Genomic DNA, 144,179 nt, shown 5'->3' with positions numbered 1-144,179 from the left:
TACGTATCCCTATGGGGTTGATGTCCATTCTGGGGATAGCTGGCTTAGCATCATTAGGCGCTAGAAGAGATAATGGAGCTCACCTTCTGAATTGTGGCAGCCTATTTCCCAAGTAGTATAGCTAGTTGTAAGGTTGTGGGTATGGTAATCTTCTCAGTAAATGGCAATGCATGGCATCATGGCCAAACCTACTGTAATTGGCACAGGGTCTAGATCTAGGATCCATGCACTTGGCTAGGAGGTGGTTCCCTCCACAATGCACGCATTGCATGTGAGGTCGATTAGGTCTCCTTATCATCTCTTGGAGCTTGGCCAGCTCTAGCTTTACATCCGCCAATTCTTGGCTTGAGTCAACACTCTTTCCTTTCTCCTGGGTGCTTTGGATCAATCTCTCGTTAGTGGTCATGGCTCTCTTTGAGGTTCTAGAGGTTGCGTTATCTCAACTTATGGTCCTTGAGTTTCTCTCTTTGAGTAGGTCGTCCACTCATATGGCTTCTTTAAAAAGCCTAGCTAGCGCATCCCTTTGCAGATTCAAGCTGTTCACCAAGGCCTTGTAAAGCTCTTCACTCCTAATTTCACTTATGAACACAGTAGAGATCACTCAGTCACTAGGTTGCTCTACGGCTGGGATTCTCTTAAAGAGACTTAGCACATGATTGACATAATCTAAAATATCCTCCTTGTCCTTTTGACTGACATTCATCAGTCAAACAATAAGGTTATCCGAGTACCCTACCTCAAAGAATCTCTTAATGAAGAGACTCTTGAGATTGTTAAAATTATTTCATTTGGCATGGTTTAGACTAGTGTACCACGCCCATCCTTTATCCCCAAGGCAAAGAGTAAAAGCTTGCATGCGTTGAGCAGGGTTCGTTAGGCCATTTGTTGCCTTCCATACCTAAAATAGCTTTTGAAACTGTATGGGTCATTATCGGGCTGATGCTTGTCGAGTTGCTTGGCAACTATGGGTATCTTTGTTTGGCCTTTTGAATTCAGCGTAATACCTAGTCCTAGTAGCAACGAAGTTGCTAGGGGTTCTCTGCTATTGCATTACCTATGAGCTTCCTATGAGTTACTTCGTGAAAATATCACTCAACATGAGGTCTGCTTCAAGCGCTCTTTCCCTCTTAGCGTTGGATCTTGTTGGGTTTCTACTAGCAATCTCTAAAAATCGCTAGACCTCTCGTATTTCTATCTCTTGGCTCAACCTCTGAGCTTGCTGCTCTTGATTATAGGCAATTATGCCTTGCAACACTTTCTTTGCTAGTCTCAACTCTTCCTCAAGGTTTTCTATGATGTCCTTGGCTGGTCTACCATGGTGCTCCATTTTGGTCTACAAATTGTACCGATTTATCATTTGTTGGATGCCAACTGGGAAGTCTCCCAAGTCGAGCTCACCATTTTCGATATTGATGATGGATCCTAACATTTCATTGATCTCTTAGGCTACTAGAGTGTCAATAAAGCTTATAAACTCGGGTAAGGTTGAGTCCCTAATCGTGTCAGCTCCTTGTGCTCTCAAGAGTCTTGCTCTAGGGCTTAGTATCCTCAGTCGTGTGTTCCATATTTGAGGGTCTTCTCCTATTAGTAGGTTCGTTCAGTTTTGCTTATCTTGCATGTGAGTTCCTTGTTATTTTAGATAGTTCTCAATTTTAAGTAAACTCAGGTTCTCATGGGGTGCTTCTTTTCATGCACAGTGCAAAATCAGGTTTTCAGCTTTCTAGATACACTTCAAGTGATTATTTATGTAGTGTGTGACTGTGATAAAAACAATGTGGTGCAACACACACTTTTCTAGTCCGCTCTTGCACGTGTGGTGGTCACTCTAACAGGTTCGTTTGGGTCCTTTAAGATGACATTTTGGATGAGTGGTTTGAGAGGTTGTGTTCACAGTCACTTTCTAGGTTGTTAAGTCACAATTTTTGGAGTCTAGAGGCTCTATGACCCTTTCGATGTGTCTGAAGGCTTATAGGGTGTTGCTCCAGCTCTCCAAGTTGGTTGGGCTCTATTTGGTCAAAGATATGTTGGTTTTGTTAGCTCCTCAAGTTTTGTTTTTTGTGTCCGAGTATCAATCATCCGATTCTCCCAAAATTAGACTCTCCAATTATTCTAGCTCTATCTGAGTGGTTGACTCAAATGTTCTGAGTCTGAGGGGTTGATTCGGACTATCCGAGTCCGAGTGCCCAATTTTGGGCATCCGAGTGTTTTGGTGGGTTCGAGTCACATAGCCATCTAAGTTGAATGGTTCAGTTGGAAAGTCCAAGTGGGACGATCCAAATAGGGTAGTTCGAGTCTGGAGACCCAGACAAACGAGGTGTATCCGAGTGGACAAGTGGTCCGAGTGTTTGACTTTGGTGACTCTGACGAGGGAAGGGAATCCAAATGGATGAAAATTAGATGGTCTGATTAGGGCAATTAGACCCTATGGTGCATGCCTGATTACATTGGCAAGTTATAGAATGATAAAAAATCTCAAAAATCCTATGCGTGCCTTGCTACTAATGATTACAACCAAGGTGCTGACACTAATCAACAAGCATCAAACAACATCCAAAACATACATGGAGGGCCAAAACATGCTGCGACATAGATCACCAAGCAAAATCTCCCCTTTTTTCCTGTAGCTCTCTCTCTCTCTCTCTCTCTCTCTCTCTCTCTCTCTCTCTCTCTCTCTCTCTCTCTCTCTCTCTCTCTCTCTCTCTCTCTCTCTCTCTCTCTCTCTCTTTCAAGCTCTCTCCTCTCACTCTCAAATGAGAAAATGAGCTTTCCCACCTATTCCTGGCCTATTAAAGTCATTCTCTACTCAGTTTTGATCTTCCCCCTTTCTTCCTTTTGATGCATTACACATTAAAGCTCTTTTTCTCTCCCTTTTTCCGTGTTTAGCCCGTTTACAATAGTAAAAACCCTACAGTGTATAACCTTATTTTTCTTGTTTTTTGTTTATCCTAATGCCTTCAAATCATAACCAAATGCCTACACTAATCAACCTACTCATATAGATCCAAAAAATAAAAAAACTTACTTGCTAAGGAGATAGAATACCTCTTCAAACTCCCTTGCTTTCTACCTATCTACCTCAAGCACTAGTTCGGGGAAAACCCTACTTCAATGCTCGATTCAAAGCATGCAAGCACTCAAAAATTAAATATATTTATCCAAAAATGGAACAAAATGTGGGAGCTCATGCTCGACTGTCAAGATCGAAGGACTGCTTATTGTTTCAAGTGTTTTAAGCCAAATGGTCATGGCTACCTCTCACCTAGGTGTGCTGCATGTTCTCAAGTCTACGGGTGTAGTGAGCTTACCTCCATGCTCGATCGAGTTGCCTCCTCCCTCTAGCACTCTGGTAGCTCCACGATCCAAGTGCAAGCTTCAAGCGAGCTTGATCCTCAAGCTCCAAGCTTGCTCCATGCTCCATTTCCGCACGTGCAAGATAAGAGAATAGAAGAGAAGAGAAGAAGAGAGGAGAAGATGGAGAGTGTCTCCACCACGGTCCCTCACCCTCACACACTCAAGTCCTTCACACTCTCGCACTCCCTCTCTCAAGCACAAGCACAAACAAGTGAAAGATCAAGAAGAAGAGGAAAGCTTCTTTTAGCCACACACAAGAATGAGCTTCTCTATTCACTTTTTGGCTTTTATACATGTCTTAATCCCTTTTGGGCACCCACCCCTTTTTTTTACATGACTAGCCATTTTACCCTAGGTTGTCCTTTCCTATTCCCTTCTATTTACATTGTGGCTTCACTCATGCCTATCTACTCTTTACAAATGGCACAAAAGGGAGCCTGGCATTCTTTTACAAAGATGTAGGGGTACCTTTTTAAAATGCACCTATTTAATTTTTGCACTTGCCTTTGGTTTTTAAGGTGTCTTTGTGCTTTTGGACTTTTTTTCTCTTATTTATGTATCAAATTGTCTATTTTCACTTTGCCATATATTTTAAAATTTTCTTTTGCCTCATTTTTAAAATATTTTTTTGCCTTTCTTGCCTTGGGGTTAATAAGCATGATAACAAACCTATGAGGCAAAGATAGAGACACATGAATCCAAATTACTCAGCCTTAGTGAAAGTAGAGTTGTTAAAGCTCCTTGAAGTTGAGTTTATCTATCCAGTGGCCAATAGTGAATGGGTTTAGCCCATTCTACGTAGTAGTACCCAAGAAGAATGGAAAGCTACGAATATGCGTGGACTTCTAAAAGCTGAATTCCAAGATAAAGAAGGATAATTTCCCTATTCATTTCACAAACCAACTGTTAGACACTATGGTTGGACATGAGCTCTATTCCCTATTGGATGGATTCAATGGATACAACCAAGTCTAGATAGGAGAAGAAGACCAATCAAAATAACCTTCACGATAGAATGGGAAACCTATGCTTACAAAAGTGATGCGATTTGGGCTTTGTAACATCTCTACTACCTTCTAGAGAGTGATGATGGCCGCATTCCAAAATCACCTGCATAATTTCATTGAGGTATACCTGGATGACTTCTATGTTTATAGTCTAATCCGTGAGCATAGGGGACACCTAGATCAGTACTTTGATTGATGCCGAGATTATGGAAAATTTCTCAACCTTGAAAAATGTGTCTTTAGAGTCTCTTCAAGAGTTCTTTCAGGCCACATTTTGCATAAGGTGAAATGGAAGTAGAATACAGGAGGAAGAAGCTTGGCGGCGAGAGCTATGGCGGATGGAGAGCAAGAGTAAGAGAGAGAGAGAAAATCAAAGTGGGAACTCCAAAAACCACAATGTGTGGCCGGGCCTTCCTTTATTCAAACTGTCACTAAAAGAATAAAGAATAAGTGACTGTGACAGGAGGCCGCCACCTGCAATGTGCAGTGGTGGGTATTGTCAGTGTAGTAATACACGGGCGGCTAGGTGGAGGTGCCTTTACCCCCAACAACCTCCCACTTAAAGGCAAATATGCCCCAATGAGAGAGAAAAGAAAAGAAAAGACAGTACAACATGTACACATGCACAACATGATGAGGAAAAAGACGTCATCTCATCCAACACCCATTAATCTCCTGAGGAAGGTAAAGCACTCTATAGTGAGGTTCTTCTGAGCAAGTCTGCACGATTCTGCTCAGTCGAAATCTTGACAAGGTCAACAGACCTGTCCTCAATGACCTCGCAAATGAAGTGATACCTCACCTCAATATGTTTCGTCTTCGCATGGACGATTGGATTCTTGGCCAATTGAATGGCACTTATAGAATTCGAATGTAGTATAGGCATAGCATCTGTCATACCAAGGTCTACAATCAAATGGCCTAACCAGATAGCCTCCTTGCAAGCCTTTGTGGTTGCAATATACTCGGCCTCTGTAGTAGAAAGAGCCGTATACTTTTGCATCTTGGACATCCAAGAGATAGCCCCTCCAGCATAAGTGAACACATAGCTAGAAGTGGACTTCCTACTATCTGCATGCCCTGCATAATCAGAGTACCCCACGACTCTTGTATCACGACTGCCATAGAAAATACACATATCTGTTGTGCCCTTCAGGTACCTCATGATACCCTTCACGGCATCCCAATGTTTCTTGCTAGGTCTAGCCATAACATGCCACAACCCCAATTGCAAAAGCAATATTTGGACGGGTGGCTATCATGGCATACATAAGACTGCCCATGACTTATGCATAGGGAATCTTGGCCATCTCGGCCCTCTGCTCATCTATCTGTAGACAATCGACTTGTGAAACCTTCACATGAGAAGGTAATGGATAGCCAATAGGCTTAACATCCTGCATACGCAAGCGCTCAAGGACTTTATGAATGTACTCCCTCTATGATAGATAGAGTAGTCCATGAGATCTATTACGCATAATGCACATACCAAGTATATGAGAGGCATGTACCGGATCTTTCATCTCAAAGCTCTTCTTGAGCTGAGCCTTAAGAGCATCTAGCTCATGAGCTATCCCTGCTAAAAGCATGTCATCCACATAGAGTACCAAAATCAGTAAAGAACTGTCATGGGCTTTCTTCGTATACAAGCACGGATCCATAGCACTGTAGCTGTAGCCCTCTGACTACATGAATGCTTCAAACTTATGGTACCATTCCTTAGGTGCCTAATTCAAGCTACATAGACTCTTCTTTAGCTTGCACACCAGGTGTTCCTTGCCAAGGTTTGCAAAGCCCTTAGGCTGCTCCATGTAAATCTCATCATGTAAGTCTCCATGTAAAAAAGCCGTCTTGACATCCATCTGGTACAAGTCCAGGTCAAGCTGTGCAACCAAAGCCAAGACTAAGGGTAGGGTGGTCATCTTGACCAAGGAGAAAAAACTTCATCAAATTCAACACCATGCTCCTGCTTAAAGCCCTTAGCAACCAATGGAACCTCGTATGCCGGCTGTCCAGGGGTACCTTTCAGCTTGTACACCCACTTGTAAGGCAAAGCCTTCTTACCCTGAGGCAAGGAAACCAAATCCCAAGTTTGATTCTTATGCAATTGGAGCCCCAAGAGAAACACCAAGGAAAAGGGGATTCTACTGCAAGAAAATCTATCTTGTAATATCAACAAGCTTTTATTTCAATCTTTTGATAATTAAAACAAAGAAAACAACAAATCGTCACGCAGTATCATAGGAGATATCTCCCACGGATTTGATAGAATCAACCATAATCTTCAACATCTTCATAGGATCCATCAATATAACAAAGAACATAAAAGAATACACCATCTTTGAATGGAAATCAATCACATAGTGTTCATCTTCAATGTCTTCATAGTTCTCTCTCTCAATCTCTCATATACAGTTACATTGTTTTTATAGACCTTTGCTCTCTCTCTCTCTCTCTCTCTCTCTCTCTCTCTCTCTCTCTCTCTCTCTCTCTCTCTCAATAGTACATCATCGCCTCACTACAATACTCTCATAATAACTCTCAATAATCCTTTTTAGGTCGTGGATGCAGCTCCTAAGAGGTATGTCTAATATGAAGAGGCACCAGAGCCACTACAGTGTCTTTTCACAGCTCACTACTATCACTATCACTCAGTCTTCTCTTCAGTCTTCAGCAGTTGTTTCTTCCATTTGTTTTAGTGATTTTGAACTTAGATTCATACTTTCCAAAAGTTAGAAAACTTTCCAAAGTCACACATACATTCCACAGAATACTTACAGAAGATCTACATAATAGTACAGTACAGTACCAAAGCAGATATAGAACAGTTACAGAGCAGAGATAGAGCAGAGATAGAACAGAGACAGAAGGTCTATAGAGGGTTACAGAAGGTCATTAGAACCTCATAACTCATACTCAAACCATTCCAAACTATCAAAAACTATTCAATAAGCTTCCAAAAGATCTCAATCTTCATCAATCATCAATCTATGCTTCATACATAAGAAAATCAGAACAAAACAGAAGCTATATAGAACAAAAAAAAACCTCAATAGAACTTATCAGAACATCACAGTGCTTCATATCTCTACTAAGAATCATCATGATCTTCCAAAACATAATCAATATCGTCCAAAACACTCTCAAAAACTTCCATTATCAATCATACATCACTATAAATCCCTCAAAAATTAATCATTCAGATCTCAAAAACAACAAAAATCAGTCAAAAATTCAGTCTTTTCCCACTCTCAACATATCCCCACACTTAGAAAGGAAGCGTGTGACCTAAGGAAAAGAAGAATATAAGTTCACTAAAGAGCTCAATTTTATCTTCCGTAGGATCTTCAATAATACTACTAAAGGAAAATACTACCCCAACTTATCACCTGTATCTGATAGAAAATACTACTAAAGGAAAACTTTTGTTATTCATGAACTCATCTAATAATAATTTAAAAGTCATAACAAATTTGTAAAGGATATAAGAGGTTCTTCTTCACCTTTCCATCATAGGCTTTCCATCCACCATCAATAGTTTGAAAAGAGCTCTCGAACAAATTATTCTCAATCAGCACGAACTCATCACATACAATTAACCCACAACACACACAAAAAACATTAACACAACCATCTGAATGACACCTCCAAAAAGAGATATATATATATAATTAAGAATCATCCACAATACATTGCAAATGTATGAATGAAGGTGATCCCTTTTGAAGGCTTGGTGGTTTCAAAAATGATCCATGGAGAAGGACTCATCCACAAATGTCTTTGGAGGATTTTGAAAGAACTGCAGGTAGTACATCCTTTCTAGCAAAACAAGGTATCTGCTAGGTAGACATAGGGCATGAAAATATAGGACATCCAACTATTGGGAATCAATGTTCACATTGACATTCATACAAAGCTTTGGAATGGCTTTTTGATCGTTATGGGAATGCCTGTGCATGTATGCTAGATACCAAGAAAAATGAGTTGTCAATCTCACTGAAGGATCTAGAGATTGTGAATATTGCTGAGCAAAATGAAGGTAATTCTGGTATGCTTGATTGGCAGTTGTCCAGTCCCCTGGAATTATTGGCCAGTTTATCTATGGTCCCGTAAGAGAATCAGTTGAGCTCCATCCTCTTCTTCTTGGAATCTGCTGATCAAATCCATCGTACTCACTAACCAACTAAGGGGGTTGAGAAATAGAAGTGGCAGGAGATGGAAGTGGAATAAGTAAAGGTGGATGAAGAGATGGGTAGGAAAAATCATAAAAGGAGGAATAAGCTAAAGGAAAGGCTAAAAATTTAAGTGAATCAGTTAGGAAAGGTGTCAATTGATAAACAGGAAAAGTGGAAGGTATATGGATAGATGGTGAAGGGCAAGGTGGAGAAGGGAAAAATACTCTATCTTCGATGAAAGAACAATAGGTAAATATAGGAATTAGAGGAAAACCCTGAGGTTGAAAAAGGAGAGGTAAGTTTACTGCTGAGTTGGTTTGATAAAGGGAAAGATATGTATCATAGCGATGAGCCATTTATTGATAGTATAATAGTCTAGGAACAGAGGGACCTAAGACCGATCTTCGTTGGTAGGCATAAAAAAATGATGAATCAAAAGGATGGTTTTTGGAAAGATAAGCTAGAAGATCCACCCTCAGTTGGTTAGTGCTCTGCACATAAGTAGAAGCTGTATTCTAACATTGATTCAGGACCATAGAATCAATCATTGAGTGCCATTAATTGTCAGGGCAAGTAGCCACTTTTGAGGAATAACACTGGAATATGTCATCTATCTGCAACTCTAAATAGTTAACATACAAAACAGCTTGCAAAACCACATCCCCCAGATACCGGGCCATATCTACATCATCTGAAATCAATAGATCACCTCGTAGATACATGTAAGATAGCAACATGGTATCTGTCGTCACAAAATCTTCAAACACCATACAGACCACTTCTGTCATCAACTTAGGAGACCAAGCCCCACTCCAACCATCCTTTCTGCGTGCTCAAATGTAGACCATAACAAATCCATCCTGGACTGCAATCTTTCCACTTTATCTTAAAACAATGGACACAATGTGGCCTATCTCTGGAGAACTACCAAGTCCTGCTTAGAGATAAAAGGAACCATAGGAACATTAGGGCTTGGAGAAACGGACCGTGACTGTGCCAGTTGGTCTTGCAACTGCTTAATTTGGGAAGCTTGTGATTCCATTGTATTATGAGCAGTCTGTAAAGCTGATAGTTTTGCATCTAAAAGAGTCTGAAACTCTTAAGCTTCTTTGGACATTCTCTCTTTCTCCTCCGTTGAGATTTTAGTGACCTCTAATTGAGCTTTTGTTAACTGAATCTTCAAAGAAGATATTTCTTCTCTCTGGGTCTCAATCATTTGGGTCTGCTGCTCCATCTGCTTAAACAGATCTACAAGTGTGTCTTTAGCAAAGGCTAACTCTGAGGTTTCCTTATGCAACTGGTCTTTGGACTGCATTAGTACTTCATAGAAAGAAGCATACAACTGTTGAACACAAGCTGTCATTGAAAGTTCAATCGAACTCTAGATGTCTTTACAAAGGAATGGAATAGCATTGCCTGACACTAAACTATTCAGTGAAGGGACTGATATTTCCAAAGAACCCTCTCTATGTGTCTTGAACAAATTGTTACATGTGAGGTAAGCAGGGAGGTCACTGCCAGATGTAGCAGGAATTGTGACTAAAGGAATGACTGAGGGAGTTTTATCTGCCACATGCTTCAAGTGCTTCCGCTGGATGACCAGTGAAGGAGGGGAATCAAGATCCTCTATGTCAATAGGTTTTGACTCTTTTGAAGGTGGTGGGGGAGGTACTGGATTAGATGGAGGAGGTGGTAGCACATCCTTCTTTAGGCCTGAGTATGTCAAGAAAGCATAAAAGTAAGAACCATAGGTGACATTTGTGACATTTCCTCTAACTACTTTGACAAAATGTCGGTCCATCTTTGTAAGCAGGTAAGTACTCCAATCAATGGCCACCCTTTTAACACCATCCTAGAAGCTGTGAAGAGCTCTTTGGACAAGTAATGGGATGGTGTTTTGGCAGGCATAAACCTGTCTTGGAGAAACTGGCAGACTAACTTCCAAAGAGGATAAGTGATCATGGAAAAAGATACACCTGAAGTGTTTATCACTTTCTAGCCAGAATCTCTTTGGTCTGCTTCTGTAACAGCTTGAAAATCTCATCATTGGAGAATAATTGTCTAGCTGTAACAAAGGGCTCTCCTTTGTAGGGAAGAGACAAAGCCTTCCCTAACCCTCGGGGTGTCAATACCATGGAAGCACCATGAACTAGGCCCGACTTCTTACTGTATGATGCAAGAAACGCATCACATAGGGATGGATCATCTGGAATCAATGGAAATGAAGCAGCCACAAAAGTTGCAAGACCTGCTTTCGCTATAGGCCCAAAAGCCAGAAGGAAAAAATAATCCCTACTGATCAGTAGGACATACTGGATAGGAGGAGGAGCGTGAGGTGTCATTCAGATGGAAAACACACACACCACAAACACAGACAATCACAAAGAATGCCTACAAAACAACCAAAATAGCTATAAAAAAGAAGTCAATCAAAATAATGACACACACATATATACGTAACTAACCAATATACCACCCCAAACAACCCATAATCTGAAATCAATGGAAATGAAGCAGCCACGAAAGTCGCAAGGCCTGCTTTCGCTATAGGCCCAAAAGCTAGAAGGAAAAAATAATCCCTACTGATCAGCAGGACATACTGGATAGGAGGAGTGTGAGGTGTCATTCAGATGGAAAACACACACACCACAAACACAGACAATCACAAAGAATGCCTACAAAACAACCAAAATAGCTATAAAAAAGAAGTTAATCAAAAGAATGACACACACGTATATACATAACTAACCAATATACCACCCCAAACAACCCATATCCTAGAAAAAATTCGGCATGACCTCTACACATATGCGACCGAAAACTTCATGCGATGCAACAAGCAGGCACCCAAAACCCCGTATCAGGCAAGAAAAAAAAGGAAAACTACAAACTGTACCCGTAATCGTAACACATAAGCAAACCATAATACAAAAAAAAAATCTAAATCAAGACCTGACCATAACTTTGGCCAACAATGTCAATTAAGAGGACTTTACGTGCCCATCCCACAAAGCGTGTTTATTAAAAAGGGGAAAAAATTGCAGTGAAGAAAAAATATTTTAATGAAGGATTCATTTTAAGAAATTATTAACAATGGGTGACTTTTTATTAGGTTATAAACCTTAATAAGAAAACGACAGTTCCTTCTTAAAAATTTAATTACAATTTATCAGGATGAAGTGGTGTTTTAACGAAACCCGGACAGCGATTCCCAGACTGGGGTCTCTAAATGCAAATTCATTAATTAAAAATTAATAGTGATGTGGAGCATTTTTTTGCCAGTGCATGCTTTTTTGTGACGGATGGTTCCTTTTTATTAAAAATTAAGGTGCCTCTTAAGCGCACCTAGCGCATGCAAAGCGAACAATTGATTGATTTTAAATTATTAGAAAATTGTGTGTTTAGCACGAATGCACGTAAAAAAGTGTTTGAATATAGTTTATTTTAGCAATTAAGGGTGATTAAGGGATAATAAAAATGAATGAAGCTCAAAAATCAATACTTGGTAGGGGTATGTATACAATGGACTGAAGGCACATGAAATAGTCCCAAATGCAAGGAATCCAATAAAAAAAACAAACACCACTCACTAGAAAAAATAAAGCACCTTAGTGTTTGTGTTTGATTTTTATTTGGATTTTAATTTTATTTATTTTATTTTTTTATTTGTGATTTTTTCAATTATAGTTTAGGTTGTTTGTAGTTTTTTTTTTTGTAATTGTAGTTTAGGTATGTTTGTATTTTGTATAGTGTGTTGATTTTTTTTTCCTTTGTGATAATTTTTTTAAAAGTTTTTTAATGATTAAAACGGGATATATAACACACGAATATATTGTGAATTGTAAGGGTGGAATTTTAGCAATCTAGCAAGTGCCAAAAATGTGTTGTAATTTATCCATGATTTTTCAGCAGATTTTTGAAATTTAAAATAAATTTTCATGAAGTGAAGTATTAAATTTAGAGTTTTTGGCTTCAAATAATATTTTGGCCATTTATGGAAACATTTTCAATTGAAAATTTATTGGTAAAAGGGGCAAGGGGATTTGTGGAAATTTTTGGAATTTTTTAAGCTTTATTTATCAATTTTTACTATTTTTAAATGAATTTTACTCATTTTACATATAATTTTGAAGTAATTTTCAGATTTTTTTATTTTTTGCAATTCATTTTCTTGAATTCCCACTTTAAAAAATATTCCAAATGATTTCAACAATATTGGAGAATTTTTAGAAATTTTTTTGGAAATTTTTTAAATTTTAAATAAATTTTAATGATTTTTTGGAATTTTTATATGTTTTATGTTTATTTTTTATGTATTTTGCGGATTGAAAAATAAAAGGCGGTACCCGGGCTACGTGTGAACAGCGGAGGATGACTGCGTGTGAATGGCTGATTGCAATACTCCACTGCACGGACAAGTTGAAAGCGTGTCCTTGCGCGTAAACGTTCGCTAGCACACCCGTATACAGCAGGAAAACAATGGAGGAGAATGGGCAGGAACGGGGGCTGACAAAGTAGGTTAAGTTAATTAGGTTAGCTTAGTCTGAGAAAGTTAATTAAGTTAGATTAGTGTGGGAAATCAAGTAAGTTAGTTAGGTTAGTGGAGGATGTTAAGTTAGGTTAGTCTGGTTAAGTTAATCAGGTTAAGTAATGTTAGTTAGTGTAAGTAATATTAGTTAATTAAGCTAGGGTTAGTCAGTTTAAGTATGGTTAGGTAAGTCTAACTAGGGTTAGTTGTCTAATTAGAGTTAGTTAGGTTAACTATGGGTTAGGTAGGTCTAACTAGGGATTAGGTTAGTCTAACTAGGGTAAAGTTAATCTAACTAGGGTTAGGTAGGCTAACTAGGGGTGAGTTGAATTAACTAGGGTGAGTTAATTAACTAGGGGTTAGTTTAAGTAACTCGAGGTTAGTTTAATTAACTAGGGTTAGTTTAATTCACTAACTAGGGGTGGGGGAGAAGGGCGGTTGGCCACGTGCATGGCGAAGGAGGAGGAGGTGGCGGCGGCGGCGGCGCCTGCAAGCCGTTGCTTTTCTTCGGGGCCGGCGGGGCCCACGTGGGGCTGGTTGACGTGATGCTGGCGCCGTTGGTGGCGTGGCTGCCCTTAATGGAGGACATGGCGGGCTTCACACTGGACGACGGCGGTAGGAGGGCGATGGACGTCGTCAGCAAGTAGGGACAAAGCAATGGATGTCGTCGGCGACAGGAGGAGCAATGGATGTTGTCGGTAGCAGGGGGAGAGACCATAGGCATGGGGGAGGACGACGAAAGCCTGTGGGTCGCGGAAGGGAGCGCGGGAGGAGGAACGGACCGTTGCAGCAGGTAAGCGTTTGTTTTTTTTTTTCATTCTAATGAATTAATTTTTAATTTTTAATTTTTAAATTGTTAAATGTAGGCATTTTTTGTTTTAATTATTTGTTTTTTCATGGCATTTGAGGTTTTGTGGTGTGGTTGTTATTTTGTTTTTTTTTCTCCTGGCTGTGTTTGTTTCATTTGTTTTTTTGGTTTTTTTTTTGTGTGGTGTGGCTTGTTAATTGTGTTTTTTTCCCTAGAAGGAAAAATGTACCGGGAGACGAGGGGAAAATGATGGAAAAATGCGAGACTGGATCCGGGGCAAAATCAGGGTGTTCACATGGTGAAAACACAAAAAAACAAGCCCGAAAACACATACGTGTATTAATATCATAAAATTCGCGCATCAGAACGAAGTGCGAAAAGAAGGAAAATTGTATAGAACAATGTGTCCAACAACCCTATCACGGCAAAACACAGTTTTGATCGAGATAGGATGCGTTCACATGGGAAAAACCCAAAAAAGAGGCCTAAAAATGGACTCAAAAATTAATATGGGAAGAACCGTGCACCGGAATAGAGGATGGTAAAAAGGAAAAATGTCTAGAAGAAAGGTATTCACAAGGTTGGCGCATCAAAACTCAAAAAATTGAAAAAAGGCTGGCAGGACACGATTGTCAAATCAAACTGGAATTCCGGTGAAAATAGGGCAGGTTTATATGGAAAAATGTGAAAAATAAACACAAAAAGGGCTCGAAAACCCGCAAAAATTAATAACGGACCAACCGTGCATCAAAATGACATGGAGTAAGAAGGAAAAATGTCAGGGGGAAGAGGTAGGACAGGGCTGGTACATCAGATTAGGGTTCCGAAGCAATGAGGTTGGGTTCACATGGAAAATCGTCCAATTTACAAGATTTGCTTCAAAAATTAATAACTCAAGAACCGTCTGTCAAAATAGGGGTTGGTAAAAAGGAAAAATAAGTAGTTCAAAGGGACAAACAAGGCTGGAAGGTTGGATGTGATTCTCAGTCGTAGGGTGCGTTCGTATGGAAAAATCACAAAACAAAGAATAAAGACAAACGATCAAGGAATAGCTCCAGGGACAGGTTGAAATAGAACGGAGGAGTGGGAAAGGGACCCCATCAGGGTAAAATGAAGTTACGTCATAGATGCATGATCATAGCAGGGTATATACATGGGGGTATGCAACATAGATGCGCATGGACGCGTCCTCACACTTCTTAGAACCTTAGCAGGGAGGGTAAACCGAACATTAAGGACCTAGTGCCACACCTCATACCAACCATGAACATCCTCACACTTAAGACATAACCATCACTAAGAAACAGAAGGTGTAGGGTTAGAAAAATTTGGCCCATTTTGCCGAGGAGGAATGTCGATGATTGAGATTGAGTCTTGTGTCATGGTCAGCTACAGGAGGTAACAAGATGTCTTCACATCACATATTCTTCATGGCAGGGACCATGCGACAGCACCTAGGGGAGTAGCTGGTTGAAGGAATCGCAGAAAATTCTTCGATGGCGAGGGATATTGCACTCAACTCACGATCTTGCAAATGGATTGAAAGAACAGTCACTCGCCCCATTACTAACTTCACTTGAGGAAATAATGATGAAAACCCATAGCTCACATCCGGTCAAGGAATCGACAAGGGGGTAGTGTAGAGAGAGTATGCCAAGGTGCACAATTGATGGTGCATTAGTGCGTCCAACCCCGTCTGGCATAGGTGCAAGTAGGAAGGCCAAGGAGCCTTGCAGTGCAGTGCACAGAATAGGGTGACGTATCCTATGCTGCTGGCAGAGACCCAGCCTATGGGTGCAGAGGGAAATGGGAACGTACCTGACTCCAATGGTTGCAACGTCCCTCAATCCTCATCTCTCGATAATTGATTGAAGAAACACTAGTCACACTCGGCCCACCCTCTATCTCATGCTCTGATAGATACAGAGGGCAACCCATTCCTGAAACCCATTGATGTAATCCTCACTATCACTTGTGCAAAGGTTGTATGCCTTATGCGCTTTGATGGTGCAACTGTGCATCCCGCCCTATGTTGGCATACAGTGCAAGAAGGAAGGCCAGGGAGCCTTATGGTGTAGTGCACAAGAACAAATCGTGCTTTGTGCATTGAGAGGCCCATCCTGTGCATGCAACACTCCATTCACACATCTCACCTCTCATTTGATTTAAAGGGAAAGAGTGGTCACTCACCCCACCCTCTGTCTCACTCTCTGATAGATACAGAGGGTAGCCCATACTCACATCCCCATCCTGTTAGGATGAAAGCTCGCATCACTCAAGGGGTTGGTGATGAAGATCATGTCGACTGTTGTTGTCATCAGGATCTTAAAGACGAGGCGTACCCAGGTAGGCAGCCTACAAATCTCATACTTCAATGACTTGTAAGAAAGGTCGTATGTTAAGAAGGATAGATGGACTGATATTGCAGAGACAATGCACCAAGGGAGGGTGCTTTAAATTACTTGTTGGAAAGGTTCTGCTGGTGAGTCAGCTATCCTGAACTGTGTGGTGTTACCACCTTTTTCACATTCAGCTTTCCGCCCAAGGGTGTTTCCACCTTTTCTTGGAACGAGGCCTGTTATGACAGAGAATTTCTTCATTTTCTCCCATAATAGTTTCGTTTGTTTTGTTTTTTTTTTCTTTCTTTTCTTTTTTTTTCTTTTTTTTCTTTTTTTTTAAAGAAAGAAAATGGTAGAAATACCATGCGTCAGGACCAACCTCGCCACCGTTGTTGAATCAGATGAGAATAGAACAAGGTCGGGTTGAGATGTATTTGTGAGGGGCTAGCAGAACGAGACCGCCTTATGAAAAAAATCATAAGGGCTATCAGAAGCACGACGAGAAGGATAGTGCGCCGCCCAAAAGGGAAAGGGTAGGTCGACTATGATTGTCAAGATCCCCTGGGAGGGAAGTACTTCTTCAGACGATAGCCATTGATGAAGGGATCATTAGAGGCATCAACGGTCTGTACCTGAACAAAGCCATTAGGATTGACAACAAGTACCTTGTACGGATCCATCCACCGTTGTTGAAGCTTGCCAGGAAACTTGCCAAATCTCAAATCATAGGCCAGGATAAGATCACCTTCTTTGAACTCCTTGTGCTTGATGAAACTGTCATGATAAGCTTTGCGTCATGCCTGAGTAGTTTCCATGCACTCTAGGGCCATCCATCGTATTTCATCCAAACATTCCAAGTGCAGGAGACGGCGTTGAAGTGACTCATTATCTCCCAAGCGTTCTTTAACTGCCACTCACAAAGAGGGTAATTCCAACTCAACAGGGAATACAGCTTCTGTACCATACACTAGCTAGAAAAGGGTATGTCCTGTAGCTGCCTTATGGGAGGTTCTGTATGCCCAGAGGCCCTCTGTAAGTCGATTGTTCCAGTCGCGACGATGTGTGGCAATTGTTCTTGTCAGAATCGAGCAAAGGATGCGATTGGTGACTTCAACTTGGCCATTGGCTCTGGGATAGTAGGGAGTGGACTTACGATGGTAGATCTTATACAGCTCTATCAACTCCTCCATGATTTTGTTAAGGAAATGAGTGCCTCTGTCACTCACCAACTCAAGGGGACTGCCAAAACGGGTGATAATATTCTCGTACATGAACAAGGCTATGATGTTGCTATCGTCCTACTTTAGGGCTTTCGCTTCACACCACTTTGTGACATAATCCATACATACTAAGATGTATATGTTCTACTTCCATCTGGTGGGTGGATCAATGGGACCCACGAAATCAATCCCCCACTTCTCGAACGGTTTTAAGGGAAGAATGGGTTGCAGTGGCACGGCACTTGTTTTGGTAGGTTTCCCCATTCGCTGACAAGCATCACATCTCTTGTAATAGTCATATGCATCCTTGTGGAGGGTCGGCCACCAGTATCCTGCTAACAGAGCCTTCCTCGCTGTCGCTTCTCCTGCGAAGTGTCCACCACATGGTTCATCATGGCATGCTTTCAATACTATGCCGATTTCATCCCCTGGAACACATCTTCACAACACTTCATCTTTGCCTATTTTGTACAGTGCACCACCGAGCAAAGTGTAGGGGACTGATTCTAACATAAGCTTCTTCTTCTCACTACTTGAGATGCGAGGAGGATATTGTTGAGTTGCTAGGAGATTGCTATGTCTACATACCAATGAGTAACTGTTTCAACTAGAAACAAGGAAGCATAAGGAAGTTCGGGATCATCCTGTTCCTCTTCTTCTGTTTGAGGGATCCGTGATAGATGATCAGCTAGGACATAGGAACAACCAGGCTTAGTGACAACTTCAAAATCGAACTCTTGGAATAGGAGCAACCACCTCATCAGTCATCCTTTAACATCTGCTTTGTTCATCAGGAAGGACAAGGCTTCACGATCCACGTAGAACTTGAAATGTGTTGACAGTAGATAGTGTCGAAACTTCTCTAGTGCAAACACCATTGCCAAGCACTCAAGCTCTATCACTGTGTAGTTCCATTCCCTATCAGTGACCTTTTGGCTTGCATAATAAATTGGTTGATCTAATTTAGAAGGACCCTTTTGACATAGGACAGCACCTAGTCCTTAAACTGATGCATCTGTGTGCACATGGAACTCCTTTATCTAGCCAAGAGGCTGCAAGATAGGTGCTTTGATAAGGCACTGTTTTAGGGTATTAAAGGCTTCTTCACAATCATCAGTCAAAAGAAATCCGCATCTCTCCTTAGGAGCTTGTGCAGAAGCCTTGGTTGCAAAATGTGCAATAAATCTTTTGTAGTAGCCCACATGGCCAAGAAATCCTCTCAATTGCTTGAGGTTTGTTGGTGCTGCCAAGGCAGCAATCTTCTCAATCTTCGCCCGGTCTGTTGCAACTTATGCCGAGACAATATGACCCAGAAGAACTCCCAAGGAGACGCCAAAGACACATTTTTCGGGTTTGAGAGAAATCCCATACTCTCGGCATCTATCAAAACATTGCTCTAGGTGTCCCTAGTGCTCTCGGATTAAGCTATAGACACAAAAGTCATCAAGATACACCTCAATGAAATCATGTAAATAATTCTGGAAGGCAGCCATCATTACTTGTTGGAAGGTGGCAGGAGCATTACAGAGCCCAAATGGCATCACTCTATAGGCATAGGTTCCCCATTCTGTGGTGAAGGTTATTTTGGATTGGTCCTCTTCTGCAATTTGGACTTGGTTATATCCGTTAAATCCATTCAAGAGGGAATACAGCTCATGGCCTGCCATTGTGTCCAACAGTTGGTCTGTAAAAGGGATAGGGAAATGATCATTCTTTGTATTCGAGTTTAGCTTCCAAAAGTTGACACATATTCGATGTTTCACGTTCTTCTTAGGTACTACCACAATGGGTGAAACCCATTCACTGTTAGCCACAAGGTAAATGAACTCTGCTTCAAGAAGTTTCAATAATTCAACCTTCACCAGAGCAGACTAATTAGGATTCATATGTCTTTGTCTTTGCCTTATAGGTTTGGCATCGGGCTCTAGGTCAATGTGATGTTGGCATAATGTGGGGTCAATCCCCTTTAGATCTTTATATGACCAAGCAAACACATCTAAGTTCTCTTTGAATCGGTCCCGCAGGACCACTAGTTCTTCCTCTGGAAGATTGAGGCCCACTTTTAGGTGACGTTCAGTACCATCAGTATCCAAGAATGTTACTTGCCTTTCACCTTCCACTTCACGGATAAATGTCCCATGGATTGCGTCTGGGTAGAGGTTTGACTCTTTCAAGAGAGTAGTATCCTCGTTTGATGTTCCACTAGAATCAATGTCCTCCTTCTGAATAGATGACTCATTTGTTTGTTGAGGTTGTTGGAAGGGTATCAGAGCTTTTCTTGTTTCTATGTGATTGGCAATTTCTTCTGGACTTAGGTATTCATCTTTAGAGAATGCGCCCAGGAATGCCACATAGCATGGACCTTCTAGAAGCCGGAGCTTTGATGGCTCTAGCTTCTGTTGGCAAGGGGCATCATCATTGTCTTTTCTCTGAACTGAATAGTTAGGGTGACAGGAGCCACTAGTGAACTTAATTTTTTTGCTTTTAATCCATTGCTTATATAGATTCTGCATGCTTTGTGGTCCATTAGACAACCCAAATGGAACCATGGTCATTCCATCCAACACCCTGAGATCTTTGGCCTCTGAGGTCTCTGTAGGGACATCAACAAGATCATCTGCTATCAAAGGAAATTCTTCATCTGCACTTTCATAACCCGTTTCATTTTCTTCCTCATCATTTTCATTCTCTTCCTCTGGAGGCTCTGTCTCTACTTCTGTAGAGACTTTGTAGGAGAAGAACAAATCTTCTGCCTCTGCATATGCTTCTACTTCTATCACATCTTCTGACTTTGCTTTTGCCTCTGGCTCTGGCTCTGGCTCTGTGTATGTTACTGTCTCTGTATCCGCTCTGTCTCTATTCTACCTCTGCTCTGTATCTATTTTGCCTCTGTATTGTCTTTGCTCTGTCTCTGTATCTGTCTCTGCTTTGTATCTGTTCTGTCTCCGTGACTATTATGTAACAGGGAGAACAGTACATCCATGCTTCTATTTCACTATCAGATGTGATTTTAGAAGTTAATTCTAGTTGAGGCAGGAGGTATTCTCCCATGGACAAGGATTTTGCTTCCCTTGGTAGTTGGCTTACAGTACCCACTGTTAGGGACTATGCCTCTATTTTCTTAGGAAAGATCTTCTTAACAGCCTCTTCATCTCCTAATGTACCATCTGTCACTTCGTTGGAGGAGTCAGTTATGACTTCGATGGATGTGGATCCATTGCCTTTTTGCGATCCATACAACTTCAAAACCGCTTTGTTGGGTCATCTGCCTAGGGTCAGGATTCCTTTGAACCAGTCCATCCTGGCTCTCGCTTCAAAAAGCCAAGGTCTTCCCAACAACAAAAGGTATGAGGTCCCATAAGAATTTGGTTTGACTACCAGATATGTCAGCCAATAGTCTCTTCCTGCAAGGGTTTTTTTACATATGGGAGGATGCCCAACGATTTAATTCTGCTTTGGTCTGCCAATCTGATAAGCCACTGTGTAGGTTGAATTCATCTTGCAACCCTAAGTCCTTCATTGTCACATCTGTCACTATGTTTACTAATGAGCCTCCATCAATCAATGCATCTGAAATAAAGCATCCTTCTATCCACACACTAATCTTTGGGGTTCCAAGATCTAGAAAGGTGTTAGCCACATCTACTTCCTTTATAGGCTCTGGGGCCTTATTAGTCTTGGTCGCTGTTGGAGGAGCGATCCTTAGTCAATGTCTTCTTGTCAAGATGCTTTTTTGAATTTCTTTTGGCAGCTAGGAGATAGCATCAGTAACTGCCGGAATGTTAGGTTTGGTTTAAAAGTGTATAGGTCTTTGACCAAGTCATAATCTTTGATAGGATCCACATGCTTCTCCAACATGCTGGGGAATGGGACTATACCCATTTTCATCTTTTCTTTTTCTTCTAATAATTGCAGTATTAGCACTTCCTCTGTTTCTGAAAGTGCATCTGTCTCTTCTATCTCCTGGGCCTCTGGTCCTGTTTCTGGGACTGTCTCTGTAATTCTCAGTAGCACTATAGTGCTCTGTACTGTACTGTTATGTCTTGTATTGCTATGTCCCTCTGTTGGCAGATTGAACTTCACAATCTTGGCAGGAGAATTATTTTAATTCTGAACAACTGGTTCCTTCTTCTTGGTGCATGTGACAGCAGCAACTTCTAACTCTACCAAATTGGAGGCTGGCTCTTGTACCTTCTGTTGGCTATCAGTGGCATTGGCCTTTATAGGGGCTGGACTTGGACAGTCCTTTGCAGTGTGGCCTTCACCTTTGCATCGGCTGCATAAGGGCCTGTAATCCACAGATCGTCTAGGGTTTGGACAATTTGGGGAGATATGACCCTTTTCTCCACACTTATAACATTCCACCTCTGATCTCTGACCACAGTCAAACTATCGTCCTCTGTAACTTTGAGAGGAAAACCTTCTTGGACAAAAATTAGGACCAATTTCTCTAGGATTTGGTCCAATATCCTGTGTTGTCATTTTGGATTCCAACAAGTTGAATCTTGCATTTTCATCCTTCTATCTTCGTTCATGCATCTCTTTCAGAGAGCAAATATCCTTTGTATGGTTCTTCCGCAAACAATAGAAACAAAATGTTCCAAGAATGGTTGGTTTTCATGTACATTCAGTGGCTAAATGTCCTGCCTGATGACACTTTTCGCACCATGTATTAGAGCACATCACATCTCTTTCAGCTCCCATAGGAGTGGATATATTGGCGGTATTCAATTTCAGCGTCTGTAGCTGCTCTGTAATCACATCCATAAGCTCTTTCTTGATACCTGCAACTGAGTTGGATAAGTAGTCCTTCAGATTTTCACCTCCTGAAGTGCTTGTAGTAGGGTTTTGGGAAGCTTTTGTAATTATTGCATGCACTAGTTGGGTTGATCCAGAGGGTCCTTTGTTCTAGCTCTAATTCAGAGCTCCTGCTGAGACTTGGGGTTGTTGATTCCAATTGGTAGGGTTCCACTATTGTTGAGTCGCCATTGGAGGAATTGTTTGAGGCCACTGTTGTTATGGTTGAACCATCATTTGAGGCACTGTCGTCTGTGGTGACCATAGTGGATTAGGTGCATTATATTGCGACATTGTTTGCATCTGGAGATAGGGGTAGGGAACTGTCCCTGAGACTGCATTTGATGGGTATACCATTCTTGGCATGGAGGGAGGTAAGACTCCTCTTCCTGGAGTCATTAACAACCTTGCTTCAACTTCGTCATACAATCTTGCACCTTCCACTGCAGCTTGCAGATTAACTGGTCTTCTCAATTCCACGAACTTGCGAACTTCTAGTTGTAGGCCTCTAAGAAACACTCCTTTCTGAATTCCTTCGTCCAAATGATGGTTAGTACATCTCTTCAGGATGGATTCCATTTGCGAGACATAAGCTTCTACTCTTTCTCCAGAGGACTGACTTAGGTTCATGAACTCCTCTCGCATCCGCTCTTCAAAACCTTCATGCCTGAATTTAGTGAGGAATGCTAACTTTAGGTCGTCCCATGTGCCAAAAGTTCTTGCTGCTTGTCTTCCATACCACTGAAATGCCACGTCCTTAAAAGTGGCAGGGAATATTGCTAACCAATGCTCAGGGGTTTTGGCATTGTTAGCCACACATGCTACCATGAATTGTGCTACATGAAGATCAGGGTCTTCATTGTACTCTCCCTTAAAAACTGGCAATGGGACTACATTTGTTGGCTTGTCATCAATATTTCCAGGACGAATCTGACTAGGAAGGGGACCTTGAGTTGTCATGGGGACTTCTATAAAGAGTGCTTTTAGGGCATCAAAGGAGGCTTCTACTACAAGCTCGTTCTCAACTTTGATTTTTGCCTTCTCTCTTCTCACGTACCTCTAAACTCATTCTAACGCTTGCCTCTTGATTGCGTCATTCATCAAGGGGTTGGATCCAACCAGTTGGTCTGTACTCAATAGGATAGTATCAGGGAGGGCTTCAGTCTCTGAGGAATTCTTTGGCCAACATCTCTTCTACTTCCTTCTTCTCAACATCTCTGAATTCAGCTTTCAAACCACTATAGAGGGGGAGATATTCCATTCTGAAAGTATCAAAACTCATTCTTCTTAGGATCATTGTTGTGCCATTATAATAATACCATCTTCTGAGAGTTTTAATAGTGTATGTTGTGAAAAACACTCTGTCTACCAACTTCCAGTGGGTTGCTAATTGGACAAACAGAAGATTGCCAGTGCACCAAGCATCCCACATATCTTGCTATTGAGCATCCATGAACATATTCCAACTCTTTTCCTTCTTGTTTTCATGAACCTCCACAGATCACGACTCCTGAAGCTTCTTCACAATCTCCCACTTGATGATGTCTCGAAACTTCTCAACGAATGCCAAATCTTCCATCGATGGTCATTCTCTCTGTTTCTACTCTTCAGTTTGTTTCCAAACAGTTTGCCACCAAGATGCAAGTTTCTGCTGCTTCAAGAGGAAGAGGAAACAATCCACCACATAGAGCATGCATCATGATGGTAATATGTTTCTACCATTGTGGGATGAAATTCTTGTGGAAAGTGGCTTTGATAATGAGAATCTCCAACTCTTCAGTGGAAGAAGAAACTTCGCAAACTTCCATTGAATTCTCCTCTTCTTGGCAATGCCATTTCCTTCATTTCAGTCTCTTCTGATGCTTGTTGATGGCAAGTTTTCCCCGGCTGCGCACCAAAAACATGGAGCCCCAAGAGGAACACCAAGGAAAAGGGGATTCTACTACAAGAAAATCTATCTTGTAACATCAACAAGATTTTATTTCAATCTTTTGATCATCAAAACAAAGAAAACAGCAAATCCTCACGCAACATCATAGTAGATATCTCCCACGGATTTGGTAGAATCAACCATAATCTTCAACATCTTCATAGAATCCATAAATATAACAAAGAACACAAAATAATACACCATCTTTGAATGAAAATCAATCACATAGTATTCATCTTCATTGCCTTCATAGTTCTCTCTCTCAATCTCTCATATACATTTACACTGTTTTATAGAATTTGCTATCCTTTGCTCTCTCTCTCTCTCTCTCTCAATAGTACATCATCTCCTCAATACAATACTCTCATAATAACTCTCAATAATCCTTCTTAGGTCATGGATGCACCTCCAAAGAGGTATGTCTGATATGAAGAGTCACGAGAGCCACTACAGTGTCTTTTCACAGCTCACTACTATCACTGTCACTCAGTCTTCTCTTCAGTCTTCTCTTCAATCTTCAGCAGATGCTTCTTCCATTAGTTTTAGCTCTTTTGAACTTAGATTCATCCTTTCCAAAAGTTAGAAAACTTTCCCAAAGTCACACATATATTCTACAGAACACTTACAAAAGGTCTACAGAACAGTACAATATAGTACCAAAGTAGATACAGAACAGTTATAGAGCAGAGATAGAACAGAGATAGAAGGTCTACAGAGGGTTACAGAAGATCATCAGAACCTCATAACTCATACTCAAACCATTCCAAACTATCAAAAACTATTCAATAAGCTTCCAAAAGATCTCAATCTTCATCAATCATCAATATATGCTTCATACAGAAGAAAATCAGAACAAAACACAAGCTATACAGAAGGTATACAGAACCAATCAGAACCTCAACAGAACCTATTAGAACATCACAGAGCTTCATATCTCTACTAAGAATCATCATGATCTTCCAAAACATAATCAATATCATCCAAAACACTCTCAAAAACTTCCATCATCAATCATACATCACTCTAAATCCCTCAAAAATTAATCATTCAAACCTCAAAAATAACAAAAATCAGTCAAAAATTCTGTCTTTTTCCACTCTCAACAACAATGAGTCAAGCTCAGACTACATAGCCCTCTCCCAAGAGTGGCAATCACCCCTATGCATAGCCTCATCATAAATGAGAGGTTCTCCTACATCTGTAACCAGTACATAATCCATAGAGGGCACAAAATGGTCAGGAGGTTGTCTATCTCTAGTAGAATGCCTTAGCCCAGGCTCTACTGCCTGACCAACATCCTGTCTAACATTAGCATGTTTAACATCTGGGCCATGAGCATCAAGTGATGCTGCACGCCATCTAGTTGGCCATGGAGCGGGCTGTACGGGAGCAAGTGGTTCCTCCTGAAAGATAACTCTACGTACCTCAACCACTTTCTCAAGCTGCATATGTATTTTTTCCTCACGAAAGATGACATCATGGCTGGGGATCACTTTCTGCACCTGCAGATCCCATAAACGGTAACCCATCTCTCCTATATCTCCATAGCCAATAAAAATGCATTTGACACTTTTAGGATCCAGCTTATTGTGTTTGTCCTTGGGCACATGGCAGAATGCCTCACATCCAAAGACACACAAATGATCATAAGAGGGGGAACTTGCCTACCCATACCTCCTCTGCAACCTGAAAGTCAATGCCACTGCTAGGTGACCTATTAATGATATGTGCTGCAGTAGTAACTGCCTCAGCCCAAAAGTAATGCAGTAAACCAGCCTGGCTAAGCATGCTACGAACCCTTTCTTGAATGGTCCTATTCATGCATTTAGCCATACCATTCTAGGGAGGGGTGTAAGGTGCGAACTGACGCTTAATACCCCACTCATCACAAAACTGCTCAAAAGCATGTGATACATACTCACCCCCATTATCAAACCTTAGGCATTTCAGCCTATTCCTATACTAGTTCTCTGCTAATGCAAGCCAACGCTAAAATGTGTCTAAGACATCAAATTTTCTCTTTATGGGATAAGCCCAAACCTTACGTGAGTGATCATCTATGAAAGTAACAACGTACTTTGCCCTACCTAGTGATTGACAGGGCATGGGCCCCACATACATCTGAGTACACAAGAGCGAAGGGCTCACCCATGTGTTTCTTACCATACTTCTTATGCGTATTCCTAGTCTGCCTTCCATACAAACAATGATCACAAGAATCAAAATGCGAAGAGTCAAAAGGAGGAAGATACTGCAAAGCACAGACGGAGCATTTTCATTCCTTTAAGGGACATATGCCCCAAACGAACATGCCAAAGGGATACATGGGAGATAGAATCCACATACAAAACATGATTCAAGGTAGCTCCAGATAAAAGTAAGGGATAGAGGCTGCTAGACTTGGCACCTCTTGCAAGCACAAGCCTGCCACGAGTAATATTCCATGTAGAGTCTCCAAAAGACACAAAATACCTTGCATCATCAAGGTGGCCAACTGACATAAGGCTGCAAGTCAACGCAGATACATGGCATACATCATGCAAAACAAAAGAACTGCTAGAAGGAAACTACAGCCTAACATCTCCAATGCCCATAATGTCAAGAGACTTGTCATCACCAAGACGCACATAACCAGAGATGGTATGATAGGTATGAAACCAATCTCTACAGGGTGTCACATGAAATGACACACCCGAATCCAAAAGCCAACACTGCACATACATAGAATGTATCTCAAAAGGCTTTAAGGCATCGCATGAAGACGTTGCAAGTATATAATCCTCATATGAATCACTGGCCTGCATGACATTAACCTCTTCTATCTTCACACTGGACTTTGCAAGTATAATACTGCGCTTAGAAGACTTTTCCTGCACTTTTTCTTTTCCCTTTTCCTTGCACTTATCATCGCGCATCTTATGGCACTATGGCCTAATATGTCCTGCTTTCCCACAATAATGACATGTAAGATCAGACTTCCATCCACCACTGGACATATTGCGGCCACGTGACTTTGACCTGGACTTCTGAGAGTCCTTGCCCTTATGATCATTATCATGCTTGCCATGTCTGCCGCCTCTAACGGTCAATGCATGTGAAGAGCGGGAAGCATCATTGTTTTTCCTATTGATTTCCTCAGTCAATAAAGCACTCTCAACATCGTTGATTTTCAGCCCTTCAAGCTTGTTCGTGCATATGGTAGTATGGAAGACATCCCATGATTCAGGCAAGGTGCTAAGCAGAAACAACTGGTGCAAGTTGTCTTTGAACTCAATACCCTGTGACAACAGATTCTTCATGATAGCATGAAACTGGCTGAAATGAGATGATAGGGATGCCCTCTCCTTCATGCAAAGGTCCATTAATTGCTTCAGTCAATGCATCTGTGATGCATGACTCTACTGCGCATAAAGCTCCCGAATCTTCTCCCATAAGTCCCATGCACTCTGATTCTCATCTTCAACAACATTATGATGTACCTCTTCTGGGAGTGACAAGATAATTGTAGACTTGCATAGCTCATCAACTTCCATCCAAACATCAACATCCATATCCTAGGTTGAGCACCCTTGAAATGCAATGGTTTAATCTGCAACTTTTGCACCAAAACCTGCCATATCTAGGACTTCCAATACCCGTAGTTGGTACCATCCAACTTGGCAATGTTAAAGAGAGCTGTGTCTTTCAGATGACCAGCCATATTGTCCCAAATCAAAGCAAAAATGCAAAATTGCAGGTTACTATAATTAGCATAAAATGCACTAAAACCACTGATAAAACTGGCTGAAAGAGTGGATATCACCAAGAGAACCACCTTCCACCAAATATGACTAAGATAACATAAAACAGTAAGCATTACCCTCATACAAATGCTCGAAAATTGCAGATTTCAGCTTGCTGGAATAAATTATAGCAGTATGTAAAACTGTCCCAAAGTGAAGCAATAACTGATACATATGTAACTGCAACTACCAGGTAGCAAGATACATCCAACAATGAGTGTCAAGGGGCAAGAAGGTACCAAGAACTATCAAACCAATAACCTATTAGGAAAGATACATCTCATACGCCTAGAAGTCATGCATGTAATGGGTCTCAAGGTAAGAGAAGAGACTAAGCACAAACACAACTGATAGAGTAAGAAGGTCAATGCATAACCATCCAAGATGCATACAAAACTGACAAACCAAATCCCAAATCCCAGTAAGGTACATAGCATCAGACATTCCAAATCCCAATAAGGTACATCCGGAGCATAAATCCCAAGCTATCTCAGACCCGTAAAGCATAAGCCCCAAAGCATTCAAATAGCATATAATTGATAACCAACTGTAATGACCAGTGGGTCCAAAATGCTCAAATACATCCCAAAGACAAAGCTCCAAGTGGCTGTCATGCATGGGCAAACCAAGTGGTAGCCATATCTGACCAAAGCATAAATGCAAGTGGCCTAAATGTCAAGCAGTGACAATAGGCATAAACCCGTCCAAAGCATGCCAACTCAATCCAAGTGCCAATGAATGACAATCAAAGATGGAGCCTAATCCAAGCTCAAAGGCATTCCGAAACCAAAAAAAAAGTATTTGACAATCTCCAAATACATCGGTATGATCATTCAAATCGCTGGTAAGCACTCGGTATCCAAGAACCAATGCATACACCAAGTAAATGAGCTTCAGCCCACTGTATTATAGCAATATATTCACTATCAAATGAAGCTCAATCAGTGCCCAAATCTGCTCCAAATCAGTCCCAAAGCATAGACATAGCATCCCATAACATCCAGGCATCACCAGTCATCACCGGGCATCAATAGGCATCAAACGGGCAATACCAAGAAGCATCAAACATCAAATGTCAAGTGCTACCCTATTTTTTATAGTCATGGGACTGTGTATACAGTAATGGCTGAAAGTGGAAGCAATTGTATCGATCATGGGGAGCCAAGAACCAATGTCGGGGAGTCCAAAGATGATTGGGAAGCTTGCAAAAAATTCCAGGAAGCCGGGGAAGGAGCTTGAAGTGCCAGAAGTGGATCAGCCTAGCCCCCTAAAAATGTGTCGCATTTTGTGTTGGCTACTTTTGGAGGCTGGGGAGTCTTCAACAATGCTACTGAGCACTTGGCAATGATCAAGGGGCTCTAATACAACCCTGCAACGTGCCAAATGAAGGCCAAGAAGATCAGGGAGGAGGCAGGAGATCAAAACATACTTGCAAATGAAGGTGCCATGGCTGCCATTGAAGCTTGAGTTGAAGCTCTTCAAATCCGGGTTGAAGAGAATGCTGGGCAAGCTCCAATGTCTTTGCTTTGATACCAGTTGAAAGGGAAGTAGAACCCATGAGGAAGAAGCTTGGCGGTGAGAGCTATGGCGGATGGAGAGCAAGAGTAAGAGAGAGAGGGAGAAACTCAAAGTGGGAACTCCAAAAACCACAATGTGTGGTTGGGTCTTCCTTTATTCAAACTGTCACTAAAAGAATAAAGAATAAGTGACTGTGACAGGCGCCCACTACCTGTAGTGTGCAATGGAAGGTATACTATCAGTGTAGTAAAGTGTAGTAATACATGGGCAGCTAGGCGGAGGCGCCTTTACCCCCAACACAAGGGATAATAACATATTCCACCAAGATTGAGAAGATTGTAGCTTTAACCCCACCAACCAACCTCAAACAATTGAGGGGATTTCTAGGCCATGTGGGCTATTATAGGTAGTTCATTGCACATTTTTCAACAAAGACATCCCCCTTGTATAAGCTCTCGAGGAAAGATGCAGAGTTTACTTGGATTGTTGATTGTGGAGAAGCTTTCAACACCCTGAAGTAGTGTTTGATTGAAGTACCCATCATGAAACCTCTTGATTGGACAAAGGAATTCCATGTGCATACTGATGCATTTGTAGAAGTGTTAGGTGCAGTCTTATGTAAAAAAGACTCCTTAAAGCTAGATCAGGCCATCTACTACATAAGCTGTAAGGTCACTTATCGAGAAAAGAACTACATATAATGAGAGAGTTAGGATGCCTCGCAATGGTGTTTGCCATAGAGAAGTTTCGACACTATGTACTATTGATGCACTTCAAGTTTTATGTGGACTATGAGATACTTTCCTTCTTGGTGAATAAGACATATGTTAAAGGAAAAATGATGAGATGGCTCCTTCTATTCCATGAGTTTGACTTTGAAGTGGTTACCAAGCCCGGTCGCTCCCATGTTGTGGCCAATCATCTATCACATATCTCTTATATTTGAAGAAGAGGAGTAGGATGATCTAAACCTCCCTAATGCCTTCTTATTTTTGAATGAATTAGTAACCCTATGATATGCAGATATTATCAACCTCCTAGCCACACAATAGTACCCCTTGGCATCTCTAGCAAAAAGAGAGAAAAAAAGATGCTATTGGAATCATCCCCTCTACACTTTGCTAGGCACTTCTTTGTACAATAGAGGCAAAGATGAAGTGCTACGGATATGTGTTGCTAGAGATGAGATCGAGATAGTGCTGAAAGCATACCATGATGAGCCATCTGGTAGAAAATTTGCAAGAAAAGTGACAGCTAGAAAGGCCCTGATCACAAGTTATTAGTGGCCTACAGTGCATAAAGATGACTATGACTACTGCAGCTTTGTGACACTTGTTAGCGAATGGGAAAGCCTACCAAATCTAGTGCTATGCACTATAGCCCATCCTTTTCCTAAAGTCATTCGAGAATTGGGTCATTGATTTCATGGGCCCCATCAATCCTACAACAAGAAGGAAGCAGAATCGATACATCATGGTATGTACAGACTATGTGACAAAGTGATGTGAAGCCAAAGCTCTTAAATGAGATGATGGCAACATGGCCCTGCTTTTGTACGAGAATATCATCACTTTCTTTGGTAGTCCCTTAGAGCTAGTTAGTGAGATAGAGACACTCACTTGCTAAACAAGATTATGGAAGAGTTGGTAGAGCTTTACAAAATACGCCATTGCAAGTCTACATGCTACTATCCAAGAGCCAACAGCCAAGTCGAAGTTACCAATTGCATCCTTTGCTTGATCTTGATGACAAGGACAATTATTGCACATCACCATGATTGAGATGATCAACTTATAGAGGCTCTTTTGGTGTACAGAATCTCCCATAAGGTTGTTACATGGCAGACACCTTTCCAGCTAGTGTACAGCACATAAGTTGTCTTCCCTTGTCAAGTTAGAGCTACTCTCTTTACAACTGACTATCATCGAGTGCTTGGGAGATGTTGACCCAATACAATGCTGCCTTCTATACTTGGAATGTTTAGATGAAATATGATGAATGGCTTTACAATGTATAGAAACTACATAGGCTCGATGAAAGGCTTACCATGACAGCTTCATCAAGCACAAAGAATTCAAGGAATGTGACCTATCCCTCACCTATGATTTGCATTTTGGCAAGTTTCCAGGAAAGCTCCAACAATGTTGGATGGGCCACTATAATGTACTAGCTGTTAACCCTAACAACTCTGTCCAAATGTAAGCTATTGGTACATTTGATGATCCCTTCCCGATTAATGATCTCTTCCTCTCCCTTTGAGGCATCGCTCCTTCCTACTTCTTATGCTACTATTGATATCCATCATTCTTAGCCTAACAGCATGGTACCATTTTGTTAGCCCCTCACCTCCAACTCTTGTCTCTATTCAGTTATCCTCCTATTCAATCTAACTAACGTGGCAAGGTTGGTTCTGATCTATATTGTTTTACCATTTACTTGCAAAAAAGAAAACAAAAGAAAAACAAAGACAAAAAGGTCATGAGAGAAATGGACTTCGGTCCTTGTCATGCTGACTTACTCTTTGAGAAAATGTGAAAATACCCTCGAGAGTAGGTTTTTTTAAAGAAGAAAAAAACTAAAAATTGATGAATAATAAAACCTATTATGTGAGAAAAGGAAGAAATTCCATGTCATAATAGGTCTCGTTCTAAGAAAAAGTAACAAATATCCTTTGACAGGAAGCTAGCTATGGAAAAGGTGGCAATACCCCGCAATCCAGACTAGCTGACTCCTTAGTAGAAATTCCAAACACTGCAATTCTGAAGCCATCTTCCTTATTGCATTGCATCTTGCTATTTTATTAAGGCATCTGACCCCCACAACATACGATTTCTTCTACATGCAAATTAAGTTTTGGATTTGTTGGCTACCTCCCTAGATATACCTCTTTACAAGAGTAGACATTAATATCATTGACAAGACAAAGCCACTCTTCCTCAATACCCCCTGAGTGATGTGAGCTTTCATCCTAATCGGATGGGGATGTGAGTACAGGTTGCCCTCTTATATTCATCAACAAAGCATGAGACAGAGAGGGATTGAGTGCGACCGATTTTCCTCCAAATAACTCTGAGACATAAGGATTGAGGGACGTTATGACATTGGTGCCATGTACATTTTCGTGTCCCTATGCACACACAGGATGGGTCTCTACCATCACCACTAGGTCACCATTGGACACATCACTCTGTTCTGTGCATTGCATTGCAAGGCTCCTTCGCTTGCCTTCTCACACTTATGCCAAATGGGTTGGGATGCACAGATGCACCATCAATTGTGCATGCTAGTATACTTCCTCTGTATCGTTCCTCTTGTGGATTTCTCAACCAAGTGTACGAGATATGGATTCTCCTTCCTTTGCCTTGAGTGATGAGAGCCATGGGGTGAGAGATTGATTGATCATTCTTATATGAGCGCATGTGAGCTAAGTGCTATATTCTTTGGCATCAACTTAACCATTCTCCATCAATGATGTTACCTCCATGGGTACTGCTACATGGTCCCTACCATGCTGGACGTATGATTTAGAAAGCCATCGTACCTTTTGCAGATGACTCTAACTCCCAACGCATCCACAATGGTCTACATATACCAATTGAATGGGCCAAGTGTTTCTAACCCTACCTCTTGCATTTATATATATATGTGTCATTGATGCTAGGAGGCATATTCCATGGTGGATTCCATGAGGTTTTGCGGTGGATTTCGTAAAATTATATTTGTTGCCAGGGCTCATACACAAGGTGGATTCCTTGTGCAAAAAGTTGATGGGGATGCATGTCCTTTTTGGGCGTCTTGTTAATTTAATGTGCAAGTGGGTGATTTCATAGCGGGTGATTCTGCAAAATACATATTTAAATTAATGGACATTTGAGTTTAGAATGCGCACTCGTAATAAATTAAGGTTAGGATTGAGTTCTAATATTTTTTTTTGTAGCTGAAGACTACTAGGTATTCACTTTTGTCGGTTTGATTTTATTATTTTCTAACAATTGTGAATGCTTCAGTTGATGTGTAGAGGAAGCAGCGGTGGCATTGGGAAGCATTGGGTGATAGCATGTATTCAAGTTATTTAGAAGAAATTATCATTTTTAATGGGTGTACATCTTAGGCATGGCGCCAATATTTATTTTGACATGCTTATTTATTGAAGCGCTTGACATTTATTTACTATTTTGTATGCGCATGGGTGCACAATTTAAATATATGTTATTGGACATTGTATTTGGACAGAGCCCAACTCTTTGGGTGCCCAACCGCTTTATTCTTTAGTTGGACAAAAGCAAACAAAAAAGCTAAAGCGTGCTAATTGTAAATTTGGGCTATTTTTTGAGCTTGGAGATGAATAATATATCAAATACATGCTTTATGGAGCAGTCACACAAGGTATGGGGGGAGATTGTACCCAATTAGTCTTTTGCTTCATGTCGTGCAAGTCTTCTCTCTTGTTTTTTATGCAAAAGTAAAATTCTTTTATTCTTGGGGACCTTCCGACGCTCGCTACATACACATACAACATCCGATTGTGCAGTAGTGGTATCAAAGCAAAGCTGAGATCGAGGGCTTCCAATCGCTTACTATCTCGCGCAAAGGCGAAGCTCCTAGAACAATCGAGCTCTACAGTCAGTCTCACGGCAATTCGTCAATACCAGCGTATTCTTGGCAGTGAAGAACCCCTTGCTACGCACTTGGATCTCGAAGGACCAGCCTCTATAGGCATAGGACCACCCAGTAAGTTCCTTTGTTAACTCTTCTACTTCTTAGAGAAACAGGCAAGCAATTTTATGAAGATTAAGTTTGAAAGCTTAGAGAGAAAGCTTTAAAAAGCTTAAGCCATAAAATTCCACAATCAGCGGTGGCAACATGTACTGATCACTGCCATTGCCGTTCAAAAGTTGCCGACGTCCTTAGAAATCAACGATTTAAGTTAAAAATTTATATTACTTAAAGCCTAAAGCTCTTTAGCTTTACTAAGACTCAACAATTCAATTCCAATCTTATTATAGAGGTTGTTCACACTGCAACACTCCCGAACCAGTTTCGTACTTCTCTACAAGCCCCTGTTCACACCTAGGGTCTGACAGAGTTCAATTCCAGCAAACAGATTGCTACACACAGTCTACTCTCATGAAGTATCCTCTTGGAAGAAGACCGTGACATCAACTTCAGCATCCACAAAGAAGAAATACTACAAAAAGCCATTTAAAAAATAAAAGAAATAAGCCTTGTAAACCCGACTTTGAGCTATGCTCATCTCGCTAACAAGATTTCGAGTGTGTGAGGTTGTTTACCGGAACCAACGATGGAGCAAAAACTCAACCTAATTATGATGCAGCTTCAAGAGGAACAAAGAGCACGTCAAACTTTGCAAGCTCAATTAGCCAATCTGCAACGATCTATCGTCCGACCAAGATGGACCGCAATCTGAAGATCTTATACGACGTATGATCGATATGACACTTGAAGCACAATCTATTCGGAAAGAAACAAAGATAAGTAAAAGAAATTTCAAATTTCGTACTTTCAATGGGTCACGCGATGGAAAGGCTATACTTGCTTTTATAAGTCAATTTGATGATTATTTCCATGAAGAACAGTATGCTGAGAAAGACAAAATTAAGTGTGTCACTAAGCATTTAGTGGACAAAGCATCCTTATGGTGGACTGTTGTCCGCAAAAGCATTGATTGTCCTACTACTTGGGAGACTTTCCAAAAGAAAATTTGGCAAAATTTTCTTTCACCCCAATTCCACGAAAAAGCAATCAAACAGTGGGATCTTCTGAAACAGAGGGATCGTGAGCCGATTTCACAATATGCCGAGCATTTTTGGAATACTTTATTACAACTTTGAATGCTCGAAGATGTACTTGAGACGACCCATAAATGCAAGTTTATATCTGGCTTACTTGGACATATTTATGTGGAGGTGAACATGTTCAAGCCAACCCCTCTCGAAGATGCAATTTCCTTGGCCCATGATACTGAAGACAAATTTCGAGGATGAGAGAAGCGACCACAATACTTTCAAACTAATGGTAACTTTGGTTCAAAACAATTCAATTCAAATTTTTGAAGATTCAATCAAAATCGTTTCCTTTCATCTTCATTCCGTAAAACCTGGATACGACCCCCTACTTTACCATCAAACATAAATCCAAACCCTAAGCCATCTTTCCAGCCAAATCCCAACATTCCTAAACTTCCCGCTATTACCAATAATGTGTCTAAGGACAAATCCATAATCTGTTACAAATGCCATCAACCTAGATATCTAGCGGCAAATTGTCAATCCAAAAAGCCAACTGTTCACAACAACTATTTGGGAGTGACTGAAGATGAAAAACATGAAGAAATGCCAGATTTTAGGGAAGACAATGATGATATCGGTACTACTTCAGATACTTTACCAGGTATGCCAAATCCCCATTCTTTATTAACGATGAAATGTCTTGTGCATGGTAAAGAAAAGATTGTTTTACATTATGATGGGAGCACACACGACTTTATTTCTGCAAAATTGGTCAAAGAATTCAATTTACATACTGTTTCCACTCATTATCGTATCAAGGCTACATTCTTAGGCACTAGATACAATGGAACACAAGAAGTGCATGACTTAGAAATAAAAATTGGTGATTATATTGAACGTAGAAATTTCTTAGTTGTGCCTTTACAATCTAGTGACATTATCTTAGGAATGCCTTGGCGTCATCAGTATAATCCCGATATAGATTATTCCATGCATTCAATGAAGATTCATTCTAATGGTAAACAAATCACATTGCATGGTATGCACACTTTCGATAATTTTCCATTGCTTAGTCATACACAAGCTAAACGTGCATTACGAAAAGGTAGCAAATCCTACTTAATATGGGTGAATGAAATTGAAGTTAAAGAAAATCAGATGCATCCTAAGCATGCACAATTTCTTTCACAATTTTAAGATTGTTTTGTTGCTGACTTACCACCTAGCTTACCACCTATATGTCTCGAAGATCACAAAATAGACCTAATTCCTGGATCGCAACCACCATGTAAAGCACCATATAGACATAACCAAATTGAACAGAAAGAAATTCAAGTCCAAGTTGAAGAATTGTTAACCCGAGGACTCATTAGACCCAGTAGTTCTCCATTTGGTACACCTGTCCTATTAGTGAAGAAGAAAAACAATACCTATAGGATGTGCGTTGATTATTGTGCCCTAAATAAGATCACTATTAAGAATAGATATCCGATTCCTAGGGTAAATGATCTTATGGACAAACTACAAGGGTCTCCAATATTTAGCAAGATAGACCTTAAATCTAGATACCATCAAGTATGATCGGAAACATCTGATATTTTCAAAACTGCATTTAGAACACTATGAATTCCTTGTTATTCCTTTTGGTTTAACTAATGCACCAGCCACATTCAGTAGTATGATGAATCACATATTTTTGAAGCATCAGCATTGTGTCATTGTTTTCTTTGATGACATATTGGTTTTCAGTAAGAATGAAAATGAGCATTATGAAAATTTATCTTTGGTTTTCAAATAATTGAAAGAGAATCAATTATATGCTAATCCTGAAAAGAGTGAATTTTTCCAAACATAAATTAAATATCTAGGACATATTGTTTCATTTGAAGGTATTAAAGTTGACCCTAAAAAGATAGAAGCAATTTTGAATTGGCCGATACCTAAAAATGTGCATGAATTACGTTCTTTCTTAGGTCTTGCTAGCTTTTATAGAAAATTTGTAAGAAATTTTTCATTGCTTGCATTATCTTTGACAAAATTATTAAAGAAAGGTATTGTGTGTATCATTGGTCCGACAATCAACAAAAGTCCTTTGATTTACTAAAACATGCTTTAACTCATGCTCCTGTATTGCAATTACCTGACTTCAATAGACCATTTTTCCTAATAATCATTGACGCGAGTGGATATGGAATAGGAGTAGTCCTTACGCAAGATTCCCATCCCATAGCCTACTCTAGCTGCAAACTTAAACCCTCTGAACTTAAGTATTCTACCTATGATAATGAATTGCTAGCTGTAGTACAAGCTTTACATCAATGGAAACACTATTTAATGGGATCTGAATTCATGATCAAAACTGACCAACAAAGTATTAAACATCTCCTTAGTCAACCACAAATATTTGACCGACACATTAAATGGGCTGCTTTTATTCAAAGTTTTCATCCACTCATATAATATCAACCCGGAAAAGAGAATGTTATTGCCGATGCTTTAAGTAGAAGACCGACTATTCATAATATCTCTGTGATATCTTTTGATTCTTTTCTTCTTATGAAAGATACCTATGACCAAGATCCTAGTTTTCAAGTTAATTGGAATAAATTAGTTACAAATAACTGAATTCCAATTGATTCATTGTCTTACGCTGATGGATTTACGTTCTATGAAAAAAGATTGTGTAACTGTTCCATTTTGATCATTTGTCTTGCACGAAATTCATTGTCCCCCATACCAAGGCCATAGAGTAATTATTTCTACTTTACGTATACTGATTGAAGATTTTTATTGGCCACATATGGAATCTAATGTATCTAACTTTGTATCTGAATGTTTAATTTGCCAAAGAGTTAAACCACACCATGGTAAACAATATGGTTATTAATGCCTTTACCAATTCCAAAACGACCATGGGAACAGATCTCAATGGATTTTATCAGTGGTTTGCCCAACACTAAAGCTAATCATGATATGATTTGGACTATTGTCGATAGGTTTAGCAAACAAGCATATTTCATTCCATGCAAGAAAACATTAATTGCATCTCAAGCTGCTCAATTGTTTTTGAAAAGTGTTTTCACTAATCATTGTTTGCCAAAAGTTATTATTTCTGACTGTGATTCTAAATTCTACAATAATTTTTGGATTACTTTGTTTGCTAATTTAGGAACAAATATTGATTTTTTATCTGCATTTCATCCTGAAACAAATGAACAAACAGAAGCTACTAACAATACAATTTTAGATCTTTTGCGTGCATACACAATTTCAAAACCGCAAACATGGGATACACATTTACATTTACTTTACAATAACACACCATATACAGCTACACAAAAAGCACCATTTGAAATTATTTATGGATATAGATTACCTACACATGTTACATCATTATCAAACAAAGTTCAAGCTGCTAATGATATTGCTAACATGCATGCTACTATTTTTGATGAAGTTAAAGATATGATTGCGAAAGCCCAACAATCATATACAAAACAAGCTAACAAGAAAAGAAAAGCTATGAGTTTCAAAGTTGATGATTATGTTTGGTTACTCATTGAAAAGAGAATATTACAAAGTGTTGACAAACGCCTTGTTGTAAAGTTAGCTCTTAGATTTTATGGACCTTTCAAGACAATTCACAAAATCAATGACAATGCATTTAAACTAGAATTACCAAAACACTGGAAAATCCACAACACTTTTCATATCAGTTTATTACGACCTTTTAGAGGCCGATTACCTATACATCCTGTCTATGAAAACCATCCTTTGTTAGAAGAAAAAATTGAAATCCTTGAACCTGAAACTATTCTAGATACTGACTTTATGACCACTAGAACTGGCCATAGATATTCTAGATATTTGGTTAAGTTTAAAAATCATCCTGTTGAAGAGGCCCAATGGATGCACGCTCGCGACCTAAGTGCTTACCCCTCACTGTTGGCTTCACATTGAGCTAATAGCAATTGAGGACAATTGCTATCCTACCCCAAGGGTATGATGCCAGGAGGCATATTCCACGGTGGATTTCGTGAGGTTTTGCGGTAGATTCCTTGTGCGAAAAGTCGATGGAGATGCCTGTCCTTCTCAAGCATCTTGTTAATTTAATGTGCAAGTGGATGATTTCATAGCGAGTGATTTCACAAAATAAATATTTAAATTAATGGACGTTTATGAGTTTAGAGTGCGTACTCATAATAAATTAAGATTAGGATTGAGTTCTAACCAATTTATTTATTTTGTAGCTAAAGACTGCTAGGTATTCACTTTTGTCGGTTTAATTTTATTATTTTCTAACAATTATGAATGCTTCAGTTGATGTGTAGAGCAGGCAGCGTGGCGTTGGGAAGCACTGGATGATAGCATGTATTCAAGTTATTTAGAAGAAATTATCATTTTTTATGGGCGTACATCTTAGGCATGGCGCCAATATTTATTTTGACACACTTATTTATTGAAGCACTTGATATTTATTTACTATTTTGTATGCGCATGGGTGCCCAATTTAAATATTTGTTATTGGACATTGTATTTGGGCATAGTCCATCTTTGGGCGCCCAACCGATTTATTCTTTAGTTGGACAAAAGCAAACACAAAAGCTAAAGCGTGCTAATTGTAAATTTGGGCTATTTTTTGAGCTTGGAGATAAATAATGTATTAAATACATGCTTTGTGGAGTGCTCACACAAGACATGGAGGGAGATTGTACCCAATTAGTATTTTGCTTCATGTTATGCAAGTATTCTCTCTTGTTTTATGTGCAAAAGTAGAGCTCTTTTGTTCTTGGGGACCTTCCGGCACTCGCTACATACGTATACAACATCCGATCTGTGCACCAGTCATGTCTTACGTATGGGGACGAAAGGTGCAAGTTATGGTTGAATACTAGGACACTAGTGATTAGAAAAACTAATCCATTAAGGTTTTAAGCATGGGGATGAGTCTCTGCTAATTAGACAAATCTGTCCGTTAAGGTTTTAAGTGTGGGAATGTGTCCATGCGTGTCTTATTTGCATATATTCATGAACATACTGCTATTTGGTTGTTATATGACATTATTTTTATTTATGTCTTGTTGAGGTCCCTTCCTTATCCAACTGTTCTATTCTTCCCTATTTCCAGGGTCTTTCTTTGTCCTTTAACCTTTTTTAAAAATAATCTTTTATATAAACACACTCTATTTTCAGCGAAATTGGAATCTGACCTTTTAGACCTATTTGTCCCTTTGAAATTGACATTTTTATTTTTATTGCATTCTATTCTGAGGAACCGTTCTTGAGTTATTAATTTTTGAAGAATTTTATGTGAATTGGATGTGTTTTTATGCAAACATATCTTTCTCATGCCAAAACTGTAATATGATCTAATAACCCTTATCTTTCCCTTCTCTTGGCCAATTTTCATATTTATAACTTATATGTCTGATGCATGGATTGGCTGTTATTTATTTTTGTGTATTTGCGGGTATGTTTAATGTGATTTTTACTCTTTTTCCTTGTGAATGTGTCTTTCTTACATCGAAGCCATGTTCTGACCTAACTGCCCTATTGAACACCACTCGCTTGACATTTTTCCCTTTTATTGCTCCTTGTCTTGACTGGTGGATTGTCTGAATTACTTTTGTTTCGATTTTTGTATGCATTTTTATCAAAATTTTCATGTAAATACTCATGTTTCTCATTGTGTCCATGTTTTAACTTGATGGACATATCCTTTTTATCTCCCCTGGCATTTTCTCTTTTTGTTGCATTGTGTTTCGGCTAATTGATTTTCTGTTATTAACTTTTGATTTTATTTTTTATTGTATTTTTTTTCTATTTTCCATGTGAACACTTGTTTGTCCTACGAAATGTCTTGTTCATGTTGTCCATGCTATTCCTCGTGTCACCCTACCTACTTTTCCTTTTTGCCACTTGTTAATCTGAGGCGCAGATCTTTATGAAATCGTTTTTTCGTACGCCATCACTCCCCTGTCTGCCGCCATTTTTACTCCTAGGCACCGCCATTGATGTGTTGAATTCGGCTGGCACATCTGCTTGAGGTTTTGTGAGGGCACCTGCTTGCACGCCATCTCCTTTGTTGGCCTTCTCTACCTCTAGCTCCCGGCCGACCTTCTGCCGTTGCATTGGCTGTGCATGTTTGCCGAAACTGCGCGCTGCCAACGCCGTCGGTACACCTATCAGGCCTCACGCTTGTCTCCCTACTGTCTCGCCCGCCCACGCCTCCACACGCCCATTCTCCTTTTGTATCCCCCCCAAACCCCATTTAAACGACCCCTTGCCGACCTCCCAAGTCCTCCCTCGATCACCTCCTTTTGACCCCCCTACCCATTCCTCAATTGTTCCCAAAAAAAAAAAAAAAAAAAAAAAATTTTTTTTTTTTTTTTTTTTTTTTTTTTTTTTTTTTTTTTTTTTTTTTTTTTTTTTTTTTTTTTTTTTTTTTTTTTTTTTTTTTTTTTTTTTTTTTTTTTTTTTTTTTTTTTTTTTTTTTTTTTTTTTTTTTTTTTTTTTTTTTTTTTTTTTTTTTTTTTTTTTTTTTTTTTTTTTTTTTTTTTTTTTTTTTTTTTTTTTTTTTTTTTTTTTTTTTTTTTTTTTTTTTTTTTTTTTTTTTTTTTTTTTTTTTTTTTTTTTTTTTTTTTTTTTTTTTTTTTTTTTTTTTTTTTTTTTTTTTTTTTTTTTTTTTTTTTTTTTTTTTTTTTTTTTTTTGTAGCTATTGCTATTCACGTGCAAGGATGCACATAGGGTCTCAAATGTGTCGAGGTGTTGTTATTGTTCACAGTGGTGTTGTGGATCTTAGTACATGCATTTTTGCAATTTTAAATTGTTAAAAAAACAAAAAACACTAAAAAAATCTTTTTAAAACACATAAAAATTTAAATAAAACATAAAATCCAACAAAATATCAAAAATTTCTAAAAATGCACAATTTTTTTCTCACATATATTCGTTGAAAATTATAAATAAAAGGTAGAAAATTTTGAAAAACCTAATGAAAACCTAAAAAATATTTAAAAAGTCAAAAAAACCTAAAATTTTTCCTAAGATTTTGAAAAAAAAATACAAAAAATTTCATGACTCATTTTCAAACTTTTATTTAGTGTTTGCATAACCACAAAGTCAAAAAACCCAATAAAAATCAATTAAAAATAGAAAATATATCTCTAAAAATCTAAAATAAATCTAAAAATATAAAAATATATATGTGGTAATTTGGGTATTTTTTCTCACTCTGTATATTTTTAACTTGGTAGGATTATCTTTTGGATTGCTTCAAGGCTAGTTTTCTCTTCACATGTTGATTTTGGTTTGCCAATTTAGATTAGGGTGCATTCACACATCCTACAAGTATTTAAATTTTATTTTCTTTTTACTGCACCCCAACCACATTTAATGGTTAAAAGAAGCTAGTTGATCACTTTTTTCATATGCATCCATGCTCAAAACACACATCAATTTAATTAAAATAAACTCAACATGTCGTTCGTAATTTATAATAATATGAACCAGTTGTGACTCTTGCATGTGTTGGTAAAAAATGCTATACACACAATAAATTGGAATAAAATGAATATGCATTTAGAGACTTATGGAGTCGGGATCAAAGTCCGAGTTCATTTAATATACCATAAAATGTAATATTTTTTCTTAAAGGATAAAATGAACTGCAGTTTTCTTTTTAAGGTTAATCATGTAATAAAACTTCACCCATTGTTAATAATTAGTAAGATCCACCTTCCATTAAACCTTAATCCATCTTTACTACACATTTCTCATCTAATCAATGAACACGATACGTGGGCAAGAGGGAGATACTGTTGATTACTCAGTCTCAATGTTGTGACAGGCTTTAGTCGAGTCTTAGTTCATTTGTGTCAAAAGTCGTATAGTTTGTGGTATTCTTTTTGTTTTGATGGTCACGTTGATGTGGTTTGGCATAAGGTATGTCTATTTCTTTTTATTTTCTCACTTGACATGGGGATCAAGGTGCCTGTTTGTTGCATTTCATGTAGCTATCGGTTGCACATATGGATAGGTCATGCCAAAATTTTTCTAGGATCTGGTTTGCTTGGGATGGTCTTTTGTATTTTGAACGAACTGATCCTCTATCAAGATCTTATTGGTTCTTTGTTTCAGTATTTTGCAGGCCTCCTTTGTGTTTGTTTGTGGTATGTGTTTTGTTTTTCTATTCGAATAGCACCTCAAACTCTTCCTATAGTCCAGTATATTCTGTTGGTTAGTCATCAGGATTATTCTTAGTTGACAACATTAGATCTTATTACTAAGGTCGAGCTCTCCCAGTTTGTGGCCTTCTCATTGCCACTTATTCTTGATAATCCTACCCTATAATATGAAATTTGAACCTCTCACAACAACAATCTGGCTCTGCTCGAGATACTATTGTTTTGATGACAGCTTGAGGATTAGGGGAGACTTTGTCTCTTCCCTATCATGAGGAATCCTTTTTACCAACCTGCCATCTCTTTTCCAATGCTAATATTTTGAAGCTCTTACAGAGACAAACCAAAGAACTATCAGATACCAAATGGGTCATCACTACATCTAGGGTTTATGTCTCCATGATATTTGATCCTTTTTTAAAATAGCTATTCAATTTCTTCAGGACACGCTAAGGCTCTATCCAATTATATGTCTAATGAATTTATTCACTGCTTCTAGAATGGTGCTCAAGGGCATAACCATTGTTTGGAGTTCCTATCTCTTGGCTAAATTAGATCAATATTTTATCAAGGTGACTTGGGGTAATGTAACTAATGTTACATATGGTTCTTATTTGTATGTTTTCGTGGCATAATCTACCCTTGTTAAAGAAATTCCACCACTTTCTAAAAACCTCCAGTGGTTTCCCCTCCTTCTATTGAGAATTCTAAGCCTATCCTTGAAAGTCATGACTTCCCTCCTCTTGTGGACATTTAAAGGAAGGCTCAAGTAGCTAAGGCTCAAGTAGGTACTACCAATGAGGATGAAAATCATCTTTTTCAAGATTCCCAATAGCTTAAAGCTTTAATTGTTGCCCAAACAGTGGGGTTACAATAAGCCAATTGTATTGTTGAGTGGAGCTCCAAAAGAAATACCAAAGAAATAGGGTTTCTACTGCAAGAAAATCTATCTTGTATCATCAACAATCATCTCTTTCATATTTTATATGATTGGAAAAATATCACATAGTATTCATCTTCATTGTATTCACCATTTTCTCTCTCAATCTCTCATAGAAAGATACATTGTTTTGCATAGAATTGGCTATCTCTGACTCTCTCTCTCTTTCTCTCTCTCTCTCTCTCTCTCTCTCTCTCTCTCTCTCTCTCTCTCTCTCTCTCTCTCTCTCTCTCTCTCTCTCTCTCTCTCTCTCTCTCTCTCTCTCTCTCTCTCTCTCTCAATCAATCAATCAATCAATAAATCAATCAATAGTATATCATCTCCTCACTACAATACTCAATAATCACTCATAATAATCCTTCTTTGGTTGTGGATGACCCTTCCAAAAGGTGTGTCTGATATGAAAGGTCACCAGAGCCACTATAGTGACTCTTCATAGCTTATCATTGTTACTTCACTCTAGTCTTCTCTTGAGTCTTTAGCAACTGCTTCTTCCACTTCCTTGAGCTCTTTTGAACTTACATTCACCTCTTTCCAAGGCTAGAAAACTTTTCCAAAGTCACACATACATTTCATAAAACACTTAAAAAGGCATACAGAACATAATAGAATAGGAATAGAGGCTTTACAGAAGCTCAATAGAGGGTTACAGAAGGTCAACAAAAAACATTAGAACCACATAGCTCATACTAAAACCATTCCAAACTATCAAAAACCATTCAATGAACTTCCAAACATTCTCAACTTCCATCAATCATTACTAGATGCTTCATATAGAAGAAAAATTGAACAAAATAGAAGCTATCAAAACCTCAACAGAACCTATTAGAACATCACAAAGATTCATATCTTTACTGGAAATCATCATGAGATTCCAAAAAATAATCAACCTTATCCAAAACACTCTTAAAAACTTCCAAAACAATCAATCATCACACAAAATCAATCAAAATTCAACCATTCAGCCCTCAAAAATAACAAAAATCAACAAAAAAACCTAGTCATTTCAGCATTCAACATATCCCCACACTTAATAAGGGAGCATCCTCGCGACCTAAGAAAAAGGGAATACAAGTTCATTAAAGAGCTCAACTCGATCTTCTTTAGCATCTTCAATAAACCACCCAACCATGATCACAACTTATAACTTGGATATATTAAAGAATACAACGAGAGGAAAACACCTTTAGCCATTAACATCTCTTATAAACAACAGCAAATCATAACAAATTCATAAAGGATATAAGAGGTTCTTTAGCTTTACTTTGTAGCTTTCTATCCACTAGTACCATCACTGCAAATAGTCAAAAAGAGAGCTCTCGAACAAATCCAATTGTCAACCACTACGAACTCATCATATAGAGAAATTAACACAACACAAACACAAAACAACCATCTGAATGGCACCTCCAAAAGAGAGATATATCATTATGAAGCATAAAAGATACATCCAGAGGTATCAATGAAGATGATCCCTCTTGAAGGCGATTACGAAAACAATCCATGGAAAAGGATTCATTTACAAAAAATTTTGGAGGATTCTGAAAGAATTGAAGGTAGCACATCCTTTCTAGCAAAACAAGGTATCTGCTAGGCAGACAAAGGGCATGAAAATATATTACATCCAATTATTGAGAATCAATGTTCACAGTGACATTCATACATAACTTTGGAATGGCCTTTTGATCATCATGGGAATGCCTATGCATATATGCTAGGCACCAAGAAAAGTGAGCTATCAATCTCATTGAAGGGTTTGGAGATTGTAAATATTGTTGGGCAAAATGGAAATAATTTTGGTACGCTTGACTAGCAGTCATCCACTCCCTTGGAACTAATGGCCAATTAATATGTGGTCTAGTAAAAGAATTAGCTGAGCTCCATCCTCTTCTTCTTGGAATCTTCTTGATCAACCCCTTCATACCCACTAACCAACTGAGGGGGACTGAGAAATAGAAGTGGTAGGAGATGGAAGAGGAACGGGTACAAGAGGATGAAGAGATGGGTATGAAAAATAATAAAATGGGGAATAAGCTAAAGAAAGATTAGTTGAGAATTTAGGCAAATCGGTTAAGAAAGTTGTTAACTAATAAGTAGGAAAAGTTGAAGGAATATGTATGGATGGGAAAAGACAAGATGGAGAAGGTGAAAATATTAGATCTTCAATGAAAGAAGAATAAGTAAAGATCACAATTTAAGGGGCACCTTGAGGTTGAAAAAGGAGAGGTAAAATGACTGTTGAGTTAGATTTATACATGAAAAAATAAGCATCATACCGATGGGCCATTTGTTGATAAAATAAGACCTAAGGTAGATCTACGACGATAGGCGTCAAAGAATGAAGTATCAAATGGGAGTTGTTTAGAAATATAGACTAAAAGATTCACCCTTAGTTGGTTATTGTTTTGCACATGATTAGAGGCTTTGTTCTGACTTTGGTTCAGGACTACAGAATCAATCATTGTATGCCATGAAATGTCAGGGTGGGCAATCAGCCACCTTGGAAGAATAACATTGGAATATTTCATCTATTCTCAACTCCAAATGCCGAATGTACAAGGCAGCTTCTAAGACTACATCCCCAACATACCAAGCTAGATCTTCATCATGTGGAATCAACAGATCACCTCTCAAAATACATATAGGATAGAAGCATAGTATTCGAAGTCACAAAATCTTCAAAGACCATTTGGAATACTTCATTCAATAAGTCAGAAGACCAGGCTCCACTCCAACCATCCTCTCAAAGAGGTAGATCCATTGTTGAGAGCTTAATATAGAAGGCCAACTTTTGCATCTGATAATGGGCGAAAAAGGAATGATCAGGAGGAATGTATTCCTGATACTGCTCAAAAGAAGACCACAATTTTCACTTTAGCCTTAAACAAGGGACATAATGTAGCTTGTCTTTGAATAACTGCCAAGTCCACAGGGGAGCATAAACTAGCTGCCTAGGACTCTGTGTAGTAAACTGAGACTGAGCCAGTTGATCTTTGAGTTGTTGGATTTGAGCATTGCTCTGGTCTAAGATAATGGTGGTGGATTTAAACTTCTCTACTTGGGTACCTATTATCGCATTCATCTCTTGACCCTTCTTTTGGAACCTATCCCTCTCCTCTGGAACCTATCCCTCTCCTTTGTTACAGTAACAACTTGAGACCTAGCTTCTGCCAACTGAGCTTTCAATGTAGAGATTTCATCAGTTTGGGTATCCATGAGCTTAGTCTGTTGCTCCATTTGGATACAAAGGTAAGAAAATTTCTCCCGAGTAGAGCCTAACTCAGTATTGGCCTTATTCAACTCCTCCTTAGATTGCTGAACTTCTTTATAAAATGAAGAATAAAGCTATTGTATAAAGGTAGTAACTGAAAGTTCAATGGAACTCTGGATATCCTTGCACAAAAAAGGAATGGTATCTCCTGTTGCAAGGTGATGCACAAAAGGAATAGTAATGTCCAATATCCCATCTCTATGGCCTCTAAAAAGATTTGGCATCTGAAGGAAAGCAGGAAATGTGCTACAAAAATGAGCAGGAACAGTAAAGGAAATGGGATGAGAAGGAACTTGAACTGATTCAGTCACCCTCTTAAGGTGTTTTCTCTGCAGGACTAATGGAGGGGGAGAATCATCATCCTCAATGATCACATCAACATCTTCATTAGGAGGAGAAAGAACTTAGGGAGGATTAATTGGAGGTAAAGGGACTTCCTTAGTAGGTGCAGCATGTCTCAGGAAGACATGAAGGTAAGACCCAAAGGTGACATTAGTCACATTTTCTTGAGTAACTCTCGAACAAAATGTTGATCCATCTTGACAGGAGGTATGTACTCCAATCAATAGTGATGCATTTCAAAACCATACGAGAAGCTCTAAACAACTCCTTGGAGAGGTAATGAGATGGGTTTTGACAGGTCCTGAAGAAATTGGCATATTTTCTTCCAGAGGGGATTGGAAATCATGGAGACACTGACCCATGACGTGGTAATAACCTTCTTCGGATCTAGAACATCTTGATTCTGCTTTTGCAAAAACTTTAAAATATCCTAATTAAAAAACAATTGATGGGAAGCAGGGATAGACTCCCCACGATATGGTAGATAAAGAGCCTTGTCCAGACTCTTAGGCGTCATAAGAATAATAGTACCATGGATAGAACCAAACCTCTTATTGTAAGAGGCTAGAAAGTGATCACAGAGGGCAGGATCATCTGGAACTAGCGGTAAGGAAAGACCCACAAACTTGGATAAGCCCGCTTTAGCGACAAGGTCCAAATCCAGTAATAAGGAGTAATCATGAGATATTAGAGGAACATACTGGATCGGGGGAGGGGTACAAGGCGCCATTCAGATGGTTTTACACACATACACACACCACACATAGACAGTCACAACGAATGCCTGCAAAACAACATGATAGGAATAAGATATCAATCTGAATGAATTGACACAGAATTGACCGACTAACTGACCACCCCGAGCAATCCACATCCTAGAAAAAAAATTCGACATGACCTCTACACACGTGCGACCGAAAGCTTCATGCAATGCAATACAATCAGACACCCTAGATCCCCGTATCAAGCAAAAAAGAAAACTACAAACCGTCCCCTTAATCGTGTCATGGCAACCAAACCATAATACAACAACCCACACATGACATGACCAAAACTTCTATAATTAGGTTGATAATAGAAACAACTCAAAGGACTGCACTTGCCCATCCCATGAAGCGCATTTATTGAAAAGAGAAAAAAGTGCAGCGAAGGAAATTATCTTAATGAATAGTTCATTTTAAGAAATTATTACAAAATGGGTGAAATTTTATTAGGTGTTAAACCTTAAAAAGAAAACAATGATTCATTTTTATCCTTTAGTTAAAAATTATTAAGTGTGAAACGATGCTTCTTTATTGTAACCCCGACTTCGAATCTTGACTTTGGTCTTTAAATGCAAATTCGTTAAGTGTGTGTTTGGCAATTTTTGTGTAGTGCATGCACTTGGTGGGTTCATTTTTAAATAAACTTAGATGTGTCTGTAGCGCACGAAGCGTGTGCTAAGTGAATGGCATATTCTTTTTAATTTATTAGAAAAGTGTATGTTTGGCACAAGTGCACATGGAAAAGTGTGCGATTAAAGTTCCTTTCGACAATTAATTGTGGTTTTGGGATAACCAAAAATAAAAGAAATACATGGCAAGGGTGTATATCCAATAAAATTGAATGCGCACGTAATATATGTATATGTATATATATATATATATATATATATATATATATATATATATATATATATATATATATATATATATATATATAGTTTTGTTTCTTTTTTTGGTTGTGGCTAAGTTAGGAAATTATAGTTGAAAACATGTTGTTGGGAGATGCTGGTGTGAATCCAACATAGGGAAAATTTTCGGGTGTGGATTGATGATGATGATGATTATTATTATTATTATTATTATTATGGTAAAATTGGTCACATGAATAAATTTCAAATTTTAATGGTGAGCTTTCAGTAATCAACCATGAGTGAAAATTGAACCATAAATTTCCATCAATGTTTTTGAATTTATCCAACATTTTTCAGCTTATTTTTTAATATAAAATGATTTTTTCATGAATTTAGGTATTTAATTAGCATTTTTACCTTAAAATAATAGTTTGACCATTTGGCAAAGCATTTTCAACTTATGGAACATTCCAAAAATAGTCAAATGAGTTGTTGGTATTTTCTAAATTTTTTGAAATTATTTTTTATTTTTATTACTTTATTAATGAATTTTGTTCAATTTTCAATGGATTTTGAAGGATTTTGAATATTTTTAATTTTTTGCATTGGAACCAAGAAAATAATCCAAAAAAATTTCAATTTTTCAAAGAAAATTTCAGCTATTTTTTGTTTTTGTTTATTGAATTTATATGATTTTAATGAATTTTTAAGGGTTTTTAGGTGTTTCCTTGAGTTTTTATCGGGTTTTGAAATAAAAAATAGGTACCCCCATATGCATGCAAAGAGTTGCGTGGAAACGGCTGTGCACACACCACTACACAGGCGAATCCAGATGCGCATCCTCAAGCATGAATGCTTGTAGACAACTCCTGGATGTAGCATGAGCACACCTGCTACGCACGTGAACACGCGAACACTTGTAATCGATGTTGTGGAAATCTTTGTTATTTTAAGGGGGGTTGGCTACAGGGTTGGGGAGATGGTGAGAAAGGGGGCTATGGAAGGGGGGGGGGGGATTTTCTGCGGGGTTAAGGGTGGGACCACTTAGGTGGGGTGGGGTTAATGGAGGGTAAGGGAGGTTGCATATGGGGCTGGGGGGAAGGGGAAACACCGGGTGGGACGGGGGAATGGGGGGGTAATAGGGGTGGTGGGGGGGACAAAGGGTGGCGGGGGAAGGGGTGAATGGGGTGGGGCAAGGGGGTGGTGGGGGAAACTAGTAGAGGGGCGAGCGTGGTGACGGTAGTGAGGAGAGGCCCAAGATGGCAATGATGGGGCGGCGTCCGAAGTGCATTAGGTGGCGGGAGCGACAACGTCAATGGCGGCGGGCATCCAATCTGCGGGGCAGCAACTACTTCTGGGTGGCAAGCATGTCAAATGGGTGGGCGGCCCGCAAGGCAACAGAGAAGAAGAAGCAGGAGGAGGAGGAGGAGGAGGAGGAGGAGGAGGAGGAGGAGGGGGGGGAAGGGATAGAGGGAGAGAGAAAAAAGCAGGGAGGAGTCGGGGGGGGGGGGGGGGGGGGAGAAGAAAGAGAGAGAGAGAGAAAGAAAGAAAGAAAGAAGAAGAGAGAGGAGTGAGGAGGGAAAATGGGGGTGGGGGGACGCGAGTGGTTGGGGGGTAGTTTTTTTATTTTTTAAATAAAAATTGTTTAATGTAAACAATTAAAAGTTGTGTTCTTATTTTTAATTACCAAAGAAGAAAAAGACAATTGCCCCCCGTCTCGTGCACCGATGCAGGCGGGGGGTAAAAAAATTTGCGTTGCCGAGAACGTTTATTAGAACCCAAAAACACATATAAAAATTAATAATGAAAAAGTCGGAGGGCGGAACAAGGTGGAGGAGAAATGAATAATGGGCAGGAAGATAGGTTGGACAAGCCTATCAAATTAGAATAAAGGTCCGAGGAGAATAGGACTGGTTTGCATATAAAAAGGACGAAAAGACACATGAAAAAGACACAAAGACCCACAAAAATTAAAAACAAACAAATTGTACCTCGGAATGACTAGCAGGAAAAATGAAAAATTGCAAGTGGAAAGTATAGGTCAAGGTTTGCAAGTGGAAAGTATAGGTCAAGGTTGGCACATCCATTTGCTATTCTAAAGCAAAAAATGCACGTTCACATGGGAACACGTCAAGGGTATGTAGAATGCTTCAAAAATTAATAACTTTTGAACCGGAGATCGGAATAGGGGGTTGTAAAAAGAAAAAGTGTAAAATTCAAAATGATGAACATGGCTATGAGGTTGGATATGGGTTCTAGTGAACGTAGGGTGCATTCACATAGAAAAACATCAAATCAGGAGATAAAGGAAAATGGAGAAGGAACATCCTCAGGAGTAGGGGAAAAGAGGACGGGTGGGTGGGGAAAGGACCCCATCAGGATAAAATCTAGCTAGGACATAGATACATGATTAGAATCAGGATATAAATGAGGGTATGTATCATAGATGCGTAGGGCGCATCCCCACACTGAAGACCTAAACGGGAAGGGTGAATCGAGCAACAGGAACCTAGAACCTCACATTAGACCAACCGCTAACGTCCCCACACTTAAACATGACCATTACTAATAAACAGAAGGTGGAGAGTTAGAAAAACTTGCATGTTGTCGAGAAGTGAAGTCGATTGTCTCACTGTCGCATCCTATGTCGTTGGTGGTTGTAGAAGGGACCAAGGTGTCTTCACAACATACATCCAATAGGACAAGGACCACGCAGAAGCACCCAGGGAGGCAATTTTGTTGAGAGAATCGCGAAAAATCGTCAATGGCTAAGGATATTGCACTCAACTCACGATCACACAAATGGAATGAAAGAACATGCAGATGCCCCATTACGGACATCACTCGATTGAATAATGATGAAAATCCAAATCACACACTCGGTTTAGAAATCGACAAGGGAGATGGTGTAGAATGAGAGTATGCCATGGTGCACAGTTGATGGTGCATTAGTGCGTCCAATCTCGTCTGGCATAGGTGTAAGCAGGAAGGCCAAGGAGCCTTGTTGTGTAGTGTATAGAACAAGATGACATGTCTTGTGGTGATGGCAGAAACCCATCCTATGTGTGCATAGCGAGACGAGAACGTATAGAATGCCAAGGGTTGTAAAGTCCCTCAATCCTCACCTCTCGAGAATTGATTGAGGAAACACCATTCATGCTCAACCCCCCCTTTGTCTCACGCTCTTTTGATAGATACAGGAGGGCAACCCATTCTTGAAACCCATTGATGTTATCCTCACTTTCACTTGTGCAGAGGGTGTATGCCTTGTGTGCAATTGGTGGTGCAATTGTGCATTCCTCCATGTGCCGACATGCAGTGCAAGAAGGAAAGCTAGGGAGCCTTATAGTGCCGTGCACAGGAACAAGGGTGTGCTTTGTGCATTGAGAGGCCCATCCTGTGTGTGCAACTCTCCATTCACACATCTCACCTCTTTGTTGGATATAAAAGGCAAGGAGGTCACTCACCCCACCCTCTATCTCACACTCTATTGATGAATACAGAGGGCAGCCCATACTCACGTTCCCATCCAGTTAGGATGAAAGCTTGCATCACTCAAGGGGTTGTCGATGAAGATTGCTTTGTCTGTTGCTATCATCAGCATGTTGAAGATGAGATGTACCTAGGGAGGCAGCCAACAAGTCTAGTACTTTGATTGGGTTGTAGAAAAGATCGTCTATTAAAGGGGAAAGACATACTGATGAAGTGGCAGAGATAGCGCACCGAGGGAGGTGGCTTCAAATTTCTTCTAGAAAAGTTTTGCCGATGAGTCAACTACCTTGAATTGTGGGGTGTTGCCACCTTTTCCACAACCACCTTATCGCCCAAGGGTGTTTGCCACCTTTTCCTGGAGCGAGGCTTGCTATGACAAGGAATTGCTTCCTTTTCTCCCATGGCAATTTTATTTTTATGTTGTTTTTTTTCTTTTCTTTTGTCCTACTCTCGAGGGTGTTTCCACCTTTTCTTGAAGAATAGGTCAATGCATGACAGGGACCGAAGTCATTTTCTTCCATGATCAATATATATTTTTTAATTTTGTTTTTCTTACTTTTTTTGTTTGTTTCTATTGTATTTGGAGTGTAGGAGGGCATGAATGCCATGTATCAGAACCATCCTCTCCACCTCTGCGGCATTAGATGGAAAGAAAGCCAAGGAGGAGGAGAAGGTGGTTGGGAGGGGCTATCAAAATGAAACCATGTCATTAGAATTAGTAAGAGGGTTATCAGGAGCATTAGGTAAAGGCGTAATGACCTTCGTACAAGGAATGAGGAAGCTATCAACAGTGATTGTCAAGATCCCCAGGGAGAGTAATACTTCTTGAGGCGATAGCCATTAATATTCTTTGATGGCCACGCGCAGAGAGGGTAGCTCAAGTTCAACAAAGAAGACGGTTTTTGTTCCATATACCAACTGGAAAGGAGTTTGTCTTGTAGCTGCCTTATGGGAGGTTCTGTATGCTGAGAGGGCCTCTGTAAGTCGGTCATCCCAATCATGAAGATGATGTCCGGCTATCATTCTTGTCAGAAATGAGCAAAGGATGCGATTGGTAACTTCGACTTGGCTGTTGGCTCTGGGTAATAGGGTATGGACTTATGATGACGGATCTTATACAATTCTATCAACTCTTCCATAATCTTGTTAAGGAAGTGGGTACCTCAGTCGGGTAAGCTCTAGGCGACTGCCAAAAATGGGTGATGATGTTCTCGTACAAGAACAAGGCCACGTTTTTGCCATCATCCCACTTTAGAGCTTTAGCTTCACACCACTTGGTTATGTAGTCTGTACAGACCAAGATGTATCTATTCTATTTCCTTTTGGTTGGCAGATCACTAAGGCCCACAAAATCAATTCCCCACTTCTCGAACGACTTGAGGGGAAGGATGGGTTGCAAGGGCATGGTACTGGATTTGGTAGGCTTTCCCATTCACTAGAAAGCATCACACTATTTGCAGTAGTCATAGGCATCCTTATGGAGGGTCGGCCACCAATATCCTCCAAGTAAGGCCTTTCTGGTTGTCGCTTCTCCCACGAAGTGTCCACCATAGGGCTCGTCATGGCATGCTTTCAATACTATACCAATATCTTCTCCTGCAAGACATCTTCACAAGACTTCATATTTGCCTTTCTTGTACAAAGCCCCTCCTGACAGGGTGTAGAGGGCTGACTCCAACAAAAGAAGTTTCTTCTCACGGCTTGAGATACCCGGGGGGTACTGTTGGGTTGCTAGGAGGTTGGCTATGTCTACACACCATGGGGTAACTGTTTCAATAAGAAACAAGGAAGCATTAGGAAGGTTTGGATCATCTTGCTCATCTTCTTCATCATCACTTTGAGGGATTCGCGATAGATGATCAGACATGACATGAGAGCGATCGGGTTTGGTAACCACTTCAAAGTCGAACTCTTGAAACAAAAGGAGCCATCTCATCATTCTTCCCTTTGCATTGGCCTTATTCATTAGGAAGGATAGGGCTTCATGGTCCATGTAGAATTTGAAATGCGTCGACGGTAGATAGTGTCAGAATTTCTCCAAGGCAAACACCATTGCTAGGCACTCAAGCTCTGCTGTGTAGTTTCCTTCTCTATTGGATACTTTTTGGCTCACATAATAGATTGGTTAATCTAACTTAGAGGGGCCCTTTTGGCATAAGACTATACCTAGGACTTTAACTGATGCATCAATGTGCACATGGAACTCTTTTGTCCAATCAAGAGGCTGCATGATGGGTACTTCAATCAAACATTGCTTCAGGGTGTTGAATGCCTCATCACAATCAGTGATCCATGTAAACTCAGCATCTTTTCTTAGTATTTTATGAAAAGGGTCTTCCTTTGTCGCAAAGTGCACAATGAATATTCTATAGTAGCCCACATGGCCAAGGAATCCCCTCAATTGTTTAAGGTTGGTTGGGGCTGTTAAGGTGCCAATCTTCTCAATCTTAGTAGGATCTGTTGCTATCCCTTGTGCAGAGACAATGTGGCCTAGAAGAACTCCTAATGAGATGCCAAAGGCACATTTGTTAGGGTTGAGAGAAATCTCATACTCTTGACATCCATCAAAACACTGCTCTAAGTGTCCCCAATGCTCACGGATTAGGCTATATACACAGAAGTCATCGAGATACATCTCAATGAAATCCTGCAAATGGTTTTGGGAAGACAGCCATCATCATCACTTGTTGGAAAGTAGCAGGAGCATTACAGAGCCCAAACGACATCACTCTATAAGCATAGGTTTCCCATTCTATTGTGAAGGTTGTTTTGGATTGGTCCTCTTCTGCAATTTGGACTTGATTGTATGCGCTGAATCCATCCAAGAGGGAATAGAGCTCGCGGCTTGCCATTGTGTCCAACAGCTGATCTGTGAAAGGGATAGGGAAATGATCTTTCTTCATCTTGGAATTTAGCTCTCGAAAGTCTATACATATTTGTAGTTTCCCGTTCTTCTTGGATACTACCACAATGGGCAAAACCCATTCACTATTAGCCACTGGATAAATGAACTCAACTTCAAGGAGATTCAGTAATTCAACCTTCACTAGGGTAGAATAATTTGGATTCATGTGCCTCTATCTTTGCCTCATAGTTTTGGCATCAAGCTCTAGGTCGATGTGGTATTGGCATACTATGGGATTAATCTCCTTCAGATCTTTATACGACCATGCAAACATGTTTGAGTTCTCATTTAGTAGGTCTCACAAGACCAGTAGTTCTTCTTCTGGAAGACTTAGACCCACCTTTAGGTGACGTTCAATATCGTCAGCATCCACAAACATCAATTGCTTTTCACCTTCCACTTCATGGATAAATGTTCCATGGACTACTTTTGGGTAGAGATTTGACTCCTTAAAGGGAGTGGTCTCCTCTTTTGACGATGCATTGGAACTATTTTCCTCTTTTAATGGAGGCTTAGCTCACTCTTTGGGAAGCTGAATGGGTATCATTGAAGTTTTGGGTTTGGATTGGGGATGAATTACTTCTTGGCTCGAGGATTCGTCTTCTGAGGATGCATCCAAGAACTTCACATAACAGGAACCTTCTGTGTTTTGTCTGACCTGCAGGACTGGGGGTTGTTGGCAAGGTGCATCATCATCATCTTCTCTAAAGAAGGGTAACTTTGGGTGACAAGAGCCACTGCTGAAGGAAGACCTATTTTTCTTAATGCATTTCTTATAAAGGCTTTTCTTATGATGTGATTCATTAATCAATCCAAAGGGTACCATAGTCATTCTGTTGAACAAAAAGGGATCTTTTGCTTCTGAGGCTTTAGGAACTTCTTCCTCATCTTTGCCTTTTATGAGTAGGATAGATCCTTCTAGCTCCCTTTCATAATCTTCTTCTCCATTATCACCTTCGTCCTCTTCAAGTTCTGTTTTTGCCTTAGTAGGGGCTCTATAAGAGAAGAACAACTTCTCTGTTATATCCTCAGCTTTTGCTTATGTCTCTGTCTCTGTCTCTGGCTCTATCTCTACGACTGCTATGTAATAGAGAGAACAATAAATCCATGCTTCTATCTCGATGTCAGAGGTGATTTTAGAAGTTAGTTCGGGTTTAGGCAAGAGGTGAATCCATTGTCAGAGGCTATACAGAAGCTCTACAGAGGGTTACAGAATGTAATATTTCCATGCAATAAAAGTTAGTTGGTTAGTTCAAAAGTTATTTAGTCAATTAATAAGTTAGTAAGATTACTAACTAAGGTAAAAACTGACTTGCATTAATAGCTAATAATTTTCATTCAATTAAAAATATATTTTAAAAAAAATCGAGAGTCAGAAATCTGACATTTCTCTCAAATTGATAAGGACTGTAGCGACCCTTCACGAAAAGTACAATGTGAACGGGACTTATGAGCCATATTAATCACTAGTATTAATGTGTATAGTTTGAATGGTCCAAAAATATTAGATTCTTGGGGGGGGGGGGGGGTGGGGAACTATTATATTTTAGATATTATCCTAAAAAGATAGAACTAAAAGTCATTTAAAAGAAAAGACAAGTGATGTTTAGTTAGTTTTGGAGATTTTATAAAAAGAGAAAAAGAAAAGTGACTAGCAAAATTGCACCGCTACGATCGCAGTCTACAGGCAGTAGACAGCACTTCGAACAGAGAAAAGAAGGAGTGAACTAAGAGCTTTCCAATCAAGTGTTGTGGGGTTTTACCCCCCTTTTGGAGCCAATGCAACCATCAAATTTATGATCTGAGCATCAGATCACTGAGTCTTCTAAGAGCCCCTCCACTCTTGTTCTTAGACTTATCCCCTCCTCTCTAATTCATTATAAATATGAGGCATGGGGAGGCACAAGGGAGCATAAGGAGACCCCGAAAGGCTGCAAGAGAGAGGGAGAGAGAGAGTATACCCCTCCAAGAGAGAGAGAGAGAGAGAGAGAGAGAGAGAGAGAGAAGAGTTACCCCGAGAGGTTGCACAATTTCCCTCTATCTCGATCCTCGATTTAACCATCTTCTCTTTTGCTCTCCCATCTCAAATCTATTCCACCTTCTTAATCTCTTGAGTCTACTTGCGGACAATGGCCTCCAAGTGAAGAATGTCGTGTGTGGATGACAATCCTACAACCAACAACAGAGCTTCGGGCGAAGGCATCACTATCAATCCAATTGCGGTACTGGTCGTAAGTAATGTATTTTCAAATTGATAGATGCTTGTTTTAATGCTCGCAAGAGATGCATTAGGCTCCGTACCTTGTGGTACTAGAATAGATCATTGAAAATGATAAATTGCATCTCAAATATTCAAAGATGAAGTTTGTGAAGTGCTTGTATCAAAGGGAGTTAAATTGCACCTAGTTGCTATGTGATTAATCCATGCATAGCATAAGCAACATATGGGACACTAAAGTATTGAGCATCGATGAGTCTTTGATTAATCTTTACGGATGATAATATTGTTTAAAGTTCGGAAATGCATATACACGGTTTATACATGGGAAAGATTATGTAAACTTTACATTGATGATATGCGACTCCTTGCCTTAGGAGAAAGGAAGATAAAGCCAAGAAAAAAATGTTGCATAGTAGGAAAATGATAAAAGATAATTGTCACTTAGAGAAGAGGCATAAATGCTCTTGCTATATTGATTAATTTGCATTAGAATGATAGGACTTACTTCATATATAGTATTGGAACCTTTAGCATATGCCTTAGGCTAAAGGAGGGAATATTAAGTAAATTCTACTCTTTGGCCCCAAGGGGGAGAGCAAATATGCGATGGAATTATTGTCACGTCTATTATTGTATTGTTTGGGAAAAATACAATTAGTTTTGTTGGTTGATTGAACAACACCCTAAATGTTTTTCTTTCAATCAAGGGATTGTTGCATTGTGATTTGGACAAATATTCCAAGGCTTGTGTTGATGGCAAATGCATGGCAGGGGTATGTAATGACAAGTTGCCATGGGAATAGAGGAATGCTTTTCTAGAATATGATATTAGGGCTGATTGCTTTGATTATGCTTGAATTTTAATTGGATTAATTAAGGAAGGATATTTTGCATGCGTGGATCATCTCCAAGATCACATCGCGGATTATCCCGAGAGGGCACTGCTCAACTCACAGGCCGATGGTCGAGTGGTGAAAAGGCCAACCACGGAAATGGCATCTCACTCCTAGATCGCTTGTGGGTCAAATGGAGCTTTGGACACCCCTTGCCTGTCCAGAATGGAGTCAGAGATCCCCATGAGCCCAACGTCTGGGATGTTGGAAGATCCTATTCTAGATAAAGGATGGAAATTTTGGTGCCATGTGATTTGTATCGGGTACTTTTGTTGGACAGAAGGGATACATAATTCTCCTGTATGGGCAGGAGACAAAGATTAACTTAAAGATAAGTTAAGGAACTTGTTTGATAAAAGGATTGCTTGTTTTGTTTTTGTGTATGTGTTGTAAATTACGTGAATGAACTCTGTGCCCTAAAAGGCCTAATTAATAAAGCCGATTTTAAATGTCGCACATAAATGTGGTAGGACCTAATTAGACAACTAAAGCTATCAAGGGAAGCGAGTGGACGAAATCCCCTGACGGGTCCGTCCTACGGCTGGGTGGTCCCAGAGAATTGGGAGGCTTCTTATAAGGATTTACCATCGGATGACTTTAGGTATTGTTAAGTTAGAACCTGATTCATGCCGTTTTAGGGGACCGGAATGGGACTATGCCCTACAGGCAGAGAGGTTAAGCGGTGCATCCCTCTCGTTTCCCATTCTCTATGAACCAAGTGCAGCATAAATCTGCTTCGACTCTGTTGTTTCTACTCAAAGTGGGTCATCTGGAGCTCAATGCTAGCTACTTCCTAGAGACTTGGCTGATAGGAAAGAAACCTTGACCTCAGGTCGGTCCTAAGTGGGAATGGGCAGATACTTCCGCTCGGGGTAGACTCAGGAAGACCTAGATCGCAAACCCTGTGACATTCCTTGCGAGTGCCAGGTGGCACTTTCTAGACTCCCCTCTCGATGGGCTGCTAAGATGTGTCCCATAAGTGGTCAAGTGGTCACGTTACACAGAAGGTCAACAAAAAAAATCAAAACCACATAACTCAAACTAAAACCATTCCAAACTATCAAAACTAATTCAATGAGCTTTCAAACATTCTCAACTTCCATCAATCATTACTACATGCTTCATACAAAAGAAAACCAGAAGAAAATAAAAGCTAAATAGAAGCTATCATCATAACCTCAACAGAACCTATCAGAACATCACAGAGCCTCATATCTTTACTAGAAATCATCATGAGCTTCCAAAACATAATCAACCTCATCCAAAACACTCTCAAACACTTCCAAAACAATCAATCGTCACACAAAACCCATTAAAAATTCAACCATTCACTCCTCAAAAACAAGAAAAATCAACAAAAAAACCTAGTCATTTCAACATTCAACATTGAGCATCAAAATACTAAGATTAAGGAGTTAAAAGAATAGTTGATTTAGCTATGCTCTATCTCTCCAAGTTCTTTATCAGCTATGAACTTGACTGCTCTTCAACGTTAAGCAACTTTACGTCCTTTATTCCAAGATAAACTGGAAAGACTTCAATCCAAAATGGATCTTTTGTGGTGTTCTTTTGAGCAGTTTCTGGCCAAACTATTCCTTCTTTATACATTACCACAACAAACAAAAGTTGGCTTTTTATATGAAGCTATCCACTATGGATTTACATCATTTAGAGGATGGATGGGGTGGTGTTTGATCTTCATATCTTTTAGCAAAAGTTGCAAGAATGATTTTTGTGGATTCAATCATACCAGACACCATGTTGGTATCTTATATGTATCTTAGAGGTTATCTCTGATTCTTGATGGATGAAGATATGTCTTAGTATATGGAGGATGTCATCTTCCAAGCTGTTCCTTACGTTAGAGACTTAGAGTTGTAGATGGATGAATTTTTCATGCCTATCCTTCAAAGTGGATGCATATCCTGAGTTGTCTTGACATTCCATAATTGACTGTGTGGTACTGAATCAGAGACAATTGAAATCTCCTACATGATTACAAACTATTAACAAACTGAGGGAGGATCTTTAGCCCATATTTCTAATCAATTCCCTTTGATCCCTCTTTGAATCTTATAATCGCCGCTCTATTATAGGTCCATCAGTGCCTTCCCCTACTTATTATCAATAGAGAGCCCACAAATTGGATTATTATCTCTCCATACTTAAAACATATCCTCTTGTTATTTCTCCTCTTCTTTTCCAACCAAAAGGTGCTCCTCGAATTCCTATCTTTACTCATTGCCCATTTATTATCGATCGTGTTTTTTCTCCTACTCCTCCTTGTCCTACACCATCTATCACACTCCTTTCCACTTTTCCAAATCCATCATGTTTTTTCTCCTACTCCTTGTCCTACACCATCCATCACACTCCTTTCCACTTTTCCAGTCCATTTCCTAACCCCTTTCTTATCTAATTTAGTAAAATTATCCAAATCTCCATCTTTAACCCTTTCTTCTTTTTATGATTTTGCTTATCCATCACTTCATTCCTTGGTACTTGTTTCACTTCCTCCTTCTACTTCTTTTATTCCTAGCCCCCCTCAATTGGTTAGTAGCCACTCTGGTTTTGATCTGCATATACAAAGGTGAAGAGGGTGGAGCTAAACTAATTCATTGATAGGACCTTAAATTAGCTGGCATGTAATTCTAGGGTATTGGCAGAATCCTATCCAAGCTTATTAGAATTATTTGTAGTTTTCCTAGATCTATCATCAATCTACTAATCCTTTAGTTAGATTGACTGCTCATTTTTCTTACTATCTAGCGTATATGCATTGACACTCTCATAATGACCAAAAGCACGTCCCAAAGTTGTGTTTGAATGCCAATGTGGACATTGATCCCGATCAATTAGATATCTTGTACTTTCATGCCCTTTGTCTGCAGAGCAAATATCTTGTCCTTGTAGAGAGGATGTCTTGTTTGCAATTCTTTCAAAATCCTCCCAAGATATTTCTAGATGAATCCCTTTCTATGAATACGTTTTGAAATCATCAGGCCTTTAAAAGGGAACATTTCAATGATGATTTCTTTATGGATGTACTTGGTGGATTGCACTTTAATGGAATCTCTCTTTTTCATTCTCCCTTATTAGGATGTCATTCAAAATTTTCTATGTTATGTGTAGATGTGTGGGTGTGTTTGATTTGTGTTTATCTAGAGCTACAGTTTGAGAAAATGGACAAGATTTGAATATGCTGATTTATGGATTTGGCTAAAGTTTTGAAGATTTGTGAAGGACTGAAAGAACCTCTTATATACTTTATTAAAATTTTTGGTTCTGTTTTGCAAACTGAGGATTGATTTATGTTTTAAGGTGTTTTCCTTTCATCAATCTTTTTTATAGATCCAGGTTCTTTTAGAGATTGATGTGGTCAAGGTTGGTTTGTGGATGCTAATTGATTGATGTTTGCGAAAGTAATGTTGAGCTAGTTTTTGGGCTTAGTATTCTTTCTTATTTCAAGGTCATGAGAATGCTCCCTGATTAAGTGTGGGGATATGTTGAGGGCTGAACTAGTTTTTTGGGTTGATTTTTGTTATTTTTGTGAACTGAATGGTTGATTTTAAGGATTTATTGATTGATTTTTTTAAAGTTGGAATTGTTTTGGAATGTTTCAAGATGGGTTGAGAAAGTTTATGATCATGATTGTTTTTGGTTGAGATATGATGTTCTGATAGGTTTTGTTTGTTTGGTTATGATAGGGACTATCGTACCTATGTTTTGATATGATTTCTTTCTATTTAAGAGGTTGGGATTGTGAATAAGTCTTTTGGGAGTGATTGAGAGTGTGTTTGAAGGTTTTTGGATGGTTTGAAGTGGATTTGGTTGGAGTTGTATGGTTTTTATGGCTTCGATTGACCCTGTATAGTGTTCTATAGTAGAGCCTCTATCTCTATTATGTAAGCCTTTGTTTGCTTCTATATCTGTTCTACTGGATGGATGTTTAGCTCGGAAATGTTTTTGAAATCTTAGAAGAGGAAGAATAAAATATCTAAATAGCTTGAAGAAGTAGCTGAAGAAGACTTGAAGTGAAGACTACAGTGACAGTGACAATAGTGAGCTCTCAAGGGACATTGTAGTGGCTCTGGCAACTCTTCATATTAGGCATACCACTTGGGAGGGGCATTCATGACCAAGAGAGCATTATTCATTGTAATTCCAATGTATTATTGATAGAGAGTATATGTAAGAGATAGAGTATAAGAGATAGTCAAATTTCTATGAGAAACATTGTATCTACATGAGAGAGAGACTATGAAGACTATGAAGATGATGAAAGATGAATAATATGTGATGAATTCCATTCAAAGTTGATCTTTATTTTGTGTCATTATGGTTCTTTGATGGTTTCTATAAATAATATGAAGAATATATTGAAGATTTGTTGTGATGAATTCATGGGAGAATTGCTATGTGATGTTGTATGAAGATTGGTGTCGTTTTTCTTCTTGTGCTTGATTAAAATATGAAGAACAAGCTTGTTTGTGTGACAATATAGATTTTTTTGCAGTGGATTCCTCATTTTTCTTGGTGTTCCTCTTGGGACTCCACTTCAATCCTCTTTCTTGGCCTCTCCAATTGCTAAAAAGAGAGATTAGGAGTAATCTTATATTAGATTCACTTGATTGGGTAGCATATAGAACCTAGCTAGACTTGTTTGAAGCAACACTCTTATTTCCTTTATCATATCCATGGAATGCTTGAATCCAATTGATGTAACACACTAATTGAATGCTGTCATTATATGCTCTAAGTTGACTTCTCTTGGTTTGATTGATCCATTGATGTATCCCATCAGAAAATCATATAGTTGCTAAGTGGAAAAATCATTGTAATGCAGTGAGTCACTATAAAAGGGTAAATTTCCTATCCTTTTTCTTTTAATTTTAGTCCATTTTCCACTTGCATTTCATTGAAAGAAACAAATGTTTTTTTGGCCAGTACATATCACTCATGTTGGATTACTCTAGCATGCTATTGCCGTGTCAAAATGCCTACGAGGAAAAGCACATGCTACATGAGATGTGAGCCAAAAGAGAGGTGATCTTCCCTCACATCAAAGATCCTAAAGGGATGCACAACCTGACTTGGCGAGAAAAATTGCACACCCCCAAAGTCTCCAAGCCCATCTAGGTGCCCATCTCGTCGTTCTATCCCTCACACAGATACATCATGGTGGAGGATTGAAGATAGTACTATGGCATTGAATTTGGGTTTTATTTCTATAGTTATTCCAGTTTACCTTAGCATTGTTATAGATCTTACAGGGTGATATGAGCTTTACTTGGATAAAATATGACATGTAATGTACCTTAGAGGGGCATGATAGATTTGTACAATCACTTGTAGGTGGTTTTTATCATCTACATGTGAACTTTAGTCAAATAAGGCTAAACATGGACTTTTAGATTGGTATTTCAGACTTGTATAGGTACTTGCATGTAATACTACACATCATACATTACCCTATAGGTCTTGTTCAATGTTACCAAGGGTTTGGTATAAGAAATATAACTTATAGGTGGCCTTATAGGTGCAGACATGGTCTAGATAGGTGTCATTCTAAATAGACCATTGAATTTGATTCTAGGATAAGTAAAGGTGATCCCAACAAAAATCGGTGATCATAGGTGGATAGGGGACTTTGTTACCAAGGTCTCAAGAAAGAAATTGCATCATTTGGACACTCTAATAAAAAGTTATTACCGTTTGTTGTGATTGCTAGGCATTGTAGATAGATTCATATTCAAGATGGCCAAAAATAGGAGAAAAGATCAAATATTGAAAACCATTGATGAGAATGTTAGGAATTACCAATATTAGTCTAATGGATCCAACCTTGGACTAAATAAGCACTAAGAAGTTGATGAGGATACTAGTGATATTAATGCTTAGTAGAGTCATCTTGAAAATGCAGAGTTTCATATATCTCAAGGTTCTAATGGATATTAATAACTATTTAAGAAGTTAAGCAGTATGAATGAGGGGAATCTTGGGGGTGTACATGTGCTTAACAAGTCAAAGCGTGTTCTGTTTGATGAGCTTATTGTTGTTATAAAGAATTTAGAAAGCAAAATGGAGGAAACACTACCTATAATTGGTAGGGTTCTACTCCTAAAGGATCCAAATTCCACTCCACTTCTTGATTTCACAATTTTTGAGAAAGGAGAGCCTTTCAAAATCAAAGATACATATCAGTCTCATTCCTATCATCCCAACTATAACCCAAGACCTCATTTCAACCAAAGGAATGACACTTGGCATGAAGAGGATGCATGCATAGATGATGATGAGCATAGATGTGATCCCTTTTATAAATTATTCTATCTTCAGCCTACTACCATGCCAAGCTGAAATCTTGATTATAAATATGAGGGTGCATGAAGATCTATGCATGGTCAACCTCCAAGAGAATGACAATCATTCAAAAGACCCTCTAATCATGTCAATGGTCAATTACCTCACCAAGGGTTTGGTAGCAATCAAAATGGACAACCCTATCATAAGCGAAATTCATAGAATAAAGACTTTGGGAGACAACAATCCTTTGGATAGCCCGCGACTCTAATGGACAACCCTGTCATAAGCAACATTCATGGAATAAAGACTTTTGAAGACGACAATCCTTTGGGTAGTCCCCATACAATGACAGTGAGTATAAGGAGAAGATCATCATTAACAACTTCAAGGGATATCATTCTTTACCTGTTGAATGGGAAGAATGGATTAACAATCTTAAAATGTACTTTATTCTTTACACAAGGAGTGATGAAGCCAGTAGTTATTACGTAGACTTTCACCTTGAAGGTTATGCCCACACTTGGTGGAGGTATATTCAAAAGATTGGGAAAGAGTTTGGTACATGGGATGAATTCAAGCAAGTAATGTTTGATGTATTTGTATCTCTAATGGAGAAGGAAATGGTATGACTTGAAGCAAAGGGGAATGTCCATGAGATATTACTCCAATATGTTCTTGAATTTGTCCATGTATATAGAAGGTATCACGGATATAGCCAAGATGAATAAGTACATCCACAGGCTTGATTTACATATCTCTTTGGAGGTTGGTGTAGTGCAGCCCAAGAAGATCCATGAAGCAAATTTTCTTATTGAACAATACAACCAGAAGTATCATAGAGACATGTCATCGTTTCAACCCAAAACTATGGGAAATTCACTTTCAAATCAATCTTCTGGGTTGGGATAGTAATTCAACTAAGCAAAAGGAGCCATTTACACTAGAGGGCACGTTCCAAAATTCTCACAATAAGGTTCCAATTTTCCCTAAAGTTTATGTCACAAAACATGGAATGAACCCAAGGCCGAATGTTGATTTTAAATCAGATTTTAAAAGGATAGAATTTGAAGGGAAACCTACAACCAATGACTCATAAGGAAAGCATGTGTGTAAGCATGTGTGTAAGGAAAGCATGTGTGTAATGGAGATGTATACCAAAGGTTTGTGTTGTAAGTGTAGGGAGAAATGGACCCTTCCCCATAGGACAAAGTGCAAATTAAAGGGAGAAAAAATCAACATGACTATAGAAGAGGGATCGGATGAGAAAGTGAATGAGAGTGAACTTTTTCAAGTGTCAGCTTTACCCATAATAAAGGAACCACATGATGATGAAAAAACTAGAAATTAAGAGTTTTATGGTCCAATGGATGGGCTATCTTTTGAATCGGGTAGTTCTTCTATGATTTCTTTGATATCTCATGATGCATGGATGGGTAGTAGACATGAAAAATACTCTTTAGCAGCTCAAAGGGGTTATCATCAATGATGGCAAGGTTTCCTATATTCTTGTGGATATGGAGATCACACATAGTTTTATGAATACAAAATCTTTGGAAGGGTTGAAGTTACAATCTAAGGATATGGAGACACCATTGAGGATACAGGATGCCAATGGATCTTTTGAAGCTAGCCATGAAGTGTGTCCATGTACTCTTATCAGGCAGCTTTCACCATCATGCCCTAAATGGGACCCATTAACATAGTTCTTGGAAGTGATTGGCTAAAAAGAGTTGGCAGATATACCATGAATTTGAATGCCATGCAATTGGACTTCTTTTAGAATAGATAGCCAATTACCTTGCATGGGGTGGATCATAATTATACGGAGCTCATTTAGATAAATAAATTAAAAAGAGAGAAATCAATCCCAAGTATTGTGTATTCTTAGCCCACACCTACTCAAAAGAAGAAGAATTCAACATTGAGAAAATTGTTGAAGAATACAAAGACATATTTCAATCCCCATCTTCATTGCCACCCAAGAGAGAGGTTGATAATGTGGTGCTTAATTAGTACCAAGCCCATTAATAAACCTCCTTACATATTGTCAAAGTTTGAGCATGAAGAGGTGGAGTGACAAGTTAAAGGGTTGCTAAAAATTTATTTCATATAGCCTAGTTAGTCAGTTTTTTCTTCTCCAGTACTTTAAGTGATGATGATGAAGAATGATGGGACATTCTGCATCTGCATTGATTACAAAGAGTCGAATAAGTCTACCATTAAAAACATATGCCCTATTCCTTGAATTGATGATCTTTTGGATGAACTCAAGGATGCCAAGCTTTTAACAAAGATTGATCTATATTTAGGATGCCATCATATTTGCATGAAAGAGGGGGATGAGTATAAGAGTGCATTCAAAATTGAGAGGAGATTGTATCAAATTTTTGTGATGTCTTTTGGTCTATCAAATGCTTTAGTCAGTTTTCAAATTCTCATGAATAAGATTTTGTAGCCATTCTTATTCAAGAAAATTCTTGTATTTTTGCCACTTTTTAGATTCTCATGGAATAAGATTTTGTAGCCATTCTTGTTCAGGATAGTTCTTGTGTTTTTTGATGATCTCCTCATATATAATAAATACATAGATGAATAATTATAGCATAGGGATATATTCGACACATTGTGAGAAAGCACAAACTCTTTGCAAAAGAATCCAAGTGTTCTTTTATGCAAGTTGAGGTGGAATATTTGGGCCACATTATTGGTGAGAGTGAGATTAGACTAGACCCAAAGAAGGTGCAATGTGCTAAGAATTAGCCTACCCCTATGACTTTTACATTTTTGAGAGGTTTCCTCGGATTATATTCTTTCTATTGGTGGGTCATTAAAAATTATGCTCATATTGCAGCTTCATAGGCTAAAGAAAACATATTTCTTCTGGGATTTCATAGTGAACAAAAGCTTTAATGAGTTGAAGTTTATGTTAGTTTCGCAGCATTCATTCTAGTGTGTCCAAATTTTCCTAAACAATTTACTATATGTGGGATACTAAGTGGAAGAGGTATTGGGATTGTTCTATGTTAGCATCATGGAGTAATTACTTGTAGAAAAATAGATAAAAAGGAACATCAACTCCATATTTATGAGCAAAAAGTGTTAGTCATTCTACATGCAATCAAAAAGTGGCATCACTACATCTATGACAACCATTTTAAGGCCAAGAGTGATCATATATTGCTGAAATATTTTCTTTCTAATCGAACAATGGATTCCTGCCCTAAGAAAGTGCTCGAAATTTTCCAAAAATTTTGAATTTCAAGGGAAATTTGAATCCCATCGAAGGCAGCAGAGGCATTTGGGTCGAATTTAAGCGGCAAGCAACGTACGGATTTCAGAAGTGCTTTAAAGACACACCAAGTGATGGTTGCAAAATTTTCCTACTTTTTTCAAGTGCCAAATCAAACTTTTGGAAGTGGCCGACAGTGGGGGACCCCGAGATGGTCAGGAAAAAATTTGCCGCTCATGAATCGGTGAAATGGGGGTGCCCGCAATAAAGGCCAAAGAGAAGTAAGTGTGAAGGGCCTTTTTGGGTGAAAGGGGTGCCCTTTGGTAGCACCCCCACTGAAAATTTTCATGTGAAGTGGGGGGCATTTTTTTTCAGAAAAAGAAAAACGTGAAGGCATGGGGCAACGATTTGAGATGATGGAGAGGGAGAGAGGGCCCATGGCACCTCAATAAACCCCTATAAACTGATCATAGCAGACGCTCTCCATCGCCACTCTCGCCTTCAGAAATGGTTGCCTAGTTGCTGAGATTCAAACTCAATATTTCTCTCTCCTCCCTCTCTCTCTTCCAAATGGGGATTCACATGAAGAAAATCAAGAAGAAGAGGTAGGGAAATATATTCGTTTATGGATTGCTCAGCGGGGTATAACCAAATGGCGATTGTTGAGTAAGACAATCTGAAAATGACGTTTATTACCATCTTTGGTACGTTTGTGTACCATGTGATGGCTTTTGGTTTATGTAATGCACTTGGTTCATGGCAACGGATAGTCGATAAGACCTTTGGTGACATCTCCTTGGAAGAGTTGAAGGTATTTATCGATGACCTGGGGGTAGCCACCATAAGAGAAAGGCAGTTACTTATTTTGTGGAAGTGTTTTGAGTGTAGACATTTTTGCATAGCTGTTGACCCATGAAAGTGCGCCTTTCGAGTGCCTTATGGGCTATTGTTAGGTCATGTGGTCAGTTCAGTAGGGATTGCAACTGACCCAAAAAAGATCAACGTCATAGTCACCGTGAGTTCGTCGTGCACTCCGTGTCATCGGCAGGGTATTATCGGAGGTTCAAAAATTCCATGGCAGAAAGAACATTGCCACTAATAAGCCTATTGTTCTTTAACTCTATGTTTGTATGGAGTGACCCTTGTAAGGTAGCTTTTAATTATGTGAAAGAGGAGCTACTAAAAGCACTAGTTTTAAAAGCACCTAAAAGGGGCGAAGTATTCTATATATTTTTAGCAGCCACCATGTATAGTATTAACTGCCATTTATCCCAAATATGGGAGGAAAAGTGGTACCACCCAATTGCTTTTGCTAGTCGAAAGTTGGGTATATCGGAAATCAACTACACCTACATGGAGAAATTGTGCCTTGCAATGGTATTTTCGACTAAAAAATTCAAGCACTACATTCTCTATGAGAAGTTTGTATTTTATACAAAGGCAGAAGGGCTTCGATTGTTGATGAACAAGTTATAGCCGCCTGATCATTTAGCAAAGTGGTTAATCACTTTACAGGAATTTGATTACGAGATCAGGAGTAAGCCACTGAGGTTGCAGGGCATTATGAAATGCCTTGTGGATTTTGGGGAGCCAAAAGAGACTTTGGTTGAAGGAAGCGATATCGAGGCAATGTTTAAAATTGATATGGCGTATATTCCCTCCTAGTATGTTGCTATAATGCATTATCTCTCGACAGGAGAGGCTGGAGCCGGATTATCCAAATCAGAAGAAAAGAGGAAAATTAGACAGCAAGCATTGAAATTTTATTTGATTGGTAGAACACTATATTGGTGGGGGGTTGATGATATCTATAGTCGATGTGTGATGCCTAACGAGGTTCCATTCATTTTGGAAGAGTGCCATGACTTCGCTTGTGGAGGGCATTTTGTTGGTTGGCTGATAGTGCAAAAAGCTTTAAGAGCTCGATATTGATGGCCATCCATTTTCCAATATGCATTCGAGTATGTTAAGAGATGCGATACTTGACAATGGCATGACAGTAGGGGGAATAGGAAGCGACCACTTACCCCGATTATGGCTATACTTCCATTTGAAAAGTGGGGCATTGATTTTGTGGGTCCTATTACTCCGTCATCCACTATGCAAAAGCGATATATTATTGTGGCAGCAGCTAACTACTTTACAAAGTGGTTAGAAGCAAAAGCGACAAGGAAGGACGATGCAAAAGAGATTATCAGTTTCTTATTAGAGCATATTATATGCCAATTTGGTTCGCCAAGAGAATTAGTATCGGACCGTGGAACCCATTTCCTAAACAAGGTGATTAAAATCTTGATTGAAGTGTAGCAAATTAAGCATAACAAGACGACTCCTTATAACCCGCATGCAAATGGGCAAGTTAAAAGTACTAACAAGTAGCTTGTGGGTATTCTATCAAAAATAGTGTTAAAAAATAAGCATGATTGGGATAAAAAATTGTATGTGGCGGTGGGGTCGTATAATACGACATTTAAACGAGCCACTGGCCACACCCCATTCAAATTAGTTTATGGGGAGGAGTGTGTCTTGCCCTTAAAGATTGAGTTGCCGACCATAAGATTCACAATCAATCATTCTTTAGGTGATGAGGATGCCCTATTCGAGCTTTTTATGACTCTAGCCCACTTGGATGAGCTCAAATTGAAAAGTATGTTGTTGCACCAATAAGTGGCTAAGCATCGGATGAAGTAGCTGCATGATCTAAGAGCAAAGAAATATACCTTTAAGAAGGGACAATTAGTTCTTTATTATGATGCATGGAGAGAACTGTTTCTAGGAAAAATTGAGCCCAAATGGGACGGTCCCTACAAGATTGTAAGAATAGGGAAGAATAAATCCACGGCATTATTGACTGATCTTGAGGGAGTGGAATTCAAAAATCTTAATACGATTAAACCTTATTATCTCTAAATGCACTAACAAGATAAATGCCTTGCAGATCAATACTGGGCTGATCAAGAACTTGCAAGAGATGAAAGAGGTTGATGGGGCAGCTTATTCCTTATTTGGAACACCCATACATGGAGTAGAGATATCATCAAGGGAAGCCTATTTGGTGGAGTAAAGGATATAAGGTGATTGAGCAAGAGGACGTATCCTTCGTTTGGGAAATCAAAGTCTTTTGTCATCATTGCTTACGAATCTCGACAAGCATCCTTGTTACATTCAATGAAGAGGGTGGGATGGAGCCTTCAGGTCATCCTCTAAGTGCGCTAAAGTTTGACTATCACAATTACGAGTAGAATTGACGATGGCTGGTTGTGTGAACCCATTGTGGATGTACACAATGTACTTTGATGGAGCATCCAAGGGTCCCAACAAGAAAGAGAGTATAGGGGTAGTTATTAAAGACCTCCAACCTAGAGTCGTTATGAAATTAGCAGTTCATCTCAGGGTTGGATTTACCAATAACATGGAGGAATACAAAGCCTTAATCATGGGGTTAAATATTGCTAAGAAAGGTGGTATCCATCAATCGTTAGTAAAGGGGGATTCCCACTTGGTATTGAACCAACTAAATGGTACATACACAGTTTGAAATCCTATTCTTTCTATGTATTATCGCAATGCTATGACCATGCTCGATGAGTTTGAGAGAGTTTCTCTTCAACTGGTTCCACGTTATTGGAATCAGTTTGCAAACTCGTTGTTGAATGCTAAAATGACTAGATTTTTTGGTTGATTTTTGTTGTTTTTGAGGTTGGAATGTTTGATTTTTGATGGATTTTTAGTGATGATTAATTATTTTGGAAGTGTTTGAGAGTGTTTTGGATGATATTGATTATGTTTTGGAAGATCATGATGATTCTCAGTAGAAATATGAGATCTGTGATGTTCTAATAGGTTCTGATACCTTCTGTTTAGCTTCTGTTTTGTTTTGATTTTCTTATATATGAAGCATGGATTGATGATTGATGAAGGTTGAGGTCTTTTGAAATCTTATTAAATAATTTTTGATATTTTGGAATGGTTTTGGTATGAGTTATGAGGTTCTAATATTTTCTGTTGATCTTCTATAACCCTCTGTTGAGCTTCTGTAGAGCCTCTATTCCTACTCTATTTCTATTCTGTTCTGTTATGTATACTTCTATAAGTCTTATGTGGAATGTATGTGTGGCTTTAGGAAAGTTTTCTTGCCATGGAAGTAGCTATTAAAGACTCAAAAGAGGACTGGAGTGAAGTGACAGTAGTGTGCTATGAAGCATCATTGTAGTGGCTCTGGTGACCTTTCATATCAGACACACCTCTTGGAAGGGGCATCATCTCATCCATCTACAACTCCAAATGTGAGACATAAATAATAGCTTGCAAAATAATGTCCCCCAAATACCAAGATAGATCCTCACTGTCTAGAATTAGAATATCACCTCTAAAATATATATGAATTATTAGCAAGGTGTTAGATATAACTAAATTCACAAAGACCATTTGGGCAATCTCTACTAGGAGATTTGAGGACCAAGCATCACTGCATCCATCCTCCAGAGGAATACAAATCATGGTAGACAGCTTCATATAAAAGGCCATCTTTTTTTGTTGATAGTGCACAAAGAAAGAATGATATGGTGGGATGTATTCCATAAATTTCTCAAAACAGGACCGCAAAAGGTACATCCTAGATTGAAGCCTTTCCACCTTAGCTTAGAATAATAGACACAAAGTTACATTATGTTGGAGAGTAGCTAAGTCCGTGGTTGATAACACATAGAAACATGCTAAAAATTGCCCGAAATTTTTGATAAACTTGTATACATCTGATACAATGTTACAATCTTTTTACGTTAATTTAAAGCAGATGGGGTGTTTGTAGTTATTGTCTTCGAAAGACGGTCCATCAGTCTAGCAAGAGGGAAAAGAAGGATGTTACATTGAGCATAGTATTCTAGGACTTGTAGTAGAGAAAAAAGGATTATTGCTAATTTTTGTAGAAGTGACAAGTTGCAAGGCAAGTTAGAGGTGGAGAGAGAGATTACATGCTCTGCTAGGGATGGTAAGGTCAAGACATTCAGAGGTCTTGGTCTTCGCTCATATAACGAGGGGTGTAGCTAGTTTTGCAAGATATGAGAAAGCAATATGATGGCAAGGGAAAGTATTGACATCATCTTGAGAAACTAATTTCCAAACAATACTATTGAGAAAAAGTGACATCATCTTGCTCATTAGCATGAAGTAAATGCTAGAGATATGGTTGTCTGTCGAAAGCAATTTTATCTTATAGTCTTGTTGAGCTCGTTGCTCACAATCTTATGGGCAAAACTACTAATCATTAGGATAAATATGGACTCTCTTTTTTGCCCTTAAGGGGTTTTGCTCACCTCTCTCTCTCTCTCTAAAAAGAGATTCCAAAATAATATAATAATAATATATCTTCTACAATCAAGAAAATCCCGTATTTGTATTTTCAATAGGTTTCACTTATTATTTTATTTCCAAACAATAGGATAATGTCACTTTTTCTCAAAATCCTCATGACTAAAAAAACACCATTCTATTTTCTCAAAAAATGGAGCCAATCATTAATATATGACTCTTTAATGCCCTCATGAATTTTCAACATTAAAATATATTAGAATCATTCTCATTCTCACTTCTTAAAAGGAAGAAAGTTTAAAAATGATGTAAAATGGCATACACATCATATTTTTTACCCAGAGACACCTTTTTGACTCGAGTTTCTTTGTAAATTTTTATCTTTTTTGGACAAGTATATGCCTATTTCTCGGCATTTTTTCATCCCCTCTCAAAGCTCTAGTTTTGTCCGAAATTTTGTATACTCTTCTCCTTCCCTCTAGAATATGGTTTCTTGCATACGAATTCTTCTGAAGTAGCACTCAGTACTATCTACAACACTCTCTACCTTGCTACAAGCAATCTCCAAAGTGGTTTTGATACCATTTGCTGAAATCAAATAATCGCTATCTACAACACTCTCTACCGTGCTACAAGTAATCTCCCTCTTCAGTACTATGCTATAAGATATCTTCCTCTTCAACAATCTATACTACAAGTGACAATGGAGGTATCTTTATTTTTTAAATCTCTGTGATGTTATTATTCTTTATAATTGTTGTTTAATCCTTAAGCATCAATTTAGAGAGAGAGAGAGAGAGAGAGAGAGAGGGAGGGAGGGAGGGAGGGAGGGAGAAGGGGGAAAGAGAGAGGACTATGTGAGATAAACTAAGAAAATAATTGATAGAGTGACAAAGAGTAAATTAGGGCAGAAGATAAGATAATATTATTGTTCTCCACTAGCCAAGCTTCTATATAAATGTGTTTAAATATATTTGATCATTTCTTGTTGAGAGAGAAAGAGAGAGAGAGAGAGAGAGAGAATATTTTGGATAGAACAAAAGATAAGATTTTATGCTAATTAGAGGTAGATTAAAAGCTAAGATTATAGGAGGCTAATTAGGGTCTATCATGACTGAAATCAAGAGAAATAGACAGTCAGGGGCCCTGAATCAGACGCGAGTCTCCGAACAGGTGTCCCAAAGGCTTCTAATGGGGCCAAAGTTTTTTGGATAGTTGATGTGTCCTAGAGGAGTCCACATGTAAAATGTCACATCAATCAGATCACTGGTCATATTTTTCTAAATCCTAGATACATTGATTCAAGTTTAAGGGTTTTTTAAGTTTGGCTATAAGTTTAAAGTTTCATCTCATTTTACACATTTCACTTTTGAGTTTTGAGTTTTCTCTCCTAGAAGACATGGCATGCACCAAGCAAGCAGCCCATAGACACCCCCTAGAAATCCCATGCACAGGCCACCTCCCCTAGCTCCACCACCACGCCAGCATCGCAAGTGTCAATGAAGGCTAGGCACATTGGCTTTTTGCAAGATTTGACATTACCAAAAGACCACACACCTCTTGATACCAAAGGCTCCATTCCAGAAGCTGGTGGGAGATTATGGACGACATACCGATTAAGAACAACAAGAGGCACTTCCCAAATGGATCATGCTTGCATCAACCTAATCGCTCGACTACCTAGGCCCTCATACTACAAGAAGCTACTAAAGATTACCTCATCGACTTGTTCGAAGACTCGGTCTATGTAGCAGTGCATGCAAGGAGAGTCACCATCACTGATAGGGATCTGCAGATAGTGAGGTTCTTTCGGCGATGGAATGATAGTCCTTGCAGGGATTAACAACGATAGGGGTATACCACTTAAATGTATACGGAATGTAGCTTCCAAAGAGATTTTGTAAAACTCTGGTTGTAATGCATTCCATGTAAAATGTTATGAATATGAACATAATTTTTTCGGCTCGTCTTATTTTTATTTATTCACTTGTTATTTGTTTTATTTATGTCTTTGAGTTATCATTACATGCATTCAAACGAATGCATATTATGCACGAACTCGATAAAGCATTGTGTATTATATTTAGGGTATGAATCGCGTTGTGTGTAAATTCGACAAGTAAACGTAACATTCAAGTAAAAAACATTAATAAATGACATGTATGACAAACTACATTGCACACAAATCCAACAAACATCAGTTTTCATTACTTTAAGAGAAGATTACAAAGTGCATTACATTAGTGATGAGATATCATTTGGCAATAAGTACATCTACTCTCTCCTAGGCTTCTTTGACCTACACTTCCCATGGTCAGAGCTATTCTTGATCATAGGCAGTGACACATTTTTCCCTAGTAGTTCTTGCCTAATGACATTGGGGTCTTGAATACTAGCAACTATGCTATGAGCCACCATGGAAAAAAGTGGCCCAGACCTAGTACTAGAGAATAAGTAGAGGAGCTTCAAACGTTGAAGCAACACTACTTTCTCCAAGCTGGAGTTTGTTGGGATGGTCTTGAAGGGCCCATACCTAGATGAAAATGCACCTATATAGACAATGTCTTGCATCACACAAGTTCAGTGTCAGACTCACTATGCATAGAGTGTGCTAAAGATATATACATTAGATTCGCGCACAAATTTACCAGTAGGGCTGCAGATTTAGGCCCCCAGGTGCGAGCCTCCGGCTAGGGCTGCTCTGGCTGTGCTCAATGAGATCCATCGTAGTGTGGTCCTGGGATGAGATAGGCATTGACTTGGCATGTGGAGATGCTGCCCTACATGCTCCAAGGCTCAAATTATCACCTTTGCATGGCTCGATCCTATACGTAAACTATACAAGACATCTATGGGGACCCACTTGAGAGCAGAGTCTGGAATAGAGCAAGTGAGAGGGTTTGCTGCATCACAAAAAGATGCCACTATACTAGAGCTAAGGTCTATGATGGAAAGCGAGCTCTTTAGACTCAAGGTCACACAAAACCTAGGGTATATCTTCTCTCGTATGTGTGTGTAGCATGTGGAGCTAATCCATATGGCAAAGGCGGGAGTGGTAGCCATGGCACACAAAGAGAGAATGAAGAAGAGCACAAGTGTAGGGAAGTAGAAAATGAAAGTGAAAACGAGTTTGGAGTTATAGCTTTTATGCATCTAGGGTTTTAAATAAAGGTTCATTTTTAATCCTAAAGTTTCAAATTAAAACTCTTACATTAGTTTCTTTATTTCAATATTTTAAGGTCACCATTAAAATTACTCATACAAACAAATACTTCGTTCTACATTATTACATCCTTGAATATACTTGGATCATTGAGCATATTCAAGTCCAACTAGAGAAAATATTTAAAAAATTTAAGAAAATAATCTAAAAGATATTCAAAATCCCTTTGGATCCAATTTAATATTTATATTTAAGAAATGAGTAGAAGAGATGAGCTACAATATATCATTATGCAAATACAATATATTGCATAGATTATAGAACTCCAACCTACAATTTAATTATGATTTTGACTAGCACAATTGACTAATTACAATATGTATTATCGCATGCTTGGATCACAATATACTAAGATGATCAAAATTGAAAGTACTCAAAAGTTTTTTAAAAAAATTATTCGTTCTTTATTTTAAAAAATTACAAGGATTCCATTATCTCAAGGATATGTGGAGAAGCATATTGTTTATATGTCATGGGTTGCTCACTCTATGACTCCTAACTTTTCTATTATCTAACTTGAAATAGAATTGCAGATGGGCTCATTGGACATTAATCGGATTTCTTATCTCAGAAAAGAAATGGGCCAATGGCTCTGACCATAAAAGGATTATGACAATTCCACAAGATAACCACATCTATGAGAGCTGTATGTGTCTCATCTCGGGTATCTTGATCCAAGTTGATCCACTCTCCTCACAAAAGTTGCCATCTTCTATAGTGAAAGTGAATGCATAGAGTTTGTCTAGCGATGAAATACCTATAATAAAAACAAAAATAATGGTAAGTAAATGTGACTAACAAAACAATTCATCTAAGCAAGACCTATGTCAATAAAATCAAGGCATGCAAAGTAGTAAAAAAGATTTACGTGAATGTGAGATCAAATTGGTTGACCCTACACTGAATCGTCTCATCAAAATGTGTTATTTTGACTTGCCAAGACTCACCCAATAATTGACTCATCCATTCCTCGGATGGACACTTGCATTGATAAGTAATCTTTGTTTTCTTCAAAACATCACATGAACCAAACAAATGTGCAAATAATGAGAATGGAATAAACCAACTAAGATGCGTATCTTTGGAGCTTGTGGTGGGTTTCATAGCACTATTGATGTCAAATTTTATATTGGACTTACATGCTCCTGACAACTCCAAGCTACCAATCAACGATTCACCACCACTAGATAGTGGCGTCAATGGGATATGTTGCAATCTTTGGCTTCCTACTACATACAATGAATTATTAAAAAAGATATTTTGAGTTGCAAGTTGACTTGCATAGTTATTATCATATATCAAAGAACCTATGTCTTCATGCCAAACATGTATCTTGCCGCTCAAGCATTCCACATTCTACCATTCATGCAAAGTTGATCGATATAGAGTTATCAATAAAACAAGATTGAATTAGAACATTGCAAAGATTTTTAAAAACAACTCTGATGAAAAAAATAAAGAATGATAAGATTTAAAAATTATTTTTTTGTTTATAATTTTCGATGTAGTTCTCGTCGTGTACAAAGATTTATTTCTGTGTATAAACATGTTGGATCAACACTTCTGTTACTGTACTTGTTCCATTAAACACTTTTCTAAACTCTAAAATTCTACATTTCCAATGTTTGCTGGGGTTTGCAGTATCCTTACGCTTGACCTTGAAACTCCCTCGAGTTGGGTGCATCAAAATCCAATCCAACTTATAGTACTTATCACAAATCCAATTACCGCCACTATCTTTCCTATTGAAGACCTTCACTGCAAGTATGTTACTGATGTTTTTCCTCCGTGAAGACATCTATAATAATCAAATAGAAAAGTTACCTATCAACATGTGTATAATTTACAAATGTTCTCTCCAAATGGTGAACAGATCAGATGTTGTATGCATACATAGCGAGTGTCGAAAGGCCCCCAAGAACAAAAGAACTCTGCTTTTGCACAAAAAACAAGAGAGAAGACTTGCACGACATGAAGCAAAAGACTAATTGGGTGCAATCTCCCCCCATGCCTTGTGTGAGCGCTCCACAAAGCATGTATTTGATATATTATTCATCTCCAAGCTCAAAAAATATCCCAAATTTACAATTAGCACGCTTTAGCTTTTGTGTTTGCTTTTGTCCAACTAAAGAATAAAGCAGTTGGGCACCCAAAGAGTCGAGTTGTGCCCAAATACAATGTCCAATAACAAATATTTAAATCGTCCGCCCATGCACATACAAAATAGTAAATAAATGTTAAGCGCTTCAATAAATAAGCGCGTCAAAATAAATATTGGCGCCACGCCTAAGATGTGTGCCCATCAAAAATGATAATTTCTTTTAAATAACTTGAATACATGCTATCGCCCAATGCTTCTTAACGCCACCGCTGCCTACTCTACACATCAACTGAAGCATTCACAATTATTAGAAAATAATAAATTAAATCGATAAAAGTGAATACCTAGCAGTTTTCAATTATAAAATAAATAAATTGGTTAGAACTCAATCCTAATCTTAATTTATTACAAGTGCACACTCTAAAATCATAAACATCCATTAATTTAAATATGTATTTTGTAGAATCACCCGCTATGGAATCACCCACTTGCACATTAAATTAACAAGATGCCCGAAAAGGACAAGTATCCGCATCGACTTTTCGCACAAGGAATCCACCTTGTGTATGAGCCCCATCAACAAATATAATTTTATGGAATCCATTACAAGAGCCCCGACAACAAATATAATTTTACGAAATCCACCATGGAATATGCATCCTGGCATCATACCCCTGGGGTGGGATAGCAATTGTCCTCAATTGCTATTAGCTCAATGTGGATCCAACAATAAGGGGTAAGCACTTAGGTCTCGAGCGTGCATCCATTGGGCCTCTTCAACAGGATGATTTTTAAACTTAACCAAATATCTAGAATATCTACGACCAATTCTAGTGGTCATAAAGTTCAAGGATTTCAGTTTCTTCTTCTAACAAAGGAGGGTTTTCATAGACAAGATGTACAGGTAATTGGCCTCTAAAAGGTCGTAATAAACTAATATGAAAAGTGTTGTTTGTGAAAGAAATTGTGCATGCTTGGAATTCATCTGATTTTCTTTAACTTTAATTTCCTTCACCCATATTAAGTAAGATTTTCTACCTTTTCGTAATGCACGTTTAGCTTGTGTATGACTAAGCAATGGAAAATTATCAAAAGTGTGCATACCATGCAATGTGATTTGTTTCCCATTAGAATGAATCTTCACTGAATGCGTGGAATAATCTATGTGGGGATTATACTGATGACGCTAAGGCATTCCTAAGATAATGTCAGTAGATTGTAAAGGCACAACTAAGAAATTTCTACGTTCACCATAATCACCAATTTTTATTTCTAAGTCATACACTTCTTGTGTTCCATTGTATCTAGTGCCTAAGAATGCAGCCTTGATGCGATAATGAGTGGAAACAGTATGTAAATTCAATTCTTTGACCAATTTTGTAGAAATAAAGTCATGTGTGCTCCCATCATCATGTAAAACAGTCTTTTCTTTACCATGCACAAGACATTTCATCGTTAATAAAGAATGGGGATTTGACACATTTCATCGTTAATAAAGAATGGGGATTTGGCATACCTGGCAAAGTATCTGAAGTAGTACCGATATCGTCATCGTCTTCCGTGAAATCTAGCATTTCTTCATGTTCTTCATCTTCAGTCGCTCCCAAATAGTTGATGTGAACAATTGGCTTTTTGGATTGACAATTCGCCGCTAGATGTCTAGATTAATGGCATTTGTAACAGACTATGGATTTGGCCTTAGACACATTATTGGTAATAGCAGGAAGTTTAGGAATGTTGTGATTTGGCTGGAAAGATGGCTCAGGGTTTGGATTTGTGTTTGATGGTAAAGCAAGGGGTCGTGTCCAGGTTTTACGGAATGAAGATGGAAGGAAACAATTTTGATTGAATCTTCGAAAATTTGAATTGAATTGTTTTGAACCAAAGTTGCCATTAGTTTGAAATTGTTGTGGTCGCTTCTCTCGTCCTCGAATTTTTTCTTCAGTATCATGAGCCAAGGAAATTGTATCTTCGAGAGTCGTTGGCTTGAACATGTATTATTCATCTCCAAGCTCAAAAAATAACCCAAATTTACAATTAGCACGCTTTAGCTTTTGTGTTTGCTTTTGTCCAACTAAAGAATAAAGTGGTTGGGCGCCCAAAGAGTCGGGTTGTGCCCAAATACAATGTCCAATAATAAATATTTAAATCGTGTGCCCATGCGTATACAAAATAGTAAATAAATGTCAAGCGCTTCAATAAATAATCGCATCAAAATAAATATTGGCTCCACGCTTAAGATGCGTTCCCATAAAAAATGATAATTTCTTCTAAATAACTTGAATACACGCTATCACCCAGTGCTTCCCAATGCCACTGCTGCTTGCTCTACACATCAACTGAAGCATTCACAATTGTTAGAAAATAATAAAATTAAACCGACAAAAGTGAATATCTAGTAGTCTTCAGCTACAAAATAAATAAATTGGTTAGAACTCAATCCTAACCTTAATTTATTATGAGTACGCACTCTAAACTCATAAACATCCATTAATTTAAATATGTATTTTGCGAAATCACCCACTTGCACATTAAATTAATGAGACATCCGAAAAGGACAAGCGTTCCCATCGACTTTTCACGCAAGGAATCCACCTTGTGTATGAGCCCCGTCAACAAATATAATTTTACGGAATCCACTATAGGAGCCTTAGCAAGAAATATAATTTTACGGAATCCACCACAAAACCTCAGGAATCCACTGTGGAATATGCCTCCTAACATCACCAAATGAAACAAAATTTAAATGGAGCAATTTAAAAAATATATTATACATGTAATTCTTTTCACAAAGAAGCCCAGAGATATTGAACAAGAAGTTGACTTATAACAAAACCATTGTTCCTTCACTTGACAAATTCCTAGAGTACAAAAACAAAAGAAATCTCGAGTCAAAGCATAAATATAAATTACATAGGCTTTGTCCAAATGAGTTGAAACTTAACCATGGAGTAATAGAAAAAAAATTCAATATACATGTGGCTCTCTTTACAAAGAAGCTCAAAGATGTTGAAGAAGTTGAGTTTTTTAAAAATCATTGTTCTCCACCCTCGGAGACTCTTGGAGTAAAAAAAAAAGGAAAGATCAGTATGCATATAACTTGTATACATTTTTTCCAAACGAGATAAAATTTAACTATGGAGTAGTAAAAAAACAATACAACGTACTTGTAACTTTGTTTGCAGAGAAATCATAAGATGCTGAAGAAGAAGTTGAGTGTTCAAAAGATCATTGTTCTTGACTGTAAGAGATTCCTAGAGTACCAAAATAAAAGAAATTACATGTCAAAGAATGCACATAGCTTGCATAGGTTTTATTCAAACGAGATAAAACATTAACATAGAACATCCATGGAAGAGAACAATATACCTATAAAGTTTTGTGAAGAAAATCTTAGGGCTTTGGTAGAACAAGCTCTGCTCTCATAAAACATGTGAAACTCACTCTGTGTTTGTGTAGAGGAAATGATATTTCACAGGGCTACAGAGAGGGCAAGCAACAATGCGGTTGTAAAATTTCGTCAAGAAAGAAGAAGCGGGGAAAGAGATATGATAAATTTGAGTTCCACCTAAGAAAGAGGGGAAACTGAAAAGGGGAGAAATGAAAAGTCAAACATAAAAATTTAAGAAAATGAAAATTCGAGTCACAATCTTCCAAGAAGTGATAGCATTGTATTTCCCACATTTTTCCTTATTTTATTGTTGAGGGAAGATTTGGGCCAAGATATGGCTAGAAGATTTATGTTACATGAATCTGGAATCCCAGCTCTCTCATTGGTTAGGCCTATATTTGTTCATTCACTCCTTAAGGGGCAAAAACGAGAGTCCATATTTCTCCTAATGGCTCAACAACGAGAAAGATATGGAGTTGGGTACAGTTGGGAAGAGCTTATGCATGTCTTGGAATGACTGCCACTTCAATTCCAAAATAGCATCCCACTCCAAAGGATGTACAAGATTTTGACATTGCCAAAGAAATCTCTCCATTCTTCCATGTTACCACTAAACCTTTTGGACTACATAAAGTCTCAGTGGCTGGGACCACTCTTGCTTCACGAAATAAATTAGAGCAGTTGTTTGTGTGTTCACAGGCACACTTGAAATTGTAATGCTTGCTACTAAGGATGGCCTCAAAGAGCTTTCAAAGAGTGGTGATGGATTTTGGAAAAAAAAGAAAAATCAGGAAAATTGAAAAAAAAAACGGTTAGAACCATGATTTTAGAGGGCGCCTTCTTGGCTTGAAAGATAGGAGGAGAGGAAGAATGGAAAGAAGGGGGGGGTAGGCAAGAAGCCCTATCTTGTCACCATCTCTCTCTTGGAATTGGGCCTTAGCTTGATCTTCTTTGATGGTAGATAGATAACGATGGTTGTGATGGCAAGGGTGGCAAGAAGATGGTCCTTTCTAGCTCTACGTTAGTAGCATATGATTAGTGTGGGCAACCGACGATGTTGTTGTTGCACTTAAACACGGCATAGATCAAGGAAGGCCTACAATCATATGTAATCAATCCATCTTCAAGGAAATGGTGATGCTTAAGGATGGAACGCCATCATCCAAATGAGAGAGAGAGAGAGAGAGAGAGAGAGAGGACGAACGACAAAGAGAAAGCAAGAGAGAGATGGAGGGCACCATCTTTGGCCCATTTAATTGGTGCAATAAGAGTAGAAGAAAGTCCATGAAAGCACGAAGAAGGAAATTCAACTAATTAATCTCCAAAATAATGCCAATCACTATTCTTCTCCTCCATCGCTATGTCCTTCCTATAATAATCAATATGGAGCTTCAATGTACTGGGGTAAACTGAAGCTGCAGGCTTGTAGAAGAATTTCCCAGCATTCAATTGCTCTACTTCACGCGTAATTTGGTGCACCGATGGCCAAGATTTTCAATTTGTCTTCCCCTTTATGAGTCATCGCTTCCATTTTGAGAAGAAGCCAAGGTTTCAATTAAGCTTCTAATTAAAGCTTAAGCTTTAACTTCATAAAGACCATTCACATAGCAATAAAGCAATTGGTAAGTTGGAAGTCTCAGGAAAGGGGAAGTAGAAAGCTTGTTGCGTGAGATGAATAGGTGGATAGAATCTCTCAGCTAGACTACAGGATGCACTTCTAAAGATGTGATTTTATGACCTGTGTATTACCAAGTAAGGGCTTAATTTTGTTTAATAAAAACAAGCAGTATGATGTTACAATTTTCTATGGTTAGAATTTTTATCAATGTCTCAAAGCCTAATTTCCCACTTTGAAGGGTTTTTCATATTTATTAATGTCTAATTTAATTTAAAATTTTTAAAAATGTTATAAATACTCGAAACTTTCTCTAAAATTGCATATAAAATTTATTATAAAACTTGTGAGTGAAGCTTTATTAAATATACTCTTTTTTTTTTTAACGAATTTTATACTATGAAAATTTTACTGAATTTTTTTGAGAATTTTGAGAATTTTTTAAATAGATTTTAAAATTAGAAAATGATCATTTTGAGTAAAAACAAGAGTTTTCATTGATAGAAAATTATGTTTCTATATTTAAAAACATGATATTTCATAGAGAATTTGAAAATTCTATTTTTTAGTTTTATTGAATTTTTAAAATTTTAGATAAAAATAAAAATAACTTAATGATTATTTTTAAAGAAATACTTACATAAAACATTATGAATTTATACAAAATAAGAATATATACACTACATTAATCTGTGTCAACATGGGGGCAAGGGAAGTGTATGGATATTCTTGGTCAACATTACTATTGGTAAATTTGCTATGATTTATAAAAAATAATTAATAGAGAATAATTATTATCGAAATATTAAATATAAAAATTCTTAAACAACACTAAAATTCATAGTTGGCTAACTTGATGGCATGAGGGAAAGCCTCATCATCTATACTAGAATTTTACATGTTATTCATATGAACATTGCTTGGATGCTCAAGAAAGTAAAGAGTGGAGGACCATTAGAGTAATTTATTTAATTAAGGGGAGACATTGGGTTTAAAAAGAATTGTGTAAGTGGATGTGTAAGTGTGTGGAAAGAACTTGTTTTTATCATTATTGATGTTTAGTTTAAAGAGAGGAGAGAATGATGTTTTTATCGAAAAATGAGAATGAAGTAATTATTTAAACATTAAAGAGCAACAATGGATTGCACAATATGGAGAGGGGCTGCGCTTTAAAAAGAAAAATTAAAGTTTATGGTTTGTAGAACGTTAGTTGTTTTTCTTTGAATGTTTGTTGATTAAGTACATAAAAGTAATTAATTGTATAAAAGGTGGAGAATAAAACAATTAAAGGAACTTAAATGGAGATGTACTGATAAATCCATGGGATCTATATTTTGAAACCAATCTTCCTAAAGTTAAACAAATCTCCTAGATAAACTGCCACAAGTATGACAAGAGAAAATTATGAGAAGTTGCCCCTCAAAGATGGGGGAAACTATAGCTATCCTAGGCTTAGCATTCTAGTACCCAATCTAGAGACCTACCCGTGAAGTGATTATTGAAAAGAGAAACAAAAGAACTGAGTAGATTTACTTAATTCTTAGACATTGAGTGATATTAGTTGGACTGCTACATCAAAATAGTATCATAAATATTCGGAAAGTTAGATGGATCTATTAAAATTAGTGAAACTTATTACCTATCTAGTGCAACAACTCTTAGGATTTGGCTTGGCAATCCAGTTAAAAGTGGCTTGGTCTTTGGGACTGGTCAATGGTTAATAAAGATGGTACTGATGGTACATTAGGACTTGAAGGAATGGAGCATCATTGAGCCAACTGCTTGTTTAACCTCTCAATCTTGGTATTTTGATTTTGTAATTTGCTTATTGTAGATCTATTATCTAGACAACATTTAAAGCTTTAAGCTCCAAGGTTTCCTTGAAAAGATGATCTTTATCCTTAGTGAAGACAATAGCTACTTGAGTCTTTGCTTTAGTCAATTGTACCTACAAAGAGGATATTTCCACTTTCTAAGCTTCCAACAATTTAGTATGTGACTTCATTTGTTTGAAAAGATCAGAGAGAGTTTTCTTAGCAGAGGCAGGCTTAGTTTTAGTAACTCCTGCTTAGATTGCTAGAGCTCCTCATAGAGAGAAGAGTACAATTGTTAAATACATGTGGTAACTAATATTTCTATGGAACTCTGAATGTCATTACACAAGAAAGCAATAACACCTATAGAGAAGGAAGTGTTGAAGTAAGTGAAACCCATTTTTGCTTTAGCACAACTTACCATCCCCAACTTGTGGTCAAATAGAGTGGGTTAATCAGGTTCTATCCCTTGTGAGATGCCACAAGGACGCCTTCGCACAATTCCGTCATATAACTTATGCATCATGCGTTGAAATTTGCAGCTACTCTTGACCACGGAGGTGCAAGCAAAATACAAGTGCTCGACATGCCACTAAGCTTTATAAATCGAATGAGTAAATGCATTTAAGTTTCCCTAAAAACCAACATGCTTAATGCATCCCTTCATGCGGAATTAATTTTTAAGAACCTGGGCATTAAGGATTAGAGCGTTGTCCACACGTGTACTCGGGGTGGAAGCTCCCGCGTGTGCGCCTTGTGCCTTTTGCTTAGGAGCCATCGAGGGCATAGATCACGACTCGGCAAACTCTCCTTGCCCTTTATCCGGTTCCCAAAGCTCCCTTCTACCCGCGTACTTATTTTCCCTTCACAGGAATCGGCCCTTGCAACCTCGGTTTTTAAAAACCCGAGAGGTATGGGTGAATAAGGCTTATGGAAGCCTTATTTAGAAGCTTCTAAGCTTTTGAATTACTAGAATGATGTGGAGAGAGAGTGATGAAAAAGATCGAGATGACGACAGTGATGATGATGGTAGAGGTGAAGGTGACGAAGGTGGAGGCGGCAGCAGCGTGGTGTGACCAAGGCGGTGGCGACTGTGGACTGGCGGCGGGCAGCACGGCGTCCTTCTCCTCTCCCCCCCCCCCCCCCCCAAGCTTAAGAGGGGGGGTTCTTATAGATTGTGAAGGGGGGGGGGGAGTAGCCATACACACGGCAGGCAACATGCCTCCTTCCCCCCCATGCTCTCCTACTCCACACCCACTCCTCGCACACTCCCTCTCCCCCGCCATGCAACGGCTGAAGGGGAGGGGAGTTTTAAAAAAATTTGCAAAAATTTGTCAATTATCCCTTTTCCCCCTCTTGAAGGGGTGTTCTCGAAGAGTGGGACTACGGCTTTTGAGCCTCGGCATCTTATGCACAACGCGGGCTGGAGTTTGCTAGTGCATGCGGAGGGAGCACTTAGCCCAAAATTTTATTGTTGCGAGAGATTACTTTAAGTTGCTCTTGCGCAGGATGTGCGGGGTCTAGGATCATTAATATTTCATGCGAAAATATTACAATCAGGGTGCCTATATGTTTGCATCTCATGAAGCTATCAATTGCATGTATGGGTAGATCATGCCAAACGTTTTTAGGATGTGGTTTGCTTGGGATGGTCTTTTGTGCTATGTATGAGCTAATACTCTGTCGAGTTCTTATTTCTTTTATTCTACTATTTTGTAGGCCTCCTTTATGTCTATTTGTGTGGTGTGTGTGTTCCACTCTCATTTGAATGGCACCTCGAACTCCTCCCCCAGTCCAATATATTCCTTTGGTTAGTCAACGGATATTCTCTATTATTGGAATCAGAACTTATTACTAAGGCTAGCCTATCCCATTTTGTGGTTCTCTTATTGCCACTCATTCCCTATGATCCTACCTTGTGTGATGAGTTCTTAACCTCTAATTGCAAGCAGTCTAGTTTTATTTTTGATACCACTGTCCTAATGACACCTTGAGGCTTGGGGAAGGCTTTGTTTCTTCTGTACCATGGAGAAACCTTTCCAACCACCTACCAATGTGGACATTATGAAGTGCCTACAAAGATAGACCAAGGACTTATTGGATGCTAAATGTGTCATCACTACATCCAGTGTTTGTGTTTCCATGATCTCTAACCCCTTTTAAAAATTGTTGTGTCAATTCCTTTAGGACATGTTCATGCCTGCCAAGACTCCATCTAATTACATGTCTAAGGAATATTCACTACTTCCAAAATGGTGCTCAAGGGCATGACCATTGATTGGAGTTCTTATCTCCTTGCCAAAATAGATCAACACTTTATCAAGGTCACTAGGGATAATGTGACTAATGTTGCTTATGGTTCTTACTTGTATGATTTCCTGTCATATTTTGCCCTTGCAAAGAAAATTCCACCACCTCTTGAAAATCCTCTAGTGGGTCCCCCTCCTCCTATTAAAGATTCTGAACCTACCCCTAAAGATCATGACTCCCCTTATCCTTTGGTCATTCAGAGGAAGCACTTAAGGTGTGTGGTTGAAACCATTCCTGCCTCAGTTTCTACTACATTAGGCAGCAACCTTCCTACATGCCTTACATCTACAAATTTATTTAGGGCACATAGAGTTATATGCATTTATGTAATTAAATTCTTGGTTGTGTCTCGCAATTAAGGTAATCATAGACGAACATTAAATGATGTTCAAATAGTTGCAATGCATGGAAAGGATTTATGTACCTTGCATATTGCATGCAATGATAATTACATCCTAGGTCAGGTTAAGTGCTAAAGGACGGATTAGATCAATAATGGTCTCATGGCATTTGCTCATGCATGGAGTTCTTTTATCGAAGTTTGTATTTAGGAAAGGATGAATCTTCATATTAAAGCTTGAATTCAATGCATTAAACGTAGGGTTTATAAGCATAGTTCTAAATGTAAATCAGCGTCACATAAGGCAAGGAAAAGAAAAGTTCACTAAAGATCCTTTAGTTGCAAAAAGGTCTACAAACTTGAATTTTCATACTCGCATGGAATCATGCATCCCACTTCTCTTGTAGTTACTTCCATCTTTTAGGGGGAAAGTACATGCAAATTTAGGAGAAAGTATTTGCCTTTTTTAAAGTGGAGATTATTTTTACTCACGGGTTAGTTAGATCAACTAAGTAATTCAAGTATAGTTGAATATCTTACATGAGAATCATAAAGGTATGATTAGTCAGTGTATGACGATCACCTCAATGTGCTAGGTAGGATTAAGCCATGATAAAATTCTGCCTAGTATCGCACTCTGGTTGCCGACCTAATATTTTTTATCCCAAAGATCCTACCCACATTCTCGAAAATGTTAGGGTTATCTAAACACCCATGCAAGAATGATCTAGGGTCCTCAACCTAAGGATCAATTGGCCAAATACTAGACTTCCGTATGAATTTAGGATCCCTAGGGCCAAAGCGTTATCAGCCTAGTAGGGTTAGGGTTGGATTGGGTCAAGAGGACTCCCAAACCCTACGTCTTGAACAAAGGTATTCTTAGCCAAGGGATACCATGTGATGGGAGAAATAATCCCACAAGTTAGGTGCGACACTTATCTCGTGCAACAAGTTGCAATGTCGCATGGTTTTGCACCTAAATCACAAAAATAGTAATGCCACTCTATAGAACAAGTTTGGCAAGTTCTAAATACAAGTCTAACTTTCTAGAGGATGAGTAGTCATCCTACTACATCATCCTTCCTTGGGGCTGATTTGCCAAGTTAGGGTAATTATGAATTGCCTAGCAAAGTAATTGACCAATCAAGTGAGGACAACGAGATTGTCCAAGATTTATTGTCTATAATTTAAGGAAATCTAAGGTGGAAACAATTTGGGTCAAAAGGGTATAAACCCTAACCCAAGGAAAAAAGGGTAAACAAGCAACTTAGCTTACGAAACCCTTGGGATCTTGCCAAGTCGCAATTGATCTCGGATCGAATCCTGGATGTATTCGGAGAGAAGGATTCACACCTTAGCAGTTGGCGGTATAAACGACCATTGGAGTGCTTGTGTTTGTACACTTAGGAGCACTGTTTGTTCTTCTTTGCTCAAGGAACTAATGCTCGAAAATAACTAATGCTTCAAGTTGAAAGCCTGGAGGGAGAGGCAGCATCAGTTACCCCCAACTATTTGCCTGACCCTATCCAAGGGGGTTGTTAGCCGCACCGGGTACATGGACCGAACCCACCGGGAGAGGTCTCTCCGTGGGTGCTACTTGGAGCAGGAGGATGCCTGGATGCTAGGGGGACTCTGGCCGTAAATCCCTTGCCTCCGAATCCTTTACAAGAGGCCAACGTGACTCGAGATTGGATCTCGAGGCCTGCATACTAGTCTACGGATAGAAACTTTGAATATCGATCCCTGAGGATTGCTGGAATTTCCTTCGGGTGGATTATGGATTAGCCCTCGGGCTGGATTATATGATGTATTCCAAAGACTGATAAATAAAGATCAAATGTTGAAAAGGAACTTGCTTGACATTGTTTTTCTATGTCAGTGCCTAAGTTACGTGAAGGAACCAGTGATTAATTGGTTAATTAAGGAAGCTATTTTTGCTTATCAAACTAAATGTGGTAGGTAATTAGATAACTAAAGCAACCTGAGGAAAGTGCAGTGGATGTGACCCTGGGTCCGTCCTACGGAACGGTGGTCCCGGTTGGTCGGGAACTTTTCTCAAAGGAATTGACAGCAAGGTAAACGATGACCTAGAATCTAAAGAGCTAGAGTCCCGATTTATAATGTTTTAGGGGAACGGAATGGGACTATGCCTTACGGGCAAAGAGATCGAGCTTCGCATCCCTCTCGTTTCCCATTCTCCTTGAACCAAGTGCACTATAAATTCGCTTCGACCCAGACGTTTTTACATAAAGTAGTTCGTCTGGGGCTCGACGCTAGCTACCTTCTAGGAACTTGACCATTAGGGAAACCCTGATTCAGGTCGGTCCTACATGGGAACGGCCGTAATGCTTCCGTTTCGTGGTAGACTCGGGAAGACCTAGATCACAAACCTCATGACATTCCTTAGGAGTGCCGAGCGGCGCTTTCTAGACTCTCTTCCTATTGAGCTACTAAGAGTGTCCTGCAAGTGGTAAGGGGGACACGTTACATTGATTCCCCATATCAAGTAAGAAAATAAATAATATGTACATACCATACCTCAGACTATGTTAGCGTGACCATTAAAGTACCAAAAACACACAAAATTTCACCACATTGACATGATAGAACCAAGACCGGTAGACTGCACCTGACGACAATGATTGATTAAGATATTGCATCACCCTTATACCCACATAGCGCATTCATTAATGAGGTGATAGATGTGTAGTGTAGATAGATTCAAATTGAATGACATGTAAATTTTACAAATTATTATCAATGATTGAATTGTTTTATTAGGTGATCAACCTTTAAAAAGAAAACAATAGTTTCTTTTATCCATTAAAGAAAATAATTACATGTTCACAATGTATTAAATAAACCCTAGACTTCAAACCTAACTCTGAGGGTCTCTAAATGCATATTCATTTTTACAAAAAAGGAGGAGCTTTCCATAGAGCTCCTCAGTCTTGCCAATGCAGTCTTGGGAGCTCAGGGAGTCGAAACCTCCAAGTAAGTAATTTCAAATTCTAGTTCTAGTTCTAGTTCTTATCTAGTCATGGTATCTAGTCTTGTCTTATCTTTCATTATACTCATGTTGTCTTATCACCTTATAATCTCATAGTATGAGATCTTGTCTAGTATTGTCTTGTATCTTGTTCATTCATGTCTCGAGAGAGATCTTGTAATTCTAATATCTTGTATCCATACCTACGGTCCCGAGTTGTGGGATCCTTCATTATCTATCGAGTCTTGTTGTCTATACCTATGGTCTCGAGTTGTGGGATTTTCCATATCTTGTTAAGTTATCATTGTACTTTGTGCCCCTACATGGGATTATCTTGTAATCAGAATTCTTGTAATAAATCTTGCATCTAGTCTAGTCTCTTGAGCACAGTCTAGTGCTCTCATAATACCCCATAGTCATGCGCGCAAGTGCGGGGGGATGAGGTAAAAAAAATTATGTTTCCAAGAGCAAATGGAAGGTAGCAGCATGGGCAGGTCAGTCATAAGATGCTAGAACTAATGGCATGCATGTTGAGGTGAAAACCAAGCAATCCCAAACATGCAAGGTCAACAAGACTAAAGATTTACAAAAAAATTAATTCAAAAAGATATGGGCATCGGATTGACATGCGAAAAAGGAAAAATGGGCAAGATGACATGGAAAACATGATGGACAACACAAATGATACATCAAACATGAAAAATAGGTATTCATGGAAAAATTGTAAAAATTGCACTCAAAAACATGATTGGAAATCAATAACAAAACTTTTGTTTACCAAAATGGAGTGCAGTAAAAAGAAAAAGTGTCAAGTTTGACAAGACAAACATGGCTATCAAATCAAAATGAGAAATAGGGATGTTCGCATGAAAAAAGGGCAAAAGTGCATATGAAAAGCAATATAGAAATTAATTCAAGATGATCCGTTAGTTGAAATAGAGTGCAACAAAAAGAAAAAGTGTCAAGTAGCAGGGTTTGATAGGGTTGTCATATCAAAATGTAGTTCTAATGGCAAAAGGGTGCATTTACATGAAAAAACAACAAAACTACATATGAAAACACAATTAAAAATTAATAGCATGAAATTCGTGTGTCTGAATGAAGGGGAGAAAAAAGAAAGAATGTTTGGTTTGATGTGATGCTCATGACTATCCAAGCAACACACCATTTCGATGAGAAAAAAGCATGTTTACATGGAAAAATAACAAAATCATGTAAGAAAATATCCACAAATATGCCAAAATGAATAACAAACAATTCTTACTTCAAAATTATAGAGTGTAAAAAGAAAAAATACTTAAGAAAAGAAATGGATCACGGGTATAAGGTTAAAACTACAGTTCCGATGTGAGAAAGCTACGTTTCCATAAAAACATATCCAATTCACGTAAATTCTTTTTAAAAATAATAACTAAGGAACTATTACTTAGAACAAAGGGCAATAACAAGAAAAAGTGTTGAGTTCAAAGAGATGAATAGGGTTATAGGGTCATATTTCAGTTTTGGAAAACATAGGTGTGTTCACATAAAATAGGATTAAAAAGCGTAAAAGTGAGAAAAAATTAATAATGGATAATAAACCGTAAGTTGGAGCATGTGACTATAAAAGGAAAAAGTGTCCAACCCAAAGGGACACACATGATGGTAAGGTTAAATGTCACTTGCAATGAATGTAGAGTGCATTCACATGAAAAAATAACAACACGAGAGAAAGGGCTAAATGGGCAAGACGGGATGGAATAAGATGGGCGTGTGGGAATGGGAGAGCAACATGGCATAGAGAAGATATTACATCATTTAAAGATCATATAGTAGTGTGTTTATGAGTGTATGGAGATGAGATGCACAAGGACACGTCCCCACACTTAAAACCTTACCAAACCGATTTATCTAATTGGTAGTGGCCTACCACTAGATCATGAAGCGAACTCTTGTGTCCTCACACTTAAGACATGTTATATATATAAAAACATAAGAGGTAAGGTTAGAAATACTTGTCCCATTCAAATGGTCAAGGTGGACCATCATTCGATGCATTGGGTGTCAGAGTAGGAGGTACCACAACTCACAACAACATGCGTCCAACATGGCAGGGACCATACACCAATACTCATGGAGGTAGCATTGTTAATAAAGAGTTGTTAAACTATCCAAAGTCCCAACCAAGGTCCCTTTCTTACCTAGATCTATCCTAGAAATGTTGATGACTAGCCAATGAATATAGTTCATTGACAATCTTTAAGGGAGAATACAATGAAGACCCTAATCTCCATGTAGCCGAGTTCATGGTAGCGTGTGTAGCCAATAATGCCAGAATCCCATAGCATTGGTTGGTAATATTCTCCACCACTTTCAAAGGCATGGCATTTCACTGATGTAGGAGACAGGTAGCAAGAACTTTTGGTACATGGAATGACTTGAAGGTGGCCTTTCTCACCAAATTCAGGTGCGAAGGTTTTGAAAAGAAGATGTGAGAGGAGTTTGTGAACTTAAGTCGGTCCTATGAAGAATGGGCACAAGCATATGTCTTTAGTATGGAATCCATATTGAAGAGATGGACCAATCATAACTTGGATGAAGGCATCCAAAAGGGAGTTTTTCTTGGAGGCCTACAAGTAGAATAGGAGTTCTATCTCCTCCAATGCCAAGAACGGTCTCAGGAAGTCCATCTTATGAAACATGTAAGTTACCATGTGAGTTCAAAAGAAAGGGTATTGCATTTAGTAAAACTTGCAAGATTATATTTACAAAATATTTTTTAAAATTAGAATGTGAAAAAAACTATAAGTTTAGTAAAGTAAAAGGGGTCACTTTAAGGCCTTATAACATGTAAACAAAGGGTATTTCTTAATATCCTTTGAACACGTGTTATATAGACGATTTCTTATAAGTGGACCCTCGAAGGAATGGTATACCTACAAAATGTAGTCCCATGGATTTTTCCCTACCCTTACTCTCATATGCAAACAGTTAGGTAGTATAATGCATCGAATCCACAGTGGTCTTGCATATAATAGTGCCTGAAATGATGGTTCAATCACATTAGAAGTGGCCTCAAACAATTCCTTCAATGGAAAATCAATAACAATAGTGGACCCCTACCAACTGGAACCAATAATTAATAGTCTCAACATGAGCTTTGAACCAAAGTCAAAATAGAGGACCCTCTGCATCAACCCAACAAGTCTATGCGATGATTACAAAGACTCCCCAAAACCCTATTGTGAGTACTCCAAGAGGAGAAATTTTGAAAGACTACTTGTCTAATTCAGTTGTAAGCATCAAGAAAGAGTTGATAGATGTGATCACAAAACAACTATAGACAGTGAAAGTGAATACTACTAACATATTCAATACTATATGAGACAAAAGAGATATGATGAGATCAAACACATGGTATGGAAAGTGCCATCAAGTGGGATATTTAGCTCTTGAATATACCCAAAAGCCAATTATTCCTAGAGCCTTCTATTCTTATTACTTAAGAAAGAACCATACAGAGGACATTTGCTCTCTAAAGGAAATGCATGACAGAAGGCAGAAAGATGAGAAAGCAAGGTTCAATCTACTAGAATTTAAGATGAGAATCCAAGACATTGGCCCAAAGCCAAGAGAGTTTGGTCCTAATTTTGATCCAAGGAGATTCCTTACCCAAAGTTATAGAGGAAGACAGTCTGGTAGTGGATAGAGATCAAAAGTTGAATGTTATAGATGTGGAGAGAAGGGTCACATCTCCCCAAATTGCCCAATTTGTAGAAGGTCCATGGAGATTACAAGACCCTCTATAGTCGATGCAAAGGAGAAGGCCATAGTGCTTAAGACTGTTCCAGTCCAAGGCTAATACCACAGACAACCAATAGAAGAATTAAAAGCTTGCCTCCAATCTAGTAGAATTACAAGTAGCTATAGCTACATATGCCCGAGAAAGGAGAATCAAAAAATCCAAAAAATAATGTTCCACCTACAAAAGCTATCAAGTTCAAGCTCCCAATAGAGTCAAGAGTAGTATAGTACATGACAGTACAGTGCAAAATCATCCAATGCCATAGAAGGATACAAAGATAGTCCAGGATATAGAACCAAAGGACCAAAAGACAGAAGAGGTGGATGTACCTCTAGTTATAAACAAAGTGGTGATGCAACCCTTGCTTGAAGAAAGAGAAAAAATGAAAGTGGGTATCACCCCATTTCCCAACTAGTTGGAGAAGCCTGCGGATCCCATTAAAAAATATGATTTGGTAAAGGACTTGGAGTACTTTCTACCCTAGTTTGACATTCTGACAATGATTAATGCTCTCACCCAATTGTAGAAAGAGATTCAAAACCATTCTCTCGCAAAAGGATTACCACCCATGCAACTATTACCAAAAACAATAAGGCCCCAGAGATTGTGAAAGAAGTGGACATGGTTGTAATGTGCCTGCCTATTGGCTGTCCAAGAACATTTTTAGTGGTCCATCGGGAGAGAATCTAAGTGACGTTGCCCGGCATTCCCATGGAATGTTATGGGGTTTGTCACCTGGGGTTTCTCGAGTCCGCCTCGCAACACGGAACGTTCGCGCGACAGCTAACAAATCCAATGGGATCGACCTAAATTTTGGGTTCCTAGTGGACAAGGTCTCTCGACAGCATTCCAACATGAGGTCTTGGATATCCTACTTTACGCAGAGATACCCAAGCCGAAGAAGATCCATGCCGCACTTGGTTCAAAGAAAATGGGAAATGAGAGGGATGTGCCGCTCAACCTCTCTACCCATAGGGCATAGTCCCATTCCGATCCCCTAAAACGGCATGAATTGGGGGTCCTAATCTAACAATTTCTATGGGCTGGTAAAACTTGGTGAGAAGCCTCCCAATTCTCTAGGACCACCCTATCGTAGGATGAACCCATCAGGGGTTTCGTCCACCCGCTTCCCTCAATAGGCATTCTTTAGTTATTTAATTAGGTCCTATCACATTTCTGTGTGACACTTAAAATCAGCTTCCTTAATTATACCTTTTAGGGAATAGGGTTTGTTCGCATAATTTATAGCACCGACATGAAAACAGAGCCAGCAGTCCTTTTGGCAAACAAGTTCCTTAACTTATCTTCAAGTTAATCTTTGTCTCCTTTCCATACATGAGAAATTATATGTCCCTTCTGCCCTGCAGAAGTAATCGGTCCAAATCACATGGCACCACAATTTCCATCATTTATCTAGAATAATATCTTCAAATGCCACAGATGTTGGGGCCATAGAGGTCTCTCAACTCTATTCCGGACTTGGCAAGGGGTGTCGAGAGCTCCACCTGATCCACAAGGAGTGAAACATTATTCCCGTGATTGGCCTTTTCACCACACGACTTTCGACCCATGAATCAAGCAATGCCCTTTTCGGGTTGATCTGTGGTGCAATCTTGGAGGTGATCCACCCATGCCAAGAACCTTTCCTTAATTAAGTCATTTAAGAATCAAGCATAGTCAATGCAGTCAGCCTAATATTATCTTCCAAGAAAATATTCCTTTATCCCCATGGCAATTTGTCATCACAGACCCTTGCCATGAATTTATCATCAATCCAAGCACTTGGAATAATCATCCAAACAACAATCCAACAATCAGTTGGATGTAAAAGCATTTAGGATGTTGTTTGATCAACCAACAAAGCCAATTCTATTTTTCCAAACAATGCAAGAATAGATGTGATAACATTTCTATCTGCATATTCACTCTCCCCCTTGGGATTTAAGAGTGATACTATGCAAAATTTTACTTAACACTCCCTTCCTTTGGCCAAGGCATATGTTAAGGTCTCATACAACTATACAAGATATAAGATCTATTGATCACTTACATTGATCGACAAACCCACATTGTTCCTGGGCTGACAAGTATAAAAGTATCGGTCTTTCCTTTGACTTAGGGTTTCCTAATCCTTGAGCTCTCCACTTGCCCTTGAGGCCTGGAGTTCTTGTTTGTACCTAGCCTAATCCTGAATTGGATTGATGAAGGTAGTAGTTATCATAAAAATCTCAAGGCATCTTAGTTCTAATCCTCATGATCATAGTTTGTACTAACTATGCACATCATCAAGATCCCAATCTACTGAATATGAGATATCAGTTCGTGATGTTGGCAAGAGCTTGGGAAAAGATCTAGAGTTCTTAGAATGAATTTCCTTTAGGCTAGATTTCTTGCTATGCAATCCATCAAGTGTGCAAGCTATAACATATACCTTCAATGTGATGAAGACATACCTACTATTGCGAGGACGGGAAGTCAACAATGCTTGAAACCTTATATGTTGTTTTTGCTATGCATGAATTTATTGCATGGAAACTAGGTACAACTAAATCCTCTTGATACATGCATTCAATCTTTTGAATATTTGAGATGAAATCTATCCCTTTCGCTAACCTATTCTCGTGCGGCATAGTACGGCCCTGATGTGTCCCATGTGAAAATCAAAGCAAGCAGCTAACAACTTAGAAATGTATTACTTACATCCGATACCGTAGTCGTATTGGCGGTAATACCCTCACCCAAGGCTTCATTGCAGATTGTGGGATTGCCTCCCGCACTTGACATTCTTCGCTTAGGGTCCATTCTTGATCTTCATCACTTTAAGTACAAACCTTGCAAGGACTTTAGCAGGCTCTTACTCAAGAAGAGGGGTGTTGAGATGGCAAGCTCAACACATGTGGACATGGATGATGGACCGCCTGGTTAGATGGGTCCACACGTCTACACTTAGCACGTCGGTGGTCATTATGACTCTCACATGGCCACTGACTCATTACTTATTATATTCAGGTTGTTACACCTATTTACAGCTGGCATAGTTATAGCGCCAGTCGACTAGTGTAGTCGGTTATGCATTGTTTGACTTAGTAGGCCACTTTCCTTTTATGTTGTATCTTATCTATACTTTGTGTACATTGTAAAGTGTGTGGAAGAAGAAGAAGAAATCAGCAAGAAAACGTTTTGGCCTCCATCTCTCTTCTTGTCTCTTGAGTGAGCTTCTCCTTGTGCATTCTGTGTGTGTTCGGCACTGCATCTTGAGCAACCCCCTCCACCACGCGATTCTTGACATGGTATCAGAGCCGCACCACTGAGAGAGGCTGATTTCAAAGGTTGAAGCAAAGGAGAAGAAGCAAGGTTCGAGCAAGCAAGCCACGGGTAAGAAGCTCTCCCATCCTTCCACTCTTTCTCTTGGGTAGTGCCTGTGGAGGCACCGGAAGCAAGGCAGAGCAAAAATCTCAGATTGCAGTGAGATTTGGTGTGCGCGAAGAGCGCTGTGTATTCTGCAGATTGGCCCTTTAGGGCTTTCCCGCAGAGATTTTGGGCATTTGAGGCCGTTTCAGGGCCCGTTTTAGAGCCGCAAGGTTGCGGACAGCAGTTTCGGGATACACTGTGACTTCGACTGTATTGACCGAACGTGGGTGCGCAGGTTACAGATTTCAGATCTGTAAGTTCAAAGGTGTTTACCAATGAGTAAACACAAGGTTTATCTGCAAAAAGGTTGCAGATTGCATGTATTGTTGAGCAGACAGTAAAAAAGGCTGTCTGGTGTATTGCTGTGCACTACAGGTCAAGGGTTGCAGAAGATTTGCTTGCTGTTTGGTATTAGTTTTGTGATAATGGCAGAGAACAGTGGAAGCCCCATCATTGAGAAGCTCGACAAGAACAACTACCCATCATGGAAGTTTCGTGTCACGAACTTTCTTATTGGAAAAGGCCTCTACGAGTTCGTTTCAGGTGAAGAAAAGGAGCCGGAGGTGAGTGATCCTCCAACTGCAGAAGAGACAAAGGCACGAAAGGAATGGAATGCAAAAGACAAGAAGGTCATGTATTGGTTGTCTGCAGTAATTGACAATAACATGCTGGGACACATTAGAAATGCAGAGAATGCATATGCAGCTTGGACCATACTTGAAAGTATGTTTTCTGTAAATACAAAGGCACGAAAGATTCAACTCAAGCAAGAGTTGAATACATTGAAGAAAGGGAAGATGTCTATCAATGAGTATGCACTGAAAGTAAGAAGCATTGCAGATGCATTGGCAGCGATTGATGCAATGCCCGATGATGATGATTTGGTATCGTCTACCTTGGGTGGACTTAACAATGAAAAGGCTTGGAAGTCTTTTGTGACTTCTGTATATGTCAGAAAGCCATTTCCAGATTTCGATGAATTGGTCTCCCTTATGATCACTGAAGAGATCAACATGCAGAGTGAGACATCTGAAAGAAGTGGTGAACAGGTCCAAGCTTTCTACTCCAGTTCTGGAAGGGGACGTGGCAGGTTCTCTTCAAGAGGCTGTGGTACAGGACGTGGTAGTGACAACCAGCAAAACAGATTGAATCAGCAATTTGGCGATATGCAGGTTTCAGGAGGTCGTGGTAACTTTAGAGGCAGGGGGAGCTTTAGAGGAAGAGGTGGATGGCAGAACAGAGGTTCTAACAACTCTGGTATTGTGTGCCACTACTGTGGCAAAACAGGTCATATTGCAGCCCAATGTTATGCTAAGAGAGATGATATCCGCAGTGGTAAGTTGCAGCAAGGAAACTATGCATCGTCTTCACGACAGAATGAAGACAAAAATGAACGGCTGTTTGTTATGCAACATATGCTGAATGCTGCTACAGGAAAGGGAGCACATGACGATGTTTGGTATGTTGATTCAGGTGCATCCAATCATATGACCAGCCATGCAGAATGGTTTGGAGAGATGCAGAATTTGCAGAATGCAGGTTATGTGCAGACGGGTGATGACTCATGCCACCCAATTTCACACATTGGAAAAGTTCCCTTGTCCTTGCATGATGGTAAGACAAAGAGTCTTTCAGATGTATTACATGTGCCATCTATTACAAAGAACTTGGTGTCAGTCGGTCAAATGGTAGAGCAAGGGCTGCAAGTCAGATTTAATGCAAAGGGCTGCTTTGTAGAAGACTTCAATGACAAGTGCAGGTTGGTAGCAAAGGGAAGTAGAGTTGGACGTATGTTCACTCTAGATGCTGGAATTCCTACTATGAATGCGGCTATGTATGCCAAAGGAAAAGGTGTTGTTGCAGACATTGAAATTTGGCACAAACGCATTGGACATGCAAATGTACAAAGGCTGAAATTAATGCAGTCCAAAGGGTTGGTTACAGGTTTGCCTACTTTTAAAGTTGCAGAATTTCAGAAGGTATGTGAAGCATGTCAGTTTGGTAAGCAGGCAAGACAACCCTTTTCACATGACAAAGATGTAAGCAGAAATATCCTTGATGTTGTGCATACAGACATTTGGGGGCCTACACAAAATGTATCTCTTGGAGGCAGTTCATACTTTGTCACATTCATTGATGATTGCTCTAGAAAGCTGTGGGTATATTTTATGAAGGAAAAGAGTGAAGCTTTTGAGCACTTTAGAACTTTCAAGGCTGCAGTTGAAAGAGAAACAGGCTTGAAAGTAAAGTGCCTGAGGTCAGATGGAGGGGGAGAGTACCTCTCAAATGAGTTCAGTGATTTTCTGAGGTCTCATGGGATAAAGAGACAGTTCACATGCAGGTATACCCCACAGCAAAATGGGGTTGCAGAAAGGAAAAATAGGCATATTGCAGAAGTTGCACGCGCCTTGATGGCTGAAAAGAATATGCCTAAGCATTTTTGGTCTGAGGCTGTTCATACTGCTGTTTATATTATGAACAGAACTCCCACAGCTGCAGTTTATGGTATGACCCCCGAAGAATGTTTTACAGGTAAGAAGCCTGATGTTTCACACTTGAAAGTGTTTGGCTGCATTGCGTATGTTCATGTGCCAGATGAGTTGCGGAAGAAGCTGGATCCAAAGGCTGAAAAGTGTATCTTTATTGGATACTCTTTAGAGCAGAAAGGGTATCGCTGTTACAACCCTATCACATGTAAGTTCAGAGTGAGCAGGGATGTCATCTTTGATGAAATGAGCAGCTGGTATGCATCTAGTGGTGATGCATTGGATGTTGATGATGATCATGACACTCATGTGCAGGCTGAAAGGCAAGAATCACGGACTCTTAGTGGACCAGAGACATCATCTAGTAGTCCTTGGTCTGGGAGACTAAGGAGTACCTCTACATCTTCAGGTGCATCTAGTAGCACTACAGGTAAAGACAAAGGAAAGAATAAAGTGTCAGAAGGCATTGATGCAGTTCTTGATGGAGACTCCAGTGGCTCAGAGAGCTTGGATGATGAGCTTGGCATTCCTTCAGTGAGGACTCCAGGTGTGCAGAGAGCACGTGTTAATGCAAAGACTCCATTGAGTGATCCAGTGGTACGCAAGTCTAGCAGGGTGAGATACCCTGTTAAAAGATTTGGTTTTGAGGGTTATGCAGCTCACCATTATGCTTATATGGTGAAACTAGTTGAGGATGTTGAGCCCACATGTTTTGAGGAGGCTGTTGGTCATGCTCATTGGGATGCAGCAATGGATGAGGAGATGGCTGCATTAGAGGCCAATAAGACTTGGGATCTAGTATCATTGCCAAAGGGAAAGAAAGCTATTGGATGTAAGTGGGTTTATAAGATTAAGCACAATGCAGATGGTTCTATTAGCAGGTACAAAGCTAGGCTGGTTGCAAAAGGCTATGCCCAAACATATGGCATAGATTATGATGAAACCTTCAGTCCAGTTGCTAGGATGGCAACTGTCAGATGTGTGATTGCTTTGGCAGCAGCCAAAGGTTGGAGGTTGCAGCAAATGGATGTAAAGAATGCCTTCTTGCATGGTGATTTGCAGGAAGAAGTGTATATGGATCAGCCAGCAGGTTATGAAGATTTAGAGCATCCCACGTATGTGTGCAGATTGAAGAAGGCACTCTATGGGCTCAAGCAAGCACCAAGAGCATGGTCTGACAAGATTAGAGAGTATCTTGTCAATATTGGTTTTTATGTTTCTGATGCTGATCACTCACTTTATGTGAGAAAAGGAGATGCAGGTTTGGTCATCATAGTCATCTATGTGGATGACTTGATTATTACAGGTGATAGTGATAGTGGGATTGCTGAAGTCAAGGGCTATTTGAAGATGAAGTTTGAGATGAAGGATTTAGGTGAGCTAAGGTACTTCCTTGGCATTGAGGTGATCAGATGTGATGATGGTATATGGCTGTCCCAAAGACAGTATGGCTTGGATATGTTGTCCAAGTATGGTATGACTGCATGCAAACCACTTTCAGTCCCGTTGGAGCAGAATGTAAAGCTGAGTGCTGATGTTGGGGATGAGATAGAAGACCCTACTATGTTCAGAAGGATAGTGGGGAGTTTGATCTACATGACCATTACAAGGCCAGACTTGAGCTATGCTGTTGGTCTTGTGAGTCAGTTTATGCAAGTACCTAGAAAGCCACATTTGGATGGAGTCAGACGCATATTGAGATATGTGAAGTCCACATTACATTATGGACTTTTCTATGAGGCAGGTACAGATGTACAGGTGTTTGGATACACAGATGCAGATTGGGCTGGTAGTATGTCTGATAGAAGATCTACCAGCGGATACATGTTCTCTCTTGGTAGTGCAGCAGTTGCTTGGAGCAGCAAAAAGCAATCTACAGTTGCTTTGTCGAGTACAGAGGCTGAGTATAGAGGTACTGCTGTTGCAGCATGTGAGGTAGTATGGCTGCAAAAGTTACTGGCTGATTTGGATGTGCAGGTGGAAGGTCCAGTTGTCATTTATTGTGACAACATGAGCAGTATACAGTTGGCTAGGAACCCTGTGTTCCATGCCAGGACAAAACATATTGAGGTACACTACCACTTTGTGAGAGAGAAGGTACTAGCAGGTGAGATTGACTTGGTGTATGTCAGCACACAGGATCAGATAGCTGATATCTTCACGAAGGCATTGGGTACAGAGAAGCTTCAAAAGTTTCGAAGCTTACTTGGAGTTGCAGAGATACAGTTGAGCTTGAGGGGGAGTGTTGAGATGGCAAGCTCAACACATGTGGACATGGATGATGGACCGCCTGGTTAGATGGGTCCACACGTCTACACTTAGCACGTCGGTGGTCATTATGACTCTCACATGGCCACTGACTCATTACTTATTATATTCAGGTTGTTACACCTATTTACAGCTGGCATAGTTATAGCGCCAGTCGACTAGTGTAGTCGGTTATGCATTGTTTGACTTAGTAGGCCACTTTCCTTTTATGTTGTATCTTATCTATACTTTGTGTACATTGTAAAGTGTGTGGAAGAAGAAGAAGAAATCAGCAAGAAAACGTTTTGGCCTCCATCTCTCTTCTTGTCTCTTGAGTGAGCTTCTCCTTGTGCATTCTGTGTGTGTTCGGCACTGCATCTTGAGCAACCCCCTCCACCACGCGATTCTTGACAAGGGGGGCAATTGCAGGAAACCGACTCGCGAGATAGGAAATAAGTTTGCGGATTAAAGAGAAAAGGGAAGAATGCATGTGGAAACCCTCTAAAAAGGGAAAAAAGAGGAACCTTCTAGAAGGTTCTCTCTCTCTCTCTCTCTCTCTCTCTCTCTGCCATGCAAAATCATGTTGTTTCCTCTTTCCTTTTCCATTGGCGGGGGGGGGGGGGGTATATAGTGGGAGAGAGGTGGGGAGGAACTGGAGTTGTGGTGGTATCTCCCCCCACCCATGACTGCATGACGGCACTGCAGGCTGATCGAAAAGGTCAGGGGGGTGGTAGGCCACGTGGCCTCCCCCTCCATCAACATCATCATCATCGTGATCATCTTCCTCTTCTTCCACGTCATCCTCCTAGTCGACGTCGTCTCCTTCTTCCTCCCCCCGCCACCTATTCGGCAACGACAGGGGGGAGGATAAAAATTTTTGAAATAATTTAATTATTTATGAGGGGGTTCCTATGCACAAAGGGGGCAGGGATATTACAATGGCCAATGCCTTCCTAGATCCTGGCACTCTAGATACTAGCATCTCAATAGAACGCTACTTCATTGTAAGTGTATTGACAGATGGAGGCCCTTCAGAGTGAACATCATGATGGATGTGACAATGAAAGATCTAGGCTTGCAAGGCATGCAACCTACTCAGTGGGTCATTAGACTAGCTTATCAGAGTAGAATCAAGCCTGTAAGCATCCTTCCTTACATAAAGAATATAGTTGCAGGAAAAGATTGATGGATGACATACCTAGTGGTAAAGCCTAACTCTTATGGAACATCTCACCCTTTGTTACTTGGAAGACCATGGTTTTTTGAAGCACGAGAAAGAATTGATTACCCTAACCCTAGGTTAGGGGATCAAATAAAGTGGTACTGAAGCTCCATGGTTTGCAGAAAGGTAATGGATCCATCTCTATAGAAGTTTTATTTTACTCTTCCAATGAAATAGCAGATGGAACATTAGCCGAAGAAGATGTTGTTAAGCAAATTTTCTCAAAGACACCAGAAGCATAATTCCTAATAGTGGGCACTAAAAGCCATCTCCCAAAAGATACAATGTCATTGTCAATGGGAGAATACCTCCTACTTGAACTAAGAATGACTTCTAAAATTACCTCTAATAGTGAGGTAGAGGCATGGATATATTGTTCTCCCTATTACATGTCCACAAGAGAGTCAAAGATATAAGCCAAAATAGAGATTCTATTCTTCTCTTATAGAGCCTCTATATAGAAGCCAAGACAAAGCTTGAAGCAGAAACTGAAGCTGATGAAAGAAAGGAAGAGCAAGAATCCCTTCCACTTGAAGAGGATGTCCATGAGGACATGGCCAAGGCTTCAAAGGATGAAGAGCCCTTATTTTTGGATGACCATGGTTCCTTTCAGGCTCGTTAATTGTCCACAACAGATGCAGAGGATATATACAAAGTGGAAGAGACAAATATTACCAACCCACAGCATCAAAGAACCTTAGAAGGTCCCTATCACATTACATTCCTAGATTCATCCTCAGAAGATGATTCCTCAAGTCAAGAAGTGAGTATCCCACAACTCATATTAGCAATAACCCTTATACTATTTCAGCATCTAGAAGGATCTGCAGAGTTGCATAGCCAAAAGTAGAGAACAATGGGTCTAATGGAGCATTAGAGAAATAAGCTACTCCCTTGAAGAAGGCTAGCTTGTAATGAGACTTGTATCCAAAAGTAGTCCATGGAACCTTCATGAGAGAGGCACTAGGTGAAAAGAAGTTGACATTTTACTGATGACATGGAAACACATCTTAAAGTGGGAAGTAGTCTTTCAAAAGGAACTAGTAACCCTTCAACAAGCTCCTAAAGAAATATGTAGAGTTCATTTGAAAAGATGACTATAAAGAAGCCTTTAATACCTTGAAGTAATGCCTCATCATCAAATCACCTATCTTGCAACATCCTAATTGGATGAAGGAATTCCATATGCACACTGATGCATTAGTCGAAGGGCTAGGTGCAATTCTTTGTCAAAAAGACTCCTTAAAGCTAGACCAACCAATTTATTACATAAGTGGAAAATTCACTAATAGAGAGAGAAACTATACAATGATAGAGCTTTAGTGCTTGGTGATGGTGTTCACATTGGAGAAGTTTTTGCATTACCTTCTATCAACACTTTTCAAGTTTTGCATGGATCATGAGGCTTTATCCTTCCTAATGAACAAGGTCAATGTGAAAGGATGAATGATGAGATGGCTCCTATTCTAGGAGTTTGATTTTGAAGTGGTCACTAAACTTGGTGGTTTTCATGTCCTAGCCAATCATTTATCGTGAATCCCTCAAAGTGATGAAGGGGAGAAAGATGATCTAGACCTTCTTGATGCATCTTTGTTTCTAGTAGAGATTGTGACCCCATGGTATGTAGACAGACATTGCCAACCTCTTGGCCACACAATAGTAATCTCCTAGTATCTCCAGTAGAGAGAACAATAAGGTTCTATTGGAATTAGCCCCCTACACCCTGTTAGGAAATGCTCTATACAAGAAAGATAAATATGAAGTATTGTAGAGATGCATAGCAGGAGATCAGATTGGAATGATCTTAAAGGCACACCATGATGAGCCCTATGGTGGACACTTTGCAAGAGAAGTGACATCCAGGAAAGCTCTACTCACTGGATACTAGTGGCCAACACTCCACAAAGATGCCTATGATTAACTGTAAGCGTTGTGATGACTATCAACAAATGGGAAAGCCTACAAAAGTCAATGCCATGTTGCTACAACCAATCCTTCCTTTCAAGCCATTTGAGAAATGTGGCATCAATTTTGTGGAGCCAATCGATCCTCCAACCAGATGGAAGTAGAACAGATGCATCTAGTTCTATACATCCTATGTGACGAAGTGGTGTGAAGATAAAGCTCTCAAGTGTGATGATGGAAATAACATGGCTTCTATATGAGAATATTATCACCTACTTTGGTAGTCCCTTGGAGTTGTTCAATGATAGAGATACTCACTTTCTAAACAAGATCATTGAATAACTAACATAGATCCACAAGATCTGCCATCATAAGTCCACACCCTATGACCCTAGAGCCAATGGCCAAGTTGAAGTCACCAATCGCATCCTCTATTCGATCTTAATAAGGACAATTACCACACACCATCATGATTGGGTTGATTGACTTGTAGAAGCCCTTTGGATGTACAAAACCTCCCATAAGGCCATAATAGGACAAACACCTTTCTAGTTGGTCTATGGTACAGAAGCCATCTTTACTGTTGAGGTGAAATTGCCCTCTTTGCAAGTGGCTATTACAGAATGATTAGGAGATGTAGAATCCTTGCAATGCCATCTCTTGCACTTGGAATGTCTAGAAGAGACTTAAAGAATGCCCTTACACTACATGGAAACCACATAGGCTTGATGCAAAACTTACCATGACAGCTTCATCAAATAGAAAAATTTCAAAGAAGGTGATCTGATCCTGGCATATGATTTGTGCTTTGGCAAGTTTCTTAGAAAGCTTCAATATTATTGGATGGGCCCTTACAAAGTACTTGCAATCAACCCTAGTAGCTCTATATAGATACAAACTATAGATGCATGTGATGATCCCTTCTTAATCAATGGCTATTACTTAAAGAAATATTTTTCCCTAGGAATCTTGGCAATTACAACAAATAGCTCCTATTTCCCTTTGTGGCGTCACTCCTTAATTCTTCTCATGTTGTTTCTTATAGTCATCATCATGTGGATTTTGTTGACAAAGAGGATGATTTTTTATGTACCCTCCATTCCAATTCCTACCCTTGCTCTGTTCCCTTTCCTTCTTATCTAACAAATGTGGCATGGCTAGTTCTAACTAGTAGTATTCTTGCCTTTATTTTTTTTAAAGAAAAAAATATAAGTTATCGAAGAAAGGATTTCGGTCCTTGTCATACCGACCTACTCTTCGAGAAAAGGTAGAAACACCCTCAGGAGTAAGGAGAAAAAGAAAAAAAACTATTATAGGAGAAAATGATGAAATTTCTTGCCATAGCAAGTCCCATTCCATGAAAAGGTGGCAAACACCCTTGTTCGAAAAGCTAGCTATGGGAAAGGTGGAGACACCCTACACTCTAGATCAACTCATTTCCTAGTTGAAATCTATAGGATACAATTTTGAAGCTATCTCCCTTGGTTCATTGTGTCCTACAACTTTGCAAAGTGTCTGACTCCTCCAGTAGATAGAAGCTCCTATATCCAAACCACATTTTTGATTTATTGGCTACCTCTTTGGGTATGCCTCTTCTTTGGCAAATTTTTGAGATCATCAACAATATCTTCATTGACAATTATTGAGAGTGATGTGAGCTTTTATCCTAATAGGATGGGGATGTGTGTATGGGTTGGTCTCTTGTATCTATCAACATATCGTGCGATAGGGGGGTAGAGCAAATGACTAACCTTCTGTTTCCATCAAAATAGAGAGGAGAGGATTGAGGGATGTTATGACTAGTAGCAATCATGTACATTCTTGTTTTCCTCTGCACACATGGGCCGGCGGGCCGCTACTACCACAATAGGATATGTCACTCTATTCTATGCACTACACTACTACAAGGTTTTCTAGACTTCCTTCTTGCACCTATGCCAGCCAGGTTGGGCTGTCACTCTATTCTATGCACTACACTACTACAAGGCTTTCTAGACTTCCTTCTTGCACCCAGCCAGGTTGGGCTGCATGATTGCACCATCAACAATTATGCATGCTAGCATACTCTGTATGAGCCCCTTAATCTTGTCTATTTCTCAACTAGGTGTACATTATGAGTTTTTCAACTCCTCTTCAAGTGATGTGAGCCATGGGGCGAGTAGCTGATCTCTCATTTTAACATGAGTGACTATAGAGTGGAGTGCTATATTCTTCATCCATGACAAATTGACGATCTTCATTGACAATGTTGCTATCTCCGTGGGTGTTACGGCATGGTCCTTGTTGTGATTGGAGCATGTTGTGCCAAGTGATGATACCTTCTGCCATCAACTTTGACCCTTCCATGCACGCCAACATTCGTTTATGATAACTGGCGAAATGGGTCAAGTGTCTCTATTCCTACTTTTGTGTATATGTGTGTATGTTATGTCTTAATGTGGGGACATTACGGTCCAACCATCTATCTATGCAAGGCCATGTTTGTCATCTTCACCTGATCTGGTAAGATCATAAGTGTGGGGACACATCCCTATCTGTCCATCTTACATAAACCCATGTGAACATTCTGTATACTTGATTGATTGAGAATCTTTCTTTTCTAAACCCTGTTGGGGTCCCTATCCCACCCATCCATGATGTTACACCCCACACCCAAGGGTTTTTCCCTTTTTGTTTTGCCCTTCTCTCATTTCATGTGTTTCTCAAGTGAATGTATCCTAAGTTCACTCGAACTGAAATCTAACATCACAATCTTGTTTATCCCTTTGACTTGGCCATTTTCCTTTTTACCGTCCTCTATTTTGAGTTACAATTTCTAAATGATTAAATTTTGAAGGATTTTATGCGAATCTGACATTTTTCCATATAAATATGTCTTTTTCACATCAGAGCATAGATTAGACATAACAACCCCAACCTTCTACTTCCCTTGGATATTTTTCTTTTTATTGCCCATCATTTTGATGTATGGATTAGTTGTTATTAATTTTTTACATGGTGGTTGCATGTATTTTTCTATTGTGTTAACTAAGGAAGCCTCTTTATCCAGCACAACCTCCACATATTGTGTTCTAGGCCACTTGTTTGGTTTGCACAAATGGAGAAATAAGTAGATAATCATCCCTAGCCCTAGTATAAAGTCAAACATTTTAGGTCGAACCAATAAGCTTAAGGGATAAAAGTATTTTCCATAGTTTGGAAAATTTCTTTCCTCAAGAAAATATTGCATTGATTTCCTGCTTGATAGACTGCAAGAAATAAGCTCTTACAATCTTTTGAGATTCCCTAATACGAGGCTGATAAATAAGTTATTAATCAACGATCATTTATCCTTGACCCATTACTACCACAATCCTTCACTTAGATCCTATTTGTGCATAGAGAATTGCTCTTGTGATAACATATATTTTAGATTCCTTCTAAGATCAATTCTAGGGAACACCAATCTAATCACAATAAAAAAATTTGTCTTACTCATAGACTCTAACATTATGATAATTTTTTGCTAAGTTAAATATCTTGATTTCTTTTGTTGAATTATTTTTCTATGAAAATTTCAATCACTTTGTCGAAAATAGTGGATCATATTGTGATACCATGTGTAACATACTTGCCACTTGATGAAAGGTAATGCTTAGTGGTCATCCAAGGTCTATCCCAGCTCTACTGCCATCTGCACTCCATAGGAAGAATGGACATTGGTTTGAATGGGTGGTCTTGGGTCTACCTTGCAATGGAGCACTTAGCCTCCAATTACGAGGATCAACCTGAGGATTCCTAAAAACCGAACAGTCTCTAACAACCTTCTAGCACTCCCGATGGGCTGCTAAGACGTGTCCTACAAGTGGATAGGGGGACAGGTTACAATTGGTATCAGAGCAAACCAACGGAATCTAATATTTACAAGGAAACTTAATGAGGGAAAATAGAGCAATGTTGCTGTTAAGAACATTTCCTTACTTACTTATGGATGCTGGCCTGCAGAGTCGTGAAGCATGGAACAAATTCTTGGTGTTCGAGGTTATGTTTATGACTGCAATGCGTGCTTCGGATTATCGACGGAGGCTAGGCATGATGAATATTCTAGGCCGTATTTACAATTCTTCATGCATGTACATGGAATGGAGATGGACGGGTGAATTAGGAATTTATTACATAGCAGCACACCGACTTGCGTACCTTCAGATCAACTTGAAGAGAATCAAGTGGATGGAGGATTTAAAGATCGTAAAGCTGTTCATCTTTGTTGAGGCTCACACAAACACAATCCTACATGTCGGAGGTAGGCGGAAAGTCAAACAAAACAAGTATGTGTACGAAGAAGTGACGCGAATAATCCTTGCCGATAAAATCAAGGTACTGGGATGTTATGAGAAAAACGGGTATCAAAGAAAGGGAGAAGCTTCCTATGACCTATCGATTCATGAAAATCCATGACCCCACTCCATATTATTACTCAATCCTCGTAGCCAAATGTAACACAGTCCTATTTTTCCCAAACTGATGTATCAGCTTGTTCTACCTCCCCAAAATAAATGTACTCGAAAGGGGCTATGCCCACATGAATGAATAAGATTTTTATCACTATGTGTCTTGGCTGTAAGTGTTGGTAAAGGAGTTAAGAGATTAGGTCACTTGACTGAAAGCTGAACTAGGCTTATTAATGTAATGTGAGAAACGTTTAGCAAGTAATTAACGTAAAGAATCTTATTGCCCAGGTGCAACCTCAAGTGCAAATTCCTAGTCCGACCCTTGCACTAATTACAATCGTAATTCAAGAGAAGAAGTTCCTTCTCAAACAAATCAAGCCACCTGAATTCGATGGTAAGGGAAGGACTGTCCAAACTGATGCCGAGGTCTGGATCAAATCCATGGAGGATTATTTCGAAGTAACAGGTACTACACCCGCTAACCAAGCTATGCTTGCCAAATTGAAGCTTACCGGCGAAGCAAGACTTTGGTGGAAACAATGGTGCAGAGACCAAGGGATCTCGGAAGGGTCAGTTACTTGGGAGAAGCTTAAAAGAGCTGTGTGAGGGAGATATCTACCACCTGCCTATCGCACACAGAAGATGAATGAATTCTATGAATTAAAGCAGCTTGGGCTATCCCTGGATGCATACTATTCAAAGTTTGTATCTCTCTTAAAGTACGCGCCACAAATGGATATGACACAATAGGTATCAAAGTCTTATGCTAGGTTAAATCCACCCATAAACACCCACTTGGAATCAATGCGCCCAACAAACCTTCAAGACATGCTCATTCGAGCTACACCCATAATATAGGAGGTGCAGACCAAGCCAAGGAATAATAGGACTTGGTCTTACAGGGATCAGAACAAGGGAATGCTTAGATCTCAGACCAAGAGAGCGCAGGGCCAAAACCAGAGACAAAGGAAGAAAGCTAGGGCAAACGCTATTAACAACTTCGTTCTTGCACAAGGTAATGGCCACAATCTTCGTTGCTTCCATTGCAATTAGCCTGGTCATTTTAAAAGGCAATGTCCCAAGCTTAGCAGAGGTCAACATCAAGGGCCATTCCAAGGAGCCGCCCATGGACAAGGAGCCACCGCCAGGGCCAGAGGGAGAACCGCCAGTGTTGCCAACAAGGAGTTGAGTGATGAAGAAGATCCATTCATGGAAGCAAACATTGAGAGGGCAACAGTTCATGCCGCTCTTTACAAGAAAGGCCCGAATCGCCAATTCTCGGTGATACAAACTGCATCGGAGTATCAAGGTAAAAGCTTCAAAATCTTGATTGATCGTGGTAGTACACATTCCTTCATTTCACCAGTTTGTGCAAAAAGGTCGGGAATAGCCACAAAAGATACACCTACCTTACCTGTGGAATTAGCAAATGGTCATGAAGTCTCTTGTACCAGGCAAACTGCTAAGGTGAAATTCCTACTGGGTGGAAAGTCAACTTCGATTAGATTCAGGGTAATGAACCTAGGTGTCCACGAATGTTTTCTCGGTATGGATTGACTAATACCTAATGACGCCCACATTCATTGTGGAAGGGGCCAAGTTTCCTTTCGAAATTCTGAAGGGGAGCTAGTCACAACTCAAGGAGAGGCTGGCAAACCAAAAATTCAGCTGGCAAAAGCAACACGGATAATAAAAGGAGTTAGGAAGGGGCTACTTATCTATTTGATTAAGCTAAATAAGCTAGATTAGGATCAGGAATCTAGGGAAGAACCTTCATGGTTAAAGGAATACACAGACGTATTTCTTAAAGAGCTGACAGAACTTCCTCCTCAAAGGGAAGTCAATCACGAAATCAAGCTAGCGCCAGGAGCTACACCAATCGCAAAGAGACCATATAGGATGTCCATCCCGGAAGCGATTAAGCTGAAGGAGCAACTCAAGCAACTGTTAGACCAAGGCTACATCCATCCTAGCAGTTCACCATGGGGAGCTCCAGTGCTGTTCCAGAAGAAGAAAGATGGAATACTTCGGCTATGCATTGACTACAGAGGGTTGAATCAATCGACCATTAAAAACAAATACCCCATTCCAAGAATAGATGAACTTCTTGACCGTCTTCAAGGTGAGAAGATCTTCTCCAAGATAGATCTCAAGTCTGGATATTATCAGATAAGGATCAAGGAAGAAGATATCCCAAAGACGGCATTCAGCACAAGGTATGGACACTTTAAATTCCTAGTCATGTCATTCGGGCTGACAAATGCTCCTGCTACCTTCAACAGGTTAATGCAGGCTATCTTTAGGCCCTATCTTGATGGCTTTGTACTCTTCTCTTTGACGATACCCTAGTTTACTATAAGTAGGAAAAAGATCATGAACCCTAGCTTCACATTGTTCTTGAAACAATGAGAGCGCACAAGCTTTATGCCAAGAAGAAGAAATGTGCATTTTTCAAGCGACAGATTGAATATCTGGGATTCATTGTATCAGCATAAGGAATTTCAGTAGATCTGGCCAAGGTTAGAGACATTTTGGAGTGGCCAACACCAACGTCTATCAAAGAAATATGTAGTTTTCTTGGATTGACGGGATGGTACAGGGTCTTTATCAAAAACTATGCTTTGATTGCAGCACCTCTGACTAATCTACTAAAGAAGCAAGTATCAATTGTATGGTCACCTATTGAACAGTCCAACTTTGACAAACTAAAGCAAAGCTTGGTATCGGCTCCCATCCTGAAACTTCATGATCTTAGTAAGAAGTTTGAAGTGATAACTGATGCTAGCACACTTGCCTTAGGATGTGTGCTCATGCAAGAAGGTCATCCCGTAGAATACTCTTCAAGGAAACTGAAGAGTCATGAAAGAAACTATGCTACCCACAATCTGGAGCTATTGGCTGTCATCCATGCTCTCAAACTTTGGAGACACTACTTGCTAGGTAACAAATTTACCTTAGTGACGGACCACAAGAGTCTTAAATGGATTTTCACCTAGAATGAGCTCAATATGAGGCAACGTCGATGGATTGAAGTGCTGAAAGAATATGATTTTGAAATCAAATACCAGCCTGGAAAGGAGAATGTAGTTGCTGATGCACTCACAAGGCATTTCTAAATTCTCTAATTTTGCAAGATCCATCAACAGCAAGATCTCTAGCTACAAAGGTATCCATGCCAAACAACCCAATTATTGAGCTAGCTAGAGAAGAGGCATGTCATGACTCAACCTATCAAAAATTGCTAAGGGAGATCCTCATCAAAGATCAAGACCCAAAACTACAAATGAAGTATCAAGAATTCTCTATCCATAGCAGATTGTCTACTTTAGAACAAGATTATGTATCCCGGCAAGCCAATCACTCAAGCAGAAGATACTTTGGGAAGCCCATGACTCCCCTTTCTCAGGACACCCTAGCCATGCCAAGACCCTCAATGCGGTCAAGAAGAGCTATTATTGGGATAGGCTCAAAGGTGACGTTCTCAAATATGTCACGGAATGTTTGTCTTGTCAACGCATTAAGGCCGAACATGTCAAAATGCCAGGGAAATTGCAACCACTTGACATTCCCCAAATGAAATGGGAATTCATTAGTATGGATTTTTTTGTTGGCCTGCCCCAAGTTCAAGGAGGATACAACTCCATTATGGTCATGGTAGATATGCTCACCAAGGTTGCACATCTTATCCCTATTAAGACAAGATATAAAGCCTTTGACCTCGCAAGGTTATTCATCAAGGAAATATTCAAACTGCATGGGTTACCCAGAAGAATCATTAGTGATCGTGACTCTCTCTTCACATCACACTTCTGGAGGGCTATCTTCGAGGCCATTGGGACTCAACTCTGTTTCAATACAGCTTATCATCCCCAAACTAACAGTCAAACAGAACGAGTCAACCAAGTCATTGAAGATATGCTTAGGGCACACTGCTGTCGCGAACCCAAAAAGTGATTCAATATTTGCCACTGGTTGAGTTTGCCTACAATGCTTCTTACCAACAAAGTATTTAGATGACCCCTTTTCAAGCATTGTATGGGCACAATTGTCGTATTCCTTTGAGCTTTTCAGATCCGACCTTGAGGGTTGAAGCTTCAAGTCAACGTTGGAAGACATGGATGACCAAATCAAGTCAATAAGATAGGACATCCAAGCCACCAAGGACAGATAGAAGGCTTACGCAGACTTGAAACGTCAAGACAAATCCTTCGTTGAAGGTGATATGGTCTTCATTCGCGTACCCCCAAAGAAGAGTTCCCTATCCTTGGGTGAATGCAAAAAGCTAAGTCCAAGGTATTGTGGACCCTACAAGATCTAGGGCCTAATGCTTACAGACTGCAACTCCCTGAAAACCTAAAAGTTCATAATGTATTCCATATCAATCTATTGAAAAAGTATGTGCCTAACCCTAGTCACGTGCTTGATGATCAACAAGTTGTAATCCCGAGCCAAGGAGTCCTTGAGCTACGGCCTGACAGGATCTTACATCATCATCATCGTCGTCGTCGTCGTCATCGTCGTCGTCATCTCCCTCATCGTCATCTTCACCATCATTATCCTCTCCACGTCATCTCCCTGGTTGTTTCAAAATTTTGGAAGCTTCTAACTAAAGCTTCCCTATCCCTAGTTCACCCCGTGCCTTGGGTTTTTTCTTAAAACCGTCTCTTGCAAGGCCCAATTTCTGCGCAGGGAAGTAATCTCCAGCAGAAAAGACTTCGTAACGCATAGACTTCGTAACACATAAGAGAGCCAAGGGAGAGTTGGTAAGGTGAAATTTACTGCATCAATGGCTCCCAAGCAAAAGGTAAGAGGAGCACATGCGAGAGCTTCCACCCAAAGTACAAGAGTGGACAATGCCCCAATTTCGAATGCCCAAGTTTCGAGAAATATTTTCGCATGGAAAGGATGCATAAAGCATGTTTAATTCTTGTAGGGAATCTTTAAATGCATTTACTCATTCGATCTACAAATTTTAGTTGCATTTCATGTATTTGCAATCGCTTGCACTTCTGTGGTCAAGGGTAGTTGAAATATTAAACGTATGATGCATAACTTAAAAGATGATATCGTGCTGAGACCGTGTCCTTGTTGCATCTCGCAAAGGATAGGGCTTATGTTGCGTAATGCACTTATGAAATAAATTCTTGGTTGTGGCTCGTGTAGAAGATAATCATAGAAGGTCATTAAATAATATCCAAATAGTCGCAATGCATGGAAAGGATTTATGAACTTTGCAAATTGCATGTGATGATAGTTACATTTTAGGTTGGGTTAAGTGCTAAAGGAAGGAATAAATCAATGATGGACTCATGGCATTTGCTAACGCATGGAGTTCTTTTATCAAAGTTTGAATGCATCTTAATTAAAAATGTTAAAGCTTTGATTTCGTTGCATAACGTAGGGTTTATAAGAGTTAGCTCTAAATGTCAATCATTATAGCATAAGGAAAGGAAAGTAAAAGATCGCTATAGATCCTATAGTTGCAAAAAGGTCTATGGTCTTGAATTTGCATATTCACATGGAATGATGCATCTCACCTATCTTGCAGTTACTTACATCTTTTAGGGAAAAGTACTTGCAAATTTAGAAGAAAGTATTTGCATCTCTAAAAGGAAAGATCATCTTAAATCATGGGTTGGTTAGATCAATTAAGTAATTCACGTAAATGAGTAGCCTACATGAAATTCATGATTAGTTAGCATATGATGGTCACCTCAATGTGCTAGGTAGGGTTAAGCTATATTAAAATTTTGCCTAGTATCGCACTTGGGATGCCGATTTAATACTTCCAATCTTAAAGGTCCTCCCCACATCCACGAAACATTAGGATTATTTAATTGCTGTGCATGAATGACCTAGGGTTCTCACCCTAAGGATCAGTTGACCAAATGCTAGACTCTCGCAAGGAATTTAGGGACCCTAGGGCCAAATCGGTTATCAAACCTAGTAGGGTTAGGGATTTGGATTGGGTCAATAGGACTCCCAACCCCCATATCTTGATCAAAGGTATTATTGATCAACTAATACCATATGAAGAAAGATATAATCCCCACAAGTTAGGTGTTGACCATTATCTCGTGCAACAAGATGCAACATCGTATGGTCTTATGTTTAAATCACAAAATAGTATTGCCACTCCATAGACCAAGTTTGAGAGTTCTAATTACAAGTCTAATTTTCTAGAGGATGAGTAGTCATCCTGCTCACATCACTCTTCCTTGAGACTGATTTGCCAAGCCAGGGTAGTAATGAATTGCCAAGAAAGTAATTGACCAACCAAGTTAGGGCGACGAGGTTGCCCAAGATTTATTGACCTTGATATAAGGAAACTGAAGGTATTGACAATTTGGGTCAACAAGGTATAAACCCTAACCCAAGGAAAGAGGGTAAACAAGCAACTTAGCTTACAAAACCCTTGGGATCTTGCCAAGTGGTTGATCTAGGACCGAATTCTAGAAGCATTCGGGGAGAAGGAATCACACATTAGCAGTTGGCCATACAAACGACCACTGGAATGCTCGTGATTGTACACTTAGGTGCATTGTTTGTACTTCTTTGCTCAAGGAACTAATTCAGGAAAAACATCTAATGCTTCAGGTTGAAAGCCTGGAGGGAGAGGCAGCATCTGTTACCTCCGACTGTCTGCTTGACCCTATCCAAGGGGGTTATTTAGCCACGCCGAGTATGTGGACCGAACCCGCCGCGAGAGGTCTCTCCACGGGTGCTACTTGGAGCAGGAGGATGCTTGGGTGCCAAGGGAGGCTCTCACCATATATCCCTTGCCTCCGAATCCTGCATAAGAGGCTGACGTAACTCAAGATTGGATCTCGAGGCCTGCATACTAGTCAACGGGCAGAACTTGGAATAGTGATCCTTGAGGATTGCTAGAATAGCCTTCGGGCAGGTTTATTTGATGTATTCCAAAGATTGATAAATAAAGATCAAATGTTGAAAAAGGAACTTGCTTGACATTGTTTTTCTATGTCAGTGCCTAAGTTACATGAAGGAACCAGTGTTTAATTGGTTAATTAAGGAAGTTGTTTTTGCTTGTCAAACTAAATGGGGTAGGTAATTAGATAACTAAAGCAATTTGAGGAAAGTGTGGTGGACGTGACTTTGGGTCCGTCCTACGGAAGGGTGGTCCTGGTTGGCCAGGAACTTTTCTCAAAGGAATTGACAAATGAGGTAACAATGACCTAGAATCTAGAGAGCTAGAGTCCCGATTTATGCTATTTTAGGGAACGGAATGGGACTATACCTTACGGGTAGAGAGGTCGAGCTTCGCATCCCTCTCTTTTCCCATTCTCCTTAAACCAAGTGCAGTATAAATCCGCTTCGACCCTGATGTTTTTGTGCAAAGTGGTTCATCTGGGGCTCGACACTAGCTACCTTCTAGGAACTTGGCCATTAGAAAAACCCTGATTCAGGTCGGTCCTAAGTGGGAACGGCCGGAATGCTTCTAGTTCGTGGCAGACTCGGGAAGACCTAAATCGCAAACCCTATGACATTCCTTGGGAGTGCCGAGTGGTGCTTTCTAGACTCTTCCCGATGGGCTGCTAAGACATGTTCTACAAGTGGACGGGGGGACACGTTATAGTTGCTTATACATGCATGTCATGTGGGCACGAGTATAAGTTTTTATCAATTTCTAGACATAAGCCACAATCAAGTTTCAACCTAAGGCAATAATCAATTAGTCCTTCTCCAAATAGTATCTTATTTATGTGCAATGTGTCTACTAATAACCTTTTTTTAAATACTACTCAATTCTTTGATAAAATCACTAACATTCCATCAGCTAGAATTACGTATTATCACTATTTGTTTGCACCTTGTCATGTGCAAAAATTCTGAGCTTTTATTATACACTATCCTTATTGTAAGGGGTTTGATAATAATTTTAAGTTGTTCATGGTAAATTTCTTTTTTACTAACAAATGGATGCAGACATTCATCCCTTTTTGTCTACTGTGATTCTAGTCATGAATTTAGATAGACTTTTATCTGCACCCGATGGTTTCATTTGAAATTGCCATTCATGATTATAAGTGTTATGCAAATTATAGCTTCGATAAGGCTTCATTTTATAGAGAAAGAGGTTATGAGGCCCAGAATAATGCCATAAATCAATGGTAAATTTAGGCATATGTATGAGCCTTAAAATAAGAGTATGACCAATACTACATATGGTAGTTATTCAACTTATGAAAGAAATTTAGTAATGCTATCCCTATCAATTTCCTTTCTTTAGTTTGCAACCCACAAGTATTTAAAAAATGTTAATGAAACAAGTTATGAATTAATGAAAAACATGAACTATATTTGATCTATTCATCATTTATTAAGTTTACTGCATGCTAGTTATAATGAGTAATTGGATTAGTAACTTGAGCATATGTGGATCATATGAATTTTGTGTGATCTAATTTTTACTAAATTTTCATAATATATTTATTAAAAATAATCTGTAAATGACAATTTAGAATTTATTATTAGCAATGCAACAATTCTTTTTGCGCATCATTTTAAAGAACTAAAGTATGTTCATTTTTCTTTTTCTTAATCAACCTTGTGTTGGGTAGATAATAAAAGAAAAATACCTAGTTACATGCATTTGAGACGTTAGTGCTATTGGTCATGTTCGTTCTCACATTAAGACTCATTGAAGATGGGTTTGCCAAGTGAAAAGGCCTTACTTCATTAATGGGACTAGCTACATTCGAAGGTCCCACTTTGATGATCCGGCCATGTGTAGCTTCTTTCGCAGGGGCATCGCAGGGGTGGATAAAATAGTAAGGGTTTGGATAAGGGAAAGAGAATGGCTTTAGAAGTGGGTAGCTATCGTTCACTTTGATGATCCCGCCATGTGTAGCTTCTTTCATGGGGGCATGGCAAAGGTGGAGAAAACAGTAAGGTTTTGGATAAGGGAAAGAGAATGGCTTTAGAAGTGGGTAGCAATCTTTCACCTTGGGAATGTGCTAGGTTGAGAGAGTCTTTGTCTTCACCCTCTTCATGCTTATACTCTCTAACACTCTTCTATTATTTTGACTGCAAACAAAATAAGGAAAGGGTAATAAGTAATGTATTCATAATTAATTAATTAATTAAATTTTTAAAAATAGGGGAGGGAGTTCATCTTGTTGACATGGGAGGGTTAGGTGGTAGCAAATGTGCAGAGAGGTGAGGGGGGAGATAGTAGTTAATTGAATATACTAACTATTAACTTAAAAAATAAATTAGGGAGGGAAGTATCACTTAATGATGGCCTATTAGGTCACCACCCCTTCATTCCATTTCTTCTTATTTGTTCTTTCTTATAAGGTTTTAAACTTTAATATAAACTTTTTCCTCATCTCCCTCGTTCATGTGGTGGAGAGAAAGTTATACATGGGTGGAGAAGGAGATCCAATGAGCCAAGAGAATTGCATGTAGTTTGAAGGAGGCAATTTGATGAGCCCTGAGGAAATTGTATATGGCAAGGAAGGCAATTTGATGAGCTTGAGAGAGAAATATTTGTATATGTGGAAAAGGAAAAGAAATATATATTTTTGAGATAAAAAATCTATTACAATAACTCTGTGACTTTGAATTTAGATACAAGTGGGGTGAGGCATACAATAGTGTCAATGAAAAGCTCATACAACAAACACAACATTTGCTGAGAGTTGCCAATCCAAGCCTTGGAGAAAAGTGGCACTAGTAAGTTTCCACCTCTCAATAGTAAGCAATCATATGTATTCAAAGCACATTAATCCAAAATAATAGTGTTTTTACCACTGCAAAATGGTCTCATACTTGGAGTGGCACTCAAAGATGGTGGTATTTTGAATGGGGAGAGAATATATACATTGGCATCCTTGAAGCTAATGAGCTGGACTATGTTAGGACATTAAAGTGCATGGAGAGGTCTAACATGAAAATTCAAGTGTTGATGGGTATGCTCAAATGTAGGTTCTTCTCTTTAATTTAGATTTTATGTATTAAAAGCCAAAGACATTATTATTAAATGGCAAAACTATGATTTCAGTAGATAGAAATTCACCATTTCAAAATTTGGTGGTCAGATAAGAGACTTTTTGGGCCATGCTACAAGATGGTGAAAAGACATTACAATTACTTTCAAGTTAGGACTACTAAAACATTCGATTAGATGATAATTTGTTTTTCTAGATCATAGAAGAGATAAAGAGAAAACATATAGAATACATGTTTCATATTGTTTTCCATGATTTCAAACCAAATGATGATATTTAGTCTCAGAAGTCATGCAACTTAGAGACATGGAGGCTTCTCAACATAATATATTGTCAATGGCAAGTCCAACATCAAGGGTCGATTTTGTGAATCACATGCGAAGGAATGGTGCCAAGGACCTATGCAATAGTTGGATATGCTTCAACCATGTGCCTTGTATTCATGATTGGACCACCATGGTAGCATATGTGTATGGCCTAAGGTAGTTGCTATTGTCATTCTTTTCAAGTATATAAGAGTACTTCAAACAAGTTGGGAGCCTTTCTTGAAGGATAGACAAGAGCCATGGCAAGAGTTGTGAAGAGAGAAGCCCTGAGTGGAAGCATGTGAGCGGAAGCAAGAGCTATGGTGGAAGAAGTAAGAGAGAAAGAGTAAGAGGCACATGATGTGGGAACTCCAACAGTCACAATGTGTGATCGGCCTTCCCTTATTCAAATGTCATTGAAAGAATAAAGAATGAAGTGATAGTGATTATGGGTGACCACCACCTGTAATGTACAATTGTGCGAGTATTATCAATATAATGAATACATGGGCAGTTAGACACAATCACCTTTACCCCCAACAACCTCCCACGATGTACCCCAAGGGAGGAGAGACCAAGAAAAAAGTGACACAGTATAAATGTACATAAAGTACAATAGGATGAGAAATATGTCATCTCATCCAATGCCTATCAACTTCTTAAAGAAGGCCAAACACTCTAGTAAGAGACTTTTAGTGAGCAGTCTACAAAATTTTGGTAAGTTGAGATCTTGACAAACTCAATGGACTTGTCCTCAATGACCTCTCGAATAAAGTGGTAATGCACCTCAATAATGCTTTCTCTTCACATGAAACACAGGCTCCTAGCCAACTGAATAGCAGTCATACAATCCAAATTCAATGTAGGGACGACATTAGAAATACCAAGGTCTACAAATAGACAACCTAACCACATAACCTCCTTTTTACAAGCCTCAATTGGCTACAACATACTCTTCCCCTATAGTGGATAGGGCCATGCATTTCTACACCCTAGACATTCGAGAAATAGAACCTCCAGCAAAGATGAAGACATAGCCAGAGGTGGACTTCCTACTATCTACATGTCCTGCAAAATCAGAGTTAGTGTATCCCATGACTCTTATATCCTAGCCACTATATCATATACGCATATCTACAATACGATGGAGGTATCTCATGATAGCATTCACGGGATCCCAATGCCACCTACTAGGTGTAGCCATATAGTGTGCCACAACTCCCATTACAAATGCTATGTCAGGATGAGTGGCTATCATGGTATACATCAAACTACCCACTGCGAATGCATAAGGGATCTTTGCCATCTTAGCCTTCTACTCATCAAACTATAGAAAATTTTCCTAACTAACCTTCACATGAGAAGGAAAATGATAGCCAATACACTTAACATTCTGCATATGAAATCGCTCAAGGACCTTCTAGATGTACTTCTTTTGCGACAAGTAAAGGACCCCCTTAGAGTGATCACACATGATGCATATCCCAAAAATATATGAGGCCTATCCCATGTCCTTCATCTCAAAACTCTTCTTGAGCTAACTTTTCAAGGCATCCAATTCATCATGAACTCTCCCAATTATCAACATATCATCCGCATAGAGTACCAAAATTATAAAGTTGTCATCGTGAGCCTTCTTCACATATAAACACAAATCCATATCACTACAGATGTATCGCTCTGTGAGTGCATGAAAGCATTGAACTTTAGGTACCATTCCCTAGGTGCATGCTTAAGGCCATAATGGCTCTTTCTCAATTTTTTATCAAAGCCCTTATGCTACCATATATAAATCTCATCATGCAAGTCCTCATGTAAGAAAGTTGTCTTGACATCCATCTAATAGAGGTCTAGATCTAGTTGTGCAACCAAAGCCAATACCAAGCATAGGGTAACAATGTTTACTACAAGAGAGGAGACTTCATCAAAGTCAACACCATGCTCCTTCTTAAAACCCTTAGCAATGAATTTAGACGTATAGTTTGGCTTGGGGTATCCAAGAGTACTCTCCAACTTGTATATCCATTTACATGGCAAAGCATGTTTTTCACTAGACAAAAGAAACCAAATCCCACGTATGATTTTTCTATAGTGAGTCATACTCTGATTGCATGGCCCTCTCCCAAGAGTGACTATCACATGTACGTATGGTCTCATCATAGGTAAGAGCCTCCCTAGTATCTATCACCATAACATAATCCATAAAGGGCATAAATTGACCATGTTGATGTCTATCTCTAATACACCACTACAAAACAGGCTATGGAGCCTATACGCCATGTTTAGCATTATGGTATTGGGCCACTAGAGCATTAGCTCACTACAAGCTATCTAGTTACCTTTACAGTAATAGGAGGCTCCTCCTAAAATATCAGTCTGCATACCTCGACGACCTGCTCAAGTTGCTTATGCATTTTTGCTTCATGCAAAAAAACATCATGGTTGCAAATGACCTCCTGAGCATGCAGATCCCATAGGTGATAGCCCACCTTACATGCATCCCCATAACCAAGAAAGATGCATTTCACAAAATTAGGATCTAGCTAATTGCATTTGTCATTAGGCAAAAAGCCTCACAATCAAAGACATTAAAGTAAGCATATAATGGAGGTTTTTCGGACGATACCTCCTCTGTAACCTAATAGTCAAGGGTAGTACATGGGGTTTGATTAATCAAATATACAATAGGTAGTAACTTTTGAGAAATAGACAAATGATGTATGCTCCAAGAAGAGTTGTATTGAATCCCATATGCACAGTGAGGAGAGTGGAACAACCCAACTTCTATAAAACATTGTACTTGACTATCACTTTCATATGAAATGAATACAATGTCATGATGCTTTGTACTTTCAGTTGTCTTAAATTTTTCTGTCCTACACAAGATTGTGTTTACGAGTCCAAGTTGCCAACTTGGAATGTAATTCACTTGTGTAACAGTTTGTCTCTACTTGTCTATGTCATCATGAGTTTGGTCCTCATCTTCCACCCGCCATAGTATCTACCATGCTCTAGATCCACAATTTGTAAAATGGTATCATAGCCCAGTCAGGCATGGTATCAAAGCCCAGTCAGGCATGGCATGACTCCCTGCTCTACTCTCTCTGTCCCTCTTAAACCTCAAGTCACATCAATGAGCTTATCTGTCAACTCATCTCCACTTGCTCCACCTTGGCAGTCATAGCCAGGTATGCACCTATCTTCCTTCAAGCTTCTATAACTTTCTCTATAAGGCATATCTCTCTCAGCTCTCTCCTAAGGATTTATTCCTTGACTCCCAAGGCTTCTCTGCATCACATAAGAACTTGACATTGCCCTATTTGGAGCTCAATATTGTCACTTTTGTCAATTGCTACCATAAACTCGGTCTGTGGTAGCCTGTAGGACATACCCTTCATGGAGGACTTGGATCTCTCTCTAAAGGCAATATCTTTACAAGATTCCTTGTAAGGATATCCTTCTAACCTCAAGATGCTCCCTCATGTAGCATCAAAGCCCAACATTGTTCATAATTCAACCCAAGCATTACCAAAAAACATCATTTATGTCTGAAATTGCACCTGCCTGCGTTTACTTGCTCTGCACATGACGTCATTACAGCAATCTAGATGTTGATCATAGGGATTTTATAGAGCATAAAGAGAGCTTCATTTTTATTTTAAAATGTTTTGAAAATGATCCACTGTACCTCCTACAATTAGTGAAAAACCAGGCCTAGGTCAAAACCCTAATCCAGGAAGCCATAGCCAATATTACTTAAAGCTTCAATTTTCTTCATTTTCTCACTCCTCTTAGTAGAATCAAGCACCTACCACTCTGAACTGAGTAATCACTTAGCGTTTAGCAAATACTTCATCAACCAATCATCAAGCTTTGGAAGATTTGGAGAAATCAAAAATGAAAGGATAACATTAAGCAACAAGAGCCATCATCTTCAAAACCATAGTATCTTTTGATACTACATAGTGGGATTTGGCACTGCCCGATCACTTGTGCTCGTTAGCACATTCAAGAAGTAACTCACCTTCTAATTCATGCTTCAAAGATTATTCCCAGTCTATGTGATGATTTAAAGTCACATTGATAAAATCCCGTGTAAATCTCAATCTTCTTGTAAAAGTATAGACATTGCGCGAGAGTTCCCGTGGTAAGACATCCTACTGATGACTGAAGTGGAATAGATAGCAAAGTTTAATGGTGAATAATTTCATGCATGGAAGGAGAAGACCATGTATCACCTTATGTGAAAGGACTTGTGGGACCTATTTGAAGATGATACAGATAGCAAGAAGGAAGATGATGAAGATGTGTTTGTTGAAGAAGACCGTCTCAAAACCAAAGAATGAAAGAAACAAGACACTAGGCATCATTGCCTAGGGACTAAGTGATGATGTGCGACATCATATCTCTGGCATTAGAGATGCTAGAACTTCTTGGGAGGAACTTGATAGGATGTTTGGTACCCAAGCAAAGAATTCAAAGGTAAAATTACTCATGCAGTTTTATAAATTAGATATCAAAGATAGTGCTTTTATGACCACACACATTAACAAGTTCAAGAGCCTAAAAACCTAGCTTGCAACTCTTAAGATGAATATTGATGAAGATAAAGCAATAGCAGTACTGCTTGCAAGTGTAAATAAGGATCCATATGAGAACCTTCTGTCCATCCTAAGTAATATTCCTAGTCTCTCACTCAAAGACATTGAGCACTCATTGCTTGATGGGGAAAGCAAATTTAAAAGCAAAGATGTAAAAGACACTAGCTCAAGGGAAAATCTCCTATACACCAAAGGAGCTACTGGACCCAAAGGAAGAGATCGAGGATTCAACACTGACAACAAAAGTTAGATGACATGTCATTACTGTGGAAGGAATGGCCATGTTGCCAATGAATGTTTTCACAAGAAAAGAGCACAGCAGATGCAGAATGACCACCACCAAGGTCAATTCATGAATGAAGAAGAAGAAGAAGATACTTCCGCTACCATCAACAATGCTGACAAATTGTTCTAAGGAAATTTTTCCCATAGTGGATCTCTATGTTTCCCTTAGTGGATTTACTTTGTAAAAGCCATTGCCAAAGATTTAAAGTCTCAAGCTTTAACTTGACTAGGCTACCTATGAGCTAGTCTCTCAGGCCATGTTATCATGTAGGGGGGGCAAAAGCCAGCAAGTGTAGGGACTCATCATTTGAGGGGGGGTGTTGAGAAATAGACAAATGATGTATGCTCCAGGAAGAGTTGTACTGAATCCCATATGCACAGTGAGGAGAGTGGAACAACCCAACTTCTATAAAGCATTGTATTTGACTATCACTTTCATGTGAAATGAATACAATGTCATGATGCTTTGTACTTTCAGTTAAGTGTCTTGACTTTATCAGTCCTACACAAGATTGTGATTATGAGTCCAAATTGTCAACTTGGAATCTAATTCACTTGTGTATTAGTTTGTCTCTACTTGTCTATGTCATCATGAGTTTGATCCTCATCTTCAACCCGCCATAGTATCTGACATGCTCTAGATCCACTATTTGTAATAATAACTGTCCAAGCCCAAAAGTGCTTTGGTAAGCTTACCTAGCTACAGACGCTCTCCTAAATTATCTGATTTATGCACTTAGCCATATCATCCTAGGGTGGGATGTATGGGATAGTAAACTAATGCTTAATACCCCTCTCATCACAAAACTACTCAAAGGCTTTAGATACATACTTTTTCCCATTGTCAGATCATAGGCACTTCAACCTATACCCAAATTAGTTCTTAACAAGAGCAAGTCAATGTTGAAAACTAGCCAAAAATTTTGATTTCTACTTGATGGGTATGCCCAAACGCTATGCAAGTAATCATCGATGAAAGTAAGGAAATATGTTGCACTACCTAAAGATTTGCAGGGCATAGGTCCATAAACGTTAGAATGAACAAGAGCCAAGGGCTCACCCATGTGTGTAATGCTAGATTTATTATGAAAATTACAAGTCTTCTTGCTATAAAGACAATTATCACAAGAATCAAAACACTTATAATCAAGGGGTGGAAGATACTGCAAATGAGTAAGCATTGTTATTCCCTTTGATGACATGTGTCCAAGGTGATGATGCCATAACAATGCATTTGGTACTACAGACATTGCCAAAACATGGTCAAGGGATCCAAATACAAGTAAGGGATAAAGAGTACCTAACTTGGTACCTCATGCTAGAACAAGATTCCCATGAGTAAGCTTCCATGAGGAATCACTAAAAGATACAACATAACCTACATTATCCAATTAGCTAGCTTTTAGTCAAAGCTAGAACATGGTATACATCATGCAAAGTAAATATACTGCCTGAAGGAAACTACAGGTTGACATCTCCAATAGCAACAGTATTGAATGCCAAGTCATTGTCCCCAATCTAATAAATCCTATCATGTTGTGGTGGGGGAAACACCACTCTTAATGAGGGGTGATATGAAATGAATCCCCTGAATCAATTAGCCAACGCTAAGCATAGGTGAATGAGGCATCAACCATTGTGAAACATCAAGAGAAGAGCCTGCAAGTATGTAGTCATCATCAAAATCAATGTGCATGACATTAATCTCTTCAATATTAATGCTCAACTTGCTAGGGACAATGTTGCAATCATCATTCTTATCCTTGACTAATTTCTTCGAGGTTTGTTCTTAATATATCTGTCTTGAAAAATTCCTCATGATTTCTCTTGAGTTCTAGAATGTAATGAAGCAAATTTTCGACATGAGAGTTGAATAAAACTCTGTTCCATACTTGAGCCAAGAGAAAGAGCACTTAAGGTTTAGTATAAAAAGGCAAGAAGTGCTAATGTAGCATCATTCTTTGGCATTATCACAATTTTATCCTTCTTGTATTTCATATTCTTGCACTTGGTTAGCAGCTCATGGCTACATTGTGCTATGGTAATGGAAGATGTTGCATGGCATGGCCATATTTGTAATTTAGTTTGTTACATTTCTTGTTGTGTGTAGCTTAGATTAATTTGATTTCCTATTCATTTCCGTTGTTAGGTTAGTCCTTCTTTACATTGGTATCAGAGCATTAGTTTAGATCATGTCAGAAGTCATTTTCATGCATTAGATTTAGTTGTTGTGACTAGGGAGTGAAAATCGTAGTTAAAATTCAATCGCATGAGTTAGTTCTTCCATAACCGTGGTTTGACATGGAGATCTGTCACAAACCCTGACTAAGATGGAGGTTCTTAGCATGAACCAGTGGATAATGGTGGGCTCCAACCAATTTGGCAACTCGTGACCAAGTTTTGGACCAAAATTTGGGGTAAGTTGGTTAAAATGAGGGTTACATGACTTGATTTGGTTCAAACTTGAGTTACTTTTTCAAGAACAAGGATTTCTTCCCTTTCCTTTCAAGCTGGCCTCAAGAATCTATGGCCAAAGGGTGATCAAATCTCTTGACCGTGATCTCTATCTTGCCAATGGACTTCATAGCCTTGTTCTCCATCTCATGAGCTTCAAGTAGAATGGTGATTTGGCTCTATTAGCCTTCTTCTTGCTCTCTTAAAAATGTGGACAATAGCAATGTGAACTATGCCAACATCATACTCCTGTATATCTCATCCCAAATATGAGCTATGGAGCTCAAATCACTCATGATTAATGCTCTAAAGCATTTGACAAGTGGTCTGCTTCAGGCTTTGGCAAGATTTCTTTCTATTTTTGGACTCTTTTCTCTCCCATGAAACCCTATTATTGATACTTTTGGATAGCGATAGAGAATCTCTAATTTCTTGCACAAATGAAGGGAGTATTGTTGGCAAATCACTCCTAGAGCTTGCTTATGCACGTGGCTTCAATTCATTGACAACATTGAAGCAACATTGAAGCATGTTTGGGCACATATTGATCTATGGAAGCTTTGGACAGCATGCATCTTCAATGTCAGTGAAATTCTTGATTCTCTTTCCAATAATTGGAGTTTTCAGTCTACATTGAAGTTGTTCATTACCATCCTTCAATATCTTCATCATATAGAAGAAGATTATTCCTTCATCAACCATTCTTGAAGCATGGGGCAACAATAGAGTCTATATGAAGCTAGGAGCTTATGCTACATTGACGCATGCTGAAATTGGGATTTCTGTGGATCTTTATAAGCTGAAGACATTCCATCATTGTGTGGGGAATCTACATAAACTACATTCTTCATTTACAAGCATAAGAGGTATTTTCAATCATCTTGAATATCTCCCTTCTGAATCCAATTGTTGAGCTAATCCAATTGATAAAAGAGGGATTAAAATGATTCATAATTCCAATCATTTTCTTAAATGCACTTCATGAACAATCCATTTAGCTACCCTAGTGATTAATTACTCATTGGTCACTTACAATCATTGAAAATAATCACTTCCAATGCCTCTAATTCTCACCTATTCTTCTCTAACCCTAACATTGAACTGTTTGCCTCTTGTTTCATTGCCATGAATGAAAATTTTGCCCAATGGTAGGTGAAATAGAAGTTGTAAAGCAGTGAGTTACTCCTGTAGGTGTTCCTTACCTAGCCCCACTTCATTTTCAGTCCAATTTCTTCCAAGCTCATGCATATCATGAAATGACAATCAAATCCTTTCCAATACATGCATTTCATGCTGTCTTCTTAATCCAACATTGATCTGCCATGTCTATACCCACGAGGAAAAGTGGATGCCAGGCAAATTGGTAGGACAAAAGAGAGGTGACCCTCCCCTACTGACAAGGACCCTGAAGGGGAGCACAAACCGGCTTGAGAGGGAAATTTTCACGCCCCTCAAGTCTCGGATCCCACACATTTAAAGTTTAGGTGCATGTACCATTTCAAAGGCACAAGAATTCAACCTTCAACATGGTGTATTTGGCATGGGGTACATGATGTAAAGGCAAATGAATGGCAACATAATGCAATGCAATTGGCAAATTGGGACAGAGTTATGCTGAGCAAGATGTATGCTACTTGTGGCATTTGAAACTTGGGTTAGCAATAAAGAGTTGGAACATGGTTTTCAAGCAAGGTTCCATTGGTTGGATCCTTATTTTGTAGCTTACAGTGGGATTATTCAATCATTTGGTTACTTGCAAAGGTTATTCTTAGTGTTGATAGATGTATGGAGTTCCTTTATAGGTCTACATAGTTGGTACATGCATGAAACAAGTCATTAAATGACCAAAACAAAGCATTCACAGGTTGCAAGAAATTCTAAACAGCTAGCGTAAATTTCTTACAGAATTTTTTGTACTCAAACATTTTCAATACTTGATAGCTCATCTAAAAGGGGAGATCATAAGCTTTATATAGAGCCAAGAAGTTGGTCATTTGGATCATTAGAGCTCAAGATACTTGAGTTTTTCTTCTGTTGTACACCCAGGACAGGACGTCACCTATGGCTAAAAGTAAAAGAAAGGAACCCATTATGGATACCATCAGTGAAGGTTTAAGGGACTATCAGATGGATAAAGAGCGTGAAGCTTCAAAGAGGCTATTCACATTGAGAACCACGATAATGAGGAGCTAGAGATAAGTTCAACACATGCTACAGTAAACAAACAAGTGAATGGGGTTGGCACTCACTACTCATGTCTCTACTGATTCTAATAGTTTTCAACAACTCTCCAACGACATAAGGGATATGAAATTAGGCATTGATAATCTTGTGGCTCCCTTGAGTGAGAGGATATTACCTACAGCTATTCCAAATGCTCCAAGTCTTCCCATTGTTCAAGAGCAATCAAAGACCACAACTCCCAAGGTTGTTGGGCACTTTGAAGTTGGAGAGCCATCAAGAGTTCAGCCCTCTCATTTTCAGCCTCAATCTCAGCCCCTTTATCAACCCAAGACCTACACTAGCCCTCATGGACAGGATTTGGAAGATAAGGCCCAAGCTAACTCAAGGCTTGATGATGACACACATGGATGCCATCCTTTTTACAAGTATTTTTATGGACAACCTTCTACTATCCCTAAATCTATACATGAAGAGAAAGCTGAAGAACAAAGGTCTTATCATGGTCAAGCAAGTGGAGGTAATAATTCCCATGGGCAGCACCCATACAATGGACATGGTCATGTAAATTCAGTTCCAAATTCTTATGGACAGCAACATCATGTCAATAATAATCATGTATATAATCAGCCCTCTAAACAAGGCCCACATTCAAATTAGTTTTGGCCACATCAAATGAGTGGACAACAACCACCAATGAATGCCACAACAAATATACATTCTCCAATGTATGGACATCAAGTCTATGGACAGCCTCATGTTGTTGGCAACTCTTTCTCTCCCCACGACTATTTAATCAGCCAAATGGGTTTGCAAATATTCATGGACAGCAATAACCATATGTTCATGGAACATGGAGTAAAAATGTTCAAAGGCAAAATTCTTTTGGTCTAAACTTTTATGGAAAGCAACACAATAAAGGCCAATCTCATCAATATGAGCAAGAATACAAGGAGAAAATAACCATTTCTAATTTCAAGGGTGAAAATCCATCCCTTACCTAATTAGAAGAATGGTTTGACAAGCTTGAGATGTATTTTTCTTTATATCCTAGACTCGAGAATGCCAAGATAGAATTTGCAGCCCTACATTTGGAAGGATATGAACACACTTGGTGGTGGTACATGTCAAGGATTGGTAATGAATTCTTAACATGGGATGCATTAAAGAGGGCAATGATCAAAGTCTTTGTGTCTCCTATTGAAAAAGAGAAGTTGGAGAAGAAGTGGTATGATCTTGAGTAAAGGGGATTATTGGTTAGAGATTATTCTAACAAATTATTTAACCTCTCCATGTATGTGGATGGAGTATTCGACAATGCCAAGCTGAATAAGTATATATTTGAGCCTGGCTCTTCTCTATCTTCGGAAGTGGAAGCTATGAAACCATCCTCTTTACAAGCTGCCATACAATTGGCTGAGAGGTATGGTAAAAAATATAAGAATTTTCATCAAAGAACAGGGTAATATTTTTAGCCAAACTAGTCCACTAGAACATTTGCAAATTATGGGCAAACAAAGACTGGATTTCAGTAGGGAGGGAAGCCAACAAATACCTACATCAAGATCCCTGCATTTTCTACTGTTTATGGACCAAAACAAGGCAGTAATTTTAGATTTAATGCTAAAAACAGATCAAATGAAAAAGGATTGAAATAAGTGGCAAAAACTCAACTCCTATGCAAGGAAAGCATGTGTCTAATGACAAGCTGAAGGACATGTATGCAAAATGTCTATCTTTCAAATGTGGGGAGAAATAGTCTCTTGATCACAAGACAAAATGCAAAGCCAAGAATGTCAAAGTAAGCATGATCTTTGAAGAGGAATTGGATGTTGAGGCAAATGAAGGCAATATATCTTAGCTTGATTGCTTACCTACTCTTGAGGAGACGCATAACCATGATGATGATTGCCATGAAAAATTTTATGACCCTATGGATGGTTTTCCATTCGAACCTGGTGGTTACTTCATGGATGATCCTTGGACAAATTTGGATTCACTGAAGCTTTGTTCATCTCCCATGATGCATGGAATGCTTCCAAAGGGGACAATACATTACGCCTTAAAGGCTACATTATTGGAAGAATTGTTCATATTCTTATTGATACCGAGAGTACACATAGCTTTGTTAATACACAGTCTCTTGATGGGCTGAAGTTGTATACACAAGAAATGCCTTCATCATTAAGAATTCAAGTGGAAAATGGAGCTTATGAGAGCAAGAATCAGATTTGTCCCAATGTTTCCATCACTTTATCATCATCTTGTACCAGTTCGATGAAACTTATTGCCTTGGAGATGGATCCCATTGATGTCATACTTGGCTACAATTGGCTAAAAAGTATTGTCAAGTTTACCATGGATTTGAATAGGCTACAAATGGAATTTCAATGGCATGGATAGCAAGTTACTCTTCAAGGGATTGAGAAGAAGAAGCTAGAGGTAATCAGCACCAAGAAGATTAAGAGAGAGATCAATGCAAAGGCATGCATGTTTACCCTTCTCTTGTCAAAGATTGATGAGGATCAACCCTCTACTCCTTCAAAATATATGGATCCTTGTCTTTGCAAATTGTTGGAAGAGTATGATGATTTATTTCAGCCACCTACCTCTCTTCTTGCAAAGCATGAAGTGGATCACCCCATCGACTTGCTTTCAAATACTAAGCCTATCAATAAACCTCCATATCACCTTTCACAGGTGGAAAGAGAAGAAGTTGAGTGCCAAGTAAAGGAGCTACTTGAAATGGGTCTGATACAACCAAGTCAATCTCCCTTTGCTTCTCCCGTTCTTCTAGTCAAGAAGAAGGATGGTTTATTCCGCATGTGCATAGATTATCAGGATTTAAACAATGCCTCTATCAAAAATAGCTATCCAATACCAAGGATTGATGATCTCTTGGACGAATTGAAGGATGCCAAGGTCTTTTCAAAGAAGATTTGAGATTGGGATACCACCAAATATGCATGAAGGAGGGGGATGAATACAAGATTGCATTTAGAACTGAGAGAGAATTGTATCATTCATGGTTATGCCCTTTGGTCTTTCAAACGCTCTAGCCACGTTCCAAGCTTTAATGAAAAAAATACTTCAGCCAATTTTGTTCAACACAGTTTTAGTGTTCTTTGACGACATATTGACATATAGTAAGGACAAAGCGGAGCATTTACAACATATTAGAGAAGTTTTTGACATATTGAGGAGTCACAAGTTGTTTGCTAAAGCAACCAAATGTGCATTCATGGCCAAAGAAGTAGAATACTTGGGACATATTGTTGGAGAAAATGGCATCAAGGTTGACTCGAAAAAGGTCCAATGTGTGAAAGATTGGCCCACTCCAATAAATACCACTTCATTGAGGGGTTTTATTGGTTTGTCTTCTTTCTACTAAAGATTTATCAAGAATTATGTTCATGTGGCTGCACCATTAACCGATTGGTTAAAGAAAGAAGCTTTCTTGTGGGATGAAATAGCTAACAAAAGCTTCAATGAGCTGAAGTAACTCCTCATTTCAACACCCATATTGGTTTGTCTCGACTTTTCTAAGGTCTTTGTGATCTATGCGGATGCTAGTAGGAAAGGATTGGGGGCTGTTTTAGCCCAAGAACATGGTGTCATTGCATATGAGAGTAGAAAATTTGATGAAAAAGAGAGACAAATGCATGTATATGAGCAAGAGATGCTAGCTATACTACATGCAGTTAAAAAATGGAATCGCTACCTCTATGGAAGTCACTTTAAAGTGAAAAGTGACCATAGGGTGTTGAAGTACTTCCTCTCATAGCCCAACTTGTCTCCTAAAAAAAGAAGGTGGTTGGCAACTCTTCAATCATATGATTTTGAGATAGCATACACAGTTGGAAAAGACAATGTAGTGGTGCATGCACTCTCTAGGATGTGGGCATGTAGTGTATCTACCGTCTCCACTATATATAAAGATTAGATAAATGACATATAAGAGGAATATATGATGGAGGAGCATGCTGCCACAATAATGCAAAAATTACATCAAGGGGTAAATGAAGAATATCCAAACTTCAAATGGCATAATGAACTTTTGTGGTACAAAGGAAAGGTTTATTTGATCCCTCAAAGCAATTTTAGGCTGAAGGTCCTTCAAGAAATGCATTCTTCACCCTTGGCTGGTCATCTTGGTCTCTTTAAGACTTTTGACAAGGTGCACAAGAGTTTCTATTGGAAAGGCCTATGGCAGATGTGGAGTATCCTTCTCATTGCTTGGAATGTCAACAAAATAAAGATTCGTCTTTATTACCAGCCGGTCTCCTTCAACCCTTGCCTATCCCACAAGGAAAATGGACCGACATTTCAATGGACTTCATTACGAGCCTCCCTACCACAAGGCATGGTTGGAATAGAATTTTTGTTGTGGTAGATAGACTTACCAAATCAGCCCATTTTATTCCAACCAAGACACAATTTTTAGCAAAGCAAGTGGCCGGTCAATTCATGGAAGGAGTGTTCAAGCTACATGGTATGCCCTTGAGGATAATGTTGGATAGAGACACTAGATTTATGGGAAATTTTTGGAAAGGTTTGTTTACCTCCATGGGCACTACTCTTACCCCTAGTACAACTTACCACCCTCAAACCGATGGTCAAACTGAAAGAGTTAACCGATGGGTGGAAGTATACTTAAGACACTATTGCCATGACACGCAATCATCTTGGGATAATTGGCTGCATCTTGCTAAATTTTGCTACAACAACACATATCATATGAGCATTGGGATGGCTCCTTTTGAAGCACTTTATGGATACAAGGTTTAAATTCCTTCAGCCATGTTTCATGAAGATGTGAATCCACAAGCGAAGGATGAGTTAGAAAGAATGGAGATGCTTATGAAGCAATGTAAAGAAAACATATGAAAGGCACAAGATGTCATGAAGTCCTATGCTGATGATAGGAAGAGGCACATGGAGTTTGATGCTGGAGATTTGGTCTTCTTGAAGGCGCCCAAAACTCATTATGCATCGCTTAAGAGTGGAAATAACAAGTTAGCTCACAGATTTTATGGCCCATATTTGGTGTTGGAAAAGATTGGAGAGCTTGCATATAGGCTCCAATTACCTTCAACCGCTCGCATACATGATGTTTTTCATGTATCACAATTGAAGAAGTTTATTGGGCAAGATGTACAAGTTATTGAAGAGCTTCCACCACTTGATGAAGATGAACTGATTGTCTATGAACCTGAGAAGATTATTGGGAAGCGTGAAAAGGTTCTTAGGAACCAAACTCTCACTGAAATTTTGATCAAATGGAAGGGGATACCTATGGAATAGTCCACTTGGCAACCCTCTTCATATTTGGATGCTTTTCCATGGCTTTTGCAAGATAAATGATCATAGTCTGTGCAGGGATAACTTCTTGTTTTAAAATAATGTTATTGATTAAATTGCCTTAGTGACATCAAAAAGTGATCTTAATGGTATGGGATGATGCCTCAGGATGTGTATTTCATTTCTACTTTTCAAACACTGAATTTGGACACTCTAGTCAAAAGTTATGGCAATTCTTCTAATGCATCCCTGCTTGGACAACAAGCAGTCAATTCACTGTTTCAGGTTCATTTTGATGTTTCTTCACACAAAGTGCTCCCACATGCTTATGGATTTTCATCAACATAATTTGCTTCATTATCGACTTGCCTACTACTTCATTATCTTCAGTTTTGAGGACAAAACATCTCTAGGAGGGGATGATTTGTAATGAAGCAAATTATCGACATGAGAGTTGAAGCCTATTCCAAGAATAAAACTTTGTACCATACTTGAGCCAAGAGAAAGAGGACTTAGTGTTTAGTATAAAAGGACAAGAAGTGCTAATGTAGCATCATTCTTGGCATTATCATAATTTTATCCTTCTTGTCTTTCATCTTCTTGTACTTGGTTAGCAACTCATGGCTATATTGTGCTATGGTAATGGAAGATGTTCCATTGCATGGCCATGTTTGTAATTCAATTTGTTACATTTCTTGCTTTATGTAGCTTAGATTAATTTGATTTCCTATTCATTTCCATTGTTAGGTTAGTCCTTATTTACATAGAATTTCATAGTTTTCCTAATAGTTTCTAGCTTATAAGATGTTCTAATAATATACAAAGTGAATACTCTAAGATTGTAGTGTTTCGTAAGAGACTTATCTTATTTCTATTGCATTAAAATTTTATTTTCTTTTGAAAAAGCTATGGTGTCGTGATTGATAAAGGGTGGTGTCGTGATTGATAAAGGGTTGTTATCCGCGCCCATGACTCCATTGGTGACTCCCATGCTTGCAACTCCAATTGTTGCTTCCATGTTAGTAGGATCATTTGTGATTTCTACTTTTGAATTCTTTTTCTTCGGGGCCATGATGGAAATATGACTCATAGAAGAAGAAGAAGAACACGGCAGTAATAACGGTTGACAAGGGTGTAAGACTCTCGATGATGATGATGGATATTGCATGATTCAATGATGTAGGCCTTGCGGATGGTTCTTCTTGCCTCGTGGAGAGCAATACTTCTCTCTCTCTAATAGACGAAATAGGGATGAGAGTAGAGGTATGACTTCTAACCGGATTGATAGAATAGGATAAAGTTCTTCAATGTCTTCTCCTCTCAGATTAGAGTAGAAGAGGATGAGAGACCTTCAGTGTATCCTGTTCCTTGGGTTGAATGGAATGATGTCTCTTCGTTTTGCGAAATAGAGTCTCCTCCTTCTCGCAGCGTCTTGTCCTCATCAAAAATGCTCTTGTCCCTCCTCCTAGTCATCCCTAAGCCCTCAACTTTTAGTTTTTCAGGGGGAGGGTGGGGGATAAAAGAGAGGACACTTGCTTTTTAGTGTTTTTCGATGACATCATCGATGATAAAGAGAGAACGCTTTCTTTTAGTGCTTGTGATGATGTCATAGAGGGAGCTCCGTTTTTGTAGCACGAAGATAAAAATTTATGAATCTATGGGCGAGCACCGCGTGGCATGTCGTCGGGTGATCGTCACTCCAAGGCTTACAACCAAGGCATAGACCTTGGCATCTTGGCCCTGGCATACTTGGTAATGGGCTATGAAGGCTTTGTTGGCGCCATTGGCTGCGCGCCGCAAGAAGCTCCCACTAGCTTGTCGAAAAATCTTCAGCTAGACTACTCCCAAGTTAGCTGCGAGACCCTACTCCAAGGGGGTCATGGTTATCACTTTGAGAGGCTTAGACCGGCTCCATAGTGAAATGTAATGTACTCGCCTTGATTTCTTGTCGGGTAATGTTTTAGTAGTTCCCCAAAGTTTACCTTCCAGCCATCGCTATCCGTACTCTAATCAGAATGATCGGATTTTGTCAGGCTAGTTAACCCTAGGTCTACCCCGCAAGGGAAGCTTCTTGTCATTACCCATGGAGAGCCGACCTAAAGGTTTCTAATTGACCTAACAATAACCTTCAACAACTAACTCACATCCAAAGGTGTCCTTTGAGAGGCTTCTTGTGCAAAAGGAGTGACTACCATTACCCTTGATTTTTTCCAGTAGTAGCAGACTAAGGATTTATGAGATCCCTCGTAATGCTCTAGCACAACCACCGTACCTTTCCCCTAAGATAATTTACAGTTTGGGTTCTGAGACCAAACCCTAAGTAAGTCAGCAAATCGACTCTTCCAAGAGTTTCTTCCTAGTGCTTGTTTTTGGGGAAACCTCTTAGCTAACCGAGACCATCCTACCATAGGACTAGATTCGTCAGGAATCCATCCACCCACTTCCCTCTATGGCAGTTCTTAGTTATCTAATTACCTACCGCATTACGTGAAACATATAAAAATAACTTCATTAATTACACTCCTTCTATGCACAATTGTTCGTTTACGTAATTTACTCATGGACATACAATCAGAATGAAACAATTTCATTGATTGTATTCCATAATATGTGTTCTCATGCCCATACAGGAGAAAATTTACAATTTTACGTACTGCCTCATACGGCGCATCTACACATCACCAAGATCAAATCCACCTATAGCTAGCATTTATAGGTGTCCCGTAGAACTCGGGCCATACAGGGGACCAAGTAGTTCCTAGGTGCGAAAAGGGATTTACTAGCCAGAGCCCCTGTAGCACCCTATCCACCTCCTACTTAATACGATCCCTGCTGTGAGACCTCTCATCATCGGAGCCGATGGTCCATGCTTCCGCGGCAGTAAAAACATCCCCTCTTGGTATGGGGATTTAGCACCTATCCTTGGGGGAGGTATAGGGCTCCTCAATTTTTATCTGTTCCAATACTTAATTCAATCAGGATCTAATCTAGAAGATCACAAACAAGATTGATGTCTGCAAACAGTTATAACTTCAATCAATCATGCAACTTTCAAGTGATGCTTAAATCTAGTAGCAATCAACATTTGAGTTTCATATAATAAAATCTTCCCCTTGGAATTTAACTAGGGATATCTAGATTTTGGGGTCTCTAACTTCCTAGTCTTGTAACTAGGTTTCTTGGTCTTAAGTCAGTATTTCTCAAGAGACTTATCTTATTTGAATAGACATTTTTTAGAAAAACCTGTGGTATCACGATTGGTAAAGGGTTGTTATATGCACCCGTGACTCCCATGCTCGCAATTCCAATTTTTGCTTCCATGATAGTAGGGTCATTTGTGATTTCTACTTTTGAATTCTTTTTCTTCGGGGCCATGAAAAAAATATGATTCGTAGAAGAAGAAGAAGAAGAACACGGCAGTAATAACAGTTGGTAAGGGTGTAAGACTCTCGATGATGATTATGGATATTGTAGGATTCAATGATGTAGGCCTCGTGGATGATTCTTCTTGCCTCATGGAGAGCAATACTTCACTCTCTCTAGTAGACGGAATAGAGACAAGAATAGAGGTATAATAGAATAGGATAGAGTTCTTCAGTGTCTTCTCTTCTCAGATCAGAGTAGAAGAGGATAAGAGACCTTCAGCATATCCCCTTCCTTGGGTTGAATGGAATGATGTCTCTTCGTCTTGTGGAATAGAGTCTCCTCCTTCTCGATCAGCGTCTCGTCCCATCAAGATTCCTCTTGTCAATCTTTCTGGTCATCCCCAAGCCCTCAATTTATAGTTTTACAAAGGGAGGGAGGGGGGTAGAAGAGAGGACGCTTGTTTTTTTTTAGTGTTTTTCGATGATATCATCAATGACAAGGAGAGAACACTTTCTTTTAGCACTTTTGGTGACATCATTGATGATGCCAGAGAGGGAGATCTATTTTTGTAGTGTGAAGATGAAAATTTACGAATCCATCGACGAGCACCAGGCGATGCGTCATCAGGCGGCAACCAAGGCATAGACCTTGGCATCTTGGCCTTGGCATACTTGGCAACGAGCTACGAAGGCTTCATTGGCACTGTTGGATGTGTGTGAGAAGCTCCCACGAGCTTGTAGGAAAATCTTCTCCTGAGAGGTCACCCATCCCAACAGTGTTGTCACAACCCAAGTGCGCTTAACTGGTAAGTGACTATCCACTAGGCTAGTTCTTTTTTTGTTATTCTATAATACAAACATAGTTTTAATAAGCTAGTCTTGGGAGGGTCTCCCAAGTCTTTCTTCCATGAACTGGCATATAATACCTCATTAATTATCTTCACAACGAGAGTCAATTTCATCATTAGAACTAGTATTTTTTTAAATAAATGTGTGACATGAATCAATTTTCTTTGGAATGTATACGCACATTAAAATAAACTAAGTAATGGCGACATTACACGAAAGGTCTATCCATAGAAGGGATAGTCTCAAGCATTAGTAGGAATTGTGGGTGTCAGGGGAGGCTCTAGTTGTAAATTTCTCATTACTCCTAAAATCTGACAATCCCCTTCGTGACCTAGGATGGGATCCTATAACCCTAATACTAGTTACAAGGGTGAAAGCTTGGTGGGCAAAATACCCTTGTGGAATTCTATATATCTTTCGCAGAGAGACGAAAAGATGGAATTTGCAATAAACTTCCAATATAATAAAGGAGTTTGTTTTATTCAAGGATTGTTTGACTTATATGTGTGTTCGTGAGATAAATTATGTAAAGAAACTTGTGATCTAATGGGTTAATTAAGAAAGCTAGTTGTATATGTTTTATTAAATGTGGTGTAAGTAATTAAAAAGACTAAAGATGATACCGTCACCAAAGGAAAGTGAGTGGGTGTGACCCCCGACAGGTCCAAACAGTAGGGTGGTCCCTATTAGCCGGAAACTTTTCTAAATTTGTGATAGAAATAGGAAAATGATAGAATGACCAACTAGTTGTTGCTAGGTAGAAATATTTTGCATTGTTTTAGGGGGCCGGAATGGGATTTTGCCTTATGGGTAGGAGTATTGGTGTGCTGCACTCCCCTTCATCTCCCATTCTCTTTGAACCAAGTGCAATGGCAAGTCTACTTCAGTTTGAGTAATCATGTGAGAAGTGGGAACTCAAAATACTGATGCTGGCTGGCTGTTAGGAGACCCAACTGATTTTAGAAACCCGAAATTCAAGTTCATCCTAGTGGGTTTTCGACCAGAACTCTTCCATTTGCGATGTAGACTCGGTAGGGTCTAAATGACAAACCTCATGATATTTCAAGGGAGTGCTAGGTGATGTCATTTGGAAAACCTATTGATGAACTATAGAATGCGTGCCTTGGAATGAGCTCGACGGGCACGTTATAGTTGGTATCAAAGCACATATTAGTATATAATATGACGTGAGTTTAAATTTTTTCTTGGATTGTAAATACAGCTTAGAATATGTTTTTCCTTTAAAGAGAATTCTTCTCTTTGTTAATATATGTTTTTGATTTTTGGTAAAGTAACAAACCTTGGGAACAATTCTTGATCTTCCCAGTAATGTTTATGTAAGCTATGCATTCATGCAGTCTTGCCTAGAAAAATCAGATGATGCGAATATTAGGTCGGTTGTACGACCCCTCACCTCAGTATTGTGAGAGATGATGGATGATTAGTGAAGGTTACTACTATATCGATGCAAGCTATCTAGCTTATCTTCAAAATGATTTGATATGGGTGAAATGGATGGAAGATCCTAAAGTTGTCAAGATCTATCTATTTTATGAGGTCAGTATAAACTCAACCCTATATACTAGAGGCGAGAATATCAAATTAAATCAGTATATCTATGAAGAAGTTAGAAGATCCTTCCAATCGACAGAGTAGAGGTCATAGGTCGCCCTAGCCACCGTGACTACAAGAAGGATGGATTTCCTGATCTCCCTCAAAAATATAGATTCCTAGATATCTACTCTCAGAATTCAAGTTACTTCTCAATGGATGTATCAAGGTGTCATGCTTAGATTGTAGTAGGGAATCCTTTTCTGAAAATAAGATGAGCCTATGAGCTATTTGAATAATGTATTTCCTCCCATTGATTACCTTGTACATCCATTGTAATAAAAGTTGGTTTATACTTTATCAATCAGAGAAATAATGTAATCTTACTTTTTCCTTCGAACTTCTAAATTGTAGTTTGACTTTAGCCACATGCGATGGAAAAAGAGTTTTATTTGAAATTGTCTCACATAAACAAATTGAAGTGAGAAATATTTTGAGTATCAAACTCTTATGTTAATGTTAAATAGAAGCGCTATTTTGTGAAGATTAACTTGGAAATCGTTGAAAATTTCCTAGAATCTTGCACCCACAATAATTCCCAACGAAGCCCAAAAAAAGAAGAATCTTTTGAAGCAAGTCAAACCTCCGAAATTTGATGGGAGAGGCAAGAATGTGGAAGCCAATGCAAAAATTTGGATTGAATCCATGGAAGATTATTTTACTGCAGTTGGAACTATCCCAGCCAACCACGCTATGATAGCTAAGCTAAAATTGATTGGCAAGGGTTGACTCTAGTTGAAGCAATGGTGCTGAGATCAAGGTGTCCCCGAAATTACCATTACTTGGGATTTGTTGAAAGGAGCTGTAAGAGGAAGATATTTACCTCCAGTTTATCGCACCCAGAAAATGAATGAGTTCTTTAATTTGAAGCAGATGGGACTGACCTTGGTGGAGGAATACTACTCCCAGTTTGTGTAATGTGCTCACCTATCAACTGTTCAAGCACATTTTTAGCAGTCCATCGAGAAATGAATCTAAACGTCACCGCCCGACACTCCCATGGAATGTTCTGAGGTTTGTCGCCTAGGGTTTCTCAAGTCTGCCTCACAACGGAATGTTTGCGGCCGAAACCTACTAGGATCGACTTGAAATCTGGGCTCCTAGGGGTTAAGGTCTCCTGACACTATTCTAGCATCGGATTCTGAACATCCTACTTTACATAGAGATACCCAATCTGAAGCAAACCCATGTCGCACTTGGTTCAAGGAGAATGGGAAATGAGAGGGATGCATTGCTCAACCTCTCTGCCTATAGGGCATAGTCCCATTCCACTCCCCTAAAACGGCATGAATCGGGTTCTAACTTAACCATACCTAAAGGTCAAATGATGGTAAAACCTTGTGAGAAGCCTCTTAGTTCTCTGGGACCACCCTACCGTAGGACAAACCTGTCGGGGTTCTGCCCACCCGCTTCCCTTGATAGCTTTAGTTTTCTAATTAGGTCCTATCACATTTATGTGCGACATTTAAAACTAGCTTCCTTAATTAAGCCTTTAGGAAATAGCATTCGTTCACGCAACTTATAGCACAGACACGAAAACAGTGCAAGCAATTCTTTTTGACAACCAAGTTCCTTAACTTATTTTCAAGTTAATGTTTGTCTCCTACCCCTACATGAAAAATTATATATTCTCTTCTGTCCAACAGAAGTACCTGGCCCAAATCACATGGCACCATAATTTCCATCCATTATCTAGAATAGGATCTTCCAACTCCCTAGACGTCGGGCTCACGGTAGAGTACAACTCCGTTCCAGACTAGGGATGTCCAGAGCTCCACTAACCCCAAGCGACCTAGGAGTGAGACACAACTTTCCATGGTTGGCCTTTTCACCACTCGACCTTCGGCTCGTGAATCGAGGAGTGCCCTCTCGGGATAATCCGTGGTGCGATCTTGGAGATGATCCACCAGTGCAAATTATCCTTCCTTAATTAATCCATTTAGGAATCAAGCACGATCAAGGCAATCAGTCTAATATCATCTTCCATTGAAAATTTCCTTTATTTCCCATGGCTACTTGTCATTATTGACCATTGTCATGCTTTTACCATCAATCACATCCAACAATCAGTTT

The sequence above is a fragment of the Lygodium microphyllum genome, chromosome 8 (genome assembly GCF_053477565.2).
Source record: "Lygodium microphyllum isolate KBCC chromosome 8, Lygodium_microphyllum_v1.1.10, whole genome shotgun sequence".
NCBI lineage: Eukaryota > Viridiplantae > Streptophyta > Polypodiopsida > Schizaeales > Lygodiaceae > Lygodium > Lygodium microphyllum.
The sequence above is the reverse complement of the archived record's forward strand: the minus strand, read 5'-3'. Positions refer to the sequence as shown.